Raw genomic sequence first — 144179 nt, forward strand, 5'->3', positions numbered from 1 at the left:
TGTACTGTGTCATTTTGGAGTCACTTTTATTCTAAATAACAATATAATATGTTACTTATCACTTGTAAATTAATGTGGATGCTACCTTGATTACGGATAGTCCTGAATAAATCGTGAATAATGACGAGTCAAAGTTACAGACACAGAAATGTCATACCCCCAAGACATGCTAACCTTTCACCATTACAATAACAGGGGAGGTTAGCATTTTGGTGATGGTATGATATTTGTGCGTCTAACTTTCTCACTCATCATTATTCACGATTCATTCAGGACTATCCGTAATCATGGATCATCCACATGAACCTGTCTAGCCCTGGCCATAGAGAGGCGTTTTATTCTCTATTTTGGTTAGGCCAAGGTGTGACTAGGGTAGGCATTCTATGTCCTTTTTTCAATGTTTTGTATTTCTATGTCTTGGCCTGGTATGGTTCTCATTCAGGGACAGCTGTCTATCGTTGTCTCTGATTGAGAACTATACTTAGGTACCCTTTTCCCCCACCTGTTTTGTGGGAAGTTAACTTTGACTTTGTTCAGGGCACATAGCCCAAAGCCTCACGGTTTGGTTTTGTCCTTTGTTTTGTCGTCGTCATTTTTAATAAAGAGAAAATGTATGCTGACCATGCTGCACCTTGGTCCAGTCCTTCAGCCAGCCGTGACAAGGACACAGGTACCCCAACATTCCTCTGAAAAGGCAGCGCGGGAAATTCAAAAATATGTTTTAGAAATATTTAACTTTCACACATGAACAAGTCCAATACAGCAAATGAAAGAAACATCTTGTAAATCTACCCATCATGTCCGATTTTTAATTTAAAAAAAATGTTTTACAGCGAAAATACAACACATATACAGTGGGGCAAAAAAAGTATTTAGTCAGCCACCAATTGTGCAAGTTCTCCCACATAAAATGATGAGAGAGGCCTGTAATTTTCATCATAGGTACACTTCAACTATGACAGACGAAATGAGGGGGAAAAAATCCAGAAAATAACACTGTAGGATTTTTAATGAATTTATTTGCAAATTATGGTGGAAAATAAGTATTTGGTCACCTACAAACAAGCAAAATTTCTGGCTCTCACAGACCTTTAACTTCTTCTTTAAGAGGCTCCTTTTTAATAGCAACCCTCTAATGCATAACTGGATAACAAGTCCAATGCAGCAAATGAAAGATAAACATCTTGTTAATCTACCCACATGTCCGATTTCTTAAATATTTTACAGCGAAAACACAACATATATTTATGTTAGACCACCACCAAATTTTTAAAAAACACAGCCATTTTCCCCAGCCAAAGATAGTCACTTTCAGCAGAATTAGAGATACAATTAATCACTAACCTTTGATAATCTTCTTTATATGACACTCATATGACATCATGTTACACAATACATTTATGTTTTGTTCGATAATATGCATATTTATATCCACAAATCTTGGTTTACATTGACGCCATGTTCAGAAATGCCTCCAAAATATCCGGAATAATTACAGAGAGCTACGCCAGATAATAGAAATACTCATCATAACCTTTGACGAAAGATACATGTTCTACATATAATTAAAGATACACTGGTTCTTAATGCAACCGCTGTCAGATTTTTTAAAAACGTTACGAAAAAAGCCTACCATGCAATAATCTGAGACAGCGCTAAGACGTAAATATATTTCTCCGCCATGTTGAAGACAACAGAAATACGAAATTACATCATAAAAATTCCCTTACCTTTGATGATCTTTCATCAGAATGCAGTGCATGGAGTCCTAGTTCCACAATAAATCATTGTTTTGTTCCATAATGTCCAATACTAGTGTCCAATTAGCTGCATTTGCTACCACTTTCAGCTCACATGCCCAAAAGCTGACGCTGGTCCAGGCGAACTCGGACGAAAACTTCAAAAATGTATATTCAGGTCGAATAAACTGGTCAAACTAAGTAGAGAATCAATCTTCAGGATGTTATTTTCATATATATCCAATAACGTTCCAACCGGAGCGTACTTTTTCATCTGCAGCCAAATGGAACGATCAACAGACAAATGCGCAACAGGGAAATTGCATTCTGCCAGGACAGTGACTCATTCCCCTCCCATTCGGTCAAAGTTTACACCAGAGGCTCCATTCCACGTTCTACTGAATGAGGACATCTAGTGGAAGGCGTAGGAAGTGCAAACAGATCCATATCTTATTTGGAAGTGAAGAGGCGATGACTTAAAATTAGACCCGCATTCAGAATTTCACTTCCTGTTTGGAAGATTGCCTTCCCTATCAGTTCTGTTATACTCACAGACATAATTCAAAAAGTTTTAGAAACTTCAGAGTGTTTTCTATCCAATAGTAATAATACTATGCATATATTAGCAGCCTAGGACAGAGTATGATGCAGTTCACTATGGGCACGCAATTAATCCAAAGTGAAAATACTGCCCCCTATCCCCAACACCTCTTATGGCTGCATCACTTGTTCTCAATTTCCGCCTGAAGACATCTAACTGCCTGTAGATCAGCCCTAGAGGCAAGGATATGCATATTCTTGGTATCATTTGAATGGAAACATTCTGAAGTTTGTGGAAATGTTAATGTTAATGTAGGAGAATATAACACAGTAGATCTGGTGGAAGAAAATAGAAAGAAAGAGCATACGTTTTCTGTTTTTTATTGTTGTAGTATCATCTTTCACGTGTACTAGAATAGCCACACAGTCAGATAGGATGCTGGAGATAGTTTTGATGGATAACACAAGAGGGCAACTGTAGGTGTGCAAAGTTTCAGACTGATAACTTCAGGAATGGGTGAGCTACATGACATTTAGCATGAAGTCACCCAGGTGTCCCACACAGGTTGCCCAAATGTACCCAAGTGGCCGAATTGGTGAAATTACCTATAACTATATACAACAGTGCAAATAATGATATACAACATAACAAAAAGCAATTCTAACACACACACAAAACAAATGTTTAAAAAAATATTTGAAAATAAATATTTTTCAAAAACAGTACACCCTTTGGAAGTCCTCTACACAATATTTTGCTGCCTGTGCCATGTCCCATAGCATTCTCTTTCTAATGTAAAGCAGAGGCAAACTGAACAAGTGGTACAGGTCATGCGACACAGAACACAACAACGCCTCCATGCTGTGCCCTTTTGGCCCTGAGGTACAGTTATGCCTGCAGTAATGAACTGTGGCATATGAACACCACTGGAGGCAGGAGTAGAGGGGGCAGAGGTAGAGCGGGCAGCTTGGCACCGGGGGCTCCAAGTCGGAGTCGCTATCACTGTGAAAGAAAATTAAAAAAAATATTTGTATTGTATGAGCATTTTATCATCACATAAAATAAACAGATATGTATTGTATAGAGCAGAGGGAACAGTCACTAAGTCACTAAATTGAACTTATTGACAACAATGCAAAACGTTATGTTTGGCGTAAAAGCCACACAGCTCATCACCCTGAACACCCTATCCCCACTGTCAAACATGGTGGTGGCAGCATCATGGTTTGGGCCTGCTTTTCTTCAGCAGGGACAGGGAAGATGGTTCAAATTGATGGGAAGATGGATGGAGCCAAATACAGGACCATTCTGGAAGAAAACCTGATGGAGTCTGCAAAAGACCTGAGACTGGGACGGAGATTTGTCTTCCAACAAGACAATGATCCAAAACATAAAGCAAAATCTACAATGGAATGGTTCAAAAATAAACATATCCAGGTGTTAGAATGGCCAAGTCAAAGTCCAGACCTGAATCCAATCGAGAATCTGTGGAAAGAACTGAAAACTGCTGTTCACAAATGCTCTCCATCCAACCTCACTGAGCTCGAGCTGTTTTGCAAGGAGGAATGGGAAACAATGTCAGTCTCTCGATGTGCAAAACTGATAGAGACATACCCCAAGCGACTTACAGCTGTAATCGCAGCAAAAGGTGGCGCTACAAAGTATTAACTTAAGGGGGCTGAATAATTTTGCACGCCCAATTTTTCAGTTTGAAATATCCAATAAATGTCGTTCCACTTCATGATTGTGTCCCACTTGTTGTTGATTCTTCACAAAAAAATACAGTTTTATATCTTTATGTTTGAAGCCTGAAATGTGGGAAAAGGTCGCAAAGTTCAAGGGGACCGAATACTTTCGCAAGGCACTGTATATCTGACATGGAATATATATATATACACACACACATACATATATACACACACATACATACGTATATATACACACACACACACACACAAACAAACCACACATTTCATTGCAAATTGCAAAATATATATATACAGTGGGGAGAACAAGTATTTGATACACTGCCGATTTTGCAGGTTTTCCTACTTAAAAAGCATGTAGAGGTCTGTCATTTCTATCATAGGTACACTTCAACTGTGAGAGACGGAATCTAAATCAAAAATCCAGAAAATCACATTATCTCTCACAGTTGAAGTGTACCTATGATAAAAATTACAGACCTCTACATGCTTTGTAAGTAGGAAAACCCGTCCAGAAGTACGTCCTGTCCTTGCAGCAACAGCTCCTCAGCTCCTGTTTGAATCATAACACTCAAAGATTCCTCAAACAAAAAATCTGTCTCACTTTCACTTTTTCACTTTCACTTTAGACTTTGACTTTGCTTTTCCTGATGTATTCGCCATGATGTCTTCAATGATGTCGTTGAAAATACAACTCCAAAATACTGCTGCGCGTAACAAGCGTCACAGCAACTCCTCTGATAGTCAAGGCGAGAATGGAGGTCGTTTCGCGTGCATTTACAAACAAGGAATGGTGGTCCAATCCAAAACCATTACATACTGGCGTTTACCTCAGCTCATTGGCTATCTACCCAGCTATATTTCAAGAAGATCAGTGGTCATTGGGCAGAAATACAGTCAATCAATGAAGCTTCGCTAAAATGATTGTTGCGCAAGGTAGTCATTGCTCCGTTGTCTTCAAATCAGTTCACTTAATGACGTTTGGCTGTGTTGCAAACATCCAGAGGAATGCACTGAAACCAACCATGACTAGATAAACGATTGTTTACCATGTGTAATTACATCGAATGCTCCGTAAAAAATTGATAGAGATGGAATTCACGGCACAAACGGGTTACAAAATGTTTCGATTTAGGCTATAAAAATGGATTTTATCAAAGAAAACGGCACTTCATTTGATCACTGGGGCCCTCAGGAAGAGAAATAAGAGCAAGATATCAGAATGTAAGTCCTAATTTTACCTTCAGATGTGAATGTGTAAAAACTGTCATGGCGGAAAATGTTTTTGTTGTTGATTGCGCTTCTCGAACAAAAACATGGTATTTGTTCTCTGTGATAGCTATTTTAAATCGGAACATTTAGTTTGATTACCAAGATCCTAATCTTTTGAAGGATGTAAGACACTTGCATTTTCAAGAATGTTTAATGTTATGACGTTGTATTTTTAGTTGTCACTCTGAAATTTCCCCTGATGTTGATCCCTGTACGGGGATCGCAGCCATAACCTCTTGGTGTTGGTGTTATTTTCATTTTTGGAAAAAAAACGTTCCCGTTTTAAACGGGATATTCTGTCAGGAAAAGATGCTAGAATATGCATATAATTGACAGCTTTGGATAGAAAACACTAACGTTTCCAAAACTGTAAAGATATTGTCTGTGAGTATAACAGAACTGATGTTGCAGGCGAAAGCCTGAGAAAAATCCAATCCGGAAGTGCCCCAGGTTTTGAAAGCCAATGACTCCCGATTCAGCTGTGAATTGGTCAGAGTGAAAAACGAATTGTCCCGACTGACATATTATCGAATAGATATTAGAAAAACACCTTGAGGATGGATTCTAAACAACGTTTGCCATGATTCTGTCGATATTATGGAGCATTGTGGTGACCGCAATTTCCGGGCGATTTCTCAGCCAAACGTGAAGAACAAACGGAGCTATTTCGCCTACAAAAATAATCTTTTGGGAAAAAAATGAACTTTGGCTGTCTACCTGGGAGTCTCGTGAGTGAAAACATCCGAAGTTCATCAAAGGTAAACGATTTAATTTGATTGCTTTTCTGATTTCCGTGACAAGTTTGCCTGCTGCTAGCAAGGCATAATGCTATGCTAGGCTATGATAAACTTACACAAATGCTTGTCTAGCGTTGGCTGTAAAGCATATATCTGAGATGACAGGGTGATTAAAAAAGGCTAAGCTGTGTTGCAATATATTTCACTTGTGATTTTCATGAATAGGAAGATTTTCTAGAAGATTTATGTCCGTTGCGTTATGCTAATTAGTGTCAGATGATGATAACGGTCCCGTTCACGGGCTGGGTGTCACTACAGGTTAAGTACCGCACTGTCACTCCATCCTTTCTGTGTGTGTGTGTGTGTGTGAGAGAGCTTTTCTTTGACATCTGTTGGGAGAAATGACTGACTTCCAGTTCATGAGGGTTGCCTAATCACACATATGAAGTTTTGAAAAGATCTGACCTTTTTAACCCTTCGAAACAGCACCTATGACACCATTTTAAGGCACTTCCGGTTTACACAGGAAGCTGAAAGTGAAACATATCCTCCTTGGGGTAGGCAATAGTGGAATTTTGAGTTTTAAGTCTTTACGTTAAAGACACACATAGCCTGCAATGGCAATTCCATATTCTCAAGGCCGTGCTGAGTTCAACGAGATGCCCTAAAAAAGTAGGCCCAAAATGAAGCCTGGCCCTAAATGTCATTTGCTTTGGTGACAGTGAGAGAACCGTTAGGGTGAGAAGCACAATTCGACCTCAGGTACGTTCCTGAGGTCCTCCCGATCTGTGCAAGCCTAACCTTGACCGTGTGGCATTAACCCTTAACAGTTAATTTTTGATCTCACAGATTACAATGACATCTCTCCCCATAGGAATACATTGCCTGCTCCTCTAAAGTCAACCTGAAGCCTATGTGGGTTATGAATGTCTTATGAACCTGTCTTCGATAACAATCCATCAGGCCACTATGAGGTCTACCTGTGTTGATTCTAAGCTTCCTAAAGCAACCGGAAGTGATTAAATTCACCCTAAAAGTGTTTTGATACACATAACCTGCAATTATGAAAATCACTGCATTCAACCCTGTGTAGATCAGTCAATTCTTAACCTAAAGACTTAAAACTCAGGATTCTGTAAGAGTGTACCCCAATCAAGATATGTGTTTACTTATAGCTTCCTGTGCTGACCGGAAGTGCCTTAAAATGGTGTCATAGGTGCTGTTTCAAACAGTTAAAAAGGTCAGATCTTGTTAAAACTTCATATGTGTGATTAGGCAACCCTCATGAACTGTAAATCAGTCATTTTTCTCAACAGATGTCAAAGAAAAGCTCTCTCACACACACACTCACACACACACAGAAAGGATGGAGTGACAAAGTGCGGTGCTCAAAGACACACAGAGCCTACAATGGAATTTCCATATTCTCAAGGCCGTGCCGAGTTCAACGAGATGCCCCGCTTGACCGTATCTCGCTCTGAGTGCAGCGACCGTGAAAAAAATAAGGCCCAAAATGAAGCCTGGCCCTAAATGCCATTTGCTTTTGGGTGACAGTGAGAGAACCATTAGGGTGAGAAGCACAATTCGACCTCAGGTATACATTGCCTGCTCCTCTAAAGTCAACCTGAAGCCTATGTGGGTTATGAATGCCTTATGAACCTGTCTTCGATGACAATCCATCAGGCCACTATGAGGTCTACCTGTGTTGATTCTAAGCTTCCTGAAGCAACCGGAAGTGGTTAAAATCACCCTAAAAGTGTTTTTCCATACTCAACCTGCAGTTTGATAGAAATAGTGCATTCAACCCTGTGTAAATCAGTCAGTTCTTAACGTAAAGACTTAAAACTCAGGATTCTGTAAAAGCATACCCCAATGAGGATATGTCTTTAACCATAATTGGTGTTTGGAAGGGTTAAAAAAAGTCAGATCTTTCCAACACTTCATATGTAGGATTAGGCAACCCTCATGAACTGTAAATCAGTCATGTCTCCCATAAAATTTCCAAGAAAAACTAAATCACACACACACACACAGCTTGGAAGGAGGGACACATTGGGGTGCGTAGAGACAGACAGTGCCTGCAATAGTTAACTTTGTTCGAACTATTAAAGAACCGTCAGACCTAGAGTTCTGAAACTTTAGAAAGCTGTTCTAGAGCTCAGGTCGATCGTGCGTGGTGAGTTATGTGGCTCTCGGACCGAGAAACAGCCTTGTACATTTGCAATGACTTCAATTCATTTTGACCATTACGAAAATGATGACATTTAGAAAAGTCCCAGAGTCGCAAGACTAGGTGCATTGAAACCGGCTCCGCCCATAGAGACGGACCCCAATGTTTCTGTCCGATAAGCTCATTCAAGGACCCCGTAGCAAGGCATGGAAAAAAGTGGATTTTCAGCACCAATTAAGGTCTAGCTCGGGCACCAAAGGACCTATCGAGCCGAAACTTGGGATTCGGGGTCACGCAGCTAGAACGTAACTACGTGTTTTACGTTTGTGGGGATCTCATGCATAATATCTACATGTATACATGACTTGCATCCTTGGCACAAAGTTATATTATACTCTACTCAACCATTGGTTTCATTAATGTCATTCAGACTGTTTTGAAGTTGATACAACTGGCTATGATAGCTGATGTTCATAGCTAGGTTCTGAACTAATACTGTACATGTATATATTACCATGCATGAGATCCCCACATTGTAGTCTGTACATTTAATATATTCACTGATTATGTACTCTACCTTGGCAAATAAATGTGCAGTTCAGGTATGAATGTCTTTGAGATTATTTTTCAGTCATATCCAATACCAGGAGTATCAAATTCCAGTCTTGGAATTATGCTGTGTCTGCATATATGTATTACAATTACCAATTTTGGTCCTGTGACATCAATGGTTACACATTGTAACTATGCAATAGACTAGAAACATGATTTAACTAGTTTAAGGCTAATTTGTCATTTATATATACAGAAATAGAATTTAAGAAACACTACACTACACTTCCTATGCATCATGTAAATACTCTAAAACACATTCATCTCAATATCTAATTTCCTTCATATGCATTGATGTAAGGGGTGTGTAACTGGTGGCAGTAGAGTCAGACGCAGGAGAGCAGAACTAGGTAATAGCCGGGAGCAGTTTAATTTCAAAACCAATGGCATAAAGAAAATACCAACATGGGTACAAAACCCGACGCGCACTAGTAACCATGTGCACAAAGATATGGGGGGGGAACAGAAAGTTAAATATACAACACTTAATGAGGGAAATGAGAACCAGGTGTGTAGGAAAACAAGACAAAACAAATGGAAAATGAAAGTGGATCGACGATGGCTAGAAGACCGGTGAACGCAAACGCCGAACGCCACCCGAACAAGGAGAGGAACCGACTTCGGTGGAAGTCGTGACAATTGATCTGATAAACACAGGATAGGTGTAGTATTTCATCAATTGAGACTTAATTTCAACCAGTAGAGAATGTAAAACTTTTTACTGAAAGAAGTTCAATAGTGTTATAAATACGCGCATTATAAATATCATAATTGTAATATATTATAAATGCAAGTTCAATCTTTACTTCAATGCACAGCTGTTGTGCATTATAAAAACAGGTAGAAAGAGGTGGCGAGAGAGTTGTAGAGGACACAAAGGGAAAGAACAGAGCAGGGAAGGCAGAATATGATTAGTGAGTCACAGTGCTACCCTAATATGATCTCAGTTCATCACAGTTACATAATAGTGTCTCTCATCAGCCCGAAGGTTATCTTAAGAGCGGGTAAGGTGGCGATGACGGGACTGGGGGTTGGCATCCTCTCTTATATCAAAACATTCCTGCAGACGAGAGACAGATGGAGAGAGAGAGAGAGCATGTTTAAGCCTTGTGTTTAAAAAAATGTATAAAACTGTCCATCATCATAATCAGGAGGTGAAATGCAAAACTGACCTTGGATCATTAACTCTGGGACTACTGCATTTCTGTCTGTATTTCAATGTAAAGCATTTCTTTAATAATACTTCCTGTTGGCCTGACCAAGTGACCTCTCACCTCTGATCATGCTGTGCCCTCTATGTAGCCAGTTCAGATGCGGGAGGGATTCACCGACACAGCTGATAACCTAGAGGACTTAGGGAGAAGGGGAGAGAGGGATGAAGTGAAAAAAAGGTAGTTAAAAAGACAGTCTTCAACAGGAAGCTGTGTGTGTGGCCTCACCTGATGTCCAATCAAAGTGACTGGAGGGTACTTTATACTGAAATACATGCACAGACACACAAGGACAAACAATATAGCATAGTTATAGAAATAATGAAGTGTTTTACTATTCTCCATGGTTGGCCCTCTTGCCTATTCTTTGAAGGTGGAAGTAGCCACAGTTATACACCTGAGCCTGCTTACTGCACAACACAATCCATTAATCAGATTGATAAATGAGTGTGTAGGTGTGGGTTATAGGTGTGGGTTATGTCTAATTGTTACATTTTTTTCAATATGGTGACTTAAAATAGCATGTTTTGTTTTTGTGCAGACACCCGTACCTAAACAGCACCCTCACCTGAGAAGTAGAAATCAAAAGGGAGAGAAACTGGGAATTGAATAACTGTAGTTGACATAGCTAAGTAAATGGAAGAATACTCTAATTGCAATGTGGATGGCTCTTAAAAAAGCCTTTGGTTGAGCATAGTGTAGTCTAAGGTGTTGCCAGGGAACAGCACCCTCTTCAAAGAAGTAGGAGGTGAAGATCTCACGCACACGGATTGCCTCTCTTGCTGCGTTGTTGGACCCCATCCTTGACACATCCTGCTGAGCACCAGACTTTCTCCTCTGGCACACAGCGGCGAGCTGCAGATCCCCTCCTGTTCCTCACGTCCATCCTCATGAAGTTATGCAGGACACAAGTAGCCTTCACACGCCTGGATTCCTCCAGGAGGCAGTCCCAGATGGCCCTGGTCACCCAACCTTGCAGTGCCCTACACGGTAACTGTAGCCAATCGTTTTGAAAAGAATCTCCAGTTACAAGGTATCTGTAGGAATATGGAAGATAGTGTCATTATTAGACTTTTACATCACCAGGTAATTGTGGATTACTAAAGTATAATATCCCTTATAACAAATCATGATAACATTGGCTTGATAGATGCATGTGCACACATGTGTAGCATGTGTCAATAACAGAATCATATCAAGGATAGCATCACAAATGTATACATAAATACCACTTGAAGCTTGATGATGAGTTGATCATTTGAAGCGGCTGTGCAGTGCTGAGGCAAAAACAAAAATGTGCACCCCTTTGAGTCCCCAGGACTGAGAACCACTGCTCTTCATTGGGACCTCTTCATCTGTAGACAGGCTTTCATATCTTTCTTTATCTGAGGACAGAAAACCTCACAAGAAACAGACTTCATTGTACTGAAATTACATGGCACTGAATATTATGTTACTATTATCTCAGTCCTCACCTCTAGGGACTGGAACTACGCAAAAGTTCCTGCCCTATCCAGAATAGCCTACTCTCTCACAGAGACAGTTGGAGCTGCTAACATTATCCTTTCCCCCTCCTCTATTGCTGCTAGCTAGCTACCTACAAATGCATTTGGAGGTTGGTTTTTTTACAGTGATAAATATATCAATATTGCTAGCTAATATGAAGTTAGTTAGCTGGTGATATTTAACTACTTAGCCAGCTATCTATACAGTAGCCAACTAGCTAGTTCATTTAGCAGCTCATTTGAGTTAGCCTGCACTGTAGCTAGTTAGCTAATATCACATAATTTCTTTACATTTTCTAAATGTATATACTTACTTGAATAGGTTCTTCCAGCCATGTGGACAATTGTGAACAGGGCAGCAAAGTTTGTTTATCACCAGAGTGTTTTAGAGCATATTACTATTTACCAATTTAATAACCAGGCCTAACGTAAACTCACCCCATTCCGTACAACTGTGCGTAACCGCAACATTCAAACGAGGCTACAAAGAAAACTAATGGGACTGTAGTGACTGTGTTCACTTCAACATCGGGGGTGTGAACTAGGTTTCTATTCAAGCATTGATCAACATGGTAATGGCTCTATAGTATTGGAGAAAAGTAGAAAAAATGGACCCTCCGTTACATATTGACATGTCATGTCGTAACATACAGCACGCATAAAGCAACTATTTCTGTCTTACAATCTCTCTCCACCAGGTGTAGCACTTCTCTCATCATTTAAAAACAAGAAATGGACAGTGACGGGGGTAAAGGGGGATACCTAATCTTTTTTTTTGTCATCATTGCATGCGATCATCATTCTCAAAGCCGCTGTTTACTTCTAAGATTACCTTAGCACCGCCCTAAAAACTTCGACACAAACCTTCAAAAATTTGACACAAACCTTCAAATAAGTATGTAATGACACATTATATAAACTCTTCATAGTGTTTTCTTTACATTTTAGAGGTGATAAGGTGATAAGTTGGACAGATCGAGTGAAAAAAGCCATTTTCCTGCACTGTAGCTAGTTAGCTAATATCACATAATTGCATTACATTTTCAAAATGTATATACTTACTTGAATACTTTGAAAATTGAGGAGGAATGGATGGAAAAAGAGAGTGAGTAAGAAGAGGTCTAAGAGAGAGAGGGAAGAAGAGGGTGAGCTTGAGATAAAAATGGTGGAAAAAGGGGAGATGGTTTGTTAAAGAAGAATGGTGGAAATGGTGAAAGCAGAGGGAGCTGAAGACAGAAGGAGAAATGGCAGTGAATGAGGGTGAAGTATCGGAGGTGGTAGGTGCGCTGAAGTTATCGGAGACCTAGGATCAGGAAAAAGAAGAGTATGACAGTAGGAGTAAAGTTGATGTAAAAGGTCGACTCTTGCCTTTTGACTGATCCATTTGTGGTTTCACGGTGGGTGAAAAAAGAGTTGGGTCATGTGGAATCGGCGAGGGTAACCAGAAGTGGTCTAGTGATAATTGTTTGTGTTTCTGTTGGGCAGAGGGAGAATGTGCTCTGAGTAAAATGAATGGGGGCAAGAAAAGTGAATTGTTTCATTCTTAAGAAAAGGGCACCAATGAAAGGAGTGATAACTGGGGTAGCAGTAAATATAAAAGTTGACCAGCTGAGGGGAAAGGTTCCCGGTGTATGTGATGCTCGTCGTTTGATGCGACGCAGACAGGGTGGCGGGAGTGGGGAAAGAGAAGAGTGGAGTCTCTGCCCGACAAAGTGAAGTTAGGATATATAAATTATCCTGCACGAGCGTATGTTGTTACAGGATGTTACAGGTGTCAAGCTTATGGGTATGTGGCAGCAGTGTGTAGGGGGGAGTGTCCAAGGTGTGAGAAATGTGCAGAATGGCATGAGACAAAGTAATGTGTACAGTGGTTCCTCCTTTAAAAGTTGCGTCATACTGCAACACACCTTGCGGGCTGCTGCAGCATTCTATGGCACGTCAGTGCTAGTCTGACCATCCAGAGGGCATCTTTGAGAAGCATTTGATAGTCTTCCATATTGGTATTACCAGAGAATTTAAAACCTTTTTGTAATAACATAGTATATGGCTTAATTAATTAGGATGGAATGGAAAATATGGCGCTGTACAACGTGACGGCTGGGAGTAGGCTACAGCATAAGAGGATTGGAGGATTAAAAAAATTAATATCTAAGGGGCATAAGATTTCCACACCCTAATTGTAGTATAACCAAACTTTCAGTTGGGCGTACTTGCTCTTTGTCTTCTCTACTTCTCTCCTGGAAGTTGATGCTGTTTTTATGCATCCACTTGCTAGCTAGTTAGCATAACAAATGACTAGTTTGGTGTGACTTTGGGTGTGTTCTTAAATTCAATCTGGAGTGCCTGCGCTCATAAATTTTCAGTTTGTAAATTCAGAACGTTTCGCTCTCGGAACGAACACTGGACATTCGGGCCGAGGAGTAGGGTTGATTTGAGTGTTCTGGCCTTACAACGGCTGTTGTACCCAAGCTAACATTGGCTAGCTTGATGGCTACTTCCAGACACAAATGAGACCACTCTGACCATTTTACTTGCCCTAGCAGAGCTGGTTAGGCAGTTTTCGTGTTAACCAGAGCGTTGGTGAATGTAACTGTGCTGCTGGAAACAATTTAATTATGCTTTTTTTTCAGACGTTTACTGACGCCGGCCATATTTAACGGGTGTTGAGCATTCAAAAATTCATCAGTTATTCTGCGCTCTGGCACACTAAGACGAGAGTGATCTGAAATCGGGAGTAGATAGCCAGAGCGAATTTACGATAGCGCCTGAATGTCCATTGAGTACGCACAACAACTACACCAATTAGTTAAGCTAAGAATGCCGGGAATATTCTAGTCAATAAACATTGGGTAGTTAGATAGCTTATAGTTAATATACTGGCAAGATTGATGTATAACTGCTAATGTTAACTGCTAACGTAGATAGCTAACAAACCGGTACATACTGCTGTAATGATATGCTATGTGGTTCGTAAGGACAGGTTATCTAACAAATTGTCAGCCAACATAACATGTAAGGTAACTTATTTGAAAAGCTATTACTTTATTACATTGAGTAACAAGCTACCGCGAGGATGCGCTCTATCGACTCTGCGGCTTGAGCATGCTTTTGGTGCACAGTCGATAGCGCGCTGGACTTTGGGCAAGAAGATTGAGGGTTCGAAACCTTCTCCCTGCTTGTTTCATTTGAAGTCATGCACAATTATCAGTTTATTATATAGTTTATATTGTCCATTCGTTGTCAGTTAGAGACACATTAGTGCATTGGGACCCAAAAGCATAATCAGTGCTTTAACTCCCCCTTGGTCGTTAGGGCAAATCTGGTCTGTGATAGGAGGGGGGTATTCACACCCAGCTCGGCTATTAGACTATTCTTTAGTAAAGGTTGAATAGTCTATTGTTTAGCTATTAGCTATTATCCCCCTCCCCAACTTGCAAGAAATTGTCCCATCTCGTTCCTCGCCCTCTTCCACTCATCATTCTCTGCCTGAGTGGCTCGCTTGTGAGCGTGCCACTCAGAAAGCAAAAGTGAGGCTTCAACGTTAAAAAAAAATTGCAATCAAATATTTTGTATAGAGCACAAAACTTTATGCATTTTATTCCCAAAAAATATTTTGAGAACGAAAAATGTATTTGAAAACAAAATACATTTTTTTGTGTCAGTTTGGCTTCAACCAATACTGTTCAGCCTTTCTTTCAGACAAAAAGGAAGTCATAGCGGACAACTATGAAGAAGGTGTAATGGTTATCCTCCTCTTCTGAGGAGGAGTAGGAAAGATCGGACCAATGCGCAGCGTGTTGTGTCCATATTTTAATGAAATAACCGAACACAGAATACAAAAGAACAAGAGAAATAAATGAAAACCGAAACAGTTCTGTATGGTAAAACACAGACACAGAAAACAAACTACCCACCAATCATAGTGGGAAAACAGGCTGCCTAAGTATGGTTCTCAATCAGAGACAACGATCGACAGCTGCCTCTGATTGGGAACCATAACAGGCCAAACACAGAAATACAAAACCTAGACTACACAACATAGAATACCCACCCCAAGTCACGCCCTGACCAAACTTAAACAGAGACATAAAAAAGGGCATGAAGGTCAGGACGTGACAGAAGGACTGTGTGATGATGGCATCTCAGGTAAACAGCACTGGGCATTCTTCCGTCCAACTTCTACATAGCTAGTAGTTAGCTCCTACGTGTCAGTTCATAACATTCTACTATATTACATACATACATACCGTAGGATAAATCATGCAATTATTATTCTCAAGCTAACTAAAAACATTTAGCTACGAATGCCTGTTCTCGCCATTTTCAGTTGAATTCAACAAACTTTCTTTCATGGCAACTCATGAGCAGGCCATGCCCTATTTGTTTCATAGTCAATATATATAATCATATTTCATGACAGTGTAACGGTTAGTTGTTTTTTACAGAAGGATGAAAGAACACAATATGTCTGTCAGGGAATGCTATTCTGATATGTCAGTTGAAGAGTTAGACCAGAAAGTCAGGGCCAGGTATCATTGCCAGAATGATTCAGCTTTTTTGCATTTCTCGGCAAAAATACACTGTTCCTGCTCCCCTGTCTCTCGTCCACATTGATACAAATCATAAATTGATAAGGTACTAAGATGTAAAATGTCTCCATCAAATCTAAGAAGTAATTTTATTACTTTTTCGTAGACAAATTTTCAATGATGTATGAAATTGGAGTTGTTCTTCATCAACTGGTAATATATAAATGATGAAGCAGGTTAATAGGTTAAACATTTCACTTTTAATTCCAATACAACATCAAATCAAATCAAAGTTTATTTGTCACGTGTGCTGAATACAAAACGGTGTAGATCTTACAGTGAAATGCTTACTTACAGGCTCTAATCAATAGTGCAAAAAGGGTATTAGGTGAACAATAGGTAAGTAAAGAAATAAAACAACAGTAAAAAGACAGGCTATATACAGTAGCGAGGCTATAAAAGTAGCGAGGCTACATTCAGACACCGGTTAGTCAGGCTGATTGATGTAGTATGTACATGTAGATATGGTTAAAGTGACTATGCATATATGATGAACAGAGAGTAGCAGTAGCGTAAAATAGGGGTTAGCAGGTGGTGGGTGGCGGGACACAATGCAGATAGCCCGGATAGCAAATGTGCGGGAGCACTGGTTGGTCGGCCCAATTGAGGTAGTGTGTGCATTAATGTATAGTTAAAGTGACTATGCATAGTTGATCAACAGAGAGTAGCAGCAGCGTAGAAAGAGGAGTTGGGGGAGGCACACAATGCTTGGGGGTAAAAACTGTTGAGAAGCCTTTTTGTCCTAGACTTGGCACTCCGGTACCGCTTGCCATGCGGTAGTAGAGAGAACAGTCTATGACTGGGGTGGCTGGGGTCTTTAACAATTTTTAGGGCCTTCCTCTGACACCGCCTGGTGTAGAGGTCCTGGATGGCAGGCAGCTTAGCCCCAGACATGTAATGGGCCGTACTCACTACCTACTGTAGTGCCTTGCGGTCAAAGGCTGAGCAATTGCCGTACCAGGCAGTGCTCTCGATGTTGCAGCTTTAGAACCTTTTGAGGATCTCAGGACCCATGCCAAATCTTTTTAGTTTCCTGAAGGGGAATAAGCTGTTGTACCCTCTTCACAACTGTCTTGGTGTGTTTGGAACATTCTAGTTTGTTGTTGATGTGGACACCAAGGAACTTGAAGCTCTCAACCTGCTCCACTAGAGCCCTGTCGATGAAAACGGGGGCATGCTCGGTCTTGGTTACGTTGAGGGATAGGTTGTTATTCTAGCACCACCCAGCCAGGTCTCTGACCTCCTCCCTATAGGCTGTCTCATCGTTGCAGACGACCACTGTTGTGTCGTCTGCAAACCTAATGATGGTGTTGGAGTAGTGCCTGGCCATGCAGTCGTGGGTGAACAGGGAGTACAGGAGGGGACTGAGCACGCACCCCTGGGGAACTCCAGTGTTGAGGATCAGCGTGGCAGATGTGTTGCTACCTACCCTCACCACCTGGGGGCTCCCCGTCAGGAAGTCCAGGATCCAGTTGCAGAGGGAGGAGTTTAGTCCCAGGATCCTTAGCTTAGTGATGAGCTTTGATGGCACTATGGTGTTGAACGCTGAGCTGTAGTCAATGAATATAATTCTCACACAAGTGTTCCTTTTGTCCAGGTGGGAAATGGCAGTGTGGAGTGCAATAGAGATTGCATCATCTGTGGATCTGTTTCGGCGGTATGCAAATTGGAGTGGGTCTAGAGTTTCTGTGATAATGGTGTTGATGTGAGCCATAACCAACCTTTCAAAGCACTTCGTGGCTACGGACGTGAGTGCTATGGGTCTGTAGTCATTTAGGCAGATTGCCTTTGTGTTCTTGGGCAAAGGGACTATGGTGGTCTGCTTGAAACACGTTGGTATTACAGACTCAATCAGGGACATGTTGAAAATGTCAGTGAAGACACCTGCCAGTTGGTCAGCACATGCCCAGAGCACATGTCCTGGTAATCCGTCTGGCCCCGCAGCCTTGTGTATGTTGACCTGTTTAAAGGTCTTACTCACCTCGGCTACGGAGAGCGTGATCACACAGTCGTCCGGAACAGCTGATGCTCTCATACATGCCTCAGTGTTGCTTGCCTCGAAGCGAGCATAGAAGTGATTTAGCTCATCTGGTAGGCTCGTGTCACTGGGCAGCTCGCGGCTGTGCTTCCCTTTGTAGTCTGTAATAGTTTGCAAGCCCTGCCACATAAGACGAGTGTCGGAGCCGGTGTAGTATGTTTCAATCTTAGCCCTTTATTGACGCTTTGCCTGTTTGATGGTTCGTCGCAGGGCATAGCAGGATTTCTTGTAAGCTTCCGGGTTAGAGTCCCGCACCTTGAAAGCGGCAGCTCTACCCTTTAGCTCAGTGCGAATGTTGCCTGTAATCCATGGCTTCTGGTTGGGGTATGTACGTACAGTCACTGTGGGGACGACGTCCTCAATGCACTTATTGATAAAGCCAATGACTGATGTGATGTACTCCTCAATGCCATCGGAAGAATCCCGGAACATGTTCCAGTCTGTGCTTGCAAAACAGTCCTGTAGTTTAGCATCTGCTTCATCTGACCATTTTTTTATAGACCGAGTCACTGGTGCTCCTGCTTTAATTTTAGCTTGTAAGCAGGAATCATGAGGATAGAGTTGTGGTCGTATTTACCAAATGGAGGGCGAGGGAGAGCTTTGTATGCGTCTCTGTGTGTGGAATACAGGTGATCTAGAATTGTTTTCCTTCTGGTTGCACATTTAACATGTTGATGGAAATTTGGTAGAACTGATTTAAGTTTCCTGCATTAACTTCTTGGTGACAGGATGGCAGAATTTTCATTAAAGTTTATGATGAGTATTTCTGTTATATGACTTGGCTCTCTGTAATTACTCTGGATATTTTGGAGGCATTAATGAACATGGTGCCAATTAAATAATATATCCCACATATCCCAGAGAGGTTAAAGTCTCCGGCCACTCTGAGTGAGTGGTTTCCTGTTTGCCTATTTCCTTATACAGCTGACTGAGTGTGGTCTTAGTGCCAGCATCTGTCTATGGTGGTAAATAAACAGCCACGAAAAGTATAGCTGAAAACTCTCTAGGCAAGTGGTGTGGCCTGTAATTTATCACAATATACTCTACTTCAGGCGAGTAAAATGAAGAGACTTCCTTAGATTTCGTGCACCAGCTGTTGTTTACAAATGCACAGACCACCCCCCTCATCTTACTTGAGTGTGCTGTTCTATCTTGCCGGTGCAGCGTATATCCCGCTAGCTGAATATCCATGTCATCATTCAGCCACGATTCCTTGAAACATAGGATATTACAGTTTTTGATGTCCTGTTGGTAGGATATTAGTGATCGTACCTCGTCTAATTTATTGTCCAATGATTGCACGTTGGCGAGTAGTATTGACGGTAACGGCAGCTTTCCCACTCGCCTTTTCCAGGTCCTGACCAGTCATCCGGCTCTCTGTCCTCTGTACCTGCGTTGCTTCCTCTTGCAAATAACGGGGATGTCGGCCCTGTGGGGTGTTTGGAGAATTGGAGAATGTCTTGTGCGTCCTCCTTGTTAGCCTTGCAATAACCAAGTGGTGAGACACATAGCCCTGTTTCAGGTATACTCAGATAGGTGTCTGCGTCACATACAGTCAGAAACCACTCACAGAGGCACACACAACTTGCATTTCTATGACCATCGGACCCACCTCAGTGTTCACTATTCATGGAGGAAGACCACAGGACCACAGACATTAGGTTCCTCCCCACCACAAAACCTTTTCTTTCTCTCTGTTAGAGTGGAACGCTTATGAAGTGCTGTGACATGTCAGTACTACAACTTGCTGCAGAGTTTGGAGGAAGAAGGCTACCTTGACCTGTTGAATTCTATCCACCTGTGTGGTATATGTGTTCCTACCTTGTCTGCGGGCAGATCTGCAGCATTTCACAGAGAGTTGGAATAATCACCCTTTAACTTTTTGGGATATGGGGCAGCATTTTCACTTTGGATGAATTGCGTGCCCATAGTGAACAGCCTCCTACTCTGTCCCAGATGCTAATATATGCATAGTATTATTACTATTGGATAGAAAACACTCTGAAGTTTCGAAAACTGTTTGAATTATGTCTTTGAGTATAACAGAACTCATATGGCAGGCAAACTTCCAAACAGGAAGTGGAAATTCTGGGGCTGGTTGATTTTCAACTCATCGCCTATTCACATCCCAGTAAGATATGGATCTGTTCGGACTTCCATGAGATGACAACAGTCAGTAAAACGTGGAATGAAGCCTCTAGTGTGATGTGGGACCGGATGGCAGCCATTTGAGTCAGTGGTCTGGCAGAATGCCAGTTCCTGGTCAGGGGCTAGCAAAAGTAGCTAATTGGACACTAGTAATGGACATTATCGATCAAAGCAATGATTTATTGCAGAACTAGGATTCCTGGCACTGCATTCTGATGAAAGATCAAAGGTAAGGGAATATTTATGATGTAATTTCGTATTTCATGGCGGAGAAATATTGTGTACCTCTGAGTGCCGTCTCAGATAATTGCATGGTATGCTTTTTCCGTAAAGTTTTTAAAAAATCTGACACAGCGGTTGCATTAAGAACAAGTGTATCTTTAATCATATGTAAAGCATGTATCTTTCATTAAAGTTTATGATGAGTATTTCTGTTATATGACTTGGCTCTCTGTAATTACTCCGGATATTTTGGAGGCATTAATGAACCTGGCGCCAATGTAAACCGAGATTTGTGGATATAAATATGCACATTATCGAACAAAACATAAATGTATTGTGTAACATGATGTCCTATGAGTGTCATCAGATGAAGATTATCAAAGGTTAGTGATTAATTTGATCTCTATTTCTGCTTTTGTGACTCTATCTTTGGCTGGGAAAAATGGCTGTGTGTTTTTTTGGATTTGGTGGTGATCTAACATAAATATATGAAGTTGCTTTCGCTGTAGAACATTTTAAAAATCGGACACGATGGGTAGATTAACAAGATGTTTATCGTTAATTTGCTGTATTGGACTTCTTAATGTGTGAAAGTTAAATATTTTGAAAAATATTTTTGAATATCCCGCGCTGCCTTTTCAGCGGAACGTGTGACCTAGACAGGTTATTAAATACAGAGGCGAACCTGACACCTCACCAGCTGTTGCCTTAGCTCTACACAACTGATTCAAATGTTCAGCTCATCATCAAACTTCAAGTGGTATTTATGTATTCATTTGTGATCTGGTAATGTAAAAGTCTAGTAGTGACATTATCTTCTATTGTTTGTCCTCATGTGTCTGTTTTTCAGCATAAAGTTCTCTGTAGCCACCAGGTGAGACTACACACACAGATTCCTGTTGAACACAGTCTCTAACTCTTTTATTTTCTCAATAACAGTCTCTCTCTTTCACTTCATCCCTCTCCTCCTTCTCCCTAAATCCTCTAGGTTATATCAGCTGTGTTGGTGAACCCCTCCCGCATCTGAACTGGCTGACACAGAAGGCACAGCATGGTCATAGGTGAGAGTATTATTAAAGAGATGCTTTGCATTGAAATACAGATAGAGATTGTCATGACTTCCGTCGAAGTTGGCTCCCTTGCCTGTTCGGGCGGTGCTCGGCGGTCGTCGTCGCCGTCCTACTAGCCGCTACCGATCCCTTTTTCGTTTGTCTGTTGGTTTTGTCTTATTAGTTTCACCTGTGTGTATTTTGGTTTAATTAGCTTCCCTATATGTAGTAGGTTGACCTGCCCTTGTTTTGTGCGGGATTGTCTTTTTTGTTACGTGTGTGCATGTTTGGTCGTGGTGTATTTTACTTTTCTTTACACCCTGTGGTTTTGGGTTGTTTAGTATAGTGTCCTGCGCCCTGTATTGTGTTGGGCTTATCATTTTGGTGTGCAAAAGTAAAGCACTTTACGCCGTTACTCTCTCTCTGCGTCTGATTCCTGCACCCACCTAGTCCCGCGTGACAGAGATGTCGTAGTCCCAGAGTTAATGATCCAAGGTCAGTTTTGCATTTCACCTCCTGATGATTATGATGACTGACAATGTTAGAATAAAAAAAAAAAGCTTAATCATGCTCTCTATCAATCTGTCTCTCGTCTGCAGGTATGTTTTGTTGTGAAAGAGGATGCCAGTCCCATCATCGCCACCTCAACTGCTCTTAAGATAACCTTCGGGCCAACTGGAAGCCCAAGGCTGGTTAGGAGACACTGTTAGAGACACTATTTAATTGTGATGAACTGAGCGATTATTAGGGTAGCACTGTAATTCATTAATTGACATTGTCACGCCCTGGCCTTAGTATTTTGTGTTTTCTTTATTTGGTCAGGCCAGGGTGTGACATGGGTTTATTTTGTGGTGTGTTTTTGTATTGGGGTTTTAGTAGGTGTTGGGATTGTGGCTTAGTAGGGTTGTCTAGTAAAGTCTATGGTTGCCTGAGGCGGTTCTCAATCAGAGGCAGGTGATTATCGTTGTCTCTGATTGGGAACCATATTTAGACAGCCATATTCTTTGAGTGTTTCGTGGGTGATTGTTCCTGTCTCTGTGTTTGTTGTTCACCAGATAGGCTGTATAGGTTCACGGTCCGTTTGTTATTTTTGTATTATCGTGTTTATTCGTTAATTAAACATGTATGAAAATTACCACGCTGCATTTTGGTCCGACTCTCCTTCGACGGAAGAAAACCGTAACAGACATGTTGTCTTCCCTGCTCCTCTATTTAGCTCTTTCCTTTTCTGTCTTCTACACCTGTCTCCCCACCTCTTTCTTCCTCTATTTTGAAAAATTGCACACCATATGGGCATTGAAGTAGAGCTTGAACTTGTATTTATAATATATTACAATTATAATATCTATAATGCATGTATTATGTATTTATAACACCTGGATAATGAACTTTCAATAAAGCATCTCACATTCTCCACTGGTTGAAATTAAGTATGTCATTGAAATACACCTAAACCTATTAGAATGGCTGTGCTTTACAAATAGCCCACCCATTTTTACCTACCTCATCCCCATACTGTTTTTATTTTTTTACTTTTCTGCTCTTTTGCACACCAATATCTCTACCTGTACATGACCATCTGATCATTTATCACTCCAGTGTTAATCTGCAAAATTGTAATTATTCACCTACCTCATGCCTTTTGCACACAATGTATATAGACTCCCCTCACACATGTTTCCACCACCACAAGTATATACTCCAATTTAGACACTCCTCATCTCCAATCCTTACATATTTTATGGTCTTACAGGAAGACGATGTAACGGTTCTCTTGTGGTGAAGGAGAGTCGGACCAAAATGCGGCGTGTAGATTGCGATCCATGTTTAATAAACAAACGTAAACCACGAATCAATACAAACACTACAAAACAAAGAACATAACGAAAACCGAAACAGCCCTATCTGGTGCAAACACAGAGACAGGAACAATCACCCACAAACACACAGTGAAACCCAGGCTACCTAAATATGGTTCCCAATCAGAGACAATGACTAACACCTGCCTCTGATTGAGAACCATATCAGGCCAGACATAGAAATAGACAAACTAGATATGAAACATAGAATGCCCACTCAGCTCACACCCTGACCAACCAAAACATAGAAACATACAAAGCAAACTATGGTCAGGGTGTGACAGACGAAGTGATAGAGTAATAAACTGTTCTGTCTTAAGGTGACCTGACCTCAACCACCCTTGATGTCTATTCCAAAGCTCTCCACCCATATCACCTTTTGCACTCCTGTGACTTCCTCCCGTCCACCCAGCACATTCCAAAGCCATCTGTCTCCTACAGATAACTATTAACTTCTGATGTAACAACAATTCTCTATCGTCCCTCAGATACTATAGTATTACTTCTGGTCTATCATGTCTCTAGTATAGCAATGTTCAAAGTTTAACCCAGAATCCAACAGTGGTAATAACTACAGTACATGTACAGTTGAAGTCTGAAGTTTACATACACCTTAGCCAAATACATTTAAACTCAGTTTTTCATAATTCATGACACTTAATCCTAGTAAAAATTCCCTTTCTTAGGTTAGTTAGGATCACCACTTTATTTTAAGAATGTGAAATGTCAGAATAATAGTAGAGAGAATGATTTATTTCAGCTTTTATTTCTTTCATCACATTCCAAGTGGATCAGAGGTTTACATACACTCAATTAGTATTTGGCAACATTGCCTTTCAATTATTTAATTTGGGTCAAATGTTTCGGGTAGCCTTCCACAAGCTTCCCACAATAAGTTGTGTGAATTTTGGCCCATTCCTCCTGACAGAGCTGGTGTAACTGAGTCAGGTTTGTAGGCCTCCTTGCTCTCACACGCTTTTTCAGTTCTGCCCACGCATCTTCCATGGGATTGAGGTCAGGGCTTTGTGATGGCCACTCTAATACCTTGACTTTGTTGTCCTTAAGCCATTTTTCCACAACTTTGGAACTATGCTTGGGGTCATTGTCCATTTAGAAGACCTATTTGCAACCAAGATTTAACTTGGTGACGCTGGGTACCTCTGTGTCCCGCAGTATAAGATCACAACTTTTAAAGGAGGAACCACTGTAGTATTGGGGAAAGTAATGGAATGTGTTGTAGGGGTGTCCATGGAGCTGGAGATCAGCAATGTCCTGTGCGAGAGAGGCAGGTTGAGGTTTCCAGGGTTAGAGTAGTGCATAAGTTGTCATATGCTGAGGCAGTGAAGAAAGTAGAGGAAGATGGGTTAATTAAGGGGGAGGAGTGGTGAGAGTAATAGAGACATACCAGTATAGAGGGATAGGCCAAAAAGTTATATAAGTTGCAGTAAGATTGGATTTTTAGCATTTGTAGCAATAGTTATCAATTGTACTGCAGGGATGGATCGGAAGTCTCAAAAAATTAAGGTTGGGGTGGCAGCTGCAGAGAGGTATTTGGGTGTGCGAGACTTGACATCAGAAGAGTTACAAGGTGATGGCATGAGGGAGAGTAAATACATTTAATAAGTGGAGTAGGGTGATGTTCATTTTATTTTCAATAATTTTGAAATGAGTGAGTGTAGTGTTAGATGATAAGGTATTTATTTTGTACATTTTTATTTTTCAAGCAAAGTATACAGTGGGGAGAACAAGTATTTGATACACTGCTGATTTTGCAGGTTTTCCTACTTACAAAGCCTGTAGAGGTCTGTATTTTTTAAAATCATAGATACACTTCAACTGTGAGAGACGGAATATAAAACAAAAATCCAGAAAATCCCATTGTATGATTTTTAATTAATTAAATTGTATTGTATTGCATGACATAAGTATTTGATCACCTACCAATCAGTAAGAATTTCGGCTCTCACAGACCTGTTAGTTTTTCTTTAAGAAGATGTTCTCCACTCATTACCTGTATTAACTGCACCTGTTTGAAATTGTTACCTGTATAAAAGACACCTGCCCACACACTCAATCAAACAGACTCCAACCTCTCCACAATGGTCAAGACCAGAGAGCTGTGTAAGGACATCAGGGATAAAATTGTAGACCTGCACAAGGCTGGGATGGGCTACAAGACCATAGGCAAGAAGCTTGGTGAGAAGGCAACAACTGTTGGCGCAATTATTAGAAAATGTAAGAAGTTCAAGATGACGGTCAATCACCCTCGCTCTGGGGCTCCATGCAAGATCTCACCTTGTGGGGCATCAATGATCATGAGGAAGGTGAGGGATCAGCCCAGAACTACACGGCAGGACCTGGTCAATGACCTGAAGAGAGCTGGGACCACAGTCTCAAAGAAAACCATTAGTAACACACTACGCCGTCATGGATTAAAATCCTGCAGCGCACGCAAGGTCCCCCTCCTCAAGCCAGCACATGTCCAGGCCCGTCTGAAGTTTGCCAATGACCATCTGGATGATCCAGAGGAGGAATGTGGTCTGATGAGACAAAAATATTGCTTTTTCGTCTAAACTCCACTCGCTGTGTTTGGAGGAAGAAAAAGGATGAGTACAACCCCAAGAACACCATCCCAACCATGAAGCATGGAGGTGGAAACATCATTCTTTGGGGATGCTTTTCTGCAAAGGGGACAGGACGACTGCACCGTATTGAGGGGAGGATGGATGGGGCCATGTATCGTGAGGTCTTGGCCAACAACCTCCTTCCCTCAGTAAGAGCATTGAAGATTGGTCGTGGCTGGCTCTTCCAGCATGACAACGACCCGAAACACACAGCCAGGGCAACTAAGGAGTGGCTCCGTAAAAAGCATTTCAAGGTCCTGGAGTGGCCTAGCCAGTCTACAGACCTGAACCCAATAGAACATCTTTGGAGGGAGCTGAAAGTCCGTATTGCCCAGCGACAGCCCCGAAACCTGAAGGATCTGGAGAAGGTCTGTATGGAGGAGTGGGCCAAAATCCCTGCTGCAGTGTGCAAACCTGGTCAAGAACTACAGGAAACGTATGATCTCTGTAATTGCAAACAAAAGTTTCTGTACCAAATATTAAGTTCTGCTTTTCTGATGTATCAATACTTATGTCATGCAATAAACTTCAAATTAATTACTTAAAAATCATACAATGTGATTTTCTGGATTTTTGTTTTAGATTACGCCTCTCACAGTTGAAGTATACCTATGATAAAAAATTACAGATCTCTACATGCTTTGTAAGTTGGAAAACCTGCAAAATCGGCAGTGTTTCAAATACTTGTTCTCCCCACTGTAAGGGAGTTGTACTCCAGTCTTAGTAGGTGGCGGTAATGCAAGAAATTGGATGCCAACCGCCGTTAAATTTCATAGAAGAAGAAGTACACCGGGCAATAAATAACGTGAGCCAGTGGCACTGACCCGCATAAAAGCGCGTTTAAATCATCCAATAATCGAGCACGTTTCACGTTTGCCATTTCACAACCAATCACGGGTAAGCTTTGTGAAACTGACATTTTCAAATGAGAATTTGTCTGCACTGTGGTGGGTGTTCAGGCAGGGTAGCTGTCGTGCAGAAAAATAATACTTTTTTTTTCTCCCCCATTGCCTTTCATTTCGCAAACGATTAGCTACATATTGCAGAGACGAGTGAGGTAAGATTGGCATTGCTTGAATTAACGTCTCTAGTTTTAGGTTTGTGTTTCATTATGCATTTTACTAGCCTGGTAAAGTCGAGCGGATAGTTTACGTTAGCGAACAGAAGCTAGGTTATAAGACTACAGTGGCTGTGAAGTGTAATGTTACAATACACAACTTGCGAGCTAGCACTACTGCTGCCTAACGTTAGTAGGTTACCTAAGTTAATTAACCTTACGTTAGATATGTAACTAATTAACAGCAGCACAGTTACCGTTGACTAAAGTTCTTTACGCCGGTGTTGTGCCGAAAATCTCCCCCCACCCTTTCGCGTTCTTCATTGCTGGGATTTGCTTGTTAGTTGAGATTTCTGCTGTTCACTCCGTTGTCCGTTTAGCCTACATTTCAATTATCTTAGAAAGCGTTTTTGTCGGTTTGGCCAATTGTTTCAAGTGTATGTGGCGGTTCTAGCTTGTCTGGTCCCCTCCTCGAAATCGGGTGCGCCCCGTGCCCCTGCCGCCCGTACCTAAATCCAACACTGATTTTTGTATTAATCTATAAATAAATCTCTCTGCCAACATTCGTAATCAATTTCTTATTCGACTAGTATTTTTGAAAGTTTAAGGATAAAAATTCAGCTATAGTAGTTCTGAAATGTGTATTGCATGCCAACATTTTACTCCCTCTGTTTTAATATAAAACACATTAATTATTAATTTCGGTTGCCTATCCTGACGAAGATTGTTCTATAGAAAGTGTTTGACTGTGTGCCAGGAAATGGGAGGGGGGATAATTCTGGCAAGGGGGGGGGGATTTTCGGCACAACACCAAGGTCCTCTACTCTGACAATTATTCCATTGATGAATTACTAGATACGACCTCTGTTTACTCTTATCTAGTCAGCATTGTAAATTAGGCTATTTTTATTAAGCAGGGCAAACCCGTTGGCAGTTTTTAGCAGGGCAAACCGGTTTTGGTGTTTATTTTGCTATCAAAATTAATCAATCGCAGCACGTCTTGTAATCTCTTTTTGCCTGATCAAGTACAATGCCATTGGAAATTACTCTGAACATGCATTGCATTTGGAAAATTTACAGACTCCTTGACTTTTTCAAAATGTTTACTTTACAGTCTTATCCTAAAATTGATTAAATTGTTTCCGCACTTCAATCTAAACACACTATCCCATAATGACAAAGCAAAAACAGGTTCAGAAAATTTTGCAAATGTACTAAACTATTTTAAATGTAAATATTTAGACCCTTTACTCAATACTTTGTTAGTACATTTGACAGCAACTACAGCCTCAAGTTTTCTTGGGTATAACACTACATTCTTGGCACACCTGTATTTGGGCAGTTTCTCCCATTCTTCTCTGCAGATACTTTCAACCTCTGTCAGGTTGGATGTGGAGCTTCGCTGCAAAACTAGTTTTCAGATCTCTCCAGAGATGTTTGATCAGGTTCAAGTCTGGTCTCTGGCTGGGCCACTCAAGAACATTATGAGACTTGTCCCGAAGCCAAGACAATGCAGGAGTGGCTGCGTTCTTAGGGTCATTGTCCTGTTAAAAGGTGAACCTTTGCCCCAGTCTGAGAACCTGCGCCAGAGCACTCAGGACTTCATAAGGATCTCTTTACTTCGCTCCATTAATCTTTGCCTCTATCCTGACTAGTCTCCTAGTCCCTGTTGCAGAAAAGGATGCATTACAATTTCTCTCATTCACTTTTGCTTGTAAATGTCCACACTCACTGAAAATTACTTTCGGTAGCTTATAACTGCATGTATTATGAGCTGGGTTTGCCGGTATTTACATTTATCTAAGCTTGTTAACATTTAGCTAAGTGTGTGATTTTATTATTTTCACTTTTTTTTTTTGCATTATGGTAATAAAAGGCCGTATGGGCTTTTCCTTAGTGCCGCTTGTGTGATATGCTGGTAATACTGTAAATCCTGGGATGCGAGAAGGATGGTATGACAATGTGAAAATCTGCATACCACCCAAGCCTACATTCAACATTAATATACAATGGCATTGTACTTAATCAGGTAACTGCTGAATGTCTCCAAAAATGTGATTTGACTTTGATATACCAGAAATCATCAAAACGGGTTTGCCCTGCCTACAACTGTTGGCCAGTGTTCGAATCTGGTTTGTTTTTGTCAAACAACAAAATGCATGCAAACTAGTCTGATACGTTTTCATACTAGCTATGTCAGAGAAATTCACTATTCTAGCTAAGACCGTTACAATTATTTTTGTTGCAATGAATATGTGCAAGTGTTTTCTCCTTTCCAACAGTATCAACTAGGTTATCATTTTGAAGTGAATCCACACAAATCATCATGGGAGACGACAGTGACTGGATGAAGTTACCAGTTGATCAGAAATGTGAACACAAGGTGACTCATCAGTTATTCTTCGGCATCTTCTGCTCCTTTATGGTCCCTTTTGTGATACAGGTTGAAGGTTGGATTTCAGTTGGTTGTGGGTAATGCACCATAAAAGCAAATTCAAAACATTAGCTCGGCTTTATAGCTAACGTTACTGTAGCACTGTTCCACTTTTAACCCCTTATTGTCCCTCCTTGCTGTCCCAGGTATGGAAGGCCAGGCTGAATGGGTATGAAGAGGCCCTGAAGCTCTTCCAGAGGTTTGATGATACGAGTCCAGAATGGGCCAAGTACCAGGGAATCATCAAGAAGTTTGTGACGGACTCAAACTCAGTGGCCCAGCTCAAAGGACTGGAGGCTGTTCTGGCTTATGTAGAGAACGCACACGTGGCTTCTAGGTAAGGGGATGAAAAAACACGAAATATTGTGTAGGACTAGATTATTATGAATTAATCATACAGAAATATCACTTGAAACATCTCCAAAGCAATGGTGTATGGTGTGGGAAGCGCTGACTCGCTGCCTTTTTCTATTATCAAGACAATCTGCTGGTTACTAACTGGTTTATCTGTCGACTAGAACTCATGACAAGAGGCTTCATGCATAGCCTTTATTTTTTACCCATAAGATTAAGAGTAAAATGCCCCTTCTTGGGACCAATATTCTACTCAGATGTTTTGTGGGTACGGCCCAGGGAGTTTTTCCTGACCAACTATGGCTATGTCCTGGATTATTTCCTTCTGGTCAGGTAGAACTCCTGTATCCTAGTTCTTGCAAAATAGATTGACTATTTTTGTTTTAACCTATATATTGTTGCTCTACAGGACTGTGGGTGAGGTGTTGTCAGGTGTGGTGTGTAAGGTATTCAACCAGCCTAAGGCGCGGGCCAAAGAGCTGGCCTCAGACATCTGCCTCATGTACATAGAGATTGAGAAAGCCGACATTGTACAGGAGGAGCTCATCAAAGGATTAGAGAACAAGAACCCTAAAGTAGTCGTCGCTTGTGTGGAGACCATACGCAGGGCACTCTGGTGAGACACAGCACTGGAGCAGTAGAGAAGGAATGTGTTCTTATCCTGGATAAGCACTAAATACTGGTACTTTTAAATACTGGTGATTGAGGAGACTTGACATTTTGGATCTTTTACCAAAACTACACACGCCCAATTTTGGGATTAAGTCATGCTCATGTTTTGCATGTACCACCTGCTTTGATTAAATGTAACGCAAAACAACAATGAAACTTCATTAATGTGCTTGTTTCCTTCCTTAGTGAATTTGGATCTAAGACTGTGACCCTAAAGCCCATAATTAAAGTGTTGCCAAAGCTCTTTGAGTCCAGAGAAAAGGCAGTCCGACATGAGGCCAAACTGCTGGCTGTGGAGGTCTACAGGTGGATCAGGGACTCACTACGACCTCCTCTTCAAAACATCAACTCTGTACAGGTGAAGGTTAAGGTTTGATCCAAACATGGTATTTCATCATTACCTGAATGTGAAGAACGGCTCAGCGTTTTTGCTGTGCATTGGAAAGTCTTCCACGAAGATGTCTTTGAACAGTGTTTTGGACAGAATCTCCCAGGACATTTTTGCTATAGGACAGGGATTTCCAAACTCAGCCCTGGGGAACCTCCTTGGGTGCATGTAATGTTTTTTTGCCCTAGCACTACACAGCTAATTCCAATAATCAAAGCCTGTTTGAGAGTTGGTTATTTGAATCCGCTGTGTAGTGCTAGGGCAAAAAAATAAATGTGCACTGGGGGGGGGGGGGGGGCAGGTTGCTAAAATGCTGCTGTGTATATGTATGTAACCTGACCAAATTCACATAGAAATGTAGTTATAGATCTGCCATTCTCATTGAAAGCAAGTCTAAGAAACGGTAGATCTGTTCTGTGCACTTTCTGTTTCCCGTTCTTAAGTATAGTTTTTGATTCATACTTTCGATATTTTATACCAGCTGAAAATACAATATTTTTGATTATAGAAAAGAGATTTCACAGCTGTTTAGATGGTACAATGATTCTCTACATAATGACTGCTTGTTTTGTCACAAACTGAAATTAGGCGAACTTAGTATTTTAGCAACCAGGAAATAGCGGTGTGATTGATGCGTATTGCACTTTTTTTTTTTAAATTACTTTTTGTCTTGGTTACTCACTATGTTGGGGAATTGACTGTGCAAGGCCCTTTTGCTTTTGACAAACTTGATAATTCTTGTGGGTGGTGTCTTTATATAAGAGCCCATTTTTTGTAAACAAGCATACACCACAATGCATGTGTATATGTAAGCCTATGTCTCTCTCCCCGCATGTCCCCAGTTGAAGGAGCTGGAGGAGGAGTGGGTGAAGGTGCCGTCGTCGGCCCCCAGACAAAGTCGTTTCCTACGCTCCCAGCAGGACCTGAGGACCAAGTTTGCGGAACAGCAGGCCGTGGCAGGGTCCGACGGAGACTGTGAGGACGTAGCAGACTCTGCTCCTCAGGTGGACCCCTATGAGCTTCAGGACCCAGTGGAGATACTCTCCAAACTGCCCAAGGACTTCTACGTGAAGATTGTAAGCACACACCTTACTGAGCATGGCCGTTAGTTGTGCGGTATCCAGATTCTCATATCGTCCTTCTCATCCTGGCATTTACGGTATTATCGGTTTAGTACACATGGGTGCACCAATGCACACTAGAATATACACAGCAAAGTAATTTGCTAATACAACACCTTCAAGTAAGCATTTTACATCACATCCAGCAGGTAAGAGATTTGAGGCTGCTATTTTCCATCTTTCATGAGTGCTAGGACTGGCTTTATTCATACGGCAGTGGATAACTTCGACATAATTACCTCCTGAAGGTATGCTAGCCATTTACTTATATGAAGGTCATGTGGTGGCAACCAGTGCTGAACAAGTTTTTATTTATTCATTTTTTGGCAGCAGTCAACCCAGCCAGCCAAACTTTTCGCTCTTTCTCATTCGGCTGCATACCTGTATAATCGTTATGCAACAGCATAATTGGTTCTAGTGGTACAGTCATGTCAGAGAATATACAACACTTTCCTCCAACTCATAATCCTCAGGACAATCCCATAGCATATGTTTGTATATGTCAAGTGAATTGAGGATACATGGGTCACAGTATGGGCTTTATGCCTGTTTTGCATTAAATTATTTTGCTTATTAAAAAATAATGGATAGATCTCTTTTAGGCTAAGGCTCTAACATAACAATGTGGATAAAGTCAAGCGGTCTGAATACTTTCTGAAGGCTGTGTGTGTATATAGCAGAATGTCCTCTGCATATACAGTGGTTCTTACTTTAGAAGTTTAGACTTTATGCCACAACCATTTTTGGTAGATGGTGGCAGATTGTGGTAAATTCTGTCATTGCACCACACTATCACAAGGGGGAGTTAGAACGCTGATCTATCGGTAGTCTAAACTGGCACAAATGAACTGTCTTGTGTTTTCAGTCAGAGTTCCTCTTCTCTGGCACTAATATCCTGAGAGTACAATGGGGGCGTTACACTTGACACGGAATGACAGTCCAGCGAGGATTTGTCAGCATAGAACTGTGACTCATTTATAGGGATATGATACGAGAGGAACATTTTAATCAGTATAGGAGAAGCAATTATATTCTGATGTTGTGTTAAAGGCTTTAGCAATAAAATGAATAATTTTGGGGATACATAGGGAATGGACTTGAGTGAATGCCATTCGTAGAATCCATCGCAACAGGGTTAGCATAACACACAAACCATATCGATAAAATTATTTCCCAAACCAAATTTCTCCAAGTCCACAAGTACTGCCTGTCAAAAGCCTTCTCGGCTTCTAGAGAGCACACTGTCCTGCTGTTTTGTTTTAATGTATTGCATGCATTAATCAACTGACATTGTCAACTGCAAGGTGGCGTTTCATACATCCTGACTGTTCCATTTGAATCAACTTATCCAAACACTTTTCCATCTGTAAAGCCAATACAAGATATCGGATGATAATTTGCACAATCTTTGATCTTTCCCTTTCTTTGGCAGTAGAGGGCTCCCGAGTGGCGCAGCGGTGTTAGACTATGCATCTCAGTGCAAGAGGTTTGAATCCAGGCCGTATCAGAGCCGTCTGGTTGGGAGTCCCATAGGGCGACGCACAGACAATACAGACAAATCAAGATTATGTAAAAACTGCTTGCATTTGTCTAGCTCCAACTGGATAGAAGATTTATATAACTCCTTTTAAAAACACTGAAATGTTGCATTAATTTCCTGTGGAACAGAAAGTAAGCCTTTTGACAGGGATTGAATAGTCTATAGAAGTACAAGATTCACTTTGTTTAAATTAAGGCTAGAAGCCTGCTTGGCTTGCTCCCATTTAAAATAATAGTTCTACCTCTATGCATGAGCTCAGCTCTCCTCTTTTTAAATCATTCAGTTCGTTTAACCACCTTCAAATCATTGACATTATTTGCATAATTCCTTTTCAGGATCTTTTCAAGTGATTCATTTTTTTTCTCCAATAACTTGATTCTGTGATTCCTGGCTTTGAGGTGAGATGCCAAATATTATGTAGTCTCTGATAAACCCTTTAGTTAGCCATCCATGTAAACCTTGGGTACTCAACCGAGTCCTTGATTATAATTTTTTAAAGAATTAAACAATTTTGGCTTGAAATTCAGCCACAAACTATTCGTTTTGAGGAAGGGTTGTATTAAAACGCAAATGTTTTATTCACAAAGCTCACATCCACTTGGGTAACTAGGGGATTATGATCTGAAAGAGTCACAGGAAATATTTCTATTGGCGTGACGCACATACTTAGAGTACGCTTGAATAGAAAACTATCAATTCAACAGTATGATTTTGTGATATGCAGGAAAAACATGCCCGCATTCTAAACTCGCCACTCATCAGCAATATTGAGATGTTCCGTCATTGCGTTCAACGCTAATGATGCTGATTGTTGGGCATGTGAAAACGTTTGCGTGGATCTATCAAGCTTGAGATTGAAAACTGCATTCATATCTGCCCTTATGACCAATTCGCACTCAGTGTTAACAATTCTTTGGTAAGCCCAGGGAAAAAGCTGTCCTCAAACAGCAGGTGCATAGATACACATGTTACTTTCTTGTCCTATATAGACATGCAAATGTAAGCTAAGCGGCCTGAAGTGTCCTTGTCAGTCTTTTTGTTAACTAAAGTTAAATTCCTTTTAATAAAAATAACTGCGCCTTTGGACTTAGAGGCTCCACTAGTTGAAGCAGCAACTTACACACCTTATCCTGTAAGTGAGTGGTATCTTCTGCTCACAAATGACATTCCTGGGTAAAGGCATTAAGTCTAAACATTTAGTTATCTTAGTTTCACATTCAAACCAGACATTCAGGCATACGAGACAGCTTAACCATTGTCAAAAACAAACCTGACAATTACAGGTTGAACTAAGTGGTTCAGATTTGCCTTCGATAAGCAGTGACCTGTAACCGAGAAGTACCCACCCGCCTCCAAACACCCTCTCTGTTTCTGAGAAATATAACATCCACATAATGTAGGTCTCCAGAACTCGGGCCTAAATCAAAGGCCATATAACAAAGTGAAATTACACTTGTGAAGCTGTGCAGCCAAACTTGAAAACCAAAAACTGGCTAGTGGTTTAGGGAAATGGATACACAATGAGGTGATAAACACTAATCACCCCAAAAGCTAGCAACATCAACCCCCTACTAATCACGGTCCAACTTCAACATGCCTCCATTTCAGTGTCGTTAAAACATTAGGTTGCCCGATTTGCTACAAATCCATCAGTTCAAACAGTGAACCATATTTTTTTCTTAAATCCGGTACTAAATTATGAAATCCAATAATCAACCGGTTGAAAAAGCCTCCAGCTCCGCCAGTGAGCTAATATTAAGCCTTATCTCCAACCGTGAAAGAAAGCGTCCCACAATGTTTTGGGGTGCTGGTACTAGAAGTTATTGTCCAAAACAAAAGTTGTGCCGTCAAATAAACAGTTGCTCCCGTTTCATGGGGGGTGTAGACCTGTCGCTGGGCAGACTTTTCTGAAATTCCTGCCCCTCTTGCCGAGATGGAGAGCTGCTCACTGTTGAAAGTAAGTCACAGGGTGGCGGGATAGATCAGAAAAGAGGGTTTGCCCTACAACGTATGTTTCTCCTGGCATTTTGGATGGGGGCATTCTTTCTTGCTTCACTCGCTCCTTGTAGAATAGCCTTGGTGTCTGAACCTTGAAGACCATGGTCTGGGGTTTGTCCTTTGCATTTTGGTTGCTGATCCTGTGGGCCATTTCCATTTGGATCGAAGTAGTACAAAATGATGGAATCCATTTGGGAAGGATTTCTTGCGGGAAAGCAATTGCATCACCTCCCTCCCGGTCTGTAGCAATCCCTGTGACCATCACGTTATTATGTCTGTCTTGATCCTCAAGCGATGTCATTTTGTACCGCATCTTCTCAAGTTCCAAAGTGCAGAGGTTCACATCCCTTTTTAAGCCCCTTGCCTCGGGCTGAATGTGTTTCACCTTTTCTATTAGCGCTCAAACTGATCCCATGTGGGTGTCTAACTTTTCTTGCAAGGTAGCAACTTGTTCCCTCACTCCTTGAATTGCTGCACATGTACCCACCGCCTCCATCTGGTCTTGTTCAGCTAAAGCTAGCATCAGTGGGAACTTCATTTTGTTGTGAAAACCCATGTTTCTTGACCCTAGACTTTTCCACTGACATTTAAACTAGAAAGTATAAGAAGTTGAAGTAACCCTGAATTAAATGAGGACTTGTCGGCAGGAGCCTCAGTCTTTTGACCTTTGCGTTTGTAGGTCATGTGAGCTGGTGTACACGCTGTTTGTGGAGTCTTGAGTTGCTAGGGCAACGGGCCTGCTTGCTCTGATCGTAGAAGATGGCGGAGGAGCTGATGGGCTGACAGGCAAAAAAAAAAGGTGCAGAACTCATCCAAAGGGCTTTGACCTCTCAAACACGGCAGAAAGCCAACGCAATATGATGCCCCATCTTATTAATTCAGCCACTTCGATAACTACCAAGTCAAACTTAGGTTGTTGTTCTGCTTATCGCGCAGGGAAATGTTTTAACTTATCTTGCTGCGTTTTGTAAACTCAGATCTAAAATGCTTCATGTAATTTGTGCTTGGCATCAGAATAATTTTGTGCTTGTTGCACTTTTCCACTCGAATAAGTATTTTTGGTGTAGCCAGTCTACTTTTCTCTGGTAAATGTTAAATTAACTTTAAGAAAAACATTAGGAAATGTAGCTGACTACATTCTTTCTATGATAAACCGATATGATGGCGACGCATTGTTTTTGAAAAAAGACCTTGTGTGCTCATTTGACATGTCTGCCGGCCAAATAGTTGTACTTCCGTTGTCATCTGATGAAAATTCAGCTATTTTTCTGCCTAATGTGTTGTGCTAATATATTTTCTGTGAAGGGGAAATTGTAGTTGCATGTCCCTGATCACTATTGATGCAAAAAAGCACTTGGCTTTCAATGTAAAATGTGACCCCTGGTTGATACATAGCTGGACTCACCTGCTCCTGCTTTCTCCCATTGTGCTATTTACAAACACACGTGATTGTAAGCTTCGTAATGTGACTGGTGAAGTGAACGCAATCTGCTTAATTTAACATATTGCAAAATTTAACTGCAGGTATTTAAAGTAGGTACAAAATATTACTTTTTAGTTCTCTTCAAATAGTTTTGACTGTTGGAAAAACCATCCCGTGGCTATTTTACCAAATATTCCCAAGCCTCAATGGTCGTGTCCGGATTCCCATACTTGTGCCCTAAATAGTAGGGCAAAATGTTTGCCAGGATGTTGTACGCATTTTGTCATTTCATCTATTATGAATTCACGCCATGCTCTTGAGGAACCAAATCTTTTCACAACCGCTGATAATCCGATAAAAGGACGGACTGTATCAATATGAATGACTAGCGGGACACGCAATAGCGCATTTAGTTGACACATTTGCAGTATGGGTGAGCCTAGTATGTTATTTGTTGCATACTGCATAAATGTTTACTAAACAGTACATTGTAAATAATGTAGTAGCGAGACAGATTTTGGTCTTTTATAATCAAATCTTACCTGCGCAAAGCTTACACAAACTAAAGCTGTGGAGCTGATACTCAATTTGTCATTGTTGTGTATTGGGCCTGTGACTGAGTCTCCCTCTGTCACTGTAGGAGGCAAAGAAATGGCAGGAGAGGAAAGAGGCCCTGGAGGCCTTGGCGATGCTGGCTAAAAACCCCAAACTGGATAATGGCGACTATGGCGATGTGGTTCGAGCACTCAAAAGGGTAGGCAACTCTGAGTGAGTGAAGTTGCAGTATGTATACAGTGCACTGACTACCCACTTAAACTCTCAATTGTTTGTCTATTTGTAGGTCATTGGTAAAGACACCAATGTCATTCTGGTGTCGCTCGCTGCAAAATGCCTGGCTGGATTGGCCTTCGGACTCAGGAAGAACTTTGGGACGTATGCAGGCAATGTAAGTTCTCCCTTTTAGACAGTTACTGAGAAACTAGAGATGCTTAAGATATTGCTTTACTGTGTAAGACTCTTCACCGGAAACAGTTTGCTGATCTCCAATTTTGACTGATTTGGTTATTTTAAAATGTTTATTTTCCTCAAGGTGGTGCCAACTATTTTGGACAAATTTAAGGAGAAGAAACCTGCTGTGGTCCAGTCCCTGCAAGAGGCCATTGACGCAGTCTTCCTGACGGTGAGTAGGCAGATTATTCCAACTGATTATCCTTTTGGTTCATAGCTTACTATGCACTTTAAATCGGTCAATGCTGTGTGAGCCTGTGTTATTGAAGGATCTGCACCAGTATCTCTTGGGCCATAGATCTCAACACAAAGTATAGTTGACTGTTAATGTGAAATCTGTTTATGTAGCTGGTCTCTCCGGTCCTTTGTGTAGGCCTGCTAATCAACAGTAATTGTTTTCTTTCTATAGTTGTCATTTGAGAAGCAGATGTATGCTTGTCTAGATGGTCAATGCATGTGATTCTCTGTGGGCATGCACACCTATTACATCATTTCCTTCACTTAGAATTTACTCTAACTTTTTAATGTGGATCGATGTTTAATTAGTCAAATGTAATTAAGACTCCATTAGAGGAGCAAATCCCACCTTGATATATGTTAATTGGTAAGAGTTAAGCTATTTTCTTTTTGCATGGGTCTGAAGTTTCCAAGATAACAGACAAGCCAGCATATCTTTCATATCACTTTCCCCACAAATTGTTGAAGGGTAAAACAAAAAAAGTGAAATAGAAAAACAGGGTAATGGTCTGATTGTTCTCTTCAGACCACTCTCCAGAACCTGAGCGAGGACATGCTGGCTGTGATGGACAACAAGAACCCGTCCATCAAGCAGCAGGCCTCTCTGTTCCTGACCAGGAGTATCTGTCTTTCTACCCCTTCCACCCTGCCCAAGAGCCTGCTCAAACCCCTCTGTGCTGCCCTGCTCAAGGTTGGTCTCACCCATCCTGTAGGTCTCTAACTGTACATGTCCACTGGGGGAAAATATTATGTGAACATGCAATGTTCAGAGTTAAACTTCACAAATGTTCACAAAATTAAGGTTATTGGTTGGTCGGGTGAAGTATTATACACCCCCAACATAGGGCTGGGCAATATGGCCAAAATATAATATATATTTTATGTTTTTGAATAATACAAGTTCTAATTTTGTTTTGAGGAGTTCGTGACCCTGGGGTGGCAACACATGCATTCAATGGTCTTTCTCCATTCTGATTGATTTTATACTGTTTAATTCTACTTCAACCCAAAATAATTTATCAATTCCTACACTCATTTGAGAATTTCCACACTGCTATGTAGGGCTGCATGATATGGGTGAACAATCTAGGCCTTATTTTTAGCCAAACACTTCGGTGAACTGTTGGAATCATGGAAATAGAATGATTATTCTATAGTTAGAACATAGTATTGCGGACTTTGAATACAGTGTTTTGACATGTCAATGAAAAATGCCAGGGAGAAGTTATTGTAACGTTACAAACCTGTTTCCTAGGGGATCCTGTAATCTTTGGCTACATTCAATGTTTTCTCTTAGCTACTTCATGTAGCTCATATATTCATGCTTTGCCTAGTCCTCTTTGATTTGAGAAGATACTCTTGCACAAACATGCAGATTTAGGTCTACAGCATCGCTGAAGTTTAAAGCCTGTATAGCTAATAACAATTGCTCTGACTCAGCTAGCTAATAAACGTACTAACTAGCAATTAGCATTAGCGGCTCACACAATTTAGGTCAAACTTGCTAAGAAAAGACGAACTAATAGTGTAATTACTGACCGCTAGTGCATTTATATTAAGAAGAAATGTGAAACGCATTGTCAACAATGTTGCATGTTCTGCATTGACCATGCACACTGAACGCAAGTGTCATGTTTGCGGAACAACAAATGCACTCCTTGAGGGGTGGGGCTAGGTCTGTGTGGAAAGCGGCATGTTTAGAGTGAGCGGAGCGAGATGACTCTAGGAGCGATGTAAACTATAAAAAGGGACGGTACACACATATACCATTAAACAAACAAACATTTAAATACCGTTATGGAAGGTAATAGACCCCATGATTTTTTTTCGCCGCCGATACCGATTATTTGAGGACCAAAAAAGCCGATACCGATTACTCGGTCGATTTAATAAAATAATAATTATAAAAAATATTTTTAAATCGACCAAGTAAATATATTTTTTTACATTTTATTTATCTGTAATGGTGACAGTTACAACAATACTGAATGAACACTTATTTTAACCTAATATAATACATCAATAAAATCTATTTAGCCTCAAATAAATAATGAAATAAATTTTGTTTAAATAATGCAGAAAAGTGTTGGAGAAAAGTGCAATATGTGCCATGTAAGAAAGCTAACATTTCAGTTCCTTGCTCAGAACATATTCAATATTCACAGGTAAGAAGTTTTAGGTTGTAGGAATTACAGGACTATTTCTCTCTATACCATTTGTATTTCATTAACCTTTGCCTATTGGATGTTCTTGTAGGCACTTTAGTATTGCCAGTGTAACAGTATAGCTTCCGTCCCTCTCCTCGCTCCCACCTCTGCTCGAACCAGAAACACATCGACAACAGCCACCCTCGAAGCAGCGTTACCCATGCAGAGCAAGGGAAACAACCACTCCAAATCTCAGAGCGAGTGACGTCACCGATTGAAATGCTATTAGTGTGCACCCCGCTAACTAGCTAACCATTTCACATTGGTTGCACGAGCCTAATCTCGGGAGTAGATAGGCTTGAAGTCATAAACAGCGCAATGCTTGACGCACAACGAAGAGCTGCTGGCAAAATGCACGAAAGTGCTGTTTGAATGAATGCTTACGAGCTTGCTCCTGCCTACCACCGCTCAGACAGACTGCTCTATCAAATCATAGACTTAGTTATAGCATAATAACACACAGAAATATGAGCCTTGGGTCAAGAAATTCTGGGAAATTAAGTGGCCCAAACTGTTACATATACACTGACTCTGCGTGCAATGAACGCAAGAGAAGTGACACAATTTCACTTGGTTAATATTGCCTGCTAACCTGGATTTCTTTTAGCTAAATATGCAGGTTTAAAAATATGTACTTGTGTATTGATTTTAAGAAAGGCATTGATGTTTATGGTTAGGTACACATTGGAACAACGACAGTTTTCAAATACGCACCGTAGTAAGAGCTAGTAATAGTAATATCATCATCCATGTGTAGTTAACTAGTGATTATGATTGTTTTTTATAAGATAAGTTCAATGCTAGCTAGCAACTTACCGTGGCTTCTTACTGCATTCGCGTAACAGGCAGTCTCCTCGTTGAGTTAAAGGAGAGGCAGGTGGTTAGAGCGTTGGACTAGTTAACTGTAAGGTTGCAAGATTGAATCCCCAAGCTGACAAGGTAAAAATCTGTCATTCTGCCCCTGAACGAGGCAGTTGAACCACCGTTCCTAGGCCGTCATAGAAAATAAGAATGTTTTAACTGACTTGCCTAGTTAAATAAAGATTAAATAAAGGTGTTCATTTAAAAAAAAAAAAAAAGCCTAATCTGTGTCCAAAAATACAGATTTCTGATTGTTACAACTTGAAATCGGCCCTAATTAATCGACCTCTAGTTTTAAACCCAATTCCGGTATATTGTAAAATACGGTGTACTGCCCAGCCCTAACCCCACACTTATTTCTATAAATCCCCATTTGAATATGGCTCTGTCTTGATGTTTGACATATTGTGGGTTGTTTCTTCATGGCAGCAAGTGAATGACCCTGCTCCAGAGGTGAGAGATGCTGCGATCATGGCTCTAGGCACGGCCATGAAGGTGGCGGGAGAGAAAGCGGTTAACCCCTTCCTAGCAGACCTCGACAAACTCAAGGTTGACAAGGTGAGGTGTGTGTACATGCGTACAGTTGAAGTCTGAAGTTTACGTACACCTTAGCCAAATACATTTATACTCAGTTTTTCACAATTCCTGACATTTAATCCATGTAAAAATACCCTGTTTTAGGCCAGGATCACCACTTTATTTTAAGAATGTAAAATGTCAGAATAATAGTAGAGCGAATGATTTATTTCAGCTTTTATTTCTTTCATCACATTCCCAGTGGGTCAGAAGTTTACAGACACTCTATTAGTATTTGGTAGCATTGCCTTTAAATTGTTTAACTTCGGTCAAACATTTTGGGTAGCCTTCCACAAGCTTCCCACAATAAGTTGGGTGAATTTTGGCCCTTTCCTCCTGACAGAGCTGGTGTACCTGAGTCAGGTTTGTAGGCCTCCTTTAACTTCCTGACTGAAACAAGCAGGAATGCATGATCAATATATTCTGATTTGCACCCCAAAAATATAAAGCTGTGTCCCAAGTGAATGGATGCAAAATAATCACTTCGGAGCCCTGCTTTTGGTCAACTTCAAATAAAATAGATGTTGCAGTGTTTTCAGAGCCAGTTTGTGAAAATGTGTGTATTGTTTACATAAATCAGAGTTCTTTGTTTTAGATATGTCATTATTATTGACCTTGGGCCATCTTGTTGCTCAGATTGGTAATATCCAAGTGTGTTCTCTTAATGCTATTTTCCTCTCTAAGATTAAAGTGATTGCGTCCAATGTGGAGCTGGCAGGAGGAAAGAAGGGAGGAGGAGCGGAGAAAGGGAAACCTGGCACCAAGGCACAGTCTGAGGCCCCAGCCAAATCCGCAGGGGCCCCCAAAAATGCCCCTTTGTATAAGGTGAGACGGCATGACCTTGCTCTTATTGTATATTTCATGTCTCCGTAGTGGGATTGCATGTCACGGTGGTCCTTGTCAGGTTTGTTGCACAAAATGTTTGAAGTTGTCTTTTAGAAGGGTTGAATTGAACCTTAATCATTTGAAAAATATAAACTACAGTAGAGGAGCTTGTTTTTCCACTCTAACCAATAGAGCTTGAAAACCAGTCAAATCCATGGGAAAGATGCTAGGAGGGATTTACGTTGAAGCGTTCTTGTGTGATCCACTAAACCAGTGACTACTTTGTACCCAGAGCCCCAGGGACAGTTTCTTTTTTGCTAAGCACAGAGCTTCAGTATAAGGCTGTGGTCAAAACCATGGAAGGTGGGGGGAGTTTAATGTTGAAGCTGGACTTATGGACAAGCTGCTGGTAATAGTAGTGCAATGAATACAGTGTGGGATAATGTCATCCCTGTTGACTGTGGTCATCTATGCTGTTCTATTCCACAGCAGTGGCTCCTAAATGGTGGGTTGCAGCCAGTGTATGATCATTGCTCAAGGATGGATTGGTTTTCCTCTAAATTGCTCTCAATGTACTTTTTAAATGTTTCCCTAATGTGTTATTTCCTGTTTGTAAAAATACAATTGTCTGTTTATTCTAAAATCTAATTTGATGTGTTGTCTAGGATGTTGGCGTTGCTAAGAAAGGGAAGCCTGGAGCAGAAGGTGGAGCCAAGAGTAAGAAGCCTGCTGAAACAAAAGAGATCGTGGAGACTGAGCTCTCAGTGAGTACTCACATCTTACTGATTTTGAAGTATCAAATAGTCCTCAATAAATTACTCAATATTAAACAGATACAAGTTGCAAATGACAGCACCCCCCCCCCTATGGTGCACTAATATTTAGCTCTGGAACAGGGTGCAATTTGAAACTGGGCTCTAGTCAAAAGTACATATTGACTGTTCTTAGGTGGAGGTGTGTGATGAGCTGGCTGCAGCGGTGCTGCCTGCCTCCTGTGTAAAAATGCTGGACAGCTCCAACTGGAAGGAGAGGCTGGCCAGCATGGAGGAATTTTACCAGGTCAGCAGCATTTATGTTTTCAAGTTCTCTTTGTTTCTCCCTGTACTCTATTACAACATTTGTTCTTGCATTGTAAGTCTCTTGAGTAGCCTTGCCCAGCTTTGGCTTGTGTGAGGAGTAATGGCTCATAGGAGCATATCTCCTGTTTCTGTATTGTGAGGCAGCTAATCTATCACCCCCAATCCATCTCCTAAATGCTGAGTGCCAGGCAGACTCATCAGATCTAGGGTTGAATATTTTACAAATATTCCTTCTTGAGAATAAATCTTTCTCCCAGGTAACCCGGTATTTCCCACCCAGACTAGAACTGTCATTCTAAAGCATATAAATATACAGAACAAACTATTTATCCCAGAAACCCTAGACCATTCCAATTTGCATACCGCCCTAACAGATCCACAGATGATGCAATCTCTATTGATCTCCACTCTGCCCTTTCCCAGCTGGACAAAAGGAACACCTATGTGAGAATGCTATTCTTTGACTACAGCTCAGCATTCAACACCATAGTGCCCTTAGCTCATCACTAAACTAAGGACCGTGGGACTAAGCACCTCACTCTGCAAATGGATCCTAGACTCCCTAACGGGCTGCCCCTAGGTGGTGAGGTTAGGTAGCAACACATCCGCCACGCTCATCCTCAACACGGGTGCATGCTCAATCCCCTCCTGTACTCCCTGTTCACTCATGACTGCGCGACTCCAACACCAAGTTTGCCGATGACATAACAGTGATAGGCCTGCTCACCGACAACGATGAGACAGCCTATAGGGAGGAGGTCTGAGACCTGGCCTTATGGTGCCTGGCCTTATGGTGCCCCCCCCCCCCCAGGAGACTGAACAGATTTGGCATGGGTCCTCAGATCCTCAAAAGGTTCTACAGCTGCGCTATTAAGAGCTGGTTGTTTCACTGCCTGGTATGGCAACTGCTCGTCCTCCGACACCAAGGCACTACAGAGGGTAGTACGTACGACCCAGTACATCACTGGAACAAAGCTTCCTGCCACCCAGGACCTCTACACCAAGTGGTGTCAGAGGAAGGCCCTAATAGACTCCAGCCACCCTAGTCATAGACTTTTCTCTCTGCTACTGCAAGGCAAGCGGTACCGGAGCGCCACGTCTAGGTCCAAGAGGCTTCTAAACGGCTTCTACCCCCACGTCAAAAGACTCCTGAACATCTAATCAAATGTATACCTAGACTATTTGTATTGCCCCCACCCCCCTATTTTACACTGCTGCTACTGTTATCAATGCATATTCACTTTAACTCTACCTACATGTACACTACCGTTCAAAAGTTTGCCAACACTTCTCAAATGTCCTTGATTTTGAAAGAATCATTTTGTCCATTAAAATAACATCAAATTGATCAGAAATACAGCTTATTACATGGTTAATGTTCTAAATGACTATTGTAGCTGGAAACTGCAGGTTTTTAATCATCATGAACATGGCCATGTTCTGTTATAATCTCCACCCGGCACAGCCAGAAGAGGACTGGCCACCCCACATAGCCTGGTTCCTCTCTAGGTTTCTTCCTAGGTATTGGTCTTTCGAGGGAGTTTTTCCTAGCCACCGTGCTTCTACACCTGCATTGCTTGCTGTTTGGGGTTTTAGGCTGGGTTTCTGTACAGCACTTTGAGATATCAGCTGATGTACGAAGGGCTATATAAATAAATTTGATTTGATTTAAATGATTTTTAACCGTCACTCCTGTGTTCTAATGGCATGTTAGCTAATCCAAGTTTATCATTTTAAAAAGCTAATTGATCATTAGGAAACCCTTTTGCAATTATGTTAGCACAAATGAAAACGGCTTTTTAAAAAAAAAAAATTATACAATGGACCTTTAGACTAGTTGAGCATCAGCATTTGTGGGTTCGATTGCAGGCTTAAAATGAACAGACATATTAACTAACTTCTGAAACTCGTCAGTCTATTCTTGTTCTGAGAAATGAAGGCTATTCCATGCAGGAAATTGCCAAGAAACAACGCTGTGTACTACTCCCTTCACAGAACAGCGCAAACTGGCCGTAACCAGAATAGAAAGCGGAATGGGAGGCCCATATGCACAACTGAGTAAGTACATTAGTGTAGTAGTAGTTTATATATTACCTCAACTAACCGGTACCCCCTGTACAGTGGTTGGTCCTTTAAAAGTTGCAGCGTACTTCGGTTAAGCTTGCATGTTGCCGCAGAATTCTATTGCATGTTATTTAAGTGTGATCCACTGGTACCAGTAATGCTAGTTTGACCACCCATAGGGCATCTTTTGAGAAGTATCTGATAGCCTTCAATAATGGCTGTACTAGAGGATGCGGGCACGTTGGAGACCGGGGTTCAATTCCCCAATGGGGAGGAAGAAGTAGGCTGTCCTTGTAAATAAATAAGAATTTGCTCTTAACTGACCATCACCACTTAACAGCACATTACTCAACACTTGAGACTCATGTTGCCTACAGTATATCGAAATATGAAATTACTCTCTGCCAATAATTAGAGGATTTGAGGATCATTTATTCCCATAGTAATTAGTTATAAATCATAACTAAATAAACGTTGGAATTTTTAAAGATTATTTTAATAATGAACGCATAAAGATGCCATTATTAGTTACATTGTTTTAGACTCGGTATTGAACCAGCATCTGTAGCAACAGCTTGAACTGCTATGCAGTGTCTTGTACAGCGCCTGAGTGGCGCAATGGTCTAACATGACCGGTCAGGAGTGGCCTACAGTAAGAGCAAAATATTCCTAAAAGAAATAATAACCTTACTGTAACAACAGTTTTAGTAAGTAATACTGAAGTCGCGAATAATTCAGTTTCTATTTAGGTATGTCACCCATTCATTGTCAGACACAGTAGGACCCAAAAGCGTAATCGGTGCTTTAACTCCCCCTTGCGCTGGTCTGGAGCAATGAAGTGGTGACGCAGGGTACCGTACTAAACCACAAATTACCTCTAAGTACTGCAGCATAAGCTCACAACTTTTAGAGGAATCACTGTTTATAGCCTCCCTATTGTTATTTTACTGCTGCTCTTTAATTATTTGTTTATTTGTTAACTGCATTGTTTGATAAGGGCTTGTAAGTAAGCATTTCACTAAGGTCTACACGTTCTATTCGGCGCATGTGACAAATAAAATTAACTGGCTATGCCATATTGCTGTGGGCTACACTAGTTAATTTAGCAGGCAAGATTTGCTTAGAACTAACTCCGTGACATTATTTTATGGTATGAAGAATACAATTGAGCAAAGCCGAATAAAATAGAAAACGTCCTTTCTCAAAACGATTTGAGGGAGTGTGCACATCCGGCAATTCTGTGAGCAGTTGACAAAGTAACAGGTTTTCCTATATGCTTAATTTAGTTATTTATGCAACTTTAGTTGTGATACAAATGTTGGTCTATATGTTTGGATTTTGAATCAATTCTAAGGCTGCATGAAAGGCATGTGCTTTGTTTCTTGCACATACTTCATCACTCTTTCACAATTTTACAAGCACCTGATAATGCTGTGAATTTCCCAGTGGCATCCCCCTACTGTGGCTGTAAAAAACCGTTTGCAGCTATTGGCCATTCTGCCCTTGGGCTGAATATAATGATTAGAATTCCCTTCTTCCGGCTGCGTGTTACTGAAGTGCTCTCACAGGTATCTCAATTATTATTATCAAATGGCCGTCACGTGATAGGGTTCTTCTCACAGGCGTCTATCTCCGTTTCGAAGTAGGCTACAAGTGAAGACTGACACATTGGGGGTGCAACTGCGTGCATCCTTATCGAATTCCAGGCAACAAGATGAGTAGGCGTAACGAAGAGCAAAAGCACTAGCCTATGTCCAGGGATGCAAACCTTTCAGCGAAATTCAGTTTTTTAATCCAAAATAGGTGACCTACGTGATTCATGTAGATGAGGAAAGTATATACGAATGAGTGATGAGCGTTTGGACCAATACTGGCTATATCTAAGGCTCAGCCAATTGTTCAAAAAACAGAATGCAGCACGCGACTGAAGAGACAGATCATTTGCTAGTTACAGCATCAGCGCGTGCTCTGGAAAGAGCGGAGAATGGAATGGCAGTTTGCCAGGTACATCAGCGTGCCCCCTGAACGATAAAAAAAAAAAAAAAGTAAACATTAGGTGAGAAGCCTGACCGCGGAGAAGGTAATGAAGCGTATTGAATGATCTGTAACCGAAAGACTACTGGCATTTGAAAAGTTTGAGGTGAGGGAGAAAGTGTGGTGGAACAAGGTAAGTATCTTGCTAGCTGAATCGAATTCTCCGTCAGCTAGCCAGAGAAATGTTGAGCAGCATTAACTAGAACTCGACCGATTATGATTTTTCAACGCCGCCAACGATACCAATTTATTGGAGGTCCAAAAAAAGCTGATTTCTTTTTTTTAATATATTTGTAATATTGACAATTACTACAATACTGAATGAACACTTATTTTAACTTAATATAATACATCAATAAAATCAATTTAGCCTCAAATAAATAATGAAATCAATTTGGTTTAAATAATGCAGAAACAAGTGTTGGAGAAGTAACTAAAAGTGCAATGTAAGAAAGCTAACGTTTCAGTTCCTTGCTCAGAACATATGAAAGCTGGTGGTTCCTTTTAACATGAGTCTTCAATATTCCCAGGTAAGAAGTTTTAGGTTGTAGTTATAGGAATTATAGGACTATTTCTCTCAATACCATTTGTATTTCATATACCTTTGACTATTGGATGTTTTTATAGGCACTCTAGTATTGCCAGTGTAACAATATAGCTTCCGTCCCTCTCATCGCCCCTACCTGGGCTCGAACCAGGAAAACATCGACAACAGCCACCCTTGAAGCAGCGTTAACCATGCAGAGCAAGGGGAACAACCACTCCAAGTCTCAGAGCGAGTGACGTTTGAAACGCTATTAGCGCACACCCCGCTAACTAGCTAGCCATTTCACATCGGTTACACCAACCTAATCTCGGGAGTTGATAGGCTTGAAGTCATAAACAGCTCAATGCTTGAAGCACAGCGAAAAGCTGCTGGCAAAATGCACTAAAGTGCTGTTGGAATGAATGCTTACGAGCCTGCTGGTACCTACCACCGCTTAGTCAGACTGCTCTATCAAATCATAGACTTAATTATAACATAACACACAGAAATACATGCCTTGGGTCATTAATATGGCCGAATCAGGAAACTATCATCTCGAAAACAAGACGTTTATTCTTTCAGTGAAATACGGAACTGTTCCGTATTTTATCTAATGGGTGGCATCCATAAGTCTAAATATTCCTGTTACATTGCACAACCTTCAATGTTATGTCATAATTATGTAAAATTCAGATAGAGCTGGGCCTGGCTTTGACTTAAGCTGGATGCCACTATAGATAGGCTGGACACAATTTTTAACAATGCTTTTTTTCTGATAACTAGTTCATTGCATCTGCAGTGGAGCTCATTTTCATAATATTACCATATGTCCCAGCTGCTTGCTGTAATTTTGAAGTGATCACTACTAGAAATCACTACTAAACAGGCCTTATTTTAGGGTGGTTTTAACCCTTCCAGCTCCTATTACATCTCTGACCACCGTGGCACCAACACGACTTCTGAACGTTCTATTCCCAGCCCAGTGTAAAACGTCACAATACTTGCTTAGCTATTGTTGGCACTGAGACCTGCCCACAGTTCACTGCTACTTTGTGAGCCAGTTCACTGTTCGCCTGGGTACACGTTGTTGTGACCCACAAGGTTAACGATGGCTGGCGCATAGCCATCAAACGGTAAACATTTTCTGATCATGGTTAACCATATTTTTTTCAGCAAAAGGTGTAAACCTAAACAAAACGCGAGTCCCTGTTCTTTTTCAAGATGTGGCCGGTTCTTAAACAGCCAGACATTCTCTTTTACTAAGAAATAACCTATTTTTTGGGGCAAGTTGATTCTAAATGGCTGCTGGGTAATTTGATATGCGTTGAAATCTTTTAAGTAGGCATCGAAATGAGCGAATGCTAGCAGGCTCTTGGAGTTGCAAATGAAATGGATAGGTCTAGCTCCTTGATCAAGATCTGACACATTTGCTACCTCAGCTTATTCACCTAAGTGTCACAAATGAGTTATGTAGTACCCACAAGGCCACAGGGAGGAGCAAGAGCTATAAACCCATACTGTTTCTTGCCTTAAACCCTAACCCTTGGTATAACCTATTTTAGCCCTAACACTGACTTGTAACACAATGCACCTATAACTGTAATGGTCACATTTTCTAAACCTAACTTTAACCCTGATTGACATAAAATAGCATGCAACAAAAGGCTGTCCCATTTTCTAAAATGGTCACATTACTTTACGTGTGTACTCAGCAGAAAGGGAAACGTTCCCTTTTCAGGACCCTGTCTTTAAAAGATCATTTGTAAAAACACAAATTCCAGATCTCCGTTGTAAAGGGTTTCCCATGCTTGTTCAATGAAACAAACAATTAATGAACATGCACCCGTGGAACGGTTAAGACACTAACAGCTTACAGATGGTAGGCAATTAAGGTCACAGTTATGAAAACTTAGGACACTAAAGAGGCCTTTCTACTGACTCAACACAAAGATGCCCAGGGTCCCTGCTCATCCACATGAATGTGCCTTAGGCATGCTGCAAGGAGGCATGAGGACTGCAGATATGGCCAGGGCAATACATTGCAATGTCCGTAGTGTGAGACACCTAAGACAGCGCTACAGGGAGACAGGAAGGACAGCGGATCATCCTCGCAGTGGCAGACCACGTGTAATACCTGCACAGGACCGGTACATCCGAACATCACACCTGTGGGTCAGGTTGGCAACAACTGCCTGAGTTACACCAGGAACGCACAATCCCTCCATCAGTGCTCAGACTGTTTGCAATAGGCTGGACTGAGGGCTTGTAGTCCTGTTGTAAGGCAGGTCCTCACCAGACATCACCGGCAACAACATTGCCTATGGGCACAAACCTACCGTTGCCTAACCAGACAAGACTGGCAAAAAGTGCTCTTCACTGACGAGTTGCGGTTTTGTCACACCAGGGGTGATGGTTGGATTCGTGTTTTTCGTCGAAGGAATGAGCGTTACACTGAGGCCTGTACGGGATCTATTTGGAGGTGGAGGGTCCGTCGCGGTCTGTCGCTGCATCATCGGACTGAGCTTGTCATTGCAGGCAATCTCAACACTGTGCGTTACAGGGAAGACATCCTCCTCCCTCGTGTGGTACCCCTCCAGCATGACAATGCCACCATGCACAGAACGAGCAGTATGGTTGATTTCCTGCAAGGCAGGAATGACAGTGGTCTGCCATGGCCAGCGGCGAGCCCAGATCTCCCATTGAGCACATCTGGGACCTGTTAGCACATCTGGGACCCCCCACAGAAATGTCTGGGAACTTGCAGGTGCCTTGGTGGATGAGTGGGGTAATATCTCACAGCAAGAACTGGCAAACCTGGTGCGGTCCATGAGGAGATGCACTGCAGTATTTAATGCAGCTTTTGGCCACACCAGACACTGACAGCTCATTTTGATTTTGACCCCCCTCCCCCCCCTTTGTTAAGGGAAACATTATTCCATTTGTTAGTCTCATGTCCTTTAAACTTGTTCTGCTTGTCTCAGTTGTTGAATCTTGTTATGTTCCTACATATGTACACATGTTAAGCTTGCTGAAAATAAAAGCAGTTGACAGTGAGGACGTTTCTTTTTGTTGCATATACAGTGGGGCAAAAAAAGTATTTAGTCAGCCACCAATTGTGCAAGTTCTCCCACTTAAAAAGATGAGGCCTGTAATTTTCATCATAGGTACACTTCAACTATGACAGACAAAATGAGAAGAAAAAAAATGGGGGTGGAAGGTGTCTTTTATACTGATAACAAGTTCAAACAGGTGCCATTAATACAGGTAACTAGTGGAGGACAGAGGAGCCTTTTAAAGAAGAAGTTACAGATCTGTGAGAGCCAGAAATCTTGCTTGTTTGTAGGTGACCAAATACTTATTTTCCACCATAATTTGCAAATAAATTCATAAATCCTACAATGTGATTTTTCTGGATTTTTTTTCTTCTCATTTTGTCTGTCATAGTTGAAGTGTACCTATGATGAAAATTACAGAACTTGCACAATTGGTGGCTGACTAAATACTTTTTTTGCCCCACTGTACATACACACATACAGGTGAAGTCGATAGATAGATAGATCTCTATCTCTATCGTATTATGCCGGTGTTTCTTTTGGGAGGGAATGCGCTAACCTCAACTCTAGTAATCATGTAGTATGTAATCATCTTAACTCATATAACAGTAATAGAAAACAGACTGCATCAACAGCCCACAAATAAATTACATCATGCAACCCTCGCAGTTAACAAATTTACCTCCATGTGCCCTTCGTTTGCACGAGAAGGCAGGGTGATCGCTGCCGCTGACAGCACAAGCTTTTGGCAGAGAAGGCAGAGCGGCTAGATCATGGTTGATGAATTTGACAGTGAATATAATAGGAAAATACGTTTCTCGACCAGAGGTGACTGAATTAATTTTCAGGATTATTGATAGTAGTTGTTGGAATAGTAGTAAAGTATAATTTCAAAACATGAAAATAATGATCTTGAATCATAGTAATTTGATCATCTGTTAATGATGTTTCGGTCCTTCTCTTGCATTAGCAGTGTGGAAAGGGACAGGAAAGTGTGCGTCGGGAGTTTTTCTGTGAGGGTTTGGGGAAGTTGTACATGCAGGGAGAACTGATCTTAAATGTCATTTGTGGTCTTATGCACCTATCTATTGGGGTGATTTTAGTTACTGCAGGTCATTTGTTTAAAAAAAAAAATCGGATCATACTATCAAACTTTATATACCTACGGTCACTGAATAAAGTGTATATACTTACTGAAATGGTAATTCCTCAAATGCTTAATATAACATATTTGCTAGTTCATTTAATCAATTACAATCAAAACAAAACATTTACAGCATAACAATTACACTGCCCAGCCTTACATTATTAGAAATGTATCTCGTCATCGATCGCTAGAAACAAAAATAGTCCTAACCTACTTCCTCCTTATGCAGGCATAAGTGCATTTGACACCATAGAGGTGCGTATGTTTACTTTCTATACAAGTTTTTTTTTCTTCAGTTTTGTCCTTAGAACAAATTGTAGTGGTACTATAAAAAGGGATACTTTTTTTTTGTGCCTTTTGGGCAAAATGGATTTCTAAGCATAATGTTCGTCAAAATTGGCTCTGAGAACCGTTCGATTAATTTGCTTTGGGCTCGCACTTGTGTTCCAGTTTAGCCAACGCTCTATTGCTGTTTTTTTCAGCCTTTGGTGAATTTGGACTCGTTCTGTTGTCCAGCCTACTATAGAGTTGAAAGAAACACCACACACTTTACCCCTTTCTCAGTTGTTCAATACAGTTGATTAAAAAGGGTATGCCAGGTGTACTCTGCCTGATTGAGATTATGCCAACAAAGGCTATCGTGTTCTGCTGACACATGGTAGAACATATGTCCACAGGCAGAAAATGTACAATTTAATAATGTGCAGTGTAGCCAAAATATTGTTTGTGTTAACTTGACAGTAACACGTGCGGGGGCATTATTAAATGTTTTTCTCGGCGAATGTTATTTTTTCACACGTATCCTTGTGCACTTGCTTGATGTCTACTATAAAAAAGCAAAAATAGAATGCCTGTTTAATTCTGTTTCTACTTAAAGATTCCCCCCCAAGTGCAATATTTAGATTGTGTGGTCACAAGCATTCTATTATAAAGGCTGTCACGGCTAACTGCAATATTAGTGTATTTTGTTGTCATTTACAGTAAAGTCTAGGTAACAAATGACATTGGATTGCTTTCTTTACATTTTGTAGCTACGAGTTAGGTCCTTTGTCCTGAATGATAAATAAATATTCCAAACATACTTTTGGGATGCGATAGATCCCAAGTGAATACAGCCAATTATCAAAACCTTAAGAAATTACGCTGATGCAACAGATCAGACTGTTTTTAGCTTAAAATGTTGATAAACTATTTGGCTAATTCTTCAAATAAAGTGCAGCAATGCGGGCAAACACCATTCTCAAGGGACCGCCAATGCGGTTATGCATGTAATGAATTGTCGTTTTTTGCCTTAATGCATACAAGCTGGGCATCATTCTCAAGTGATAGGCTAATATTGTCACACATCAGACTATTCTTGATTTTAATCTTTACATATACTAAATGTGTGAAATCAGTTTTCATTTAGAATGGACCATTTATCATGCCACTGTCTCTGGGCAGGGGGGGAAATGCATGTCACCTATGCACTTAAATGGTGAATGAACGCTTTTCCTGTAGTTCATTTTCATGCCGGCCAGATACGCTTTAGTCCTGTTCTAAAGAGGAGCAATGTGCTTAATATTAGGCAAGTTCAGAAATAAATGTGGTAGGCCTAGCCTATAGAAATTTGATAAGATCCTCTTAAATAGAAGCCAACAAAAATATTTTCTCACTGAATTACATAGCATATAGAAATGTTGCATAACATTAGCTCTTGGGCTCTCATGAAGTGTTTTGAGCATTGATAACGTGTGTTGTCAGTGATTAGAGGGACAATGGAGTGCTGACGACCAGGCAGGTTTGGTAGTCTACTAATGACCATCGGAGCTTGGAGAGCCTAGTTACCGTGACTAAACAGTCATGTGGAATTTGACTGTAGTCAGGAGTCTTGACTGCCGGTGTGGTAGTAATACAGTCACTGTAACAACAGCCCTAGGTTGTACCACCTTTTGACTCATGCAGCGCGACACATCTCCTTCGTATAGAGTTGATCAGGCTGATTGTGGCAGGTAGGGTCCCACTCCTCTTCAATGGCTGTGCGACGTTCGACCGGTTTGGCCTACCACAATAGGGGAGATTCTCACAAACATGATCCTGTACTGCGTTTTGCTCTACGACCCCCACAAGTGTCATGGGACTTGTATGAAGGTAGTTTTATGCCAACAAAAATAAGGGGGTAAATGTGTAAAATAAATAATACTTGGGCCTAGGACAGATGCATGAATAAATGGCAAAAAAGACACTAAGGAATATGGATTTGAAGTCTGTCCTAGGCCCAATAAGTATATATTTTTCCCCATTTCACTTTTTTCTTTAGTTTTTTTTGTTGCCATTTTTGAATGTGCTATTTAATCTGTTTCTATGGGCTACAGTAGTAGAGGCCAAATTCAATATTTCATCCCAAAACATTTTTGTGATTTGTAGAGGGGTCCTAAAATACAAAATCAAATTGCTAAGTGATCCATGGTATGACCTTAAAACAATTCCATATGTCAGCTTAACTGCATCTGCAGTTTAAAGATGCACAATGCAGAAATCGCTCTGCCATTTCCTGGTTGCAAAAATTCATAGTTCTCCTAATTTAAGTTTGTACAATGACTACACTATACTTGCTTGTTTTGTCAATCTAAACCGATGTGAAATATTGCATTTTCAGCTGTTTTGAAGCTGGTATACAAAACCGAAAGTAAGACACACATTTGTACTGAAATAGCACACAGAACACATCTACCCCCTCTTAGACTTGTTTTAAATGAGTGACAGATCTATAACTCACATCTATATGAATTTGGTAGCATAAGCAATGCTGCAGCAAATGTAGACCTACCTGTCACAATAGTAAATGTTTTGTTTGTCATGAGATGCATTGTGATTAATCATGCAAATAGAGAGGCTATAGAAGCCAGCATAACATTTTAAGTTCCATTTCATGTCATGATGTTCATAATTTCCCATTTATCCTGGGAAATGAGTAGTACTGAGATCTCAGTAACCTGGTTCCCGCTATTTAAACCATAATTGGGTCCCCTTTTTTTACAGTATTTGCTATGACTCTGGATTGAACTCCTAACCTTCTAATATCAGGGCGGACACTACCTAGAAGGCCACTGAGTTGGTACAAGAACAGCCCTTAGCTGTGGTGTACAGTATATTGGCCATATACCACAACCCTGCTGGTCTTAATGCTTAATTGAGAGCCACACCAGGCGTTACACATTCAAAGACTGCTAACTAAGTGAATGCTAACTCCTCTGTTCTGACTTTTCCCCTCCAGGTTGTGGAGCAGATGGACATCGGTGCGATGCCATGTCAGGCTCTGGTCCGCATGCTGGCCAAGAAACCTGGCTGGAAGGAGACTAACTTCCAGGTACCTAACAAACCTACCACACTCAACTGGGGGTTGTCCATAGACAATAGTTTTTTGCCTAAAGGTTTTGGATCTCTATAATCATTTACCGTGCCTCTTGCCAATGCAAGATGATATTTAATGGTATAGTAATTGGCTAGTGATAAGACCCACTGCAGGTGATCAAAACTATCTATTTTATAGTAGATTCACAATATCAACTCTCCAAACATGGCAACAGGATGATTTCACCTCCATACTGGATTTAAAATTAGTTTGTTCATGTGCTAGAACAGGCTACAAAATGTTCAGTCTTGTGACATGCTACCAGGTGTTGCAGCTAAAGCTCCAGGTGGTGGCAGTGGTGGCCCAGAGGGGCAGGTTCTCTAAGACGTCTGCCTCTGTGGTGCTGGATGCCCTGGTGGAGAAGGTGGGAGACGTCAAGTGTGGAGGGAAGGCCAAGGATGCCCTAACGGCCATAGGAGAGGCCTGCTCTCTCTCCTGGATTGCTGAACAGGTAATAGACTGGATATACTGAACATGGCCAGGGTCATGTTCATTAGGGAACACAAAAAAAAAAAACGTTTTAACTATAAAGGAAAATGAATGTATTGTCCAGGTCTGTGAATGCCAAGTAGTTTAACTGGAACCAATGGCTTGCTTCAATGTGCTTTTGTTTTGGTCAGTGATTATTTCAAGAAAGGAGGGAAGGATTCGGGTGAACAAACTGTTACCCACTGATGCAGTTTGTCGATTTGTTTTTTTTCTCTCACTGATATTAACTGACACCATTGATTTATTTTGAACCAAACTGCAGACAAATCCACTAACCCCTCTGGCCACTCCAGGTTAGAGGTCGACCGTTTATGATTTTTTTTTAAACACCGACACAGATTATTGGAGGACCAAAAAAAAGCCGAAACGGAGCAATTGCACAATAATAATAAAAAAGTTTTTTAATTTTAATAAAAAAAAATATGTAATGACAATTACAACAATGCTGATTGAACAATGAACACTTATTTTAACGTAATACATAAATAAAAACTTTCTGGTCTCTAAATAATGAAACCTGTTCAATTTTGTTTAAATAATGCAAAGTGTTGGAGAAGAAAAAGTGCAATATGTGCCATGTAAAAAAAAAAAAGCCAACTTAAGTTCCTTGCTCAGAACACGAGAACATATGAAAGCTGGTGGTTCAGTATTCCTAGTTAAGTAGTTTTAGGTTGTAGTTTTATAGGACTATTTCTCTATACATTTGTATTTCATATACTTTTGACTATTTGGTGTTATTATAGGCACTTTTAGTATTGCCAGCCTAATCTTGGGAGTTGATGGGCTTGAACTCATAAACAGAGCTTTGCATCAAGCATTGCTTAGAGCTGCTGGAAAACGCAGCAAGGTGCTGTTTGAATGAATGCTTTCGAGCCTGCTGCTGCTTACCACCGCTCAGACTGCTGTATCCAATCAGACTTAATTATAATAAACACACACAAATTACAAGCCTTTTAATAGGGTCAAATCCGGAATAGGGTCAAATTTCGAAAACAAAACCTTTATTCTTTCAGTGAAATATGGAACCTTTACGTATTTTATCAAACGGGTGGCATCCCTAAGTGTAAATATTGCTGTTACATTGCACAACCTTCAATGTTATAATTAGGTGAAATTCTGGGTAATTACGGTCTTTGTTAGGAAGAAATGGTCTTCACACAGTTCGCAACGAGCCAGGCGGCCCAAACTGCTGCATATACCCGGACTCTTCTTGCACAGAATGCAAGAGAAGTGACACAATTTCCCAAGTTAATATTGCCTGCTAACATGCATTCCTTAACTAAATATGCAGGTAAAAAATATATATACTTCGGTTTATTGCTTTTAAGAAAGGCATTGTTTATGGTTAGGTACTTTTGTTAAATCCTCACCTGTTTGGTGACATTGAAGTAGGCTGTGATTCAATGATAAATTCGCAGGCACCGCATTGATTATATGCAACGCAGGACAAGCTAGGTAACCTAGTAATATCAACCATGTTTAGTTAACTAGTGACTGTGGTGATTGTTTTTAATAAGTTAAGTTTAATGCTAGCTAGCAACTTACCTTGGCTCCTTGCAGCCACAAGCTGCACTTGTGTAACAGGTGGTCAGCCTGCCACGCAGTTTCCTCATGGATTGCAATGTAATCGGCGTCCAAAAAGTCTTATGAACTTGAAATCCGTCCTGCCGATTAATCGCTCGACCTCTACTCCAGGTTGTGTCATTGGCCTTTGCCCAGAAGAACCCGAAAAACCAAGCTGAGACACTGAACTGGCTGGCCAATGCCATGAAGGAATTTGGCTTCACAGGGTAAGTTATCACCCAGGTCTTATATTCCATTGGAGTGTTGTCAGTGTTTTCGTGTCTCATTCATGGTATTGAATCAATCAAGCATGTCCTCTCCTTTTACAGAATCAATGTGAAAGCTTTTATCAACCATGTCAAGACTGCTTTGGGTGCCTCCAATCCTGTGAGTGTTACTGCTGATTTCTGTTTGAGTCTGTCTTGCTTTATTTGTCTGCTGCTATTTGGAAGCAGTCAGTCAGTTTGTATGGATTATGGTTCAAAACATTTTTACTTTAACATTTCCTAAGATTTACATTTTTGGGTCCTTATTCCTTGATCTTATAGAGCTCTGGTAGATGGATTGTTTCACAATTAAGGTATTTAAAAATGGTGAAACGACTGCCTTTTTAACTTGTCGCAGGCTATACGAGCAGCAGCCATCTCTCTGCTGGGGGTGATGTACCTGTACATGGGCGCCTCACTGCGTATGTTCTTTGAGGACGAGAAGGCAGCACTGCTCGCTCAAATCGATGCAGAGTTTGAGAAGGTAGTTTTAGTTGACACATCTTCATAAATATCTCTAGCTTACTTGACACTTGGAGTGCCTGGTATGTTTTATCTATCCTTAAATGTATCTACCAAATAATGTCCCTTTCTATCACATACTTTTGTTATTGTGAAATTGAATTATAGCCTCTTAAATGCCTAAAATATTTTCACATTAAATATTATCAGTGCAAGAATGCCTACTTGTTTATTTTACACTGTTTCCATATTGGCTCTGTGATTGATCCATCTTGGTTCTGCTGTGTCAGATGCAGGGCCAGACTCCTCCTGCCCCCACTAGAGGTGCCATCAAAAGGACAGGGGGGCAGGAGGAGGGAGAAGAGGCCAAGGAAGAAGGGGTTGCAGGTGACATCATGGACCTCCTGCCTCGCACTGACATCAGGTTAGCACATCGATGTACTAGAGCAGAACTTCCAACCTTAAACTCGGACCACCAGACCTTTTTTGTTTTAGCCCTAAACTTGCACATCCAATTTCAATTAGCCAAGGGGGTTGATCAATCGTGGACTAATTGAATCAGGTGTGCCAGTTTAAGGCTGCAACAAAAATGTGTAACATCTGGTGGTCCCTGATAAGAGGGTTAGGAAACACTGTACTAAAGAATTTCTCTATCGTTGCAATAGCTGCTTCTGTGAGTGTGTGAGTAGCACCATTAATTTAACTGTATGGGTTAGCATCACACCAGACACCCCATCTAAAATTAGGTGGTGCACCTGAGTTTTTTTTTTCTTCTGTTAAGCAAACATTATTTTTTTTAAATTAAAAAGCCCAGGGTAGAATGGTTCCAAGACTGTCAGAGGTATTGTCCTTCAGGCAGCCATTGTTTTAAGGTTAAAGTAATGTGGTGGCATTTATACCTTATTGCTTTCACAAATAGTTCTTAGATGAGAACTGAAAGAACTGGGTGCATTTCATCACGGTCAAAGAAATGGCTCTTCTGATATGTTCTCTTTCTCTGTAGTGATAAGATCACAGAGGACATGGTGTCCAAGGTGGGCGATAAGAACTGGACTATCCGTAAGGAGGGTTTGAATGAGGTGGCTGCAGTTCTCTCTGAGGCCAAGTTCATCAAGCCCAGCTTGGGAGACCTGCCCATCACACTGAAGGGACGCCTCAGTGACTCCAACAAGATCCTGGTGAGTGTTACATCCTGAGTGTTTCTCTAGATGGGAGTGTTTAAATGGGTTTACATTGCAGAGATGCGGGACCACAACCGTACCGTCGCTTAGGCCTACATGTGAATTAGTTTAGAGCAGTCGGACCACATGTAGTTTCCCTTCTATCTGATTCTCCAGGAGAATCTTGTTGCACAATGTGCTGTGACTTTATGTTGGTGAGTGCTGCGGATGATCATTGATCTCACAGTATAAATTGCATGTCAGTAGTGTGTGGGGGGGACTACTCCTGGGAGTTTCATTTCCATGTCTCCAGAATTGACATGAATTTAAAATACATAATCAGTGCTTCGTCATTATTGCCTTGACGGGATCATCATGTGACCAGTTAAATGATTCTGCGCGTGTGCGTCTTTCTGTTTCAGGTCCAGCAGACCCTGTCGATCATGCAGCAGATGGCCACTGCCATGGGCCCTGCCCTCAAACAGCATGTCAAGACCCTGGGCATACCAGTCATCACTGTGCTGGGGGATATTAAGGTACACACATGTCACAAACACCCCTTCTCTCTATCACAGACTGAAACGCGCACACAAGTATGGTCAAACCCACACTTCTCATTGTCTTTCCCCAGAACACAGTTCGTGCTGCGGCCATGGCCACCCTGAACTCCTGGGTGGAGCAGACTGGTATGAAGGAGTGGCTGGAAGGGGAAGAGCTGTCTGAAGAGCTGAAGAGGGAGAATCCTTTCCTCAGACAGGAGGTGAGTGTGGTGGAAGGGGGTGGGTGTTATGGATAGGGTTTGTGATTTGAAGATTTTAGTACACATGTCACTAACAGCTGTTACATTTGTTGCCCTGTGTTTCTTATTTGCAGCAGGTCATTTCAAAGGGAATGGTCAGAGGCGCCCTCTAAAACAGTCTGTTAAAAAAATTGGCCAAACCTTTAAAGCTTGCGTGACACCTGATTCAATCTCCCGCTCCTTCCTTCCTCAGGTGCTTGGCTGGCTGGCAGTGCATCTGCCCACCATGCGCTCAGTGCCCTCCGATCTCATGCTGTGTGTGCCCCCCCTGTTCGGCTGCCTGGAGGACCGCAACGTTGACGTAAGGAAGCGAGCCCAGGATGTCCTGCCTGTCTTCATGATGCACCTGGGCTTCGACAAGATGAACAAGGCCACAGGCAAACTGAAGGTAGGGGACTAAGGAGAGCAACTGTGCATGTCTTGTTTTTATTCTACTGTATGTACAGTGCATTTGGAAAGTATTCAGACCCCTTCACTTACTTTAAATTGAATAAATGGCTTTTTACACACACTACCCCATAATGAGAAAGCAAAAACAAGTTTTTAGACATTATTGCAAATAAAATAAATACCTTATCGAAATGGAGATCAGGTGCATCCTGTTTCCATTGATCATCAATGTTTTTACATCTTGATTGGAGTCCACCTGTGCTAAATTCAATTGATTGGACATGATTTGGAAAGGCACACCTTTCTATATAGTGTCCCACAGTTGACAGTGCTTGTCAGAGCAAAAACCAAGCCATTAGGTCGAAGGAATTGTCTGTAGAGCTTCGAGACTGGATATTGTCAAGGCACAGATCTGGGGGAGGGTAGCAAAAATGTCTGCAACATTGAATGTCCCCAAGAATACAGTGGCCTCCATTCTTAAATGGAAGACATTTGGAACAACCAAGACTCTTCATAGAGCTGGCTGCCTGACCAAACTGAGCAATCTGGGGGAGATGGGCCTTGTCAGGGAGGTGACCAAGAACCCGATGGTCACTGACAGAGCTCCTCTGTGGAGATGGGAGAACATTCCAGAATGACGAACATCTCTGCAGCACTCTACCAACCAGGCCTTTATGATAGTGGCCAGACGGCAGCCACTCTTCAGTAAAAGGCACATGAGAGCCCGCTTGACGTTTTCCAAAAGTCACCTAAAGACTCAGACCAATGGCAACGATCCTCTCGCCTGATGAAACCAAGATTGAACTCTTTGGCCTGAATGCCAAGAAACCTGACACCATCCCTACGGTGTTGCATGGTGGTGGCAGCATTGTGCTGTGGGGATGTTTTTCAGCAGCAGGGACTGGTAGACAAGTCTGGATCCAGGGAAATATGAAAGGAGCAACATATGGAAGTCCTTGATGAAACCGTGCTCCAGAGCGCTCAGGACCACAGACTGGGGCAAAGGTTCACCTTCCAACAGGACAACGACCCAAATCACACAGCCATGAGAACATAGGAGTGGCTTCGGGAGATGTCTCAATCTCTATTTGCCGAGCCAAAGGCCGGACTTGTTCGAGCAGGTACATCTCTGGAGAGACCTGAAAATAGCTGTGCAGTGACGCTCCACGTCCAACCTGACACAGCTTGAGAGGCTCTGCAGAGAAGAATGGGAGAAACTCCCCAAATGCTACAAGTTTTTCCTCACCTGTCATACCCAAGAAGACTTGAGGCTGTAATCGCTGCCGAAGGTGCTTCAAATAATGTGATATTTCAGGTATCAGTAAAATAACCTGTTTGCTTTGTCATTATGGGGTATTGTGTGTAGATTTAAGCAATTTTAGAATAGGGCTGTAATGTAAAAATGTGGGAAACATATTGCTTTCTGATAGTACTCTACGTAGATGTGCAATACTGACCATGGATTTTGGACAAATTCTTTGGGCTCTGACATATTTGAAGTACATTCAGTTCTTCTCTCCATTGGTGCGATCTGCGTTATCAATTCCTGGTTAAGGAGATTGTCAGTACAGGGATACAAAGTATGGGATGTAATTTCCTGTCATGGTTTAGGTCCACTTAACCCCTTAGAAGGCAGTGTAAATGCCAATAAATACAGATATTGTGAGTGATCACCTTCAACTCAACCTATGATGAATCATTTTCTATCCTGTTGGGAGGGTTCTCTTCCAGGATGAAAATGCCCCCATCTACTTGGCACGAGTGCTCACTGACTGTTTTGACGAGCACACAAATGATGTATACCATATGCCATGGCAGTCTCACCAGATCTTAACACAATTGTACATTCTGCAGCGGCACCTGAAACAGCGTAGGGCTGGGCAATATGCACACCATTAAGACGGCGCCGGAGAAAAAGGCTGACGTTTTAAGTGTTTCTTCCAATAGGTTGTTTTTCTTTGTTTCTTTGCGTCTAACTTTTTCAAACATATTTTGTACATAATGTTGCTGCTACCGACCGAAAATAACTTCTCGACATCAGAAGTGCGATCACTCAGCACGATCTGGCAGAATCCTCTTTTTCCTTTAACGAGCCCGATGTGAATGACCTAGTTCTTTCCCGGGAACAGGCCCAGATCACTGTCATTTGTGTGAAGAGAAGGTGGAGAACAAGGGGCCGCAGAGGATCAAATTAAATCCCTACTGCCTTCCATTGCACGTTTGCTAGCGGTATCTTTGGAAAATAAATTTGATGACCCACACGGAAGATTAAACTACCAACTGGTCATTTAAAACTGTAATATCTATGCTTCACTGAGTCATGGCTGAACGACGACACTATCAACATGCAGCTGGATGGTTATATGATGCGCCGGCATGATAGAACAGCGGCGTCTGGTAAGATGAAGCGCAGCGGAGTAGTTATTTTTCTATATAACAGCTGGTGCACAATATCTAAAAGTCTCGCGTTATTGCTCTGCTGGGGTAGTATCATCAGCTGTAGACCACATGATCTACCTAGTTTTCATCTGTACTTTTCATTGCTGTCTACTAGAGGTCGACCAATTTTTATAATTAGGGCCGATTTCAAGTTTTCATAACAATTGGAAATCTGTATTTTTGGGCACCGATTTTGCAGTTTATGATTTATTCAACTAGGCAAGTCAGTTAACACGTTCTTATTTTCAATGACGGCCTAGGAACGGTGGGTTAACTGCCTCGTTCAGGGGCAGAATGACATATTTTCACCTTGTCAGCTCGGGGGATCAATCTTGCAACCTTACAGTTAACTAGTCCAACGCAATAACGACCTGCCTCTCTCGTTGCACTCCACAAGGAGACTGCCTGTTACGCAAATGCAGTAAGCCAAGGTAAGTTGCTAGCTAGCATTAAACTTATCTTGTAAAAAAACAATCAATCATAATCACTGGTTAACTACACATGGTTGATAATCTGACTGAGCATACAAGTATCTGACTGAGCGGAGGTAGGCAGAAGCAAGCGCGTAAACATTCATTCAAACAGCACTTTCGGTCGTTTTGTCAGCAGCTCTTCGTTGTGCGTCAAGCATTGTGCTGTTTCTGACTTCAAGCCTATCAACTCCCGAGATGAGGCTGGTGTTACCGAAGTGAAATGGCTGGCTAGTTGGCGGGCGCGAATAGCATTTCAAACATCACTCGCTCTGAGCCTTCTGGTAGTTGTTCCCCTTGCTCTGCATGGGTAACGCTGTTGTCGTTGTTGCTGGTTCGAGTTCCTGGGAAGAGCGAGGAGAGGGACGGAAGCTATACTGTTACACTGACAATACTAAAGTGTATATAAGAACATCCAATAGTCAAAGGTATATGAAATAGAAATGGTATAGAGAAATAGTCCTATAATTCCTATAACAACCTCAACCTAAAACTTCTTACCTGGGAATATTGAAGACCCATGTTAAAAGGAACCACCAGCTTTCATATGTTCTCATGTTCTGAGCAAGGAACTTAAGCGTTCACCTTATTTTTTTTACATAGCACATATTGCACTTATAGTTTCTTCTCCAACACTTGTTTCTGCATTAATTAAACCAAATTGATTTCATTATTTATTTGAGACTAAATTGATTTTATTGATGGATTATATTAAGTTAAAATAAGTGTTCATTCAGTATTGTTGTAATTGTCATTATTACAAATAAAAATCGGCTGATTTTAATCGGTACCTGCTTTTTTGGTCCTCCAATAATCGGTATCGGTGTTGAAAAATCCTAATCGGTCGACCTCTACTGTCTATTATACCACCATAGACTGAAGCAGGCACTAAGACCGCACTCAATGAGCTGTATTCCACCATAAGCAAACGGTAACGCTCACCCAGAGCCGGCTCTCCTAGTGGCCGGCGACTTAAATGCAGGAACTCAAATCTGGTTTAACTAATTTCTATCAGCATGTTAAATGTGCAACCAGAGGGCAAAAGAACTCTAGACCACCTTTACTCCACACACAGAGAAGCATACACCGCTCTCCCTTTCCCTCCATTGGGTTAATCTGACAATTTTATGCTTCAGATTCCTGCTAACAAGCAAAAATTAAAGCAGGAAGCACCTGTGACTCGATCAATAAAAAAAAAAGTGGTCAGGTGAAGCAGATGCTAAGCTATAGGACTGTTTCGCTAGCACAGACTGGAATATGTTCCGGGATTCTTCCGATGCCGTTGAGTACACCACATCAGTCATTGGCTTCATCAATAAGTGCATCGATGACGTCATCCCCACAGTGACCCGTATGTACATACCCCAACCAGAAGCCATGGATTACAGGCAAAATCTGCGCTGAGATAAAGGGTAGACCTGCCGCTTTCAAGGAGCGGGACTCTAACCCCGAAGCTTATAAGAAATCCCGCTATGTCCTACGACCCATCAAACAGGTAACGCGTCAATACAGGACTTACATGCTGACCAGACCGGACATGTCGCGTGCACGAGCATTTGCAAATAAATTTAGAAATCCATGTTATTCAATTATTGCACCCACACTGCTCGTGCGTGCCAACGAGTGTCTGCAATGCCAAGGGCTAAAATAGAACTCCTTTCTATTTCTGATGCAGATCGCGCTGAAAGTCCTGCCTCTCCCATCTCATTGGTTTATAGAAGCAGGTACCCATGTGCCATCTCTTCATTGGTTATACCCACGTGGATGACTGAAAGACTAACTGTTTTGTCGGTCGTCGTAGTATTACTATGAAAGTTTAGATGCCGATCACCATATAAGTTCAAAGATGAAAAAGCCTGGAAGGATGAGGGATGACTAGAAACGATTTGGATGTCCGTCTTATGTGTGGCTTAATTGTCAGAGTAGAGGACCTTGTGCATTCGAGGTAAAATAACAACTCATTGTTTATATCCCAGGATAAATTACCTAGCAACAGCAAGCTAGCTAAATAGGACAAATTAGCTAGCATGTGCAAGCTAACTAGCTAAATTGCCATACATGTTTAATGCTTTTCGACCTGTCCCCAAATTAATGTCATTGGTTCAGAGTTTGTTTTGATATTTTAACCTGCGTGTTGTGCTCGCGTTTGGTGTAAGCGGGACGAAATAATTTTATGCACGATAGCTCACAATGGCGCACGAGCGCAGATGGTTTGGGTTCCGTGTAAGATGGAATCGTACTACATAGAAGCAGGTACCCATGTGCCATCTCTTCATTGGTTCACCGGCTCTGACGCTCGTCGGATGTGGCAGGGCTTGCAAACCATTAGACTACAAAGGGAAGCACAGCCGAGAGCTGCCCAGTGACACAAGCCTACCAGACGAGCTAAAGTAAAGCTAAAGTGATCACGCTCTGTACAGCCGACTTAAGACCTTCGAACAGGTCAACATTCACAAGGCTGCAGGGCCAGACGGATTACCAGGACGTGTACTGTGCGCATGGGCTGACCAAATGACAAGTGTCTTCACTGACATTTTTAACCTCTCCCTATCCGAGTCTGTAATGCCAACATAGTTCCTGTGCCCAAGAACACGAAGGTAACCTGCCTAAATTTATTTCATATATATATTTTTCACCTTTATTTAACCAGGTAAGCGAGTTGAGAACAACTTCTCATTTACAACTGCGACCTGGCCAAGATAAAGAAACGCAGTTCGACACACACAACACATTGTTACACATGGAATAAACAGTCAATAATATGGTAGAAAAAGTATATATACAGTGCGTGCAAATGAGGTAAGATAAGGGAGGTAAGGCAGTAAATTGGCCATGGTGGTGAAGTAATTACAATTTACCAATTAAACACTGGCGTGATAGATGTGCAGAAGATGAATGTGCAAGTAGATACTGGAATGCAAAAGGAGCAAGATCAATTAATATAGTATGGGGATGAGGTAGTTGGATGGGCTATGTGCAGTGATCTGTGAGCTGGTGCTTAAAGCTAGTAAGGGAGATGTCTCCAGCTTCAGTGATTTATAAACAATATGGATGTAAAAAATAAATTCCAGTTCGTTCTAGTCATTGGCAGCAGAAAAGTGGAAGGAAAGGCGAATTGGCTTTGGAGGTGACCAGTGAAATATACCTGCTGGAGCGCGTGCTACTTGTGGGTGCTGCTATGGTGACCAGTGAGTTGAGAAGGCGGGGCTTTACCTAGCATATACTTGTAGATGACCTGGAGCCAGTGGGTTTGGATACGAGTATGAAGCGAGGGCCAGCCAATGAGGGCGTACAGGTCACAGTAGTGGGTAGTTTTGAGGGCTTTGTTGACAAAATGGATGGCACTGTGATAGACTGCATCCAATTTGTTGAGTAGTGTGTTGGAGGCTTTTGTAAATGACATCGCCGAAGTCTAGGATTGGTAGGATGGTCAGTTTTACGAGGGTATGTTTGGCAGCATGAGTGAAGGATGCTTTGTGACGCATAGCACTCACGTCTAGCCATGAAGATCTTTGAAAGGCTGTTCATGGATCACAACACTATTATCCCAGAAACCCTAGACCCACTCCAATTTGCATACCGCCCAAACAAATCCACAGATGATGCGATCTCTATTTCACTCCACTTTCCCAGCTGTACAAAAGGCACACCTGTGTGAGTGTTGTTCATTGACTGCAGTTCAGCGTTCTACGTCATAGTGCCCTTAAAGCTCATCACTAAGCTAAGTACCCTGGGACTAAACACATCCCTCTGCTATTGGATCCTAGACTTCCTGACGGGCTGCCCCCCAGGTGTTAAGGGTAGGTAACCCATCCGCAACGCTCATCCTTAACACGGGCCCCTCGGGTGCGTGCTCAGTCCCATTCTGTACTCCCTGTACTCCAACACCACCATGTTTGCCGATGACACAACCGTGGTAGGCCTGATCAACGAGGAGACAGCTTATTGGGAAGAGGTCAGACCTGGCCCTGTGGTGCCAGGACAACCTCTCCCTCAGTGTGATCAAGACAAAGGAGATGATTGTGACTACAGGAAAAAGAGAACCGAGCACACCCCCATTCTCCTCGACAAGGCTGTAGAAGATCAGTTTGAGAGCTTCAAGTTCCTTGGTGTCCACATTACCAACAAACTAACATGGTCCAAGCACATCAAGACAGTTGTGAAGAGGGCAACCTATTCCCCCTCAGGAGAAATTTGGCATGGATCCTCAAAAGGTTGTACAGCTAAACCATCAAAAGCATCCTGACTGTTTGCATCACTGCTCGTCCTCCGAACGCAGTGCATTACAGAGGGTAGTGCGTACGGGGCCCAGTACATCACTGGGGCCAAGCTTCCTGCCATCCAGGACCTCTGTACCAGGTGGTGTCAGAGGAAGGCCCTACAAATTGCCAAAGACTGCAGCCACCCTAGTTATAGACTGGTCTCTCTGCTACCGCATGACAAGTGGTACCAGAGCACCACGTCTAGGTCCAAGCGGCTTCTAAACAGCTTCTACGCGCACGCCAAAAGACTCCTGAACATCTCATCAAATGACTATTTGCATTGCCTCCCCCCTCTTTTACACAGCTGCTACTCTGTTATCTATGTATAGTCACTTTAACTACCTACTTGTACATATTACCTTGACTAACCGGTGCCCTCGCACATGGACTCTGTACCGGTACCCCCCTGCATATAGTCTTGCTATTTTAAATTTACTGCTGCTCTTTAATTACTTGTTACTTTTTTATTTCTTATTCATATTTTTAAATGTTTCACTGCATTTTTGGTTAGGGGCTCATAAGTAAGCATTTCACTATGCTCTACACCTGTTGTGTTTGGCACGTGACACACTTTGATATTTTGAATTAATGTTTTTACGCGATATTCCAAATGCTTGTATCGCAAGGATAATGTTTTATGAGCGTTTGTCTCCTTGCTCTCATGTTATATTTTCTACATTGTAGAATAATAGTGAAGACATCAACTATGAAATGACACATGGAATCATGTAGTAACCAAATAAAAATATAATTTGTATTTGAGGTTCTTCAAAGTAGCCACCCTTGATGACTGCTTTGCACACTCTTGACCTTCTATCAAACAGATTCATGACATCGTCACCTGGCATGCATTTCAATTAACAGGTGTGCCTTAAAGGTAATTTGTGGCAGCTCTTTCCTTAATGCGTTTATGCTAATCAGTTAGGTAGGGGTGGTATACAGAATATGGCCTTATTTGGTACAAGACCAAGTCCATATTATGGCAAGAGCAGCTCAAATAAGCAAAGTGAAATGAAGGTCAATTAATCTGGAAAATATTAAGTACTTTTTAAGTTTCTTCAAGTGCAATTGCAAAAACCAAGCGCAATGATACTGCCTCTCATGAGGACTGCCACAGGAACTGAAGACCCAGAGTTACCTGTGCTGCAGTGGATAAGTTTTAGTTACCAGCCTCAAATTGCAGCCCAAATAAGTGTTTCACAGGGCTCAAGTAAGACCGCTCTCAACATCAACTGTTCAGAGGAGACTGTGAATCAGGCCTTCATGGTCCAATTGCTCCAAACAAATTTCTACTAAAGGACACCAGTACGAAGTGGAGACTTGCTTGGGCCAAGAAACACGAGCAATGGACATCAGACCGGTGGAGAGCTGTCCTTTGGTCTGAGTCCAAATGTGAGATTTTTGGTTCCAACTGCTGTGTCTTTGAGACTTAGTTAAGTGAACGGATGATCTCTGCACGTGTGGTTCCCACTGAAGCATGGCGGTGTGATTGTGTTGGTGCTTTGCTGGTGACATTGTTTGATTTATTTAGAATTCAAGAGACACTTAACCAGCATGGCTACCACACCATTCTGTAGCGATACGCCATCCCATCTGGTTTGCACTTAGTCCCACTATCATTTGTTTTGGACAATGACCCAACACACCTCCAGGCTACTATTTTACCAAGACATGATGAAGTGCTGTATCAGATGACCTGGCCTCTACGATCACTTGACCTCAACCCAATTGAGATTGTTTGGGATGAGTTGAGTGAAGGAAAAGCAGCCGACAAGTGCTCAGCATATGTGGGAACTCCAAGACTGTTGGAAAAGCATTCCAGGTGAAGCTGGTTGAGAGAATGCCAAGCTTTCATCAATGCAAAAGGTGGCTTTGTACTTTGAAGAATCTCAAATATATATATATATATATATTTGGTTACTACATGATTCCATGTGTTCGTAGTTTTGTTGTCTTCACTATGCTATAGTTTTAGTAAATAGTTAAAAAAATCAATAAAGAAACCCTTGAATGATACTGTATATTCTGAATCACATAAGTTGATTTAAAATCAAAATTATTTTTAGGCCATGTCGCTCAGTCTTAAAACAGCGTTTTCCACCACCATCAACAAAACACCAAATTATGGAATTTCTCATGGAGATTGACACTTGTAGAATCTAAGCCAAGGCGCATTGAAGCTGTTCTGGTTGCTTGTGGTGGCACAACACCCTATCAAGACAGTGTTGGCATTTCCTTTATTTTGGCTGTTACCTGTATCTTTAAATCCACTCCCAATATGCTTGCAATTAACACTGTCTTGAAGTTAATTGATGATTTAATACATTTCTTGTCTAGCCTGCCTCTAAGGACCAAGTGGTTGCCATGCTGGACAAGGCCAGGGATGTGATGCCTGCTAAATCAGCTGGTCCTGCTAAAGCTGCCCCAACCAAGCCTGTATCCAGCGTCCACCCAGCCAAAGCCCTTTCAGGTGGGTTCACATACAGCACTAAAGGAATTATGTAATCCAGGGAAGGGCAAAAGGCAGACGGAATGAGGTCGTGGTGAATTACGTGACTGTTACATTTCTTTATCCTGCCTTAGTGTTTCATTTTGAAGAACTAATGTGGCCCTCGATCCTTGATGTTGGCCATCCCTGAGCAATAAGTAGAAATTGATTAGCTTTCTTTCCTTTAATCCAGACCTCAAATAGAGCTAACACTAAAAGCAAAACAACTGAACTTCTACTGACCCATAGGCATCTAACAAAATTGAAATTGTCCTATCAGCCTCTTCTTTAAATCCATGTTTCTCTCCATCGCATCCCCTTAGCTTTGAGCAAAACCCAGGCTCCCATTGAAGAATATGCAGTTGCCGACCCAAAGAAAGCCAAGCCAGGGGCACTACTGGCCAAAGGAAAGGTGAGTGAGTCAAAGCTGTTCTCGTGTTCACCATTTTAGGAGCGTCACCAATATCCATATTTGTGTTTCATGTACTGTACCTCATGTCTCAGTTTGATCGTGCTAGAAAATGCCAAAGTTGCACTTTAATTCTTCCTTGGATGATGGCCACCTAGGCAGTGTGCTTGTTTTATATTGATCATAGAAGTATTAATTAACTATTTATTTTTGAAGAATCAGTCACTTAAGTCTGTGGTCATCCAGAATGGAGGGTTTTCTTTACAATGTTTATTAGGGTACGGTGTAGCAAATCTAGCATTGGTTGTACTACAAGTCCAGGTACTCTCCGTTTTATTAGTTATGTTCCATTTCATGCCAAATGAACACGACCCTGGTGTTTTGTGGCTAGTGGAGGTCTCAGGAGTTGAACTCCACCCTAAACAGCAGCAGGAGCTCCATCGGGAGCATTAACACCAGTCTGGACAAGGAACCTAGTGCCAGTCAAGCTAAAGGCTCAGCCTGGGGGAGTAACTGTAAACAGCAGGTACCTCAGGCCTCTGCCTGAAAGGAAATGCACCTGAAAGGGTACACGTACTATCTGCTACTGTTGATGACATGCATATTTCTTTTCGAACGGGGACATGGTTTTCTTTTTATGGCACACACACTGCCATTAACGGAATCGTGCACATAAATCTCCACCACGATCATCCCTCTTTCTCTAGGCACACAGTGTTAGAGGTAGACTCACAACTGTGCTTATTTGGTGCGTTCTTGCCTATTAGTCAACTGTTCTCAAGCCCCCCAATTCCTTTAAGAGTCAGTTTCCAGTCCCCCATCTCTCTGCTTTGATGCTCCTTTGAACCTATATCCCCCACCTCTCTCCAGGCTGCTGCTGGGAAGAAGCCCTTGGGTAAGGGTAAAGAAGAGGAGGACAAGTCTGGTCCCATCTTCACCATGGTGCCCAACGGCAAGGATCTACGTGTCAAAGACGAGAAGAGCTTGAAGGTGTGTGTCATAGGGCTGTCCCCGACCTCAAAAAAGATCTTGGCCGACCGAGAGTCGCCTGTTCTTTCAACCAATCAATTTGGTCAATTTTTAAAAAACACCCTGTGTTTTTAATAATAAACTATGTACTGAGCTTGTTTGAAATAATTAAGACACAAATGACTCGGGAGCCAAAGCGTGATAAAATTATTTGCTCTGTCATTCACAGCCTGGTTAGCCAGGGCACCAAAAGAGCAGAAGTTGATCATCGTGCCCGCTATGCTGTTTACTTTCTGCATCTACGTCACATCGCTGAGTGCCTTTTAAATGAAAGTGAATGTTGTGCATTAATGTTAATACACTGTACAAAAATATAAACTCAACATGTAAAGTCTTGGTTTCATGAGCTTATTTCTCGCATTCCATTGCCAAGATAATCCATCGACCTGATGGGTGTGGCATTTCAAGAAGTTGATTAAACAGCATGATAATTTTACAGGTGCACCTTGTGCTGGGGGCAATAAAAAACCACTCTCTAAAATATGCAGTTGTCACACAACATAATGTCACAGATATTTTAAGGGAATGTGCAATTGGCATGCTGACTGCAGGGATATCCAGTGGATTGAATGTTAATTTCTCTACATTACGCCGCCGCCTCTGTTTTAGACAACCACAGGCCACTTGTATGGCGTTGTGTGAGCGAGCGGTTTGCTGATTTCACCATTGTGAACTGAGTGCCCTCCGGTAGGGTTTTGTTATGGGCAGGCATAAACTGTGATCAACTAACATCTAGGGCAATTTGAATGCGGAGATACCGTGACACGATCCAGAGCTACAGTGCGATGCTCTTTATTTCAATCTTTTTTTTTTTAAGTGTCTGTAAACCAGATGCATATCTATATTCCCAGTTGTGAAATCCATAGATTAGAGCCTAATGAATGAATTTGAATTGACGGATTTCCTTATGAACTTAACACTGTAGAATCTTAATGTTTGTTTATTTTTGTTCAGTATAGTAAACCATACAATTCTGAAAACACAATTTATAAAATAATATACTTATCAGATTTGTACCTTTTTGTTCTTACATAATATAACCATATACAATTTCATTAGCACATGTCTTGGTGTGCCATCCCTGCGTCTTCTGCAAAGGATTATTCAGTTGGCTGAGACAGGCGCAACTCAGAATGGTGTCGTGTGCCTAAAATAAATATTTCCAATGCCTGTCAATTAAATTGGGTCAGTCCTAGTGTGTGCGCATCTATGGGCAAAAGTGCTTGGTGGTGAATATTCAGACGTGTAGTTCACATTTGCCATTTGAGTAAACTATTTGAATGAAATCTACCCCCTGTGTGTTGTAGACGCTAAAGTGGAACTTTGGGTCTCCTCGCGATGAGTATGTGGAGCAGCTTAAAGTTCAGATGGCTCCCTGTGTGGCCAAGTGGCTTCAGGAGGAACTCTTCCACCATGACTTCCAGCACCACATCAAGGCCATCAACTCCATGATAGAGGTGAGACCATATACATACATACATAGACTTCTAGTACCAAATCTGAGCTTTCACCGCCATAACAGGTGAGCTACATACTGACCCAGATATAGTAGAATTTGTGAGTGATGAGTTGCACCCTTAGTCAGGTGGCTGGTAGCAGGGGCACAGGTGTCCCGTACCTCTGGGGACACCAATGTGCACTTGGGCTGTCTGGCTCACCCCAACACACACACCACCACCAAAACACACAGACGTACTCCAGCATCATGATAAATCAATCAATGAGTGCAATTAAATGCATTGTATGCTTGTAATATACCAGGGCACACTATGCATACAAAAGTATCTGGACACCCCTTCAAATGAGTGGATTTGGCTATTTCAGCCACACTCTTTGCTGACAGGTGTATAAAATCAAGTACACAGCCATACAATCTCCAAACGTTGGCAGTAGAATGGCCAATACTGAAGAGCTCAGTGAATATCAATATGACACCGTCATAGTATGCCACCTTTCCAACAAGTCAGTTTGTCAAATTTCTTCCGCAAAGTGGTAGGCCACACAAGCTCACAGAACGGGACCGCCGAGTGCTGAAGTGCATAAAATTGCCTGTCCAAGCTGCCTCTGGAAGCAACGTCAGCACCAAAACTGTTCCTCGGTAGCTTCATGAAATGGGTTTCCATGGGCAAGCAACCGCACACAAGCCTAAGATCACCATGCGCAATGTCAAGCGTCGGCTGGAGTGGTGTATAGCTCGCCACTATTATACTCTGGAGCAGTGGAAACACATTCTCTAGAGCGATGAATCACAATTCACCATCTGGCAGTCTGGATGAATCTGGTTTTAGCAGATGCCAGGAGAACGCTACCTGCCCGAATGCATAGTGGCAACTGTAAAGTTTGGTGGCGGAATAATGGTCTGGGGCTGTTTTTGTGGTTAGATCACCTTTGGGTGTGTCTGGCCTCACTAATGCTCTTGTGGCTGAATGGAAGCAAGTCCCCGCAGCAATGTTTCAACATATAGTGGAAGACCTTCCCAGAAGAGTAAAGGCTGTTATAGCAGCAAAGCGGGGACCAACTCCATATTAATGCCTATGATTTTGGAATGGTATGTTCGACCAGCAGATGTCCACATACTTTTGGTCATGTGTATTTCGAAATGCCAGCGATAATTTTCAATATAACTTCTAAAAACAAATGTAGTGTAACACCACTGCTTTTAACTATGACATACAGTGCCTTGCGAAAGTATTCGGCCCTCTTGAACTTTGCGACCTTTTGCCACATTTCAGGCTTCAAACATAAAGATATAAAACTGTATTTTTTTGTGAAGAATCAACAACAAGTGGGACACAATCATGAAGTGGAACGACATTTTATTGGATATTGCAAACTTTTTTAACAGATCAAAAACTGAAATTGGGCGTGAAATTATTCAGCCCCTTTACTTTCAGTGCAGCAAACTCTCTCCAGAAGTTCAGTGAGGATCTCTGAATGATCCAATGTTGACCTAAATGACTAATGATGATAAATACAATCCACCTGTGTGTAATCAAGTCTCCGTATAAATGCACCTGCACTGTGATAGTCTCAGAGGTCCGTTAAAAGCGCAGAGAGCATCATGAACAAGGAACACACCAGGCAGGTCCGAGATACTGTTGTGAAGAAGTTTAAAGCCGGATTTGGATACAAAAAGATTTCCCAAGCTTTAAACATCCCAAGGAGCACTGTGCAAGCGATAATATTGAAATGGAAGGAGTATCAGACCACTGCAAATCTACCAAGACCTGGCCGTCCCTCTAAACTTTCAGCTCATACAAGGAGAAGACTGATCAGAGATGCAGCCAAGAGGCCCATGATCACTCTGGATGAACTGCAGAGATCTACAGCTGAGGTGGGAGACTCTGTCCATAGGACAACAATCAGTCGTATATTGCACAAATCTGGCCTTTATGGAAGCGTGGCAAGAAAGCCATTTCTTCAAGATATCCATTAAAAAGTGTTGTTTGCCACAAGCCACCTGGGAGACACCCCAAACATGTGGAAGAAGGTGCTCTGGTCAGATGAAACCAAAATTGAACTTTTTGGCAACAATGCAAAACGTTATGTTTGGCGTAAAAGCAACACAGCTCATCACCCTGAACACGCCATCCCCACTGTCAAACATGGTGGTGGCAGCATCATGGTTTGAGCCTGCTTTTCTTCAGCAGGGACAGGGAAGATGGTTAAAATTGATGGGAAGATGGATGGAGCCAAATACAGGACCATTCTGGAAGAAAACCTGATGGAGTCTGCAAAAGACCTGAGACTGGGACGGAGATTTGTCTTCCAACAAGACAATGATCCACAACATAAAGCAAAATCTACAATGGAATGGTTCAAAAATAAACATATCCAGGTGTTAGAATGGCCAAGTCAAAGTCCAGACCTGAATCCAATCGAGAATCTGTGGAAAGAACTGAAAACTGCTGTTCACAAATGCTCTCCATCCAACCTCACTGAGCTCGAGCTGTTTTGCAAGGAGGAATGGGAAAAAATGTCAGTCTCTCGATGTGCAAAACTGATAGAGACATACCCCAAGCGACTTACAGCTGTAATCGCAGCAAAAGGTGGCGCTACAAAGTATTAACTTAAGGGTGCTGAATAATTTTGCACGCCCAATTTTTCAGTTTTTGATTTGTTAAAGTTTGAAATATCCAATAAATGTCGTTCCACTTCATGATTGTGTCCCACTTGTTGTTGATTCTTCACCAAAAAATACAGTTTTATATCTTTATGTTTTGAAGCCTTAAATGTGGCAAAAGGTCGCAAAGTTCAAGGGGGCCGAATACTTTCGCAAGCCACTGTATGTATAACTAAGACATCGAAGGTGTCAAATTATATGCTGCTCCAGCTTTGCATTTGTTTTGCTAGCTAAGGGGCTAGATGTCAAGATCATGCTTCTTGGTTACAGCTGAGTATCATCTGCATTTTAATGGATGAGAGCTTCCTACTGCCTGAGCTATGTTGATGTCAATTGAGAAGTGTGGTGCCTAGGATCAAGTCTTGGGGTACTTTTTGGGGGGGTCAAGTTTAAGTTTAGAAGGTGTGGGAGATGAGGAAATGTTGGACGGGCAAGGAGGCATGGCTGAGTCAAATGGGAATCCTGACTTAAAGAAGGGTTGATTTTAAAGAGCTCAGCCATGTGCTTCTTGTCAGTAACAACCTCAACATTAAGGGACATGGGCAGCTGTGAGGAGGATAGTTTATTATCCATGTCCTTAAAGTAACTCACTTTGGCCTTCCTGATAGCCTGAGTGCACTTATTTCTCATTTGCCTGAACAAGAGCCAGTCAGTTTGAGGCTCGGCACACGCATACTTTCGCCAAATGCACTTCTTGAGGTGGAGTTACTCTGCAAGATCATGGTCGAACCAGGGGCTGAACCCATTTTTAATTCAAATTTTCTTTAATGGGGCATGTTAAAAATATCACTGAAGACTTCAAAGAAAGGTCCAAGATTTTTCGACAGAGGGGGTCAAGCTGATTCTATACCAATTTAGAGGCCAGGTCATGAAGGAAGGCTTGGTCGTTACATTTTTTTAGCAAGCTTTTGACCAATCAGGACAGGTCATTTCACTGAGCAGCCATTACGAACACAGGCTGTAAAACAGCGATCACGCAGCTCATTATAGAAAACACGACTGATACGCATCAGGGTTATTTGTAAGGATAACCTCGAGTAGCCTTTTCTGGGTGTTTGGAGTCGTACCTTGTGGGATTGGTAATAATCTGAGAGATTTAGGACTTGGTCAGGTGGTTTAAGCATGTCCCAGTTTTGGTCACCAAGCAGGACAAATTCTGACTTAGTGTAAGGGGTCAGGAGAGAGTTTAGGGCAATGACCAACACATCTGGATTGGAGCTGTGAACCCACATGAAGTGGGATGTTCGCTAAAAAAGACTGGTACCCAGACTAAACATTGAATCCCATCCTGGATCATGATCCCTGTTTGTCTTCTAAATAGCGCCCCTTGTGTCCACTTCCGGTAATACCATATTCCCAGGTATTTTACAGAAATGGTATGAAAATCTGTATACTGCCCAACCCTAATGCACAGTAGAAATGTGATATTACATTTATGGTAATAGGTAGATTGTGCAACAGTCATGTTGACACCTTACTCTGCTTGTCTTAATCAGAGTAAAGTCTATCTAAATTAGAATATGCAGATTAAAACACCTGGTTTTCTGAACACTCTTTCGTATATACCTTCAAATACACAATTGGAATGCAGTTTATCTGCATGTATGCTAGCACCAGCCGAGTGAGCCTCCCTCTTTAGCACAAGTGAAGTTAGTTCGGAACAACTGAATGTATGCGTCTTAGAAGTAGTTTTCACAATCTTTATGTCCAAACTCCGAATCAGACATTGGGGTAGAACGTTTATTTTGATTTGGTTATTTTCTGCATTCATCAGTGTGCCATCAGAGCCTGATTTCAGTGTGTCCATGTAAGTACGATGACGAGGGTAATCTTTCTTCTTGCAAAGCATGTAAACTTTTCAATCAAATTATTCTTAATCTAACTATCCACAATCACATTTTGTGCTTGTAACCATACTCGATGTGTACGAGGTGAGATGGACATCTCTGGCAATAAAAGCAGAATCGCATAGCTAGCCCGTTTAAAAAAAAATATATGTTTTACCCAATTTCGTCGTATCCAATTGGTAGTTAGTCTTGTCTCATTGCTGCGACCCCCATACGAATTCGGGAGAGGTGACGGTCGAGAGCCGTGCGTCCTACGAAACCCTACCAAGCCACACTGTTTCTGGACACAATGCCCGTAAACCAGCCGTACCAATGTGTCGTAGGAAACACCGTTCACCTGGCAACTGTGTCAGCGTGCACTGCGCCCGGCCTGCAACCGGAATCGCTAGTGCGCAATGGGACAAGGACATCCCTGCCGGCCAAATCCTCCCCTAACCCGGACGACGCTGGGCCAATTGTGCACCGCCCCATGGGTCTCCCGGTCGCGGCTGCTGCGACAGAGCCTGGACTCGAACCCAGAATCTCTAATGGCAGTGCCTTAGACTACTGTGTCACTCGGGAGGCATAGCTTTCCCTTCTAATACTAAAATATGCCATTTAGCAGGAAATTTTATCCAAAGTGACTTACAGTAGTGAGAGCATACATTTCATACTGGTCCCCTGTGGAATCTAACTCACCACCCTGGTACAAGTGCCATGCTTTACCAACTGAGCCGCACATGATTTCCATAGTACTTGATGAATAGTAGGAAATAACCAGTATAAACATCATGGTGACCCTACCTTCATTTTGGAAGCAATCCTACATGTATGAATGAATAAAGTTAACCCTCTACCTTTTCTCTCTCCTCTCATCATCCCTTGGGCAGTGTCTGGAGGAAGAACACGAGGCAACGGTGGCCTGCCTAGACCTGGTCCTGAAGTGGTATACGCTGCGCTTCTTTGACACAAACACCAGTGTGCTGATGAAGGCCCTGGAGTACCTGAAGCTCCTTTTCCTCAGCCTCAGCAAGCACAACTACCACCTCAGTGAACAGGAGGCCAACTCCTTCATCCCCTACCTCGTCCTCAAGGTCCGTCACTGGAGTATCAAGGCTACATCCCAAATTACACCCAATACCTATATAGTTCACTACTTTTACCAGAGCCCTATGGGCCCTGGTCAAAAGTAATGCGCTACAAGGAGAATAGGGTGGCGTTTGAGACTCAACCTGTGTTTCACTGAACTTTTTCACGCTGAGCGGTACTGTGCTGGCCTGTGTATAGATCTGTTATATACTATAAGGGGTTGTTTATTCGCTACCAACATATGTAATTAGCTGTGGTGGGGTGTGAGCGTGATAAATTGCACTCTATCGTGGCGCTGGTTGCAGTGGCACAGGAGTCTCGTCCCGCACTTCGCTGGGGACACCATGTACACAGGGGCCATCTGACTCACCCCCGCCACCACGCAAAAAAATATTTCAAGTTAATCAACTCTAATCTGACAAGTATTCCTACAATTGGGCGGCACACAATTGGCCCAGTGTCGTCCGGGTTTGGCCGGTGTAGACTCAATGTAAATAAGAATTTGTTCTTAACTGACTTGCCTAGTTATATAGGAGAGGGGGAAACAGTCACAGATTGCAGTTGAACTGGTCTTCATCTCTAACCCTCCTGAGTGTTTACTGATTTGTTTGCTCTGTTGCCCCCCTCCCCTTCAGGTGGGGGAGTCTAAAGACGTGGTTAGGAAGGACGTGCGAGCCATCATGGGCATGCTGTGTAAGGTCTACCCTGCCAGCAGGATGTTCCCTTTTCTCATGGAGGGAACCAAATCCAAGAACTCCAAACAGAGAGCCGGTGAGAAGACATAATACTCTGGGCATCGAATGAGAGCATCATTACCCCTTGTATTAGATTGTTTCTCTAGCTTTATCTGTATTTTGGTCTTGTAAGTCTTTCTAAAATGTATTAAGACACACTGGGTTAATCTGGGTTAAACCTTACGGGTTTAACTTCTTTGGGCATGTGCAGTTTTATTTCAGGTTGTGATTGAATGTATTTAGTACCTTGCTCATCATTCCGCATGCTTTCATGACCTAATTGATTGCGTCGATAACAACTGGCCTGGTGTCTCACTGTGGGGAGGGTGGCTAATGGCTGCAGAATATTTTTGCAGCTTGAATCTCAAATTAGTTTTTTAAAACTTTCTGATGTATACTGAACAAAAATAAATGCAATATGCAACAATTTAAAATATTTTAGGGAGTTACAATTCATATTGCAGGCGAAAACCTGAGGAAAATCCAATCAGGAAATGCGTCTTATTTTGAAATCTCTCTGTTCCTATGCATGCCTATCCATTTAAAGGGATATCAACCAGATTCCTTTTTTATGGTTTCCCTAAGGTGCCAACAGTCTTTAGACATAGTTTCAGGCTTTTATTTTGAATAATGAGCGTGAAAGATCACATTACGTAAGTGGATAGGTGGGGGGGGCTCAGAAAAAGTTTTGTGCTACAGAGTAAAGCGGACATCGTTTCTTCCGGTGTTACTAAAAAACCTACACACCCAGTTGATATATTATATATTATCGAATATATATTTTAAAAACAACCTGAGGATTGATTCTAAAAAAATTGACATGTTTCTGTGGACATTATGGATATTATTTGGAATATACGTCTGTGTTGTCGTGACCGCTCTTTCCTGTGGATTTCTGAACCTAACGCGACAAACAAACGGCCGTATTTTGGGTATAAAAATAATCTTTAAGGAACAAAGGGAACATTTGTTGTGTAACTGGGAGTCTTGTGAGTGAATTCTGATTTTCGTGACCTAGCTACTTAATGCTTAGTGTACATAATGTTATGCTGTGCTATTGATAAATTTACACAAACGCTTGGATTGCTTTCGCTGTAAAGCATCATTTCAAAATCTGAGACGACAGGTGGATTAACAAAAGGCTAAGCTGTGTTTTGCAATATTGCGCTTGTGATTTCATGAATATTAATATTCTTTAGAAATATTCTTTGACTGTGGCGCTATGCTATTCAGCGGTTGTTGACAAATGATCCCTTTCACGGGATGGGTAGCGTCAAGAAGTTAACCCACTCTTCCTAGGCCATCATTGAAAATAAGAATTTGTTCTTAACTGACTTGCTTAGTTAAAGGTCAAATAAAAAAATATAAGGAAATCAGTCTATTGAAATCATAAATTCATTAGGACCTAATCTATTGATTTCTCATGACTGGAAATAATTATGCATCTGGTCACAGTATAACAAAAAAATGGGCCTTAATATTAGAGGTCGACCGATTTTATGATTTTTCAACACCGATACCGATTTAATCGGCCGGTTTTAAAAATAATAATAATGACAATTACAACAATACTGAATTAACACTTAATATAATACATCAATAAAATCCATTTAGCCTCAAGTAGATAATGAAACATGTTCAATTTGGTTTAAATAATGCAAAAACAAAGTGTTGGAGAAGAACGAAAAGTGCAATATGTGCTATGTAAGAAAGCTAACGTTTCAGTTCCTTATTCAGAAAATGAGAACATATGAAAGCTGGTGGTTCCTTAACATGAGTCTTCAAAATTCCCAGGTAAGAAGTTTTAGGTTGTAGTTATAGGACTATTTCCCTCTATACCATTTGTATTTCATTAACCTTTGACTATTGGATGTTCTTGTAGGCACTTTAGTATTGCCAGTGTAACAGTATAGCTTCCGTCCCTCTCCTCGCTCCTCCCTGGGCTCGAACCAGCAACACAACGACAACAGCCACCACATCGAAGCAGCGTTACCCATACAGAGCAAGGGAAACAACCACCGCAAGGCTCAGAGCGTTGTTTGAAACGCTATTAGCGCGCGCAAACTAGCCAGCCATTTCACTTCGGTCACACCAGCCTCATCTCCAGAGTTGATAGGTTAGCGATAAGTCATAAACAGCGCAATGCTTGACGCACAACGAAGGGCTGCTGGCAAAACGCATGAAAGTGCTGTTTGAATGAATGTTTAAGCGCCTGCTTCTGCCTACCACCGCTCAGTCAGATTATATGCAACACAGGAGACGCTAGATAATATCTATTAATATCATCAACCATGTGTAGTTAACTAGTGATTATGATTGTTTTTTATAAGATAAGTTTAATGCTAGCTAGCAATTTACCTTGGCTTACTGCATTTGCATAACAGGCAGTCCTTGTGGAGTGCAACGAGAGAGAGGCAGGTCGTTATTGCATTGGACTAGTTAACTGTAAAGTTTCAAGATTGTATCCATCGAGCTGACAAGGTGAAAATATGTCTTTCTGCCCCTGAACGAGGCAGTTAACCCACCGTTCCTAGGCCGTCATAGAAAATAAGAATGTGTTCTTACCTGACTTGCCTAGTTAACCAGTTGCGACGAGCAAACCTGTATCCGGGAGCGAAATCATAGCCTCAAACGCATTAGCATAACACAACGGACATAAATACCCCTATAAACTTTTCCTATTCATGAAAATCGCAAATTAAATGAAATAAATATATTCTAGCACAAGCTTAGCCTTTTGTTAACAACACTGCCATCTCAGATTTTCTAAATATGCGTTACAGCCAACGCTAGACAAGCATTTGTAAGTTTATCATGGCATAATGCTATGCTAGGCTCTGCTGGCAGCAGGCAACTTTTTCACGAAGATAAGAAAAGCAACCAAATTAAATAATTTACCTTTGAAGAACTTCGGATGCTTTCACTCAGGAGACTCCCAGTTAGATAGCATATGTTCCTTTTTTCCCAAAATATTATTTTTGTAGGCGGAAAAGCTCCCGTTTCTTCACCATGCTTGGCTGAGAAATCGACCGAAAAATGCTACAACTATAACGCCAAACTTTTTTCAAAATTAGCTACATAATATCGACAGAAACACAGCAAACGTTGTTTAGGATCCATCCTCAAGGTGTTTTTAACAAATATATTCGATAATATATCCGCCGAGGCAGTTGGTTTCTCATAAGAAGCGATTGGAAAAATGGCTACCTCAGTATTTTACGCAAGGTTTTCTGCGGGAGACACCATGTGACCACATGCCATATTTGGTCCCTTACAGCCATTCTTCAAGGGAAATGCCTAAAAAGACATCACAATGCTGTAGACACCTTGGGGAAAACGTGGAAAACGTAAGCTCATTCGTAGCTCATTCACAGCCATATAAGGAGTCATTGACATGAGGCGGTTTCAAAAAATGCTGCACTTCCTGGTTGGATTTTTATCTGGGTTTCACCTGTAACATCAGTTCTGTGGCACTCACAGACAATATCTTTGCAGTTTTGGAAGCTTTCTTTCCAAAGCTGTCAATTATATGCATAGTCGTGCATCTTTTCGTGACAAAATATCTTGTTTTAAAACGGGAACGTTTTTCATCCAAAAATTTAAATAGCGCCCCCTAAATCCAACTGGTTAAATAAAGATTAAATAAAGGTGTAAAAAAAAAAACACAGCTTTGTTTTGAAATCGGCCCTAATTAATCGGTCGACCTCTACTTACAATGGGCCTCAGGATCTCATGGTATCTCTGTGCATTCAAATTTCCATGGATAGAAAGTGCAATTGTGTTTGTCTGTAGTTTATGCGCTGACAGACATGGCAGCTTTGCTTCTAAGCAGGATTTTGTTTTTGTTTTATTACATTACTAGCCCAGGAAATGTTTTGTTATTACAGACGGAAAGGTCTTTTGGAGATCAGAGTGGTGGTAACTCACCAGCATTACAACCAGGAATATGACTTTCCTTAATTGGATCCTTTGTTCGTACCCCCGAGGCAATTGAAATTATACCAGAGGTTGCTCCAAGACGAAATCTGTGGAGAAGAGGTATTCGGAGTTGACTTCTAGTCTGACTCGAGGCATGCACACATCCACCGCTTCCGAGTATGTTACTCGCTAATGTTCAGTCTCTGCACAATAAAGTAGATGAGCTCAGGGCGAGGATCTTCTTCCAGAGTAACATTCTTTCACTGAAACATGGCTCTCTCAGGATATACTGTCCACGTCCATACAGCCAGCTGAGTTCTCAGTACATTGCGCAGAAAGGTAAAATAAACTCTCCAGGAAGAAGAAAGGCGGTGGTGTATGTTTAATGATTAACTACTCATGGTGTGATTGTGATAACATACAGAAACTCAAGTCCTTTTGTTTACCCGACCTAGAATACCTCACAATGAAATGCCGACCGTAATACCTCCCAAGAGAATTATCTTTGGTTATAGTCAGCCGTGTATATTCCCTCAAGCCAATACCACGACGGCCCTCAAGGAACTACACTGTACTTTGTGCAAACTGGAAACCACATAACCCGAGGCCGCATTTATTGTAGCTGGGGATTTTAAACAAAGCATATTTGCAGAAAGAGTTATCGCTTTCTACCAACACATTGACTGTAGTACTTGCTCCGGGTTGACCTACAAGGCCCTCTGCTCTTCCTTTGGCAAGTCAGATCATGACTCTATTTTGCTGCTGTCATTCTAAAGGCAGAAACTCAAAAAGGAAGTACTCGTGCTATTAAATGCTGGCTTGACCAATTGGAATCGATGCTTTGATCACTTGGACTGGGTTATGTTCGGAGTGTCCTCGTCAATAACATTGACGTTTACACGGACATGGTGATTGAGTATATCAGGAAGTGTTGGTGATGTTCCCACTGTGGCTAACACCTACCCAACCAGAAAATGTGGATAGATGGTGGCATTTGTGCAAAATTGACAGCGTGAACCACTGCATTTTTCCATGGCAAGGTGACTGGGAATATGGTTCAATAGTGTGTTTTTCCCTCAAGGCAATCACAGGCAAAATGTCAGTACAGAGACAGTGGAGTCGCAATTCAGCGGCTCAGACACTAGACGGACTACAAAGGGAAAACAAGCCACGTCGCGGACACCGTTTTTCTCCCGGACAAGCTGAACACCATCCTCCGTTTTAAGGATAACACAGTGCCACCAACATGGCCGGTTTTCTGTGGTTCTTTGTGGCTGACGTCAGTAAGACATCACAAGGCTGCCGGCCCAGACTGCATCCCTAGCCGCGTCCTCAGAGCGTGGACAGACCAGCTGGCTGGAGTATTCACGGATATATTCAATCTCTCCCTATCCAAGTCTGCTGTCCCCACTTGCTTCAAGATGTTAACCATTGTTCCCTTGACCCACTTCAGTTTGCATACCGCCTCAATAGATCCACAGACGATGCAATCGCCATTGCACTGTACACTGCCTGATCCCAATCTGACCAAGAGGAATACCTATCGAAGATTGCTGTTCATTGACTAGAGCGCAGTCTTCAACACCATTCATACACTCCAAGCTTATTAAGCTCGGGGCCCTGGGTGCTGAACCCTGCCCTGTGCAAATGGGTCCTGAACTTCTCGACGGGGCCGCCCCCAAGTAGTGCAGGTAGGAAACAACAGCACCAATTCACTGATCCTCAACACGGGCCCCACAAGGGTGTGTGCTCAGCCCCCTCCTTTACTCCCTGTTCACCCATGACTTCATGGCCATGCACGCCTCCAACTTGCTTGCTAATGTTGTGTATGATCTGTGTAGTAATATTCTAATCAGAAAGCCATTTGCATTGCTAATTACAGCCTAATGTTAGCTGGCTAACATTGAACCTAGTTTGTTAGCTTTAGCTACCTCCAGATTCATACTACAGCTATGACCGTTTGTATTGGTATTATATGAGTTGGGATTATGCCGGTTTATTATTTACATGTCTAAACAAGACTCCACTTTGGCCGGATTATTACATGACCCATCAAATTAGCCACGTTTCAGATGATTACGACCTATTATATTTCATGAACATGTGTATATGTCTAGACAATAATGACCCATCCACTTAGCTAGATGTGGTTATAGCATTTCCTTGCAATCACCCATCAGTTTTGACAATTGTGTTGGTAAGCCTCATCTAATAATTATAACAATTTATGTAACCACTTGACTACTGTTGACATCTTCTGTATCTGTAAGCGAATGCTTCATTTTTGGAAGAAGCTAACCACTTAGCTAGATAGCTAACTAGCTACTAAATTAGTGTCCTGTATACTCTCTGGGGGGACACCCATGTGACTCAGTCTTAAACAGGGATTTTTTTTGTCATACTATTAAAAATTACTTTAAATGCCTTAACCTACCCCAGGACTATATACCACAATGTTCATATTCAAAGGCAATGTTGGCTCATTTTATTACAAAGATGGTGTTCTCTATCAATCTAACTCCCTGGAATTGTCTCTCCCGTCCTCAGAGTGCTTGGAGGAGCTGGGTTGTCTCATTGGATTTTACGGCATGTCTGTTTGCCAGCCGACTGCCGCCAAGTCCCTGAAAGAGATTGCTGTACACATTGGAGACCGAGACACGTCCGTCCGCAACACAGCCCTCAATACCGTGGTGACGGTCTACAACGTCTGCGGCGAGCAAGTCTACAAACTCATCGGCCATGTAGGTTTCACTCCGCAGTCTCACTCTTTAACTCGTAATGTGGGTGTAGTTTATCTATGGATGTGAGACAACACAAACATACACTTTGTCACTTCCAGCAACAGATCACGTCTATAAACGGCATAAGAGTTGCGCTAGTTCTGTATGTACACGGGCCATCTGACCCGCCATCCACCATCCGATAGACTTGTCATGTTCGTGCAATGGTGTTAAAGATGAGGCCCGCGGCCACAAGTCGTTTCACTGCAGCATGTTGGTGGTTTGAGTAAAATAAATAAACATATGTAGGTTCATCATTTCTACATGGTCTATTTTCTGTCCTGCTTGCTAACGATCACCAAAATGAAAGCTAGACAGTCAGGGAGCATAAAATTCCAAGAAAGATGGAGAGAGGATTATTTTTGTCAACTTGACGGTGAGGAAATGTAAGCAATTTTGAGGTCCTTGCTTTAAAAATAACAGCACTCCTCCAGCCTGACTTAACGGTCTCTCCCTTGTACGTGCTAACAAATACATGCCAACATTGTTAACGCTGTCCATTTTATGTTCTTGTGTTCATATTTTGTATTCCGATGAAACTGCTTGCTATTCAAATTAGGGGTGTGAATGTCAAAATGAAATCGGCACCCTTAACGTGAAGAAAATTCCCTAATGGAAAAATAATATACAGTTGAAGTCGGAAGTTTACATACAATGAGGTTGAAGTCATTAACTTGTTTTTGAACCACTCCACAAATTTCTGGTTAACAAACTATAGTTTTTAGCAAGTCAAACTCAAATGCTGCTCTTTGCTTGACATCATGGGAAAACCAAAAGAAATCGGCCAATACCTCAGAAAAATAATTGTAGACCAAGTCTGGTTCATCCTTGGGAGCAATTTCCAAAAGCCTGAAGGTACCACGTTCATCTGTACAAACGTTTGCAACTGCATGGGGACGAAGATCGTACTTTTTGGAGAAATGTCCTCTGGTCTGATGAAACAAAAATACAACTTTGTACATAATGACCATCATTATGTTTGGAGGAACAAGGGGGAGGCTTGCAAGCCGAGGAACATCATCCCAACCATGAAGCACAGGGGTGGCAGCATCATGTTGGGGGGGTGCTTTGCTGCAGGAGGGATTGGTGCACTTCACAAAATAGATGGCGTCATGAGGAAAGGAAAATTGTGGATATATTGAAGCAACATCTCAAGATATCAGTCAGGAAGTTAAAGCTTGGTTGCAAATGAGTCTAACAAATGGACAATGACCCCAAGCATACTTCCAAGTTGTGGCAAAATGGCTTAAGGGCAACAAAGTCGAGGTATTAGTGGCCATCACAAAGCCCTAACCTCAATCCCATAAACTTTGTGGGCAGAACTGAAAAAGCGTGGGTGAGCAAGGAGGCCTACAACCCTGACTCATTTAAACCAGCTCTGTCAGGAGGAAAAATTCACCCAACTTATTGTGGGAAGCTTGTGGAAGGCTAACCAAAACGTCCTAAGTCAAACAATTTAAAGGCAATGCTACCAAATACTAATTGAGTGTATGTAAACTTCTGACCCACTGGGAATGTGATGAAAGAAATAAAAGCTGAATGAAATAATTATCTTTTTTAGATTTCACATTCTTAAAATAAAGTGGTGATCCTAACTGACCGAAGACCGGGAATTTTTACATGGATTAAATGTCAGGAATTGTGAAACTTAAATGTATTTGGCTAAGGTGTATGTAAACTTCTGACTTCAACTGTGTATATATAAGAAAATTCTGTTAAAATCAGTGCAACTGGGCTTGCCTGTGCTTTCTCTTCTGTGTGAGTTCGGTCTGTTGTATCTTATTCATTGATGATAAGCCTTCCTTTACTGAAGTTGCGGGACATTCCAAGCCAAGAAATTGTTAATACAGCATTCAATTGCGAGACAGCTTTTGATTGTTTATTTAAATGAGCCTAGTGCAGGCTTCTGCACCTGGTGGCTAACCTGCCTCCACATTGCCCTTGCCCTCACTATGAAAGATGCAAGTGTTCTGTGTTGGAAGTACTATTAATTTTTCTCTTGTTCCAAAAATACTGATTCTTAGTTGATTCCCAGCAGATGTTTTCTTTATACTAAATGTGTTAAGTCACAGTAGTTAACTAACTTTAAAGTACTTTCTTAGGAGAGAGTGGTCTGTGCGCAAGCAGCTCGATTATTTGGTTGACAATTCTGGTCGCCTAGTGATGTACGTTACTGTCGCTTCTGAAGCGGGACTTTGTCGTCATTTAAAAAGCTGCAGTGTACCCTTGCAGACAAACATGCCGTAGCCAAGGCACTTTCAAGGGTATATGACTGCGGTAGATTTAATTGCCTAGCCCTGGTGGTCATATATGAAATGGGACCATTCTGCATTGTGAATTGACATGGAATTTTATGGCGGTTTAAACCTCACGCAAAGTTATCCATTTGTCACATCTCTAATTAAAGTTATGTGCTTACAAGTGTTGGTGTCATATCCTAAGTGTTTCTGGGGATTGGTTGATGTAGGGCTCTGCACAGAGTTGTGATTTGTCAATGTTTCTGCGCAGTCCAACTGCTGTGTAGCCATTGTCGATCAGTCCGACTGCGCTTTGTCCTCTTTAGCTGTCGGAGAAGGACATGAGCATGTTGGAGGAGAGGATCAAACGCTCAGCGAAGAAGACCCTAGCCTCCACAGCCCCTACCCCCAAACAGGGAGAAGAGAAGGCTCTGCCCACTCACCCCAATGCCAGCCTTCCACAGAAGCCCTCCAACAGAGCGCAACCCCCTATAAAACTCAGGTATGCAACCTTCCCCTCAATTAATCTGTACCGAGAATACATTACTTGTATCTCGAGCTCTATTCTCTTCACCTACCTTTTCACTTATGTTTTCTACTACCTTATTTGACTGTGTTCCTTTGACATTGAAATATTTTCACAAAAAGATGAAGCTTTGTGGGTTCATTTATGTAATACTGGCACAGACGTGATTTCAAATGTTTAGCTTTTTTTGTCTGCCCTTATGTTCTCCTCCCCCTTCCAGTCAGATCCGTCTGAATGCTCTGGTCCAGTCCCAGCAGGCTGAGCCCTCCCATGTTTGCCCTGTTGGGGAGTTCCATCTGGACCTGGATCTGCTGGAGCAGCTGGAGAGTGACCAAACGTCTGTTGTGCTGCCTGATCTGGTTAAACACAAACTAGGGGACTTGCTAGACCCTGTTATCATCCCAGAGCCCAAGTAAGAGTTTACTACACACCCCTTTGTCAGTAAACTGCCTGACCTGGTGAATCAAACAGTTACACTATATATACAAAAGTATGTAGACAGTATGTGACCTTTAAATGCGTGGATAAGGCTTTCAGCCTGTGTCCAACCTCACTAATGCTCCTGTGGCTGAATGTAAGCAAGTCCCAGCAGAAATGTTCTAGTGGAAAGCTTTCCCAGAAGAGTGAAGGCTATTATAGCAGCAAAGAGGGGACCAACTCTATATTAATGCCCATGATTTTGGAATGAGATGTTAAATGAGCAGGTGTCTACATACGTTTGATAATGTAGTGTTGGTAATGTATCTCAACCCAGGTCTGAGTTGACAAACGCTGCAACTCAGCAAGCAACTCTTCCCCAACTAAGTTACATACGCTCTCACCCATTCACCCACTACATGTCAGAGCCCAAGCACTGCACTACACTTGTCGTCCTGTGCCTCTGACGGTGTCCTTCCTCCACAGGCTTCGCCCAGTTCCCACCCACTTTGATGAGCTGCACGCAGGTCCCTCCTCCACCATCAACTTGGTTATCTCCCAGGTGGCCTCTGGTGATATTAACACTAGCATGAAGGCCCTTGCACAGGTACACACACAATCTTTCTGCTACAAATCCAAAGGTTTAGTTTTTGTGTACACAGATGTGCTATTGTGTGTACGGCTATACACACATGAATGCACCCACATGCTCACCCATATCTCTTCTTTCTCTCACCCTCATTTACAGTTGTATTTCCATTACCTTCTCTCCTCTCCCCCTGTAGATAGACGAGGTGCTTCGTCAGGAAAGCATTGCGGAGGTGATGGTTGGTCACACAGATCAGTTCCTCATCGCTACCTCCCTCCAGCTCCGTCTGGCCCACAGCACACACATGGCTGACACACGCCTTCCCAGGGAGGACATCTTCAAACTCTACAGCTGTGCCATTGGAAACATGCTTACAGTGAGTATGGGACGAAAGGTGTGTGTATGTGTCTTAGGGCTGTCATAAAATAAATAAATGAATTGTGTTAATAGCATGATTTGCTGTAATTGAGAAATTTTTAATTGAGGTTGTTCATATTTGGCCCTAATTGAAGCCGTTTCAATGAACCATTCTGGCGTTCCGCTAACGACCCACCTCGACAACATCTGGTGAAATTGCAGAGCACCAAATGAGAGAAATATGAATATTTAACATTCATGAAAATACAGGTGTCATTACATCACAGAAAAAAAGCTTAACTTCTTGCTAATCCAGCCTGTGTCAGATTTCAAAAGGGCTTTACTGCGAAAGCACACCGTGCGATTATCTGAGTACAGCGCCCAACATACAATACCATGAAAAACATATTTCAACCAGGCAGGTGTGCCACGAAAGTCAGAAATAGCGATAAAATTAATGCCTTACCTTTTGAAGATGTTCTGTTGGCACTCAAAGGTCACAGCTACATCACAAATGGTCCTTTTGTTTGATAAAGTCCTTTATATCCCCAAAAACTCAGTTTAGCTGGCGCACTTCATTCAACAATCCACCGGTTTCCCTCCATCAAAATGAATCCCAAACGTTACCAATAAACTTCTCCAAACAAGTCAAACAACGTTCATAATCAAACCTCAGGTACCCTAATATGTAAATAAATGGTAGCATGTAAGATGGAGAATCGTTGTCTTTAACGGTGTTAAAGACAGTGTTTTCTATCCAAATCTACCAATTATATACATATCCTAGCTTCTGGGCCTGAGAAACAGGCAGTTTACTTTGGGCATCCTTTTCAACCAAATGTCAAAATACTGCCCCCTAGCCCAAAGGGGTTAATTAAACAAATATTTAATTGAGTTGTAGGTACAATATACTTTTGTGTATATATAGCATATGTGGAAACCTCTTCAAATGGGTGGATTTGGCTATTTCAGCCACACTTGTTGGTGTATAATAGCATGGCTGTGTGCGCTATCTCCATAGACAAACTTTGGCAGTAGAATGGCTTTACTGAAGCACTCAGTGACTCAACATGGCATCGCCATTAGATGCCACCATTCCATCAAGTCAGGTCATAAAATGTCTGCCCTGCTAGAGCGGAACCAGTCAATTAAGTGCTGTTATTGTGAAGTGGAAACGTCTAGGAGCAACAACTGCTCAGCCGCAAAGTGGTAGGCCACACAAGCTCACAGAACGGGACTGCCATGTGCTGAAGAGCGTAGGGCATAAAATCTGTCCTCAGTTGCAACACGTCTGCACAAGAACTGTTCGTCGACAGCTGCATACAAGCCTAAGATCACCATGGGCAATGCCAAGCTTCGGCTGGCGTGTTGTAAAGCTTGCCGCCATTGGACTGTGGAGCAGTGGAAACGCGTTCTCTGGAGTGATGAGTCACGCTTCACCATTTGGCAATCCAATGGATGACTGGGTTTGGCGGATGCCATGACAACGCTACGGCAGCGTAGTCTAGTGGTTAGAGCGTTGGACTAGTAACCGGAAGGTTGCAAGTTCAAATCCCCGAGCTGACAAGGTACAAATCTGTCGTTCTGCCCCTGAACCGGCAGTTAACCCACTGTTCCTAGGCCGTCATTGAAAATAAGAATTTGTTCTTAACTGACTTGCCTAGTTAAATAAAGGTAAAATAAACCTGCCTGACTGCATCGTACCAAATATAAAGTTTGGTGGACGAATAATATTTTTACATGGTTCGGGCTAGGCCTCTTAATTCCAGTGAAGGGAAATCCTAATGTTAAAATGACATTCTAGATTCTGTGCTTCCAACTTTGTGGCAACAGTTTGGGGAAGGCCCTTCCCTGTTTCAGCATGAAAATGCACCCATGCACAAAGTGAGGGCCATATAGAAATGGTTTGTCAGGGCCTCCCGAGTGGTGCAGAGGTCTTAGGCAGTGCTTGAGGCATCACTACACTACACATCCAGGTACGATCATGGGCTGTGGCGCAGCCGGCTGCGACCTAGAGACCCATGAGGCAGAGCACAATTGGCTCACCGTCGTCCGAGTTAGAGTAGGGTTTGGCTGGCATCGTGCTCTAGCGACTCCTGTGGCGGGCCGAGCACTTGCCAGTTTTACTGCGTTTCCTCTGACACATTGATGCGTCTGGCTCCCGGGTTAAGCGAGCTGTGTCAAGAAGCAGTGCGGCTTGGCATGGTCTTGTTTCGGGCGACGCGTGGCTCTCGACCTTCACTTCTGTATGGGAGTTGCAGCGATGGGACAAGAATATAACTACCAATTTGGATGTCACGAAAACAGTAAGATAATTATGTCGCTCATTGTGGGATAACTTGACTGACCTGCAGAGCCCTAACCTCAACCCCATCGAACAGCTTTGGAATGACTTACAAAGCTGACTGCGAGCCAGGTCTAATCGCCCAACTTCAGTCCCCGACCTCAATAAAGCTCTCGTGGCTGAATGGAAGCAAGTCCCCGCAGCAATGTTCTAACATCTAGTGGAAAGCCTTCCCAGAAGAGTGGCGGCTGTTATAGCTGCAAAGGGGGGACCAACTCCAAATGAATGTCCATGCTTTTGGAATGAGATGTTCGAGCAGGTGTCCACATATCCTTGGTAATGTATTTTTATTATAGTGGAAGAAAACAAACTGTATTCTAAGACATCTCAGCCAGGTCTGATAGAAAATATAATACAGCTATTATAGGTTATCCATTTTCTTCAACTTGTACTAATGACAAGCTGTACTCCAATTGGAATCATTTGCCTAAAAGGTTGGAGTTAGAGGAGGCCTCTCCGTCTCGTTACGGGGTAGGGGAGCTCTGATTTTGCACTTGGGGGTGATTAGTGATTTACTGAAGCCTTGCATCACTACAAGGGTCCTGGCTGCTCCCACTTATCCAGCCTTCACACGGCCACATCAGTTAGGCACACCCTATGTTTGCTTGCTATCCTGCTGTGCATTGACCTAAGATAAAAACTGATGAGCACACTGAGTTGGAGCACTAATACCATTTATTTAATGTACTGCTTTGACTGTGTAGTGTTGCAATTACTCTTACTGGGATGCTGTGTATAAGACTAACTGGAATTATACTTTTTTTTGTTGAGTATAAACATTTATGCAAGGATCAGTTCTGATTTGTTCATTGTCATTGCTGTAATTGCTTACAAATTACCAGGAAAAAAGGTCACCTCTATTGTATCTTTTTTAAGGCCGTGACTGGGAATAGAGTTTTCGCTCACGCCCCTCTGGAAACCTATTTTGTTTCTCTTTACTCACCCCCTTCTTTACCATAATAATGTAGCCTATGTCTCTACCTCATATTTCTGAACGGCTGAAATAAAAACCCTATGACGATTTGAACAAGCTTTCCAATGTATACAGTGGGGAGAACAAGTATTTGATACACTGCCGATCTTGCAGGTTTTTCTACTTACAAAGCATGTAGAGGTCTGTAATTTTTATCATAGGTATACTTCAACTGTGAGAGACGGAATCTAAAACAAAAATCTAAAAATCACATTGAATGATTTTTAAGTAATTAATTTGCATTTTATTGCATGACATAAGTATTTGATACATCAGAAAAGCAGAACTTAATATTTGGTACAGAAACCTTTGTTTGCAATTACAGGGATCATATGTTTCCTGTAGTTCTTGACCAGGTTTGCACACACTGCAGCAGGGATTTTGGCCCACTCCTCCATACAGACCTTCTCCAGATCCTTCAGGTTTTGGGGCTGTCGCTGGGCAACAGACTTTCAGCTCCCTCCAAAGATGTTCTATTGGGTTCAGGTCTGGAGACTTGCTAGGCCACTCCAGGACCTTGAGATGCTTCTTATGGAGCCACTCCTTAGTTGCCCTGGCTGTGTGTTTCGGGTCGTTGTTATGCTGGAAGACCCAGCCACGACCCATCTTCAATGCTCTTACTGAGGGAAGGAGGTTGTTGGCCAAGATCTCGTGATACATGTCCCCATCATCCTCCCCTCAATACGGTGCAGTCGTCCTGTCCCCTTTGCAGAAAAGCATCCCCAAATAAGGATATTTCCACCTCCATGCTTCACGGTTGGGATGATGTTCTTGAGGTTCTACTCATCCTTTTTCCTCCAAACATGGCGAGTGGAGTTTAGACCAAAAAGCTCTATTTTTGTCTCATCAGACCACATGACCTTCTCCCATTCCTCCTCTGGAACATCCAGATGGTCATAGGCAAACTTCAGACGGGCCTGGACATGCGCTGGCTTGAGCAGGGGGACCTTGCGTGCGCTGCAGGATTTTAATCCATGACGGCGTAGTGTGTTACTAATGATTTTCTTTGAGACTGTGGTCCCAGCTCTCTTCAGGTCATTGACCAGGTCCTGCCGTGTAGTTCTGGGCTGATCCCTCACCTTCCTCATGATCATTGATGCCCCACGAGGTGAGATCTTGCATGGAGCCAGACCGAGGGTGATTGACCGTCATCTTGAACTTCTTCCATTTTCTAATAATTGCACCAACAGTTCTCACCAAGTTGCTTGCCTAATGTCCTTTAGCCCATCCCAACCTTGTGCACGTCGACAATTTTATCCCTGATGTCCTTACAAGGCTCTCTGGTTTTGGCCATTGTGGAGAGGTTGGAGTCTGTTTGATTGAGTGTGTGGACAGGTGTCTTTTATACAGGTAACGAGTTCAGACAGGTGCAGTTAATACAGGTAATGAGTGGAGAACAGGAGGGATTCTTAAAGAAAAACTAACATGTCTGTGAAGGCTGGAATTCTTACTGGTTGGTAGGTGATCAAATACTTATGTCATGCAATAAAATGTTAATTAATTTCTTTAAACATACACTGATTTTCTGGATTTTTGTTTTAGATACAGTCTCTCACAGTTGAAGTGTACCTATGATAAAAAAATTACAGGCCTCTACATACTTTGTAAGTAGGAAACACTGCCGATTTAGCAGGTTATCAAATACTTGTTCCCCCCCACTGTAGATGGCCAGATCAATTATATTAAGAAGGCTATACAACCTGTCTGTGATGGATATTGCAGTTGCACAAGCAGGACCTTCCCTTCACATTGCATTGGAGCAAAAACAGCCAGTGTTTTGTGTGGTGTAGGCTAATTTTTAGTTGCTGCCATATCGTAGCCACTAGCCAGAGATCCTGAAAAATGAACAAGCCTAGTGCTTAGCCAATGATGATAAAAAGACATTAAACTTAATGTCTGTCTCTCTTGTTTTAGATCCTTCCTAGATGGCTGCATGTAACACCCCACTTGAGTTCTGCGTTGTGGCAAATAACTGTTTTAACCCCCCACAGGCCCAACTAACTGCTATTTCACTTCTCAATGAGTAGGCTACCTAGCTGTTCCACCTCTGGGCAGCCAAACATGTATCCGGAACAATAAGCAGTCTGATAATGGGCGAGTTCATTTTGCATAGCCTTGTGCACTATTATTCACTGTCATTTGTCAACTACTGCTTTAGACTGTGTACTATTTGATTATCTCCATAGTATGCTGCCATATCGTAGTGAGTTGCTGAAAAGAGAACGAGCCAATGCTCTCAAATGATGAGAAAGTAACATTACATTGCTATTTTGACTGCTTGTTTGATATGCTTGCCTAAATATCTGCATATATCTCAGCAGCTAAGAAGACTGCCTGTGTCGTGCTTATGTTTGCAATACTCAGGGGTTAAAGTTCTCCGTCACTGCGATGGCTTTCCGTCATGGATTCAGGTGGTTGTTTTTGAGACCAGTGTAGCTCCGCAATGAAAATCTCAAGGGTGGGGGCTGGTTTGAGGCATGTTCTACGAATTGTATTCCCGACAGCGATGTGTAGCCTACTGTAGCTGCTGGCAAAGTCATTCAAAGCTTATGCAACTTTCCAGTTCCATTGTTGCAATGTTATTAAAACAAAATCAGACAACCCTATAGTAGAATAGTTAACCTACATACCTAGTCGGCTTGTGTTTTTCATTCAAGTTGCGAGAGCCATAGGTAGGGAAACATTTATTCTGAAAAGCAGTCAGGGGAAGTGATTCTTAATGAAATCGTGAGAACTTAAAAGCTGTTTTGGAGTTTGTTAGTGGGGGGGGGTCCGTTTTCCATTGCCGACTTATTTACTCCAATTGTGCGAGTGGCAATGTTTTACAAATTCAGTTAGAACTGGAGTTTCAAGCATGGTTTAGACTTAGATATTGTAGTTAAGTAAAAAATAAAAAAATAAAAAAAACCTGCCAGTGTTTCTCAATACATTTTTATTCAGCTGTAACATAGACCGCAATTAATATCACAAACATGAGTGTAGCTATTTAATTAAATTTCCCATTCCTGTTTTTATTTCTTATTTTTGTTCATATTTAAGATTCGGTCTGTTTTAGATCTTTCATATAGACTTATGTGATAGAGATTGTAGTTGAATAAATTGGGCTTTGTTCAGCCACACAAATGAATACACTGCATTTTAAGATGATTGAGAGTAAGACAAAAACAACATTTGCACATTATTTCCATCAGGGTCTACTAATAATAATAGTGTACATTATACCATCTCTCCCTAGTTGTTTGGTGTGGCGCGGCTGGCAAGGGAAGCCTCCATGGGGGTGCTTAAGGACCTTGTCCAGGGTCTGGTGACAGTACTGCTGGACCCCCGGATAGAGGAGAGCCAGGAGGGACAGCAGCTCATCCGCTCTGTTAACATGCTGCTGAGACGACTCTTCGAGGCCTCAGACCAGACCAACATACTCAGGTGTGTGTCGGGAGGAGAATTCTACTGTTTTTGAAATTAAAATAGTGACACATTAAATGTTTCCTTTTTTTAGATAACTATACTAAATATATTAACGTCACCAAATAACCGATTAAAACACTGTTTTGCAGTGAAGCTCTACAGTAGCCTTAACAGCACCCTCTAGGGTAGCACCATGGTGTAGCCGCAGGACAACTTGTGTCTGTCCTCTGGGTACATTGACTTCAATACAAAACCTAGACGGCTCATGGTTCTCACCCCCTTCCATCGACTTAGTGATTTTATAATGACTTCCGGGAAAAACTTAGGACAAGCAGCAGCACTTATCTAATGCAGCTAATTTGTCCGACTCAACCTGACCTGACTGAAATTATATTTGTTAGCTATCAAACACTGCAACTTCCAGGTCAAGATAAGCTTCTGGTTTTATTAATTTATTATTACCAGGGCCGGCCGGTGTAACTGCTTGCTGTACACTACTGCATGATTGTACACATGGATTGGATTGTGGGTTTACTAACGTGGTTTAATTCTAGTTTGTTGACTAAGATTAATATGGTGACAATGTAGGCTGGTTAGCCACTATGGTATGAAGGCTTGGCTTGGATTGGTTTTTGCGCTTGCTCACAGACTGTTGTGTTGTGCACTGAAGACCAAGGGAAAAGGTGAGAAGAGGAAAGCGCATAGATGCAAGACATAAAGTGATGCTGTATTTGGCTGCTATGGAAGTGAACTGTGTGTGCGGGTGATCACAGGTGTATTCATTCCGCCGATTCAGTTGCTAAACGGAAGGAATCAAAAACGTGGAGGGACTGACCTGTATTTGTCCAATAGAAAGTGCATTTGCCACAGTTGGGAATAATGATTACACCTCATATCAGCTAGATGCAGGCTTGTGTGCAAGGCGGTATTGCCTGTGTCACTGTCAGTCACCTTAACTACTTACATTTCTCTCGACCTGTGCACCTACGTTATTACACATCCAATGTGATGTAATAGAAATAAGGCCATGGTCCACCCCTGTGTGGTTTACTGCACACTGGATAAAACGGACCTGTAACAATCAAATTGTATTAGTGTATTCACTTGTAGGATGCAGAATTGAAGAAGACTGATCAGATGGTCTTCTGGCAGTTACTGTTATGTTTATTAATGTGCTGTCACCTCTTTCTCTCCAGTGCTCTTCTGGTGCTACTGCAGGACAGCCTCCTGTCCTCTGCTGGCTCCCCCAAATTCTCTGAACTCATCATGAAGGTAGAACTGTGTGTGTTCCAATTTGTGAAAAACATACAGTTGAAGTCGGAAGTTTACATGCACCTTAGCCAAATACATTTAAACTCAGTTTTTCACAATTCCTGACATTTAAGCCGAGTAAGAAGTCCCTGTTTTAGGTCAGTTAGGGTCACCACTTTGTTTTAAGAATGTGAAATGTCAGAATAATCGTAGAGAATTATTTATTTCAGCTTTTCTTTCATCACATTCCCAGTGGGTCAGAAGTTTACCTACACAATTAGTTTTTGGTAGCATTGCCTTTAAATTGTTTGACTTGGGTCAAACGTTTTGGGGAGCCTTTCACAAGCTTCCCACAATAAGTTGGGTGAATTTTGGCCCATTCCTCCTGACAGAGCTGGTGTAACTGAGTCAGGTTTGTAGGCCTCCTTGCTCGCACACGCTTTTTCTGTTCTGCCCACAAATGTCTTTTGATGACCACTCTAGTACCTTGACTTTGTTGTCCTTAAGCCATTTTGCCACAACTTTGGAAGTATGCTTGGGGTCATTGTCCATTTGGAAGACCCAATTGCGACCAAGCTTTAACTTCCTGACTGATGTCTTGATATTGCTTCAATATATCCACATAATTTTCCTACCTCATGAAGCCTCCCCCTTTTTCCTCCAAACATAATGCTGGTCATTATGCCATAACAGTTGTATTTTTGTTTCATCAGACCAGAGGACATTTCTTCAAAAAGTATGATCTTTACCCCATGTGCAGTTGCAAACCGTAGTCTGGCTTTTTTTATGGTGGTTTTGGAGCAGTGGCTTCTTCCTTGCTGAGTGGCCTTTCAGGTTATTTGGATATACACTGCTCCAAAAAATAAAGGGAACACTAAAATAACACATCCTAGATCTGAATGAATGAAATATTCTTATTAAATATTTTTTTTCTTTACATAGTTGATTGTGCTGACAACAAAATCACACAAATTATCAATGGAAATGGATTTGGAGTCACACTCAAAATTAAAGTGGAAAACCACACTACAGGCTGATCCAACTTTGATGTAATGTCCTTAAAACAAGTCAAAATGAGGCTCAGTAGTGTGTGTGTGTGTGTGGCCTCCACGTGCCTGTATGACCTCCCTACAACGCCTGGGCATGCTCCTGATGAGATGGCGAATAGTCTCCTGAGGGATCTTCTCCCAGACCTGGACTAAAGCATCCGCCAACTCCTGGACAGTCTGTGGTGCAACGTGGCGTTGGTGGATGGAGCGAGACATGATGTGCTCAATTGGATTCAGGTCTGGGGAACGGGCGGGCCAGTCCATAGCATCAATGCCTTCCTCTTGTAGGAACTGCTGACACACTCCAGCCACATGAGGTCTAGCATTGTCTTGCAGGAACCCAGGGCCAACCGCACCAGCATATGGTCTCACAAGGGGTCTGAGGATCTCATCTCGGTACCTAATGGCAGTCAGGCTACCTCTGGCGAGCACATGGAGGGCTGTGCGGCCCCCCAAAGAAATGCCACCCCACACCATGACTGACCCATCGCCAAACTGGTCATGCTGGAGGATGTTGCAGGCAGCAGAATGTTCTCCACGGTGTCTCCAGACTGTCACGTGTGCTCAGTGTGAACCTGCTTTCATCTGTGAAGAGCACAGGGCGCCAGTGGGGAATTTGCCAATCTTGGTGTTCTCTGGCAAATGAAAAACGTCCTGCACGGTGTTGGGCTGTAAGCACAACCTCCACCTGTGGACATCGGGCCCTCATACCACCCTCATGGAGTCTGTTTCTGACCGTTTGAGCAGACACATGAACATTTGTGGCCTGCTGGAGGTCATTTTGCAGGGCTCTGGCAGTGCTCCTCCTTGCACAAAGGCGGAGGTAGCAGTCCTGCTGCTGGGTTGATGCCCTCCATCGGCCTCCTCCACGTCTCCTGATGTACTGGCCTGTCTCCTGGTAGCACCTCCATGCTCTGGACACTACGCTGACAGACACGGCAAACCTTGTCACAGCTCGCATTGATGTGCCATCCTGGATGAGCTGCACTACCTGAGCCACTTGTGTGGGTTGTAGACTCCGTCTCATGCTACCACTAGAGTGAAAGCACTGCCAGCATTCAAAAGTTAGCAAAACATCAGCCAGGAAGCATAGGAACTGAGAAGTGGTCTGTGGTCCCCACCTGTAGAACCACTCCTTTATTGGGGGTGTCTTGCTAATTGTCTATAATTTCCACCTGTTGTCTATTCCATTTGCACAACAGCATGTGAAATTTATTGTCAAATCAGTCTTGCTTCCTAAGTGGAAGTTTGATTTCACAGAAGTGTGATTGATTTGGAGTTACATTGTGTTGTTTAAGTGTTCCCTTTATTTTTTTGAGCAGTGTAGATACTTTTGTACCTGTTTCCTCCAGCATCTTCACAAGGTCCTTTGCTGTTCTGGGATTGATTTGTACTTTAAGCACCAAAGTACGTTCATCTCTAAGACAGAACGCATCTCCTGGTCCCATGGTGTTTATACTTGCGTACTATTGTTTGTACAGATGAACGTGGTATCTTCAGGTGTTTAGAAATTGCTCCCTCAGATGAACAAGACTTGTGGAGGTCTACAATTATTTTTGAGGTCTTGGCTGATTTCTTTTTCCTATGATGTTAAGCAAAGAGGCACTGAGTTTGAAGGTAGACCTTGAAATACACCTCCAATTGACTCAAATGATGTCAATTAGCCTATTAGAATCTTCTGACAATTTTCTGGAATTTTCCAAGCTCTTTAAAGGCACAGTCAACTAAGTATATGTAAACTTCTGACCCGCTGGAATTGATGCAGTGAAATAAACAATTCTGTAAACAATTGTTGGAAAAGTTACTTGTGTCATGAACAAAGTAGATATCCTAACTAACTTGCCAAAACTATACTTTAACAAGTAATTTGTGGAGTGTTTGAAATACGAATTTTAATTATTCCAACGTAAGTGTATGTAATCTTCCAACTTCAACTGTACCTATTTGTCAACTTTATATTGCTTCCTTTTTCTCCACTGTCCTGTTTATTATTTTTTTGTTGTCATGTGGGCTAGTTCATTGAAATCCCTTTCTTGCTCTTTCCCAACAATGTGGTAATCACATTTCAGTACTTTTATTAAAAAAAATAGTCTGGTAGAACAAAAACACACAAGAAATAACAAGAGCACAAAGTAAGCGAAATACAGGGTCAGTGCCAATACAATTTTTTCAATGTGCAGGCGTACTGGAGTGGTAGGGTAGATATGTATAGGTGTAAAGTGACTAGGCATCAGGGTATACACTGTACAAAACATTATGAACTCCTGCTCTTTCCTTGACATCGACGGGCAAAGTGAATCCAGGTGAAAGCTATGATCCCTTAGTGATGTCACCTGTTAAATCCACTTCAATCAGTGAAGAAGACAGGTTTAAGAAGGATTTTTAACCCTTGAGACAATTGAGCCATGGATTGTGTGTGTGCCATTCAGAGAGTGAATGGGCAAGACAAAATATTTAAGTACCTTTTGAACGGGGTGTGGTAGTAGTTGCCAGGTGCACTGGTTTGTATTTATTATGCCAAGGTGGCAGCTACTCTTCCTGGGGTCCTACAATATTACGGTAGTTACACATTTTTTTTTAAACATAATACTTTCATAACAGAATTCACAGCACACTAAGTGTGCCCTCTCAGGCCCGTGCTCCACTACCACATATCTACAACACAAAATCGATGTCTGTGGCGCAGCGGCCTAAGGCACTGCATCTCAGCGCAAGAGGCGTCACTACAGTCCCTGGTTCGAATAAAGGCTGTTTCACACCCGACCGTGATTGGGAGTCCCATATGGCAGTGCAGAATTGGCCCAGCGTCTTCTGGGGTAGGCCGTTATTGTAAATAAGAATTTGTTCTTAACTGACTTGCCTAGTTAAATAGAGGTTTGTATATTCACTAAGCAAAAAAAGAAACTGCTCTTTTTCAGGACCCTGTCTTTCAAAGATAATTCGTAAAAATCCAAATAACTTCACAGATCTTCATTGTAAAGGGTTTCCGATGCTTGTTCAATGAACCATAAACAATTAATGAACATGCACCTGTGGAACGGCCGTTAAGACACTAACAGCTTAGACAGTAGGCAATTAAGGTCACAGTTATGAAAACTTAGGACACCAAAGAGGCCTTTCTACTGACTCTGGAAAAACCCCAAAAGAAAGATGCCCAGGTTCTATCTTCGTGAACATGCCTTAGGCATGCTGCAAGGAGGCATGAGAACTGCGTAGGTGGCCAGGGCAATCAATTGCAATGTCCGTAGTGTGAGAGGCCTAAGACAGCGCTACAGGGAAACAGGATGGACAGCTGATCATCCTCGCAGTGGCAGACCACGTTTAACACCTGCACAGGATCGGTACATCCGAACAGCACACCTGCGGGACAGGTGCAGGATTGCAACAACAACTGCCCGAGTTACACCAGGAACGCACAATCCCTCCATCAGTGCTCAGACTGTCCACAATAGGCTGGACTGAGGGCTTGTAGGCCTGTTGTAAAGGCAGGTCCTCACCAGACATCACCGGCAACATCGCGTATGGGCACAAACCCGCCGTCGCTGGACCAGACAGGACTGGCAAATAGTGCTCTTCATTGACGGGTTGCATTTCTATCTCACCGGGGTGGTCGGATTCGCGTTTATCGTCGAAGGAATGCGCGTTACACCAAGGCCTGTACTCTGGAGCGGGATCGATTTGGAGGTGGAGGGTCCGTCATAGTCTGAGGCATTGTGTCACGGCATCATCGGACTGAGCTTGTTGTCATTGCAGGCAATCTCAACGCTGTGCGTTACAGGGAAGACATCCTCCTCCCTCATGTGGTACCCTTCCTGCAGGCTCATCCTGACATGACCCTCCAGCATGACAATGCCACCAGCCATACTGCTCATTCTGTGTGTGATTTCCTGCAAGACAGGAATGTCAGTGTTCTGCCATGGCCAGCGAAGAGCCGGATCTCAATCCCATTGAGCATGTCTAGGACCTGTTGGATCGGCGGGTGAGGGCTAGGGCCATTTCCCCCCCCCCCCCCCCCCAGAAATGTTCATTTTGCTGAAAATAAACGCAGTTGACAGTGAGGATATTATTATTATTATTTTTTGCTGAGTTGATATATTTTAGTGCGTATGCACTTATGTTTGTTGCTTCACAGTCTCTGCTTTTCCATAAGGTTTATTTTTACATCTGTTTCTACTGCTTGCATCAGTTATCTGATGTGGAATAGAGTTTCATGTAGTCATGGCTCTGTCGTACTGTGTACCTCCCATAGTCTGTTCTGGACTTGGACTGTGAAAAGAGCTCTGGTGGCATGTCTTGTGCACTCTGCATGGGTGTCTGAGCTGTGTGCTAGTCATTTAAACACACAGCTCGGTGCTTTTTAAGTGTTTCAATACCTCTCACAAATATAACTAGTGATCAAGTCAGTCTCTCCACTTTTAGCTAGGAAAGATTGACATGGATATTATTGTTAGCTTTCTGTGTACATCCGAGGGCCAGCTCTGTATCCTGTTCTAAGCCAATTGCAATTTTCCTAAGCCTCTCTTTGTGGCACCTGACCACATGACTGAACAGTAGTCAAGGTGCCACAAAACTAGGGCCTGTAGGACCTGCCTTGTTAGTACTTAAGGTAGAGCAGCAGTTTATTATGGACAGACTTTTTGCCATCTTAGTTACTGTTGTATCAATGTTTTGACCATGACCGTTTACAATCCAGGGTTACTCCAAGCAAGCAGTTTATTCACCTCAACGTGCTCATTTTCCACATTATTCATTACAATATTTAGTTTAGGTGTAGGGTTTTGTGAATGATTTGTCCCAAATACAATGCATTTTAGTTTTGGAAAAATGTAGGACTAACTTATTCCTTGCCACACATTCTGAAACTAAGTGCAGATCTATGTAGTGTTGCAGTCCTTTCAGTTGCTGTAGTAGCTGACTCGTATAGTGTTGAGTCATCTGCATACATGGTCACAATGGCTTTACTCAAAGCCAGTGGCATGTCGTTAATAAAGATTGAAAAAAGTAATCTTCCTGGATTGTTGGAGAGGCTTATTAAAGAACACCCTCTGTTTAATCGACAATATAACAGGCTGACTGCAACGCTCGCGCACGTGGCACGAGCGGTGTAGTCAGACTTATTTACCGTTCCTTTTGCCTCATCCCTCTCAACCATAAAATGTTTAAATCCCTGTGGATTTAAGTTTTTAGTCGTTTTCTTAATGGGTGCATTCTTATTAGTAACTTTTTTGCTAGGTATTGTCTAAGTGAGTTACAGTGATGGTCAGAATATCAGTCATCTATTACTAGCAAGTTATTGATTTCATGAACCTTGTTTCTTAAGCTACATGTGTTCACGTGGGCTATTTTGAGAACTTTTCTTGGATGCTTGCTTGTTTTCATTGCTTTACTGGGAAGCTTAGAAGAAGTAGATATTCTCATGTTATTTATGTTAGTGGAAGGTGACTTGCCCTTCCTACTAGGGCACATGATTGTAGACGCATGATTGCTCCATACAATAGCTGTAGGATCAGCAGAGGCATTTAGGGAAGTTAGAGGGACATAAATTAGGTTACTTGCATCGTCTACCAATGCCCCTGGTATAATACATTTGCTAAATCATTGACTCAGCGACACAATGGTAGGGATTAATGCAGCCTTAATGCTGTGAAAGGATCCAGGAACCCAAATGATTTGGGTGGATCCCATCCTTCTAAAATGTGTTTTGTTTCCTAAATGTATTGATATTGTCAGCAAAAGTTGCACCCATTTGAGTTGCAATTGTCACAGCCAATTGTGAAGAGAATCCTACTAAAGCGTTCAATTCCACGATATAGGACAATCAGCTCTCAGGTTTGAGTGTCAAGAATTGCAATGCAGCTGGGTTTTATCACGCTTAACGATTTCCATGCATCAAGAATGGTCCACCCACCCAAAAGACGTCCAGCCAACTTAACTGTGGGAAGCGTTGTCGTCAACATGGGCCAGCATCCCTGTGGAATGCTTTCGACCCCTTGCAGAGTCCATGCCATGACAAATTTAGGCTTTTCTGAGGGCAAAAAAAAAAAAAAAAAAGCTAAATTCAATATTCGGAAGGTGTTAATGTTTTGTATACTCAGTGTATGTTCGAGTAGCAGCAGCATAGATTGTGTGTAAGCAAATTGTTTTTGTTTTTTTTGCTCTTTAGCAGTCTTATGACTCTGTTGGTGTTAGACTTGATTTTCCAGTACCGCTTGCTGTGCGGAATTTGGGAGAACAGGCTGGCTGGAGTTTAACAATTTTCTGGGCCTTCCTTTCACACTGCCTGAGAGGTCCTGGATGGCAGGGAGCTCAGTCTCAGTGATGTGCTTGGGTGTCTGCACCACCAAGTACATCACTGAGTTCGAGCTCCATGCCATCAAGGACCTGTGTATGATTTTGTGTATGTAATTTAAACCCCTCTCTCTCTGTGTGTGTAGTGTCTATGGCGTATGATCAAGTTCCTACCAGACACCATAAGCAGTCTTACTCTGGACAAGATCCTGCTGGATGTGCACAACTTCATGAAGCTCTTCCCCAAAGGCCGCCTGCGGAAGCTCAAGACTGACATGCCCCACCGCACGCTCCAAACTCTGCTACACACACTCTGCCGCCTGGCAGGGCCCACGGTTGGCACACACACTATTAGATTCCCCTTTGCATCTTCATACTTTTGTGTTTATATAGTGTATGTGGGTTCGTCTATTTCAGCCACACCTGTTGCTTAAAGGTGTATAAAATCTAGCGCACAGCCATGCAATCTCCATAGACAACCATTGGCAGCAGAATGGCCTTACTGAAGAGCTCAGTGACTTTCAATGTGGCACCGTCATAGAATGCCACCTTTCCAACAAATCAGTTCATCAAATTTCTGCCCAGCTAGAGCTGCCCTGGTCAACTAAGTGCTGCTGTTGTGAAGTGGAAACGTCTAGGTGCAACAACGGCTCAACCGCAAAGTGGTGGTCCACACAAGCTCACAGAACAGGGACGCTGTAGTGGTAAAAATCGTCTGTCCTCAGTTGCAACACTCACTACAGAGTTCCAAACTCCCTCTGGGAAAAAAGTCAGCATAAGAACTGTTCGTTGGGAGCTTCATGAAATGGGTTTCCATGGCCAAGTAGCCGCACACAGCCAAGCGCCGGCTGGAGTGGTGTGAAGGTCAACACCACTGGTCTGTGGCGCAGTGGAAACACATTCTCTGGCGTGATGAATCGTGCTTCACTATCTATCTGACAGTCTGACAAACTATAAAGTTTGATGGAGGAATAATGGTCTGCGGTTGTTTTTCATGGTTCGGGCTAGGCCCCTTAGTTCCAGTGAAGGGAAATCTTAAAGCTACAGCACATTGACAGTCTAGACGAGTCTGTGCGTCCAACTTTGTGGCAACAGTTTGGGGAAGGCACTTTCCTGTTTCAGCATGAGAATGCCCCTGTGCACAAAGCAAGGTCCATACAGAAATGGTTTGTCAAGATCGGTGTCAGAATTTGACTTCCCAGAATCGTGGAGGCTGTTATAGCAGCAAAGGGGGGGACCAACTCCATATTAAAGCCCAGGATTTTAGAATGATATGTTCGAGCACATACTTTTGGACATATACAGTAATTTGCTTATTTAAACACCATTGGATTCTCCTTTTGGATCCTCATAATTTGCTTATTTAAATTTCTGTTCCTTACACCCTAACCGCAATTTAACGTGTACATGTTATTCATTGCTTGCGCGTGTCAGCAACCACCTGTTTCAAAACACAGAAATATATCTTGGTGCTATTTGAGACACTCGGAGCACTGCAAGTCCCGCCTGTCCCATCTACTCATTGGTGTTCACGTGGATGCTTGGAAGATGAACGAGGAGATTAATCAAAGATGACTAACTAGGTTTCCCCTTATGTGGCTTAATTGTTTGTTTTTGTATGACTGAGTCAAAATTCTACAAAGGACCAAATGCATTTCAGGTAAAATAACACCACAATGTTTCTCCCAGGACACAAACTAGCTAAATGTCCATTTTAATGTTTCATGTGTGTTTCCACCTGCCCCCAAATTAATATAATTCACAGATATTTTAATCTGTAATTATCGTAGATGGACAAAATAAACATAAACGTGAAGGTGCACATGCAGACTGTTTACTCAGGTTGTTGGCCTTCGTGATTGCCCAATTATGTCATGATTACATGCGCGATACCTTTACAAAAATTTGATTTCAACATTTATCCCAATAGTTTTGATGTTTGTTTGTGTTGAATGTTTGTCTTTTCCATGAACAGATCCTGGATCACCTGTCACTGATTGAGGACAAGAGTGAGTCTGAATTGGAGGCTCATCTGAAGAGGGTTGTCAAGTCTGCCAAGACAGACACAGAGACTGCACACATGGTACACTCCTACACATATAGTTTGTTCACAGGCTCTCTTTCCCTCATGACAGATGGTTTTACATTTCCATCAAGGATACTCTGAATGCTGCTTGTTCCTGAGTATATAGCCTCATATCTTCTATTTGTCGTCTCTTAAAAGGTTCCCAAATCAAAGGATACAGAGGTGTTGGGGGAGATCTTCAAAAAGATCTCTTCCAAGGAGAACAGCAAAGAGGTGAGGTTCAGATTCCCATGTAATTACTGTCAGACAATGTAACCCAATGGCAAACTTGCCAAGAACGTTATCTACAAAATATAGGCCTTAGGTTAGGGATGAATGGTTTGGCATCAGCCGTGTGTGTGAGAGCGGGACTTCCTACCCAGTGTGTTTGTCTGTGTTTTTCTATGCTCTGCCATAGTGTTTCCCTGACAGCATGACTCTCTTTAATTGTGTATGTAGGGTGTGTCTAAGCTGTGGGAGTTTAAGCAGAGACACCCTGAGGTGGACCTCGCCTCCCACCTGAAGAAGCTCCCACAGACATTTCAGACCTTTGTAGAGCATAGCCTGAACACACACTGCACAGAGAGAGGAGACAAGGCCAGGACACCATTCCCCACCACAGGTACACACAACAGAGAGGGTAGGCATAGAGGATATAGCCCCTCACCACAGGTCCACACACATGCTTCTCAACACAACCTGTTCTAACCTATTATTTATCCTCATTAGGTGTTGGTCTGGAGCCTACTCCTGGCAGAGACGAGCTCAGACCCTCAGTCTACCAGGAGCGACTCAAGATACTCCGACAGCTGCATGGCCTGGAGAACAACAACAAGGTACAGTATTTGCAAGAAGGGATGCAAATTCCGGTAAATTTTGCTGCTGACTAACCGACCCCCTGTGAATTCTTTAATGTAATATGGGGAGAGGGGGGGGTTCTAAACTGCATATGGAATTATTTTAAGATGGTTGTAGTATGGATCATTTAGCGATTTGAGTTTTGAATTGTAAGACCCTTTAGGTATAAAAAAAAAAAACATTTGATGGAATATTGGTTTCAGCCTTTACTACTTAAAGCCCATAGAAATAATTTGAATAACACATTTGTAAATCTAGGATATATTTTTTTTTTTTACTCAGAAAATGTATATTTTACACACTTGACCCCCTTTTTTGGGTAGTCGTACTTAAAAACCCTTTTTTTTTTTTATGGTTATCGGTTACATTCATACTAGTCCCGTGACACTTGTAGGAGTTGCATATCAAAACTGAGAACACCATGTTTGTGAGAATCTCCCCTTTCCAAATTGGTCATAAGTTTTAGCTGAAACTGTTCGGACGTGACAGAAGTTTTTGCAATAAGACTTTTGCAAGAATAATTTTTCGGGATTTCTCATGGTCTGACAAACACCGCTCTAGCTCGGTCACTTTTCACCGCAGATACACTTACAGATTTTGATGGTTTTTGATTTTATTAAATCAACTCTAGTGGGTTAACAACCAAATAGTAAAATTACATGACCCTCAGAAAATACAAATGCGTGCGTACAAGGCCCTGACATTTTTCATTAAGAGCTGAAACTTGACAAAATCAATATCACAGTCAAGAAGCTATTATTGAACATTCAACTACTCAAATGAAATGGCCAATGTAAAACATTTTAAATTGCTCGCTTATAGTAGTAGGTTATCCCATAGAACTTTAGCCTATTGGCAAATTGTTCATAATCAGCTTTTCCAACTAGAAAAAATATTGTAGCGTAAAACAAATGAATGTAATGGGGTTTGAGTTGTTATTTTCAGTGACCATGTTGTCTGTCTGATACCCCACCGTATTGCCTTTGCACTGATATGTCGACTAGAGGGTGCCCCCCCGTGGTTCCATTTTAATTTTAACCATGCCTGATAAGCTACTCAGGTTATAAAACAGTGCAATTTGCTTGATATTACGAGTTGAGAAATAAATACAGTAACAATGGAACGGGATCCCACTTTTTAAATGATAACCATCAACTGTTTTCACACTAGATTGCATTTAGAAATGTTGCACAAGGACCAGGCTTAAAGGAATGCATTTTGCTCCACGCAGCAAGCACTTGAGAAGCTGCGAGCTCTCGCTGCCGGCAGGTGATGTTCCAGTTAAATAATGCTCTGTATGCGGTGGGTGTTTGATAATTAGGATTTATAGTGAATTAACACTCTTAGGTAACTTTGAATAATGTAGTCAAATTAAATATCTGACAAACATGATCGATTACATGTATTCAGATGGTTTACAGTCAACAATTAACATCCCTATTTGCAAGCAAATAGTGGTGACAGATTTTCATGTGAATAATCTATAATCCTCAAAGAAAATATAAGCATTTTCCCACCAAATGGATTTGTTGCAGATAAAAATCAGTGATGTTAGTGCACACAATGTACTTTTTTACTTAAGTTTTCAAGTACAGACTAAAAAATTTGAAGTTCAATGCATTTCCATCGCATTTCCAACTCTACCGATTAAAAAAGAAATAAACGTTTAAAGAAAAAATAAAATTGTTACAAACTGTTGTGTTAAATAGCACGTGCCTACTCTGGTCTTGGCACCTGTGTTCTACCCAACAGTTAATGTGGGTGGGCTGTGCAGATTGGCAAGTCAACATGAGATTATGGATAAGAGTGAGAATTTTATTTGTCAAGCAATCGATCATGTCACCAAAATAAGACCCTCGATTTATTGGAAAGCAGCATCAAGCTCATCACTGAACTTTCACCACTCTGTGAAATGTATTTAATCCTTAGCTTAATTTTAACTGCATGGTTTTCTGAGTCGTAGTGGGTGGACCACACACCATATGATCGTTTGACTCCAAATGTACCTCGATATGGTTATTTTATCAATATTTGCACATAAAGGCATTTCCACTGCCATTTCCTGCATAATACATTTTACTGACACACAGACCCCACCATGACGAACAAATACTGTCTTTTTTTAATATATTTTTTTATACAGACTTCCTGTTTCCACCCCATCTGTGATTTTATTAAAACTGTATGTACAATATCACTTCACTCACATGAACTGTGGATGGAAATGTGGTTACTAAAACATTTTCTGTTCTAGTAGTTTGATTGTTGCTGTTATTGTAAATAGTGAGTGGATTTCTCTCCTATTCCCCCTTTCGTGTAGCCTCAGCAGAGGGAGGGTGAGGACGAGTGCGCCGCTCTTCTCTCCAAGCCCCCCATGGCCCCCTCTATGGATGTGCTCCAGAGCAAGATGTCCCAGATCCTCCACAACCGCCAATCACAAGACCAGCGCCGCCCACAGAGCCCCACCCGGCCCGCTGACTCCGGCTCCACAGGCAACCTAGCTGACCTCATGAAGAGACTACAGAAGATCAAGGGCAACCAACAATAAACTAGCCTGAGTGCCAGTCTGTTTCTGCTCTTGCCAACTCCTTATGAAATTGTCATGCCAAACATCACGTTTTGCTTGACAATGACAAAATAGTTCAATAAGGGTGCAATCGTCAAAAGACGTCTGCTCTCTTAAGGGATGCTGGTGGCGTAAAGGACAAATGCACAAATGGAGTGTTTGAGAGGTGTATGCAATCCGTCATTGCCAATGAAGGTGAGGTGTGTGGTGAATGTTTGTATGGATTATGTTTTGTGTTTTATAAATAAAGTTTGACAAATATCTTAAATTTTTCTTCATGTTCAAGGCTGAAAAAGGTAGGGGTGAAGGTCCAACCGAGTGACCGTTTAAATGTTTTACTCCTTGTAGCAAGAGATCTTACATTTTCAGCTGTATTTGACCACATTCTTATAGTTCTTTAAGCCCTATCAGTGGGAAATTCCAAAATAATTATGCACGAAGGAATAATTGTATGAATGTATACATTTTTGTTGTGAAAGGATCAACTTGGGCGATGGACAAATGATCAGCCTTTACGCAATAGTGGGGTTTGTGTATCAGTCAGGGTTTTGCTATACAGTAAGTACATTTTGGTGGTGTGCCCCTGCCCAGTAGTGATGGGAAGTTCGGCTTGTTTTACTGACTCGGATCATTGACTCGTTCAGTCAAAAGAACAAGTCTTTAGGCTCATTTAATTAGAATCCATATTGCGCAATGAACTGAACTTCAAATAATGTTCATGCATCTCGTTCACCAGAAGGGGCTTATTGGAGCAGCCGTTTGTGACACTTGTAAAGCGTGCTTTAAGACGTTTTGCTTGGCATGTAAATAAGGTCTAGTGGCTGCAACCGGACCAGATTGTACACTGAAAAATATAAATGCAACTTGAAGTGTTGGTTTCATGAGCTGAAATAAAAGGGAACTCTGGGTTTTTGGTTTCGCAAAGCCAGTTCAGCTTAACTCTGAGTTGGTTACTATGGCAACATATTCCGTGAAGCTAACTTGCTCGCTGGCTGGTTTTCAACTAATGCAGAGTTTCTCCTCTTTAGCTATAGGCTGCAGACTGAAGGTGTCAGACATGGCGTGTCCTTTTCTTGAAGAGCCAGTTGATATTGAAGCACGAAATCACCGTCAGGAGAGCGTGATCAGACCCCGCTTGGATGTTTTATTCCCTGATTATCTGTTTGAGCATTTCTGTTTTTCTGCACAATCGATTCATTCATCTGAACAATATTCTCAGCCCTCATAACGTTCATATGACACATCGTGGACATGTTCTCAGTTCGGGAACAAATTCTTTGTTGCACTTTTTTGGCCAGCGGGAGTTTATATAACATCGGTGACGCTAAGCATATTTCCAAGGCAACCGTCTGTTGGGCTGTCAGAAAAGTGACTCTTCCACTGAAACATTTACTGTACATTTTTATGGTGTTCCCAAGTCAGACAGACCCTCCTTCAGTAAATGGAGATTGTGAATAGGAAGTCTTTCCACAGCATTAATGTGCAGGTAGGCCTAAATAGTAGCATTTAGCATTCCAAATGAAAGATACTAAACAGTACAGCTAATTACTGTTCTGCACTGAAGATCTTTGATGTGATGCAGCCCACATCGGCAACATGGAAGCAATGTGGCCTGGGTCTGCATGACTCGCAAGTTTTTCGTGAGTGTACAGAGAGCTAGATTTGCCCGTGGTGAGTTTAAATAGCTATCCTATTATAATTAATTTTGTTTCCTGCTATTGCAACAAACTACACTGTATTATCATAGTTTGATGGTTACCTGCTCAGTGACCGGGTACCCCTGCCAGTCCTATTTGCTGACCCCTGATCCTGAGCCTGGCCTGCAGCAACATAACTTGGCTCACTGCAGGACACAAGCCAGGGTAGCGATGACCATTGGGATGCTCAAAGCTCGGTTCCAGTGCCTTCGTAGGCTCAAGGTCACCCCAGAAAGGGCATGTGACATTGGCATGTGGTTTTCCACAACATTCCCACAATTGGAGAACAATGTCATACTCAACCAGTGAACGATCCTGACCACCCCGCTGACGCACGAGATGGAAGAGCAGTCAAAGACAATATGCTACCTTAATTTCTGATTGGCCCATCACCTCCCCAGTGTCAAATAGACTGCCTTGCTTTTTAGGAAGTCATTCTCATTTCCAGCAAGTACACACATGCAGTACAGTAGTTAAAATTGATGTTCAAAAAAGTAAAATCATCCACCTGTGGGCACCTCACCCACCTTTTTAACTGCTGTTCCGGCTGTTTTTATGTTTTGCATCTGTAGCCTTGTGGTCAATTTCTAAATATCATTTTTTCAGTGTATTTATCCAAGTACACCTTGTACAGCTGTTTCACATGGAACTATAGAAACACAGTGCCAGGTCTACTTAATTTCATTAAGTCATGGGCCGATGCTGAACAACATCCTACTGAGGTAAGTTGTGCTGTGGAGGTGGGTGGACCCTCTTCCTGATTGTAATTTCCAGCATTGCTCTGTTAATAAAAGGTGCAAGTTTTATTATGGTACAACACTCATCAACTGTTACATGTTTTTTTTTTAAGGTGAAAACCTCAATAGGACTTGATCTTCCCTCTGTGGCAGCTGACAAGGTGTCTTCATCCTCCTGTAGTGAAAATTAACAATTTGTGTTCTACTCTAACCCATTATGAAAAATCTGGAGTATTAAGTGTACTTACAACTGCATGGAGGTCTGTTATGGCAGTTTTCACCAGACAGATTACACCATCAGTAACTGGTAGATGAAGATTAGACAGATAAATGTATAACTTTACCCAGAAAGTGCCCCACCTAATTTGAATTTGTTTTTTACAAGTGTGAAGTCCTCATTTTTAAAAATATATAACTGAGTCACCTTCAAATAATGTCTGAAGGACAACCTAAGAATCTGAAAAAGTAACGGCAGTCAATTACAAAGAATTGTACCGCTACAAGAAAATCAGTGCGCTAAGTTGTAAAATATGGATGGGTGGGCGTCACTGGGGTAACACTGGCAAAGGATGAATGTACATATACAGTGGCTTGAGAAAGTATTCGCCCCCTTGGTATTTTCACCTATTTTGTTCCCTTACAACCTGGAATTAAAATGGCTTCTTCAAGTTGGATGGGTTCCACTGTACAGCAATCTAAGTCATACCACATATTCTCAGTTGGATTAAGGTCTGGGCTTTGACAAGGCCATTCCAAGACATTTAAATGTTTCTTCTTAAACCACTCAAGTGTTGCTTTAGCAGTATGTTTAGGGTCATTGTCCTGCTGGAAGGCGAACCTCCGTCCCAGTCTAAAATCTCTGGAAGACAAACTGGTTTCCCTCAATTTTCCTTGTTTCCTGTATTTAGCGCCATCCTTCTGACCAGTTTCCCAGTCCCTGCAGATAAAAAACATCCCCACAGCATGATGCTGCCACCACCATGCTTCACTGTGGGGATGCTGTTCTCGGGGTGTTGGGTTTACGCCAGACAGCGTTTTCCTTGATGGCCAAAATGCTTTATTTTAGTCTCATCTGACCAGAGTTCCTTCCATATGTTTGGAGAGTCTCCCACACGCCTTTTGTTAAATACAAAACATGTTGGCTTATTTTTTTCCTTGAAGCAATGGCCTTTTTCTGGCCACTTGTGCGCTTCCTCCAGAGATGCCTTCAGCAATAGGTCGCCCACTGTTTTGACTGAGGGCCATCTCTTCAGCTTCTGTGAGTGGTGGTGGACCCGCCCCCCCCCCCCATCTGTTTTTCAGCCCTCAGCCTTTTTTCTATTGGCTATAATGGAGGTCAAATTTGATATCCAGTAAGCACACATTTCTAGACTTGTATGTATAAATGCATTTAGAGGTTACTTTCAAAGCACACCGTTGCCTCGTTTTGTATCACATCCCAATGATAAAACTAGGGGGGGGGGGGGCAAAAATGCTACTTCAGAATGTGGGGGTGGACATGGGACATGTGAAAGTTGTGCCACTGGTTTCTATTAATCTCCTTTAGTAGTAGTCGGTGTCTAGTCTTCTTCTTCTGTGGACTTTATGTCGGTTGGCAACCAACTTTAAGGTGCATTACCACCACCAACAGGACTGGAGTGTGGACCTCAGCACATCTTTCAATAACCCCCGTAACCCTCCTAAAAACCAATGAGGAGATGGGAGAGGCAGGACTTGCAGCGTGTCATGCGTCAAAAATAGGAGCAATTTGTATTTTAACGCCTGGCTAGTCAGACTCTTGTGGATGAACGCGCAGTTCAGATTAAATGAGTGAATAACTTGTATGTGTATATTTATTTTGGAGCGCGAGTGGTGTGGTCAGCTTGTTAGGTGAGAGAGTCTAACATAGCAGGTGTAAAAGAAACGCCTGAGCAGTGTTTTTCTGTTCCTGAACATAGAGAAAAGCTGCCTGGACGTTTTATTCTGCACTGTTCAACCACTCCAGTAAATGTGGAGGAGTTAAGATGGAGTGTAGCCTTAACGTCCAAAAGCCTCAGTCGGGTCACAGGCTCTTTCAATTTCCCCTGAGAACCGGATACATCTGGTTAAGATTGACCCCCCTGAAGGTGGGTGAGAGATGACAGGGTTCTGGGTGATAGCTGTTTTTGATCTGGTTATAATAAGTTCAGAGTTTTGGATGGATTGACTAGTGCATGTTGGAGTGAACTTCAACAGTGTGTACGTTACTGTAGGGCTTCCCTACAATTTTCTGTGTATAATGAAAATATGTGATGCAGAAAACCCCTGTTGCCAGGCGAATTTCCTCCGTCGCGATGTCTCTCTAAGGCCCTTCTGCTAGCTTGCTGGCCCCGGCATGCTGGCTGTCTGCATCACCGTGTCTCCAGCCAGCCTAACTACTCACTGGACTCCTATGACCACTCGGCTACACATGCCTCTCCCTAATGTCAATATGCCTTGTCCATTGCTGTTCTGGTTAGTGATTGTCTTATTTCACTGTAGAGCCTCTAGCCCTGCTCAATATGGCTTAGCCAACCCGTTAGTTCCACCTCCCTCACATGCAGTGACATCAGCTGGTTGAAATGTTTCTAGAGATATATCTCATCACACAATGCCTAGGTTTTCCTCCAATGTATTCACATCCTGACATACCTTTGTCTGTACATTATGCATTGAACCTATTCTATTGCGCCCAGTAACCTGCTCTTTTTACTCTTTGTGCCGAACGTACTAGACGACCAGTTCTTATAGCCTTTAGCCATACCCTTATCCTACTTCTCCTCTGTTCCTCTGGTGATGTAGAGGTTAATCCAGACCCTGCAGTGCATAGCTTCACTCCTATTCCCCGGGTGCTCTCATTTGTTGATTTCTGTAACCAAAAAAGCCTTGGTTTCATGCATGTTAACATTAGAAGCCTCCTCCCTAAGTTTGTTTTATTCACTGTTTAGCACACTCTGCCAACCCGGATGTCCTCGCCGTGTCTGAATTCTGGCTTAGGAAGACCCTGTTATAGTTTCCATCCCTAACTATAAGATTTTCTGACAAGATAGAACTGCCAAAGGGGGCGGAGTTGCAGAGTTCTGTCTTACCCATCCAGATCTGTACCCAAACAATTCGAGCTTCTACTTTTAAAAATCCACCTTTCCAGAAACAAGTCTTTCACTGTTGCCGCTTGCTATAGACCTCCCTCTGCCCCAGCTGTGTCCGTGAATTGATTGCACCCATCTATCTTCAGAGCTCATGCTGCTAGGTGTCCTAAACTGGGACATGCTTAACACCCCAGTCATCCTACAATCTAAGCTTGATGCCTTCAATCTCACACAAATGATCAATGAACCTACCAGGTACAACCCCAAATCCGTAAACACGGACACCCTCATAGATATCATCCTAATCAACTTGCCCTCCAAATACACCTCTGCTGTTTTCAACAAGGATCTCAGCGATCACTGCCTCATTGCCTGTGTGCTTAATTGGTCTGCTGTCAAATGACCACCCCTCATTACTGTCAAACACTCCCTAAAACACTTCAGCGAGCAGGCCTTTCTAATCGACCTGGTTCGGGTATCCTGGAAGGATATTGACCTCATCCCGCCAGTAGAGGATGCCTGGTTGCTCTTTAAAAGTGCTTTCCTCGCCATCTTAAACAAGCATGCACCGTTCAAAAATGTAGAACTAATAACAGATATAGCCCTTGGTTCACCACAGAATTGACTGCCCTTGACCAGCACAAAAACATCCTGTGGCGTTCTGCATTAGCATCGAATAGCCCCCGCGATATGCAACTTTTCAGTGAAGTCGGGAACCAATACACAGTTAGGAAAGCTAAGGCTAGCTTTTTCAAACAGAAATTTGCAGCACTAATTCCAAAACGTTTTGGGACACTGTAAAGTCCATGGAGAATAAGAGCACCTCCTCCCAGCTGCCCACTTCACTGAGGCTAGGAAACACTGTCACCACCTATTAATCTGTGACAATTTCAATAAGCATTTTTCTACGGCTTGCTATGCTTTCCACCTGGCTACCCCCCCCCCGGGCCAACAGCTCTGCACCTCCTGCAGCAACTTGCCCAAGCTCCCCCCTTCACCCAAATCTAGACAGCTGATGTTCTGAAAGCTGCTGCAAAATCTGGATCCTAAAAATCAGCTGGGCTAGACAATCTGGACCCTCTCGTTCTAAATTATCCGCCGAAATTGTTGCAACCCTTATTACTAGCCTACACAACCTCTCATATCGTCTGAGATCCCCAAAGATTGGAAAGCTCAGACAGAGTTCAGTATGAAAAATTGGAGGGCCTGTTGTCCAGTCCTCTGGCAGTCTCTATGGGGGTGCCACAGGGTTCAATTCTCAGGCCGACTCTTTTCTCTGCATATTTCGATAATGTCGTTCTTGTGGCTGGTGATTCTCTGATCCACCTCTAGGCAGTGACACCATTCTGTATACATCTGGCCCTTCTTTGGACAGTGTTAACCCTTTCATGCTTGAGTTCCACATTTCTCTATCAGTCGCCCCAGCTTGAATTTTTTTATGCACGTGATGTAGGAACATTCTCTTCATTCCAGAATGTGATGGTTACGCAACCGTACATTTAATCTGCGCTGCCTTCAAACCAAGGCACGCAGCCTGTTTTTATTTATAGGCTGTTTTCAATTTGTAAATTTCCAATTATTTTCTAACAAGTTTTTTATTATCTAATAACATTTTGAAATGAGGTGTGATCCGCCTTATTCATTCCCATAAAACTAGTCATTTTTACTTTTGCGGACCAATTAATTGTTTTGACATTTCTGACCCGGACAAAATTCCCAAACACTTCCCAATTGTTAGTGCCGTTCAAGTCTGCAGACATTTGCTCATTTCCCGTCCTGCACACACGTGTTCACATTTTCCGTCTGTTCCCTGCATCACAGTCATAGTTGTTTCTGTTACCAATAATAACTTTGGAGATGTGTGCGTTTCTATCAAAGTAAGTGCCTTATTACATTAAAATACTTTCTGCATGTCGTGTTATATCGTTTCTACTGTAGCATAACATTGTTGTGTATATTCCTTATAACTGCAGACACGAGAGGTAATGCTACTCATTTCATAACCTTTATGGTGTTATACCCAATGCTTAGGTAGCTAGTTACGTTCTTCTATTAGCTCTGGAAAACGATGCTAATTGTGTCAGAAGTATTAGCATGTGTTGTATTTTGAAGCTACCCTGGCCTTATGACTCCCAAGTGGCACAGCGTCTCAGTGCTAAAGACGTCATTACAGACACCCATGTTCAAATCCAGACTGTTTCTATCAAAATGCCTTATTACGTTATAGTTTCTGTATGTCGTGTTATACCGTTTCTACTGTAGCTCACTGTGTATGGAGCATAATATATTTGTGTATATTCCTTATAACCACGGACACGCAAGGTAACGTTCCTAATTTCCTGACCTTTATGGTGTTATATTCCAATGTGCTTATGTAGCTAGTTACATTCTTCTATTAGCTCTGTAAAACAATGCTAGCTGCGTCAGAAGTATTGGCTTGTTGTATTTTGAAGCTACCCTGGATTTTTTTTTAAATATCTTCTTATACCACTTGGTGGTTTTCTGAGTGCATTCCACAAAGCTGTTTATCATGTCCGCCTTATCCACTGCCCCCATTTTGAGGTTATAGTCAAGCATGCAGTCTGGTTAGATTTTTCTCTCTCCCGTCAGGTGGTCCACCTTCCCTGTGGCTGACATGGTTGCTGTATGGACAGCGGAGAGGACATGGATGTCTCGTTTGTCATGCCACTTTACTGCCAGCTGTTAACATTTCTTATTTTGTATAATGGGTAATTTCGGATGGCACTAGCATTGTTCATGAAATGCAGTCTTGGGAAAAGAGGGTGACAAAGAAGGGAGTTGCAAACACAGGATCTGTGCTCCAGTATTCTCCTAGGGAGTTCTTCTTTACTATCCCCATGAGAAAGACTGTCACCAGGAAGGTATACATGGTTGTCCCCCGACTCCTGGCTCGCTCTTCTCCTGTAGCTCCAAGGCATAGTGATTGGTCTCTGCTATGTCTCCCACCACCTCCTGTCAGAAAGAACTTGAAGCACTCTGCCTCAGATGGAAATGGCAAGGGGCGTTGCACTCCAGACTGGGACTCATCAAGGCAAACAGCAGGGCCAGGAGAGGTGAAATGGCTGGCAGCCTCCCAGCAACCACAGAACTCCTGTATTCCTTCCATTGTCAGTCTGCCTCCATCACCAGCATCTGGGACTTTGTCAGTGGTCAAGGGGTCCTCAGATTCAGGGTTCTCAATGGCTGGCAGCTCCTCACTGTCAGAATCTGATTTCTGACTTTCAGACTCATTGTCATAATTTTTTTTACATCTCCAGAATGTGCGCACTTGTGAGTTGTCTCCTTTTGAAAGACATTGCTAATGCTACAGCTTAGTTCACTAGCTCCATACAAACAACACTTAATGGCTCAGAGTGGCAGTGAGAGGTTACGTGATTGACTGCCTGCACATGCCATTTGTATCAATAAATCACTATCAGAAAATGTTTTGTGGTAATTATTGATATTTACTGTATTCTCATGTTTTCCATTTCCGGTAATAAATCATGCATTCCGATTATTGCATAGATTGTAATGGGGACATTGTGTGTAAAATACTTTTTTTGAAGGTTGTACTGATTATCATGAGCAAAGCTGATTACAGCTGTGTGTGGAGCCATGTTTGTTGACATATACAATGCATTCTGGGTTTCACGTAACTGTCTGTCGGACCAAAGATGCTATAACAAAATGAGGTGAGTAAGGGTTCACTCATTTTTTTTGAGAACTTCAGGAAGTGAAGGGTGGGATGTGAACGATGGTAGACGACACACCCCTTCAACATGCATACTATAAAAAGACCAAACATCTTGTTATCTTTGGTTTTTGTAAGGGAAAAAAGCATGGCTGCACACTGAAACTAATCATGTCGGATTACTTTCAATTTCTAGAAAGTGTTTTACTCAATTATTTTGATCAACGGTGAGCTCACCCTTGATGTGATTAATTATACATAGTAATTGCTATTAGCTAATTAATATTGTAGTTTGTCAGCCGATAGTTATAAAATATGAGCGCTTGTGTTGTGTCAATCTTTCCTCAGTTAACGCTACATTTTCCGGTTAGGATGATTGTGTTCGATACTTCTGTAAATATCTGAACATTGCATCCAAAAATCAACTGGTCACATTCTGGACATAACTTAGTAAGAACTGTGTTTTGTGTAAATAGTTTCAGAAAAAAGTGTGGCCAGCTCAAATGCTGATTGTTGCGTCATTTGAAACTGGCCGTTCTAAATTAGCGTTCTAAATAAGTGTTCTAATCACATGTGTGATCCTATGCTTCAGTGACCACTGTAGAACGATCACACCCGTGTGATGGTATGTTTGAAAGGATTAACAAATCTCCAAATGAGCTTCGATGCCATACAACTCTCCTTCCGTGGCCTCCAACGGCTTTTAAATGCAAGTAAAACTAAATGCATGCTCTTCAACCGATTACTACCTGCACAACTAGCATCACTACTCTGGATGGTTCTGACCTAGAATATGTGGACAACTACAAATACCTAGGTGTCTGGTTAGACTGTAAACTCTCCTTCCAGACTTGCATTAAGCCACTCCAATCCAAAATTAAATCAAGAATCGGCTTCCTATTTCGCTACAAAGCCTCATTTACTCAAGCTGCTAAACATACCTTTGTAAAACTGACTATCCTACCGATCCTTGACTTCGGTGATGTCATTTACAAAATAGTTTCCATCACTCAACTCAGCAAACTGGATGTAGTCTATCACAGTGCCATCCGTTTTGTCAACAAAGCCCCATATACTACCCACCACTGCGACCTGTATGCTCTCGTTGGCTGAAACAAAAACAAAAAGCTTCATATGTAAAATAATGTGACAAGTGAAATGAAGTGTGCGATCTATTTTATCTCCTAATGTACTTACAAAGTATCTACAGATACTAAAATGTGTACCCCATTATAAGGTATAAACGCTGCCCAAGCCTACTGTAGATGCATGGCCGGGGGGAGGTGTTTTAAGTTGGCTGTCCTTCCACGTCACACCCCTACCCAGGAGCAGTGGTGTAAAATACTTTCGTACTACTTAAGTCATTTTTGGGGTATCTGTGCTTTTATTATTTATATTTTTCACATCCAATTGTACTCGTTACATTATAAATGCTAAAACGGACAGGAAATGGTCTAATTCACACACTTCAGGAGAACGTCCCTGGTCATCCCTACTGCCTCTGATCTGGCGGACTCACTAAACACATGCTTTGTTTGTAAATTATGTCTAAGTGTTGGAGCGTGCCCCTGGCTATCAGTAAATAAAAAAAGTCCCATCTGGTTTGCTTAATATAAAGAATTTGAAATGATGTATATTTTAGCTATTACATTTACCTTTCATACTTAAGCATATTTAAAACCAAATACTTTTAGACTTCAACACAAGTAGGATTTTACTTGAGTCATTTTCTATTAAGGTATCTGCTTTTACTCAAGTATGACAATTGGGTACTTTTTGGCCCTCTGCGCCACTTTCTCCTTCCTCATCACAACCCTACCCAGTAGCTTTCCTAGAGGCTTTTGTTCCACCCCAGCAGTACCAGAAATAGCAACCCCCTAACCCCAATGTGTCACAAACGTGTGTGTATAGGTGGCAGGGAAGTCAGGCGCAGGAGAATAAACTCTGTAAATGGAGTAATTTAATAAAACAAAACAACTGCAAAACCATAAATACAAACAGGAAACAATCTCTGACAAAGACAGGGTGAAGTACACCCCCCTTGGGGACGACCCGGAAGGCGAGGCGCAGGGCGATCCGGATGGAGACGGTGAATTCTCGCAGCATGTAAGGATCTAACACGTCCTCCACCAGAACCCAGCGTCCTCCACCGGAACCCAGCATCTCTCCTCCGGACCGTACTCCCCCCAGTCCACGAGGTACTGAAGGCCCCTCGCCCGACGTCTCGAATCCAAAATGGATCGAACGGAGTATGCCGGGACCCCATCGATGTCCAGAGGGGGTGGAGGAACATCTCGCACTTCAGCCTTCTGGAGCGGACCAGCCATCCCCGGCCTGAGGAGAGACGCATAGAACGAGGGATTAATATGGTAATTAGTGGGTAGCTGTAACCCATAACATACCTCGTTCACTCTCCTCAGGACTTTAAATGGACCCAAGAACCGCGGACCCAGCTTCCGGCAGGGCATGCTGAGGGGCAGGTTTCGGGTCGAGAGCCAGACCCTGTTCCCCTGGTGCGAACACCGGGGCCTCACTGCGGTGACGGTCTGCGCCAACTTTCTGGCACAATATGGCGCGTTGAAGGTGGACGTGGGCGGCCTCACAGGTTCCCTCCGCATGTCAGAACCAGTTGTCCACCGCAGGAGCCTCAGTCTGACTCTGATGCAATGGAGCCAGAACCGGCTGATACCTCAATACACATTGAAAGGGAGAAAAGTTAGTGGAGGAGTGGCGTAGTGAGTTCGGGGCCATCTTTGCCCAGTCCACGAATTTCGACCACTCCTCCGGCCGGTCCTGGCAATAAGACCGCAGAAACCTACCCACATCCTGGTTAACTCTCTCCACCTGCCCATTACTCTCGGGGTGAAAACCTGAGGTAAGGCTGACCGAGACCCCCAGACGTTCCATGAACGCCTTTCAGACCCTTGACGTGAACTGGGGACCCCGATCAGACACTATATCCTCAGGCACCCCATAGTGCCGGAAGACGTGTGTAAACCGAGCCTCCGCAGTTTGTAAGGCCGTAGGGATACCAGGCAAAGGGAGGAGCGACAGGACTTAGAAAAACGATCCACAGCGACCAGGATGGTGGTGTTGCCCTGTGAAGGTGGAAGATCGGTTAAGAAATCCACCGACAGGTGTGACCATGGCCGTTGTGGAACGGGTAAGGGGTGTAACTTACCTCTGGGCAGGTGTCTAGGAGCCTTGCTCTGGGTGCACACTGACCAGGAGGAAACATAAATCCTCACATCCTTAGCTAAAGTGGGCCACCAGTACCTCCCATCAAGACAGCTCACCGTCCGACCTATCCCAGGATGACCAGAGGAGGGTGACGTGTGGGCCCAATAGATCAGTCGGTCGTGGACAGCAGACGGAACGTACAGACGCCCAGCTGGACACTGGGAGAGGGCTCAGCACGTGACGCCCGCTCATTGTCCGCGTCCAGCTCCCACACTACCGGCGCCACCAAACAAGAGGCGGGCAGTATGGGAGTGGGATCCATGGACCGCTCCTCTGTGTTGTACAGCCGGGACAGTGCGTCTGCCTTCACGTTCTGGGAGCCTGGTCTGCAAGAGAGGGTAAACACAAAACAGGTGAAAAACATGGCCCACCTTGCCTGGCGAGGATTGAGTCTCCTCGCCTTCAGGATATACTCCAGATTGCGATGGTCTGTCCAGATGAGAAAAGGGTGTTTAGCCCCCTCACAACAGCCAACAGCTCCGGGTCCCCCACATCATAGCTTCGTTCCACCAGGCTGAGCTTCTTTGAAAAAAAGGCACAGGGGCGGAGCTTCAGTGGTGTACCTGAGCGCTGAGAAAGCACTACTCCTATCCCAGCTTCGGATGCGTCCACCTCCACTATGAACGGCAAAGAGGGATCCGGATGAGCCAACACAGGAACTGAGGTAAACAGAGCCTTCAGGTTCCTAAAAGCCCTGTTCGCCTCAGCTGACCACTGCAAGCGCACATGGCCCCCCTTTATCAGTGAGGTAATGGGAGCAGTAATCGGAACAAAACCCCGGATAAATCTCCGGTAGTAGTTGGCAAACCCTAAGAATCGCTGCACCTCCTTTACCGTGGTGGGAGTTGGCCAATTACGCACGGCTGCAATGCGATCACTCTACATCTCCGCCCCTGACGTGGAAATCCGATGCCCCAGGAAGGAGACGGACTGTTGGAAGAACAGGCATTTCTCAGCCTTGACGTACAGGTCATGCTCCAACAGGCGAACAAGCACTTTGCGCACCAGGGACACATGCTCGGCCCGTGTAGCGGAGTATATCAGAATGTCGTCAATATACACCACTACACCCTGCCCGTGCAGGTCTCTGAAAATCTTGTCCACAAATGATTGGAAGACTGATGGAGCATTCATCAACCCATACGGCATGACTAGGTACTCATAATGCCCTGAAGTGGTACTAGATTCCGTCTTCCACTCGTCTCCCTTCTTAATACGCACCAGATTCTACGCACTCCTGAGATCCAGTTTAGTGAAGAAGCGCGCCCCGTGCATTGACTCTATCACCGTAACGATAAGAGGTAGCGGGTAACTATACCTCACCGTGATTTTATTGAGACCTCGATAATCAATGCACGGGCGCAAACCTCCATCCTTCTTCACAAAAAAGAATCTTGAGGAGACGGGAGAAATGGAGGGCTAAATGTACCCCTGACACAGGGATTCGGAGACGCATGTCTCCATAGCCACCATCTCCGCTTGCGACAGTGGATACCCGTGACTCCTGGGAAGTGCAGCGTCTACCAGGAGATCTATCGCACAATCCCCCCCGTCGATGCGGTGGTAATTGAGTTGCCATCTTTTTACAGAAGTCGGCATATTCTAGGGGGATGCGCACGGTAGAGACCTGGTCTGGACTTTCCACCGTAGAAGCACCAACAGAAACTCCTAAACACCTACCTGAACACTCTCGGGACCACCCCGTGAGAGCCCTCAGTGACCACGAAACAGTAGGTTTATGACAAGTTAACCAGAGTAGGCCCAGCACCACAGAATACGCAGGAAAATCAATTAGAAAAAGACGAATCTTTTCCATGTAAACCCCCCCCCCCCGCGTTACCATACTCCAAGGAGCTGTGGCCTCCCTGATAGTCGACCATTAGGGTCAGGGTTTATCTAAGGCATATTTACAGGAAAAATGGGAATCCCTAAACCATGATCTAATCTTTTATTAATGAAATTCCCAGCCGCGCCTGACTCTACTAGCGCCTTATGCTGGGAATGCGGTAACAGAGACAAACATATGTGCAACAGAGGGCTCTGGATGAGAATGGTGCCCTCTCACCTGGGGTGACGCCAGAGTGCCCTGCCTGTCGCGTCGATACCCAGAGGAACCAACCCGGCACCGACCAGCAGTGTGACCTTTGTGGCCACATATGGTGCACGAGCGGGAACCCCCTCCGTTCTCCCTGTGCACTGCACCTCCCAGCTCCATAGGTATCGGAGAGGGTGTGCGGTAGGATGGAACAACCAGACCCCCGATCTGGACGTCCGCGAGTAGCCAGCAGGTTGTCCAGCCGGATGGACAGGGCCACCAGCTGGGCGAAGGTGAGGGTGGTGTCTCTGCAAGCCAGCTCCCGACGGACTTCCTCACGTAGACTACAGTAGTAATGGTCGATTAAGGCCCGGTTGCTCCATCCAGCTCCGGCAGCCAGGGTCCTAAACTCCGGGCACTCCTCCTGTCTCAGATGGTAGAGGTGCTCACCCGCCGCTCTGCCCTCAGGTGGGTGGTCGAATACTGTCCGGAAACAGCGGGTGAACTCCTCAATCTTCCAACGCTGCATCTCCCCCTCCACACACAGCGCTGGCCCACTCCAGGACTTTCCCAGCAAGGCATGAGATGAGGGTGAAACTCGTCTCACGGTCTGATGGAGCTGGGTGGACCGTGGCCAGCTACAGGCTTAGTTGGAGAAGGAAACCCTGGCAGCCGGAAGCATCTCCGTCGTATCCCTGTGGCATGGATTGCTGGATCCTGTTAGGTTCAGGTGGGAAAGGGGCGTTCAGGGGAGACCCCGGTTGTGCTGGTGGAGGTGCTGGGAAAACTCCCTGTGTCTCCCAGCGGTCCATATTCTGGACAACGCAATCCATGGCGACGCTCAGTTTGGAAATCATCGCCGTATGTTCCATGACGCCATGGTAGGGGTACCTTCTCCTGCAGACTTCATTGGTGGTCAGAGATTCTGTCACAAACGTGTGTATGTGTATAGGTGGCAGGGAAGTCAGGCGCAGGAGAATAAACTCAGTAAATGGAGTAATTTAATTAAACAACTCCAAAACCATAAATACATATTGGGTACGAGGACCCGTCGCTCACCAAATACAAACACGAAACTGAAACCAGAAACACTCTGACAAAGACATGATGGGAAACAGAGGGTTAAATACACAACAGGTAATGAATGGGATTGAAACCAGGTGTGTAGGAAGACAAAACCAATGAAAAATGGATCAATGATGGCTGGAAGACCGATGGCGTTAACCGCCGAGCACCACCCGAACAAGGAGACGCATCGACTTCGGTAGAAGATGAGCCTTGTCATTAAATAATACTGCTCCTGTAAGGTGTTATTTTCATAACTGATATATCACACTGGCTTCCGAAAGGTTTTTTCATATTCAGAGATTCAGATTTTAACTTCTTGCGTCGAGCCATCCCGGATCCGGGATCGTGAATACAGCCTCAAACTCATTATCATAACGCAACGTTAACTATTCATGAAATTCGCAAATGAAATGAAATTAATATGCTAGCTCTCAAGCTTAGCCTCTTGTTAACAACACTGTCATCTCAGATTTTCTAAATATGCTTCTCAACCATAGCAAAACAAGCATTTGTGTAACAGTATTGATAGCTAGCGTAGCATTTAGCGTTAGCATCAGCAGGCAACATTTTCACAAAAACCAGAAAATCATTCAAATAAAATAATTTACCTTTTGAAGAACTTCAGATGTTTTCAATGAGGAGACTCAGTTAAATAGCAAATGTTCAGTTTTTCCAAAAATATTATTTGTTTAGGACAAATCGCTCTGTTTTGTTCATCACGTTTAGCTACGAAAAAACCTGTATCCAGGAGTGTAATTATCCCCGCAGCTCATTAGCATAACACAATGTTAACTATTCATGAAAATCGCAAATGAAATGAAATTAATATGCTAGCTCTCAAGCTTAGCCTTTTGTTAACACTGTCATCTCAGATTTTCTACATATGCTTCTCAACCATAGCAAAACAAGCATTTGTGTAACAGTATTGATAGCTAGCGTAGCATTTAGCGTTAGCATCAGCAGGCAACATTTTCACAAAAAAATGAAAATCAGTCAAATAAAAAAATTTACCTTTGAAGAACTTCAGATGTTTTCAATGAGGAGACTCTCAGTTAGATAGCAAATGCTCCGTTTTTCCTGAAAGATTATTTGTTTAGGAGAAATCGCTCCGTTTGGGGCGTCACGTTTGGGCTACCAAAAAAAATGAAAAATCAGTCATCAAAACGCCGAACTTTTTTCCAAATTAACTCCATAATATCGACTGAAACATGGTAAACATTGTTTAGAATCAATCCTCAAGGTGTTTTTCACATATCTCTTCTTGATATATCGTTCGTTGAAAGCCTCCTCTCTCCTCTCAATCACTGGATGACTGCGTGCAGCTTGTAGATTACGCACCAATTTAGACAAAGGACACCGGGTGGACCCCTGGTAAATGTAGTCTCTTATGGCCAATCTTCCAATTATATGCCTACAAATACGTCACAATGCTGCAGACACCTTGGAGAAACGATAGAAAGGGCAGGCTCATTCCCGGCGCATTCACAGCCATATAAGGAGACAATGGAAAACAGAGCCTCAAAAATTCTGCCCATTTCCTGGTTGAAGTTTCATCTTGGTTTCGCCTGTAGCATGAGTTCTGTGGCACTCACAGATAATATCTTTGCAGTTTTGGAAACGTTAGTGTTTTCTTTCCAAAGCTGCCAATTATATACAAAATATTGCGCTTAAAACGGGCACGTTTTTTTATCCATAAATTAAAAGAGCGCCCCCTATATCCAAGAAGTTAATAATCGCATATACAGGGTTGCAGGTTTGATTGCATGTTAGGGTTTGAGCTCCAACAAGCAGGACTCGTGAAATAAAATAATGAAAAAGGTAATAAAACAATAGAAATAGCACTATATACATAATAGTAACCGTGGCAGTGATGAATAAATACATTTCAATAGGGGTGGATGCAGAGAAGACTGTTGAGGGGGTGTGGTGGAATGTCCATAGGGAGAGCAGCAGCATGATCATTAGGTGAAATAACCAAAAATTTATAATATACATTAACAACTGCAACAGTGATGAATGTGAGTAAAGTCCATAGGGGAAGAAGAAGGTCCATAGGGGGAGTAACAGGTAAGGTAAGTGAGAGTTGAGGGTGGAGGGGGTCAGGTAGCTGACTAGTGGTGGCGATTCAGCAGCCTCATGGTCTGAGGGTAGAAATGATATAAGTTTTTGCCATGATGCTCCTATACTGCCTGGGTCTGAGTGATATTGGTGATATTTATTACCCCTCTATGGGAAGAGGCTCTCACCAACACGTACATGTCAGTTGTTTTGCCACAGGCCTCCCCCAGTACCAGTTGAAATCTAAATATATGTATATGGAGACTGTTTATTGCCAAAAATAAGAGGTTGAATACAATTTTTTTTTATATAAAAAGAATGCTTCATCATTCATATAACTCTCAGATATAGGACAGACAAACTTCCTTTTGATGCTATTTTGGGACTATTTGTTGTTCCATGTAGTGAATCCGTTATTCAGTTATGCATTTGTATGGGCTAATAGCGGTAAGGCCAAAACACATTTTTCGTCAAATACATGTTTTACATATTCTTTTTGATACTTCAAGTGGTTTTAAAATTCTAAATCAAAAGCATCCAAAAATCTGGAAAGCCGCATACGTCACACCTCTGCATAAAGCTGGAGATCCGTCCCTAGTTGAATAATCACCATCCTATATCTAAACTTCATGTGCATGTTAAAGTTCTGGAGAACCTGGTGAATTCCCAGCTGAAAGACTTTCTCTAAAATAATTGTGTTCTATCCCCAAACCAGTTGATATTTTAAATCTGTCGATATCCAAAAAGCTGACGTTTAAGTTGGGTTTCACAGAAAAATCTGTGCTTGATTATGGTGACTTTGTTTACATGCCAGCGCCCTTACATCCAGGGCCCTTAAGATACTTAACACTGTATATCACGGGGCGCATAGATTTTTAACAAATGCAAGACCACTCACTCAACATTGTGATCTATACGACATGGTGAAGTGCCCCTCCCTTCCTACAAGAAGGCTAAAACATTGATACATCTTGGCGTACAATGCAGTGCTTGGACTATTGCCTACTTTTCTGTGCTCCTCACTTATACAGTATATCCTTGGTCTTGAAACAAGCTGCAAAATACTTTAAAACTGGAGGAGAGGGTATCACTTGAGTTTAAAGCTCTGATAGAGGGAAATGTTGACCATTGTGATTGTTTTTAATGTATTGTGTTGTGTTTAATGCACACGCTGACTGCTTCCTGCTGACCTCTTGCCAGATCACCCTCGAAAAAGAGGTTTATAACACCAAAGGTATTTTCCTGGTTAAATAAAAAAAACACACACACACCACCACCAACACTCCCGTGCATGCACAAACACTTACATGCACACACACACACACAACACCACCACAATATTGGATGTGTGGAAATGCCTTTAGTGATGTTGTATTGAATATAGTGGAGAGCCGTGGTAGTACTTAGAGCTGTATTAATCTTCCCTGTTCTCCTCTGCCATGCTCTAGAGTACAGTCATGATGGATGACCTTCTATTCCTTGTTTGTCACACTCACACACTCCCATGCATCTACACACACACACACACACACACACCACCACCACCACGTTGGTTGCCCATTAATAACTTATCCTTATAAATGGACCTAGTGGAGAACCAGGCTTCTTTAATATGAGAAAGCCTAGGGAAATTCATGGCAGAAATATAGCAAAATAGGGGTGGAGACCCAGTATTAATATTTTTACAGTCTTTGGTGAGAATGGCCGGGAAATCGCTGATTAAAACCACATCAAAATATGTTGTTGTATGTCTAAGAAAAAAAGGTACTACAACCAAAAAAGTTTCTTCATCTGTCTCCATAGGAGAACCATTTTTGGTTCCAGGTAGAACCCTCTCCACAGAAATGTTGACCATTGTTTTTAATGTATTGTATTGTGTTCTTGAGTTTAATGTACTCGCTGACTGCTTCCTGCTGACCTCTTGCCAGATCCCCCTCGAAAAAGAGGTTTATAACCCCAAGGGTCTTTTCCTGATTAAATAAGGGTTCTCCTATGGGGACAACCTCAGAACTCCTTTGGAGTGTGGAGCACACTTCTGGCAAAACATAATTACGTTTTTCCTCCAGGTTTTCTGCAATGTTGAAAACTAGCATACGGAACAACTCCGCAAAGTGTGTCTTTCCTGGTCTGAAAACAGTGAGAAAACATAATACATAGCACCAATGGGAATGTGGGGGAGGGTTCTTGAAATGTAACATCCAATCAAAATATTTCTGATGGGAGCCAGCGGACCATTCAAACCAATTTTGCAATTCAAAATTCTCCAGACCTCCAAGGGATGTGTGACAACGATGTGATTTTGGAGGTATGGCAATGAGAGACTAGGACCAGTCGAATCCAGTAATGGAAACTTGCCCAACCTTATCCCCTAATCTCCCGCACAACATATTTTCTACGGATCAATCTTAGTTTGAACGCCTATGAGGTAAAGTAAATCTGAATGTTATTGAGGGGTGGGGTGGAGGGCGGTAGTGTTAGGTATCAGATTCATTTGTCAAAAAAACTTTTTTAAGCAAATCCTTATTGTGTGGGGTGTTGAGGCGGGGTAGGTCGGGGTGGGGGGACATTAGTTATTATCTTTGAAGGGTGTTGCGTCTGTGATTTATTCCGTGCTGCAGTAGAGATTGCGCAAGAGCATTATAACGTCATTATTGCTTGAAGTGTGACCCAATTTCTTTCTTCATCCTCCCTTTCATTCTCCTCCTCTTCTGTTGTCACCCAAATCCAGATGATGTGTAGCTGAGCATATGGTGCTTTATCTGACTTTTCATCACAGGTTATCTAATCAGACTTAGCCACCTGCCTGTCACAGCCGCTCTGAGAGTGGGAAGGAATCAACAGACTGGAGGAGGGAGAGAGAGAGGGAGAGAAAAGTAAAATACAGAAGGGAGAATGGGAGTCGAGAGGGAGACAGGAATAAGGGAAGTGAGAGAGAAGATGAGAAGGGAGGTCAAGGAATGGAGACAATTGTGAGACAAAAGGATAGGGAAGGGAGGAAGATGAGAGGAAAAAGATCGGAAGAGACGTAGACATGAAAGAGATGGTAGTGGGATGGGAGAGACAGGAGAAGCAAGGGAGGAGGGAGAACAGAGGAGAGGGAGATGGGAAGAGAAGGAGACAGTGAGATGACGGTGAGAAAGACCGTAGTGAGATGTCAGACAGGGATGGCAGACAGGGAGGGTGATATGGGAAACTGGAGGAAGATGGGAGACGGGCGCACATTAAAGTGGGATCGTTCTTTGTGGGAAGAGCATGCATCGGACATCATAGAGGAATCACTTTACTTTTGGCTGGCAGTCAACACACACACATCTAAGACACACAGGGTCGCACTCTGACAATCAGAGAGGGTGCAGAATACTGTGGGCTGACTGCACAGAGGTGCCATGGAAGAAGGTTCTCCATGGGGGACCAGTGTGTGTGTTGAGGGGAAGGGGGTATCCAAGCTCCATTAGCCAGGTATAGACATTGAGTTATCAGATCTTCCCATCCCTCCTCTATTTTGGTGCACCTCTCAAACAGCTACAAATATTTACGCATTCACATAGCAAATCTACTCTTGAGCTGGGCTCGGGAATGGAATAACTATTGAACAACTGAGCTTCAAATCAAATTGTATTGGTCACATACACATGGTTAGTAGATGTTATAAATATATGGATGGGCCATGACCGACCGGCATAGACAAGATGCAATAGATGGTATAAAATACAGTATATACATCTGGGATGAGTAGTGCAAGACATGTAAACATCAGTATTGTGCATCTGTAGAAGTGTGTCAGGGTTTTAGGTGGCAAGCCAAATTTCTTCAGCCTCCTGAGGTTGAAGAGGTGCTGTTCCGCCTTCTTCACCACACTGTCTGTGTGGGTGAACCATTACTTTAAACACACTATGTTTGTCTATTGTTGTGACTTTGATGACCAATTTATGCAGAAATCCAGGTAATTCCAAAGGGTTCACATACTTTGTCTTGCCACTGTACGTATCATTTAGCTATTTGATTTTAAGTTTTAGGACCCCTTTAGGTATAAAAAAAATGAAAGAAATAATTTGATGAAATATTGATTTTGGCCTTTACTACTAAAGCCCATAGAAACGCATTGAATAACACATGCATAAATGGCTAAAAGGACAGTAAAAAAAATATATCTATAGACACAAGGTTCTGAATTTTTGGGGTAGGCTCAAAACTACCTTCATACCTCCTTTTGTTAAAAAAAAACTGTACTAGTTACCTTCAAACAAGTCCCGTGACACTTGTGTGGGTCGTAGAGAAAAACAGAGAACATCGTGTTCATGAGAGTCTCCCCTTCGTGAGAGTGGTCATGATAGTTTGTAGGTCAAACCATTCGGACGCTACAGACGTTTACATGAGAAGACAGATTTTTGTGATGACTCATGGTCTGTCAAACATCACTCTAGCTCTGCCGCCTTTAACCACAGAGTGAAACAGGTACACAACACAGACAAAAAAGCTATGAATGAATGACTTTAGTCCAAGCAGGGAGTGAAATAGATGTACAGTACCAGTCAAAAGTTTGGACGTGTCTACTCATTCCAGAATACATCAAAACTATGAAATAACACATATGGAATCATATAGTAACCAAAAAAGTGTTAAACAAATCAGAATATGTTTTACATGGGAGATTCTTCAAAGTAGCCACCCTTTGCCTTTGACAGCTTTGCACACTCTTGGCATTCTCTCAACCAGCTTAGCCTGGAATGCTTTTCCAACAGTCTTGAATGAGTTCCCACATATGTTGAGCATTTGTCTGCTTTTTCTTCACTCTACGGTCCAACTCTTCCCAAAACATCTCAATTAGGTTGGGTGTTTGTGGAGGCCAGGTCATCTGATGCTGCACTCCACCATGCTCCTTGGTGTCAGGACGTTGTTATCGTTAATGTGATGACATGCTATTCATCAAATAATTAACTATGTTTATAATTACGTGATTAAATTAATCATGTAACCATTAACTCAGTAAGGGGCACCACGGGAAAAATTTGTTTAATGATTTACCATTTCCTGATTTAACTCAAAGAATATCAGAATATCGATTTCATAGCAGTCACTAATGAATTATTTTCATCAGTCTCATTCAGAGCGTAGCATAATTGGTAAATCTGCACAAACCCAGGTCTCACTAAATCATTCCGTACCACACAAATTGAGTTATGTTATCATTTAGCTTGTTAGTAAATCAATAATTAAGACACATAAACAAACACACACACACAGTCTAGGCTAATAATTAGGACTTAATACAATGGCAACAGGCCCCTAGCGGACCAACACAATATGACACGTGCTACACAAGATGATGATTTAAAGAAAGAGATAAAGTGCACGAGAGAAAAGCACACTTGGATACATTTGTAAACAATGCTTTGTTTAGCCCTAACACCTTGCCCCGACCTGCCGCTCTTATGGGTCAGAATTATAATGAATGTATTTAAGAATTGAAGGTCTCCGTTGGGTATCTCTTCGTGGACCAAGTTCCGCTTAGTGGGATAGGTTTGGCTGACACCCTTTTCTTTCGATGGCTGTGTCTCCTTCGTTACCGGGTGTAAGTCTCTGATTGTCCACACAAAGTCACAATGTCCTTGCTCTTGGTTGTCTGTTTCCTTGCACTCGTTCTGTGAGAGTCTTCTTATGAGGCTAATCAGCCGCGTCGACTCTCCCAGCTTGGGTAGGAAGGCCGTGTAGACAACCAATGATTTGAAGAGAATAACCGTTTGGACCTCCTTGAATTCACCTTCTTAGAAACATACATTTTCTTTGTCTTCAACCTCGTGTTGCGTTTTTGAGGTCACGACTAGTCATAAACCTCGGCTGTGGTAAGTCTGCATGTAAATTCTTAAATCACATGTTTTATACCTTTGGGTCACAAAGGGGCATTTCCGTCTTTATGACATCTTATCTGGGTTCACTGGGGTGTAGCTCATTACAAGACAAGGTATTAGAACTTACTATGATCTCGTTTAGACAACTATAATCACAGTTCATCGTTACAAAAACATTATCTTTAATCTGGATATTTTCTATACAACGCATAGTATATTAACATCATGTACATATTATGAAAACTCTTCAAGTTACGTTTTAGTTATAATGTCATCATTTAACTTTTAATAACATAACAAAAATGACATTAATTTTCATATTCCATGTATCATTGTTATTACCATTTTCGCTGATGATATATAATGTCCCAATGTCCATTTATTGCATGTTACAGTTCTGAGGTAGATTCTCCATAAGGCACACACATTCCAGTCTCTCACATTAGAGACTAGGAAGGATTTGGGCTGCTGCCTTATGATTTACAATGGGTGTGAGGTCATAAACCCCTCCACCCCATCAATCCCTCTATACCTCTTCGCCTCTGCGGGAGGGAGGGATATCTCTATAGAACCGCGATCCATTGTAACCTGATCCTCACAGGCTAGTCATGACATTGGTCAAATAGCCCTTACACAGCCTGGAGGTGTGTTTTGGGTCATTGTCCTGTTGAAATTACAATCCCACTAAGTGCCTGGTGACTCCACAGGAGAGTCACCAGGGTGTCAACAAAACAAAGGAGATGATCGAGGACTTCAGGAAACAGCAGAGGGAGCACCCCCCTATATATATATATTGAAGGGTCAGCAGTGGAGAAGGTGGAAAGTTTTAAGTTCTTGGGCGTACACATTACAGACAAACTGAAATGATCCACCCACACAGACAGTGTGGATTTCTGTATTTCTGCATAAATTGGTCATCAAAGTCACAACAATAGACAAACATAGTGTGCTTAAAGTAATGGTTCACCCACACAGACAGTGTGGTGAAAATGGCGTAACAGCACCTCCTCAACCTCAGGAGGCTGAAGAAATGTGGCTTGTCACCGAAAACACTGACAAACTTTTCCAGATGCAAAATCGAGAGCATCCTGTCGGGTTTTATCACCGCCTGGTATGGCAACTGCACCGCCATCAACCGCATGGCTCTCCAGAGGGTGGTGCGTTCTGCCCAACGCATCACCGGGTGCAAACTACCTGCCAGCCTAAAAACTACCTGCCAGCCTAAAACCCCAAACAGAAAGCAATGCAGGTGTAGAAGTACGGTGGCTAGGAAAAACTCCCTAGAAAGGTCGAAACCTAGGAAGAAACCTAGAGAGGAACCAGGCTATGAGGGGTGGCCAATCCTCTTCTGGCTGTGCCGGGTGGATATTATAACAGAAAATGGCCAAGATGTTCAAATTTTCATAAAAGACCAGCATTGTCAAATAATAATAATAATCAGCAGAGTGGCCAAAACGTTCGGACCCTACAGACGTTTTCGTGAGAAGACCACTTTTCGAGATATCTCGTGGTCTGACAAACACTGTTGTAGCTTGGCCACATTACATCTCTAGATTAAACTGACGATTTTGATGGGGATTTTTGTATTATGTGCGTCAATAGACTCGTAATATGATATATTGATTTAGTTGATGGTTTACTATGGTATTTTTCAAAAAAATAGAGGGCTACTCACACAGTGTAGGGACTTGATATCTCTCTACTCATACAGTGCTAGACTTGATATCCTCAGAGGCTTGACTTCAGGACATGACAGGCTCATCATGGATGGAGGGTGTTGGAGAAGAGCTCAACTCTTCTGCTGAGGGCAGGACAGGATTTGACTGGGAACACACAAAAAAGTACACAACACAGTTAGACAAAAGAGCTATGAATTAATGACTTCAGTCCAAGCAAGGAGTAAAATCTCATTTATGTGTAGTAATGTGATTGTGTTAGTGAATTTCACTGACTGTTCATACAGTAATGAAAGAAAATTGACAGGGCTATGCACAGCTCTTGGAGAGGAAACATTTAATTCTCCAGTGCATGAGGGCACATTGGGACATGGCTTCAGGTCATGTTAGGAGAGAGTTGACACTGATAGTAGAGTGGTCATCACCTCTTAATCAGGGAACATGATGGGCCTTAGCTGTGAAAACACAAATAGCAGATGCATGGATTTACACATTAATCTGAACTGAAAATGTAATCTAGTCTACATACAGTAATGAAGAGGGCTTTTCAATTCTTCTTTTTCTGATTGAGTGTGGGGGGGCAAGACCCCGTTTGTGTAACGGGGTGAGTGACTGGTTGCCGGGAAGTCAGGCGCAGGAGAGCAGAGATGGTGTGATAACAGGAGAACTTAAATATATACCCTGGCCCAAAGGCACAGGCGAGGCAGCACAAAGCACAAAAGAAACAATCCTAGGTTTGAAACAAACCTAGCGCAGGCCAGCCTGAAGCGTAACACTCTACACAAAGAACAATTCCACACACAGACATGGGGGAAACAGAGGGTAATATACATTTAGTCTGATGAGGGAATGTGAACCAGGTGTGCGGGAAAACAAGACAAAACAAGTGGAAAATAAAAGGTGGAGCGGCGATGGCTAGAAGACCGGTGACGTCGACCGCCGAACGCCACCTGAACAAGGAGAGGGACCGACTTCGTTGGAAGTTGTAACAGTTAGGTAAACTTTTTTCGGGAAATCCTTTTGTCCAGGTGGGAAAGGGCAGTGTGGAGTGCGATTGTGTTGTCTGTGGATCTGTTGGGCTGGTATGAGAATTGGAGTGGGTCTAAGGTATCCGAGATGATGGTGTTGATGTGAGCCATGACCAGCCTTTCAAAGCACTTCAAGGCTACCAACATGAGTGGTACAGTGCGGTAATAATTTAGGCAGGTTACCTTCGCTTCCTTGGGCACAGGGACTATGGTGGTCTGCTTGTATTACAGACAAGGTCAGGGAGAAGTTGAAAATGTCAGTGAAGACACTTGCCAGTTGTTCCGCGCATGCTTTGAGTACACATCCTGGTAATCCGTCTGGCACCACGGCTTTGTGAATGTTGACCTGTTTAAAGGTCTTGCCCACATCGGCTACGGAGAGCGTGATCACACAGTCGTCCGAAACAGCTGGTGCTCTCATGCATGCGTCTGTGTTGCTTGCCTCAAAGTGAGCATTTAGCTTGTCTGGTTGGCTCGCGAACACTGGGCAGCTCGCGGCTTGGTTTCCCTTTGTAGTCCAATAGTTTTCAAGCCCTGCCACATCCGATGAGCATCAGAGCCGATGTTGTAGGATTCAATCTTAATCCTGTATTGACGCTTTGATGGTTTTTCTGAGAACATAGCAGGATTTCTTACAAGTGTCCGGATTAGTGTCTCACTCCTTGAAAGTGACAGCTCTAGCCTTTAGCTTGATGCGGATGTTGCCTGTAATCCATGTCTTCTGGTTGTGATATGTACGTACGGTCACTGTGGGGTCGACTTCGTCGATGCACTTATTGATGAAGCCGGTGACTGAGGTGGTATACTCCTCAATGCCATTGAATCGCGGAACATATTCCAGCATGTGATTGCAAAACAGTCCTGTAGTGTAGCATCCACGTCATCTGACCACTTCTGTTTTGAGCGAGTCACTGGTACTTCCTGTTTTAGTTTTTGATTGTAAGCAGGAATCAGGAGGATATAATTATGGTCAGATTTGCCAAATGGAGGGCGGGGGAGAGCTTTGTATGCATCTCTGTGTGTGGAGTAAAGGTGGTCTTTTGTTTTTTTCCCTCTTGTTGCTCATGTGACATGCTGGTAGAAATGAGGTTAAACGGATTTAAGTTTGCCTGCATTAAAGTCCCTGGCCACTAGGAGCACCGCTTCTGGATGAACTTTTTCTTGTTTGCTTATGGTCTTATACAGCTCATGAGTGCGGTTTTATTGCCAGCATCAGTTTGTGGTGGTAAATAGACGGCTACGAATAATATAGATTTGAACTCTCTTGGTAGTGTGGTCTACAGCTTATCATGAGGTACTCTACCTCAGGCGAGCAATACCTCGAGACTTATTTAATATTAGACATCACGCACCAGCTATCATTGACAAAACGACACCCCTCCCCCCGCCCCCGTGTTACCAGACGTAGCTTCTCTGTCCTGCCAGTGCGCAATAAACCCAGCCAGCTCTATATTATCTATGTCGTCATTCAGCCACAACTGAAGTTTTTAATATCCCGTTGGTAGGATAGTCTGAATCGTAGATCATCCATTTTATTTTCCAATGACTACATGTTGGGCAATATAATGTATGGTAGTGGAGGTTTTCTCACTCACCTATGAATTCTTAGAAGGCAGCCCGACCTCCACCCCCTTTTTCTCCGTCTTTTCTTCATGCAAATGACGAGGATTTGGGCTTGTTCTCGAGAAGGCAGTATATCCTTCACGTCAGACTCGTTGAAGAAAAATCATTGTCCAGTTCGAGGTGAGTAATTGCTGATCAGATGTCCAAAAGCTCTTTTCGGTCATAAGAGACTGTAGCGGCAACATTATGTACAAAATAAGTCAAAAAATAAGTTACAGACGAAGCAAAAAAACGAACAAAATAGCACAGCTAGTTAGAAGCTCGCAAAACGGCAGCCATCACTTCCGGCGCCATTATACCATCAATATTTCCATACACATACAGTAAGCTGCTACTCTGTTTATTATATATTCTGATTGCCTCACTTTTACCCTTACCCACATGTACAGTGGCTCGCGAAAGTGTTCACCCCCTTGGCATTTTGTTTCCTTACAACCTGGAATTAAAAAATATATTTTGGGGGTTTGTATCATTTGATTTACACAACATGCCTACCACTTTGAAAATGCTAAAACATCCCATGCGTCATCGTTGAGTAATCCACTCGTTCAACATGCAGAGAAAGGAATCCGAAAATCTACCCCTAAAATTTGTTTCAAGAAGTCAAAATACATTTCTATTTACTCCTCAGACACCCTAAAATGTAATCAAACTATAATATTTCTTACAAAAAGAAGCATGTTCAATAGGAAACCGATTTTAGCAGGTGCGTAAAATCTTCAGGGCGCACGAATACACACATTTCCAAGACTGTGTCCTACTTCTAAAACTGATATTTATTATTAATTTTTCATGTTACAAGCCTGAAACCTTCAACATAGACTGCTGACACCATGTGGAAGCCATAGGAATTGCATCCAGGGAGCTAATTTTCAATATGACCTTTTACTTGCATTTCTAAGAGGATGGTCTCTATCTCAAAAAAAAAAATGTTTTTCTTTGGATTTTCTCCTACCATATCTATTGTGTTATATTCTCCTACATTATTTCAACATTTCTACAAACTTCAAAGTGTTTTCTTTATAAGTGTACCAATTATATGCATATCCTGGCTTCAGGGCCTGAGCTACTGGCGGTTTACTTTGGGCACATCATTCAGACAGGAAGTGGAGAAAAAGGGGCCTAGCCCTAAGAAGTTTAAATTACAGGTTGTAATGCAACAAAATAGTAAACACCAAGGGGGATGAATACTTTTGCAAGGCACTGTGCATACTCTATTACCTCAATTACCCCGTACCCTGCACATTGACTCGGTATTGGTACTTTTTTATTGTGTTACTATTACCTTTTTATATAGCAAATATTTGGCTTACTTTTTTAACTCTGTATTTTTGGGACTGGTAAGTAAGCATTTCACTGTAAAGTCTACACCTGTTGTATTTGGCACATGACCAGTATTTGATGATTGAATTTTTTTTCCCAATTTCAAACATTTTGAGTAATATAATATATTTTAGGGAAAAATTATTACACACCAACAAATCAATTATTAACACATCTCAGTGCTGACTCCACCTGCTGGTCAAAAATTATTTTGACCAGCAGGTGCCGCTAGTGTACCCTGTCTTGATCAAAGCCTTGAGTAATGAACCTATTTCCCACACAATTGGCTGGAAAGCATTTCACCATCATTATTTTGCAACCCTGCCTGCAAATCATATTATGCTGGCTTGCAAAGTGATGCTTAGATTCTATTGGAATCCAGCCAGATATAGGATATCTAAGAATATGTATTAACTTGCAATCTGCATTCAGAACAAATACCAGAACATTGTGAGGACAACCATTTCAGCAACGGGTGCGAAAAAACAAATTAACTAATTGTATTATTACAGAAAAATGTATGCAATTTATCCTTGAGTAGCATAACATTAATCAATCAATTACAGATATTAAAAACAATCCTAAAAAAATCGATCTGCAGTAGAGCATGCTGGGAAATATAATAATGATGGGTGGGAACATTTGAATCTCCACAGAGTGAAATTGACACAATCACACTCTCAACAATGGTTGTTAATACCAGTTGAAACCCAGATAAAAATCCAACCAGGAAGTGCCGCATTTTTTCAAACTGCCTCATGCCAATGACTCCTTATATGGCTGTGAATGAGCTACGAATGAGCTTACATTTTCCACGTTTTCCCCAAGGTGTCTCAGCATTGTGATGTCTTTTTAGGCATTTCCCTTGAAGAATGGCTGTAAGGGACCATAAATGGCAAGTTGTCACATGGTGTCTCCCGCAGAAAACATTGCGTAAAATACTGAGGTAGCCATTTTTCCAATCGCTTCTAATGAGAAACCAACTGCCTCTACGGATATATTATCGAATATATTTGTTAAAAACACCTTGAGGATGGATCCTAAACAACGTTTGCTGTGTTTCTGTCGAAATTATGTAGCTAATTATGAAAGAAGTTTGGCGTTATAGTTGTAGCATTTTTCGGTCGATTTCTCAGCCAAGCATGGTGAAGAAACGGGAGCTTTTTCGCCAACAAAAATAATATTTTTGGAAAAAAGGAGCATTTGCTATCTAACTGGGAGTATCCTGAGTGAAAGCATCCGAAGTTCTTCAAAGGTAAATTATTTAATTTGGTTGCTTTTCTTATTTTCGTGAAAATGTTGCCTGCTGCCAGCAGAGCCTAGCATAGCATTATGCCATGATAAACTTACACAAATGCTTGTCTAGCGTTGACTGTAACGCATATTTAGAAAATCTGAGATGACAGTGTTGTTAACAAAAGGCTAAGCTTGTGTTTGAATATATTTATTTCATTTGCGATTTTCATGAATAGGAAAACTTCTTAGGGCTGAGATCCCGCTAACAGGATCGATATGACAACAGCCATTGAAAGTGCAGGGCACCAAATTCAAAACAACAGAAATTCCATAATTAAAATCCCTCAAACATAGAAGTATTTCACACCATTTTAAAGATACAATTCTGGTTAATCCCAGCACAGTTTCCGGTTTTCAAATAGGCTTTACAGCGAATGCACCACAAACGATTATGTTAGGTCAGAGCCAAGTCACAGAAAATCCCAGCCATTTTTCCAGCCAAGGAGAGGAGTCTCAAAAAGCAGAAATATAAATAAATGAATCCCTAACCTTTGATGATCTTCACCAGATGACACTCATAGGACTTCATGTTACACAATACATGTATGTTTTGTTCGATAAAGTTCATATTTATATAAAAAAATCTCAGTATACATTGGCGCGTTATGTTCAGTAGTTCCAAAAACATCCATTGATTTTGCAGAGAGCCACATCAATTTACAGAAATACTCATAATAAATGTTGATGAAAATACAAGCGTTATGCATGGAACTTTAGATACACTTCTCCTTAATGCAACCGCTGTGTCAGATTTCAAAAAGCTTTATGGAAAAAGCAAACCATGCAAACCAGCCAAAAAGATATCCGCCATATTGTGCAGTCAACAGAAGTCAGAAATAACATTATAAATATTCACTTACCTTTGATGATCTTCATCAGAATGCAATCCCAGGAATCTGTTCCACAATAAATGTTTGTTTGTTTGATAATGTCCATAATTTATGTCCAAATAGCTACTTTTGTTAGCGCAGACGAAATGTCAAAAAGTTCCGTTACAGTCCATAGAAACATGTCAAACGATGTATAGAATCAATCTTTAGGATGTTTTTTAACATAAATCTTCAATAATGTTCCAACCCGGAGAATTCCTTTGTCTTCAGAAATGCAATGGAATGCGAGCTAACTCTCACATGAATGAGCGTCACTCTGCCAGACCACTGCCAGACCACTGACCAGCCCTTATGAGCCCCTCCTTTACAGTAGAAGCCTCAAACAAAGTTCTAAAGACTGTTGACATTTAGTGGAAGCCGTAGGAAGTGCAACATAACCAATATCCCACTGTATCTTCAATAGGGAACGAGTTGAAAAACGACCAACCTCAGATTTCCCATTCCCTGGTTGGATTTTTTCTCAGGATTTTGCCTGCCATGTAAATTTTGTTATATTCACAGACTTCATTCAAACAGTTTTAGAAACTTCAGAGTGTTTTCTATCCAAATATACCAATAATATGCATATATTAGCAACTGGGACTGAGTAGCAGGCAGTTTACTCTGGACACCTCTGGGCACCTTATTCATCCAAGCTACTCAATACTGCCCCCAGCCATAAGAAGTTAAAACCAACTCTGAGGTTCTTTTACACATTGAGTGTTAATTTAACACCTTAATCAACACTAGAATTTTTCTGTGTGTGAAAAGTAGTGCACCTAACCTAAGATCTGGTGCTTTTTTTTTGATTGGGCTTCTTGTCAATATTTAAATCACCCAGAAAATATACCCCTCTGTTGATATCACATACATTATCAAGCATTTCACACATTATCCAGATACTGACTGTTAGCACTTGGTGGTCTATAGCAGCTTCCCACAAGAATGGGCATTAGGTGAGGTGGATGAACCTGTAGCCATATTACTTCTTTCACACCATGATCTGTTTCACCTGTCTTTGTGATTGTCTCCACCCCCTTCCAGGTGTCGCCAATCTTCCCCATTATCCCCTGTGTATTTATACCTGTGTTCTCTGTTTGTCTGTTGCCAGTTCGTTTTGTTCGTAAAACCTACCAGCGTTTGTTTCCCTGCTTCTGCCTGTTTCTTGCTCCTGTTTTCTAGTCCTTCCCGGTTTTGACCGTTCTGCCTGCCCTGACCCTGAGACTGCCTGCTGTTCTGGACCCTTTACCCCTTCTCTG

General features: G+C 42.3%; 1 protein-coding gene and 2 non-coding genes across 4 annotated transcripts; all 3 read left to right on the forward strand.

Annotated features, from left to right (window-relative positions):
- Positions 1 to 26850: 26850 nt before the first annotated feature.
- On the forward strand, positions 26851 to 111906 carry LOC109884645 (cytoskeleton-associated protein 5). Of its 2 annotated transcripts, XM_031808027.1 has the most exons (44): positions 26851 to 26919; positions 27056 to 27079; positions 29362 to 29462; positions 29660 to 29850; positions 30277 to 30483; positions 30726 to 30897; positions 31770 to 32003; positions 37650 to 37763; positions 37851 to 37955; positions 38100 to 38189; positions 38781 to 38945; positions 41752 to 41880; positions 42583 to 42723; positions 43389 to 43487; positions 43672 to 43782; positions 55883 to 55975; positions 56286 to 56471; positions 58205 to 58299; positions 58402 to 58459; positions 58697 to 58822; positions 59091 to 59224; positions 59804 to 59978; positions 60383 to 60496; positions 60592 to 60720; positions 60953 to 61147; positions 70658 to 70790; positions 71132 to 71220; positions 72088 to 72207; positions 73554 to 73703; positions 79086 to 79289; positions 79920 to 80055; positions 86484 to 86677; positions 89280 to 89455; positions 89700 to 89891; positions 90383 to 90503; positions 90682 to 90861; positions 97395 to 97582; positions 98761 to 98836; positions 106299 to 106487; positions 108128 to 108235; positions 108377 to 108451; positions 108677 to 108857; positions 108947 to 109053; positions 111396 to 111906. In XM_031808027.1, exons 3-44 carry the CDS (start codon positions 29406 to 29408, stop codon positions 111621 to 111623), a joined length of 5967 nt encoding a protein of 1988 aa, XP_031663887.1. In that variant the 5' UTR covers positions 26851 to 26919; positions 27056 to 27079; positions 29362 to 29405; the 3' UTR covers positions 111624 to 111906. The 2 variants fall into 2 exon arrangements, with proteins under 2 accessions (XP_031663887.1, XP_020332182.1); XM_020476593.2 differs by lacking the exon at positions 26851 to 26919 and having other exon boundaries at positions 26961 to 27079; positions 108677 to 108839.
- On the forward strand, positions 73801 to 73905 carry LOC116372032 (small nucleolar RNA SNORD67). The gene has a single exon (XR_004209093.1). It is a non-coding gene; the product is annotated as a small nucleolar RNA SNORD67 (small nucleolar RNA).
- Positions 79547 to 79655, forward strand: LOC116372028 (small nucleolar RNA SNORD67). Its single transcript, XR_004209092.1, has one exon. It is a non-coding gene; the product is annotated as a small nucleolar RNA SNORD67 (small nucleolar RNA).
- Positions 111907 to 144179: the final 32273 nt, after the last annotated feature.

The sequence above is a fragment of the Oncorhynchus kisutch genome, linkage group LG3, assembly GCF_002021735.2.
Source record: "Oncorhynchus kisutch isolate 150728-3 linkage group LG3, Okis_V2, whole genome shotgun sequence".
Lineage (NCBI taxonomy): Eukaryota > Metazoa > Chordata > Actinopteri > Salmoniformes > Salmonidae > Oncorhynchus > Oncorhynchus kisutch.

Coding starts and splice junctions, on each gene's coding strand:
- LOC109884645 (XM_031808027.1), top strand. CDS start 29,406: ATGGGAGACGACAGTGACTGGATGAAGTTACCAGTTGATCAGAAATGT. Junction 58,300..58,401: donor AAGGAATTTGGCTTCACAGG/GTAAGTTATCAC, acceptor CTCCTTTTACAG/AATCAATGTGAAAGCTTTTA. Junction 60,721..60,952: donor ATCCTTTCCTCAGACAGGAG/GTGAGTGTGGTG, acceptor TTCCTTCCTCAG/GTGCTTGGCTGGCTGGCAGT.